A 127,886-nucleotide genomic window follows, 5' to 3' on the forward strand; every position below is an offset into this window, starting at 1 on the left:
ATCGTAATGCGCATATAATATGTAGAGGCAATCGCATTGTTACGGCAAGTAAATAGAGTACGTGCTCATAAAATATAATAAGCGTATATGTACATTAGTCCGTATGAATTGCTGTGTATTTCATCTGGCTGTATTTGCTGCATATGTATATATATACTACTTAAATGGCTGTATATGTATATTAAGTAGACTATATGTGCATATTTTTGGCTGTATATGATTAACACATCACCAACACCACTCGTGTCTGATAGTTTCGAATTTTAAATGCAAGCAGAAGGGCCATTGCTATCCATAGCTTGCGTTCTCAAAAACTCTGTGAACTAACAGAAGCCATAGCAGAAATCGTTTTTTGAATTGCAAAAATCCCGTTTTTCGAAAAATAGGAATTTCGTAAATAATTGTAAAATTAGCTCGATGGTTTTTGCCCTGTAATCGTTTTGCGGCGTTTTAAAATCTAATAACCGTCCATTTGTATGAATTATTTTGACGTAGATTGAAGTACAGCCTAACGTGACAATAAATGACTTACGTATTTAGGCACAAACTGCTGCTTTCACGTTTGGGTAGGCTTTGCAGTAACCATTTGGGTGGGTTTCTCAGAAAACATAGATCAAGAAATCGCAAGTTTTAATGCAATTGTTCAAAAACGTACTCTATTCAAACGTGTTAGAGACTACAACGTTAAATTATAACAATTGGCTATGCAAGATGTCGTACTCTACATCTGTCGAAAATGTCGAATGAACTTCCTGGAAATCCATTCTAGCGAATGAAAAGTGCAACCAAGCGTTAAATCGAAAATAGCGTTGTGGTTCGAGTTATATAGACTACGAGGTTATTGCTAATTAAAAATGCAAATGAACTGACGTTCAGGGAAACGGAGAAATTTTCAGGTGACCATTTATAACCAACGGTAAAAAAATTATCAACTTTTTTGGTTTGCGGCGGAAAGATATTTGGTATGAATGAGGCCCATTTTATTCTTTTCCACGAAACCTTTTTATTCAATGCTTTTGCAAATAATAAATGCAATGGAACACGAGGAGGGCTCGTGATATAAGTGAGGATGAAATATATATGTGCTTGGCTGCTTGCGCATTGTCAACGCATGGCTGGAACATCACTAAAGTCATGTATGTTATGCGCCAATCACTACTTGCACTGTCAAGCTGATTGACAACGATGCCTTTCTCCTTGCAAACGAAGTTTTTTTTTATTGTTATCGTAGCTTCTTAGTCCATGAAATTAATTTTCAACTTGCAATATTTGCCAATGAAATACTTTAAATATAAGTAGGACGACAGTTTTTCTATTTTTTTTTTTTTTGCGGTGCTCGGATATTGAATTAATGACCTTCTCGTGTCCCCTCAGTTCCATTCCATGTTTTTTAGCACATGAAGAAGAAGAAAAAACTACCATTTGAAGACAAGTTCTCCGGGCCCAGCTTATATAATATCAAAATTTTTCCAGTTTAAATTGAACGTCGTTAGTCATTTAGATTGCGATTTTAATTTTTTAAATTTTCCTCATAATGCATTTTTCTGAATCAAATTCAGTTTATTTGTTTGAATTATATTGAAATTTTGAATCAACTATGAGATATAATTTTGAGGAGGAACGAAAATCAAAAGTGTTGAAATGTTAGCTGTCGATATAAACAACTCCATGAAAACTTAAAATTTATAAACTTTTTTTAGCTTAATAAATCTTGCATTGATAGCTGATATTGTGAATTCTAAAAACGTAACGATCAATTACTGTTATGTTCTAAAAATACATTGATAAATTCACGGGTATACAAATGTCATTCATATTTGAACATTCATATTTTACAAGAACGCCTGGTCCGCCCCGCGCCTGCAATACACTGGAATGCTCGTAATTGGTCGATTTATATCAAATAATGATTGTAAAATGCGTACATTTTTAATAAAATAAAGGTCATGTGATCTGTACTATTCATCAGGATCATAAAATAGGGAGAAACTTTATGGGGTTCATCGGAAGGTTTACCTTTGTTGTCGGAACGTTCATTAATGCGACTGATATTTTACACTATATTTTCATTATTTCACAACTTGGTCAATAGGCTGTAGTCTCTATTACATATTTCTTTATTCTAATCAATGAGTAAAAATGTCAATTTTTTTGATAAAACAATAGCTTAATGTCTGTGAATGAAATTATTTTGATAGGATGCCAATAATAACGCGACTTATCAAAAATACAAATTTACTGCTTTATACATCATTGTTTCATACATGGCTAGATAAAACATAATTTAGTTACAATCGAGCAATATAAGCACAATCGTTTCCGATTACGAATCTTTAAAGCAGATATATGAACTTGGTGATAACTTTGCACAAGGCTTCTTTTGTTTCAGTAATAACGAATCAACAGGCTTGTCTATAGGAATTCCCTGGGAAATATCTCATGCGATGGAACAGCGCACATTTGTATTTTCCAAGGCACATGTGAGACAAGTGGACTCATGGGACAAGTTAGACACGTGGGGCAATTGAAACAAGAGGGATACGTAAGACGAATGGGACAATTTTATATAAGATTACGTTTTGTGCGTCAAAAAATTTACATTTTCCTTACCGGCGAGATTTTAACATGATGGTGAGGTAACGTAGTAGCACGTTAGAACGTACATAGTCAGAGTCAGAAATCGATATATAAGATCAGATATCGTAAATATAAGCTGGTGATAATTAATCACGGTATAGCGTAAGCGATATAGATAATAATAATGCATTCTAGAGCGCGAACATTCTGCATTCGAAATTTAAATCTCTTACCCTAGTAATCGAAATGTGCAAATTAGAAGGCGTTTGAGAGTTCGCGAACTGCAAATTTCTCTCACTTTAAAAATGGAGAGAGAAACGAGAAATGTCATTATTCTCATTATCAAATGCTAGCGAAAAAAGGCTATTTTTGCAATATTTTGTGGTGAACGGCCTGTTTAAAAAGGAAGCACTTCCGAGAAACTACCATTCCGTGAGTCATATGACGACAAGCTTCAGATATGGAAAAGAAATCCGTGGTAAGTTTATGAGATTCAGTATAGAATGAATATTTACCGTAAAAATTTGGGCTTTTATCTTTAACTATTACTGTTCAACTTGGTCGTGTAGCTTGTGAACCTGCACCATTATTTGAAAATAGGAAAGAGCATATTCAAGCCCTAGTAATTGTCACAGGCCCTGTTTTATACTGTCGTTATATTTTATTGGCTGAGCGCTAGTGACTTTCCTGCAATGAAAACTGTATTTAAAACCATACCAAAAGTTCAATGGTATAATCCGAAGATCGTAAACACGAAATCATTGCAAGATGATAACTAACAACACCATAAAATTATATTAAAAAACCTTTTGGCACTGTGTAGTGTACATTTCACTCTAAGTTTTAAAAATTGTTAGCCAGAAATATTGTGCAAAAAAATTTAAATTTTGCAAAGTTTTTTCGTTAACTTTTAAATTTCAATTTCGTTCAAGACAATTTTAGGATGTCGTTATTGTATTTTTAGAGTGACAAACTCGTCAAGTTAAAATAAGCAAAGTATCAATTATCTCTCTTTGCACTTACTATCTCTGCCAATTCTTAAAACAAATAACATGTCTTAAGTGTAGTAATTATCTGCTATCGAGCGCCGAATATCTTTTGTGCGTGTTTTTAAAATAAACTAAACCAACAAACAATTTAATTCGCTTAAGGCCACAGGGAACCATTTGTAAGCCGTGATATATATAATTAAATAATAACAAAACAGACTCTAACCTAATTAGCAGCTTATTACACGAAATTACACAACTTCGAGGAAATGTCTGATTTTCTGATTATTGTGTTAGGTTTAATTCTCTTCGCATACGCGATAGCCGGATATGTACGTTAAGTGCTAGTTTCAGCATTGACTCATATGCGGTAAATTACATACCTCGTTGAAAAGTTATCGAAAATGAAGAAATGCAATATGGTAGCTGTAAATGATGATGAAAATCATAATGTATTCCACTCGAATATATTAAGTTGCGCATTGCGGAATGAATAATATTGGTATGACTCACAATATTCAATTTCGAGTAAACTAAGAAAGTTTGTTCCAGTTTACGATGGAAACTTACGTGTTTATCAAACTTTACTTAGTCATTGCAAATTTTTCGATACCGCTTGCATGTTAGCACTTTCCGCTTTAACACGGGCAACTACACTTACGGAATGCCTTCGTTGTCTTAAATCACATAATAAGTGAGTGTGCATATATCAATGCACCTAACATTACCGTTTGAAGCAATTGAGTTGTTTCAAAAGTATGCTGACTCTGCGTCAGTGAATTTGTCACAATCGCAATATCAGTTAGCAAATTGTAACTTGAATTTCGGTGATCGCGGCAAGCCATGTTATTGCCAACTGCATTATGATAATTTGGCAATTGTATGTTTATACATTTACTGCCTGAAGGAAGTGCTCATGTTCCACATTTATAATAATTGTACCTATGAAACGAATTCTTTAATAGCTTAGAATTATATACATTTTTGGATCTCCGCTCTATAGGAGACACTTATTATCAGTCGTTCTGTCTGTCTGTGTATCTGTTGGATCTCCGCTCTATAGGAGACCCTTATTATCAGTCGTTCTGTCTGTCTGTCTGTCTGTCTGTCTGTGTATCTGTCTGTCTGTCTGTCTGTCTGTCTGTCTGTCTGTTTAGATGTAGCGTCTTAATGGCTGGACCAATCTGGATGAAATTTTTCACATGGGTTATCCTGTCACCCTAGTAATGTGCGTTTTATAGAAAGTCCAGATAAATGTTTCGTTTCCATGGTATCAACGAAAAACGCTCCGATCGTTATGAAATTTATATTTTTTTCACAGTTTATCGCCGTTTTCTCGCCAACCAAGTCGAAAATTAAAATTCCAAGAGCGCTTCCTTCCGCATGGCAAAGTACTCTTTCCAATAAGTCGTCTTTGGTCTCGATACTTCATAAACTGGAGAAGCCTTAGGGATTTCAGTGAACATAATTTCCCCATTTAGTCACAGTATATCAGTCACGTGAGTATGTCAACGGAACGCGCAGCGTTTGAAATGAACTCAACGGAACTGATGAGCCGGTGCAGGTGCTCTTAATAACGGAATTATTATTTGCTTGAGATTTGATGTACTTCTCGCTGTTAGTGGGTGGTTCACCTAAACGCTGGCTACAGTTTCTTTAACTATTTAAGTCTATAAATTAGGATTGCTATATCCGAATCAAACTGGTAAGCAGACATCGTTGTATAAATATGATAAATAAATAATCCTATTAAACCGTAAAGTACCGGGAAAATGTTGAGTCTTGCATGTATATATGTTCCTTCAGCTTAAGTTGTAATCATAATGCCTAGGGGATTTCAGTGAACATCATTTTCTCATTCAGTCACAGTATATCAGTCACGTGAGTATGTCAACGGAACGCGCAGCGTTCAAAATGAACTCAACGGAACTGGTGAGCCGGTGCAGGTGTTCTTGATATACGGAATTATTATTTGCTTGAGATGCAATACGAGCTGCAGACGCTGATACTTGTTGTGTTGCTAAAATAGCGTACTGGCTGTCGTACCCTTTTTTACGAAGGTGGTCGGCAAGTGCTTCTACGGAATCTTTTATGAATTCGGCATCACGTTTACAATCTTTGAAATACGCCGTCATTGCCCCGCAACAAATAATCGTCAGCTAGTGCAAAACCTACTCGCCTCTCGCCTATTTCTTGCGAGGAAATTTTCATGAATTCACTTCCAAGCGCACAAATTAAAGAGATTTAAATCTGAACGAAGTTAGGCCGACCACTAAAGTGCTACAGAGACTAAAATGAATTGGATCCTCGCGATATACTGTATGCCGCGGGCCTGGGTGTCAGCGGAGATCCTGGACGCCCACCGGCTTGTTAAGTTTTACAACTACCCAAATCTGTATTCATTTCGTGTATATTTTGAAACTTCAGCACGCCCTATACGTGAAATAGGTTTCGCTATAACCTGCTCTGATGATGAGTATGTGCTGTGTAGGCCGAGAAATGCTTTATATTTTGTTTGAAAACTATGAGCTACCAATATTTTGGAGGGATTTTAGCAATCAGAGCGTAATTATTAATAATATCTACCAAAATTATTTTTTCAGCAAAACTCCTGGTACTGCGCATTTGTTCTACATGTATCAATACATCCAATAGCGATTATGGTTCCATATGCACTGACGTGTATGAACCCGATGATACCTGTCATTGAACGCCTATATAATGAAACCTATATGGTGAGTGAAAACAAAACAATGTTCGTTACGCATGCAACTGATTGCGTCATTCAAACATTTATAGTGCAACTGATATTCCTATGCAAAGGGTCTGCACCGTTTAAAGTCAATCGTAGAATACTGTATAAGGTACATTGAATAACATTGAAAAAACAAGCCTGACCAATTTGTTGCGCAATCCTTTATTCGCGTTGCAAAAATCGAAGGACACAAAACTGTCGAGAAAAAATTAACCACGTAAGAATTTGTTGTTCACAGAATCGCCATGGAGAAGAGTTGCCTGAAAACACTTGGACATTACTTTTATCAATGACAATGTCCATGGTTCTGATTGGGGCGTTTGTTGGTTCTTTGTCCTTTAAACTTCTTCTTAATTGTCTGACCAGAAAACAAGTGATGATTACATTGCATGTATTAAATGCAAGTGGGTATGTTATAATAGCAATTGGAGGTGGAATTTGGGGAGCCTATGAAGCATTTGTGTTGGGGAAATTTGTAACCGGATTAGGACTTGGCCTTGGATTGAGTAAGTTCCATTTTATTGCCTACATGTCCTCTCATTCATACTCAAGTAGTAGACAATACTTTTGATTCATTAAAAAGCCCTCCCAGAATTTTTTTTATATTTTTGAATTTGTAAATGTCATTTCGTTTTCAGGCACATTTATTATATATATTCCAAACTGGAAGGACGAAGGAATGAGTAGAGAATATAAATTTACCTTTAATAAATTTGGAGGGAATTGAACATATTTTTAATGTCAAAAATATTTTTGAATAACATTCAGTTTGTATGGCAAATACCATTTTTATCAGTGTCACCTATCTAACAGGTATAATACCTCTGATCATCAACGAGACAAGTGTACCACACCGACGCGAGTTCTATAGCGCCGTATTTGGTACAAGCATGTCTTCAGGATCAGTAATTGGCGTATTTGTTGGCTGGTCGAAGGTATATATTTAGTTCGTCTTATAACATTTTCTAAATTTGACAGTTCCTTGCAACAAACATTATTTGTCTATTTTTGTAACTGAACTCATTCACGACAATGATCTGCAATTGAAGGGGTGTTTTCACAGGTTGTGGACTAAAGCCAATTCAATATTATGACAATTACTTTCTCAAGTCTAATTTTACAGGTACTAGGAACCGACGAAACGTGGGTAGGAGTTATGCTTTTTGGAATGATTACATCTGCAGTATATTTGGGTGGAGTTTATTGGATAGAAGAAACACCATATCAAGCAAAGCTAAAGTACGGAAACCAACAGGCTAAAAGAATTTTGGAAAAACTTAGAAGTGGCGGAAGATTCAGTGTAAGATTTATTATTTTTTGCAAATTTCTCTGAAAATATTTCGAAAGACAGCGAAATTTATGAACCAAATTTCAAATTAGTATGTATTATAAAATATGTTTAAATGTTTCAGTCAGATCTCGAAATGGAAATGAAGTCACTTTTAGGAGAAACCAGTGATGGATCTACCGAGGGTGGTGTAGCAACACTTTCCGAGGTCTTGACGACACCCCAGTACAGGTATGCTCGTCAACAACAAAAAAACAAGAGAAATTATAAATAATTTGAAGAGACGTTCAGGAAAAAACATTCTTTGAATGCAAGAGCTTTGTGTTGAAAACTGCAGGATACTATATATACCAAATTTTTAACATAAAATCTTCTAAAATCCCTGCAAATGACATTGCTGCGACACAAAAAGTCATTTCTACAATTTAGCAAAGAATATTTTTAAAAAAAAATCTTTTTTCGTCTTTCTTCATAAATCATAGTTTACTCTAATTACTGCGAGAGCATAAACTGCTAATTTGTTCCTAAAAACCATAAAGACTGTTACTGGAGTTGCCAGTTTGAATTTATTATTTCTGCATCATTGACTGCGGATGAAGCGGTTACTAAGAAACGCATGTGTGAGCTTGTTTTGGAAAAGACGCAGTTCATGTTGTAGTACAGTCATCCCTCATTGAAATTTATTTCAAATTTTATTTTAATTTTCGCAGACGACATTTCATTGGTTCCATAGTTCTGTTCTCTTATATGATGATCTGTGGACTGAACAACATTCTCTTCTTCTCGGATCAAATATTTTTAAGCGCCAACGTTGATCCAGAAGTTGTGACACCGGCAACCCTGGGAGTTCTTTCAATGGGCCCGATCGTTTCAGTCGGAGGGGTAACTTATGTTATACTATGTAATATATTAATAAGAGCGTAACTTTGATAATTTTAGTTCTCATATAAACTCATAACAGAAATCACAACAAAAATACGTATTATCCCGCTGTAGTTGAAACATCTGATTTTAACGTGTAACCTTAATTAATAAAAATCCGAACCATAACAAGAACGGTAGAAGATAATTATTTTCATGTTTTGGTTTGATCTTTTTATTTTACTTATTTAACTTTGGGAAATTACTATTCATGTCAAAATATAATTTTTAGATGTTTCTCCTGAAGTTTATTGAACCAAAAAAGCTTCTGCTGTTTGGAAGTGTTGTCATGATATTAGGAGATATATTCATGACAACAAGTCAGGCGACATACGAACAGATTCCAGCTATGACCTATGGAGCTATTGCTGCAGTTTTTGTATTTTATTTTGGGTAAGCAAAAATACCATAGAATACTCCACATGTTAGATATGTGATATTTGATTTAATGAAATTTATTATTTATAAAATTATGTAGTATGTTTGGTCAACGGCTACTTATAATTGAACGTATCTGCATGGACTGACGGTTTCGTTTAAAAGAAGTTTTTTGAACTGTTGATAACATTATGAGTTACATGAGTGTTTTTGCCTAATTGCCTTGTATATTTTATTTAGCTATATGTTTTTAAATCTGCTTGCTCTCATGATAGTTGGATCTATCACAATAGACAGAACACGTCCTGTATGTACAAACATAGGTGGAGCTGCCTTATGGTTTTCAGCTTGGCTTGTTGGATTTTTAGCCACATATTTGAAGGTAATATTATTATGCTCTCTGCTGTGATACATAATGATGAATTTGAAAAAAAAAACTTTTTTAGAGGAATTAAATTAATATTGATATCGGTCTAAGTTTTGATCGGCGATTTCATGCCCATGCCGAACAAGTATCCACTTATTCACAGTTTCAAAACGTGCATATGACGCAAACAAACATTTTGCACAAACGAGTTTGAAAATAATTAATTAACTGATTCAAAATTTAGTCCAAAATTTTACAAGAAACACATATTTCAATCCGTATTAAAAAATCAAGATAAATCGGACGAAACGTTTTTGGTCCACCCTGAATTACATCTTCGAGGTAAACAGGTTTACCATCAGCAAGAAAGCCGAGACGTTGTTAGTTTCAGCCAGGTGGCATTACAAATTTTCTTGATGAATTTTAGTTCAGCAAATTTGTCAAAATGTAGTAGGTACGCGGAAATGTATAATATTTGCATTGAAATCCAATTTTTATTCAAATATTTTTTCATCGTTCTGAAATTTACTGTTCGTTTTTTCAGATCTGGATTGGTCCGTTTGCTTTTCTTGTCTGGATGGGGTTCACTATCATAATAACCGTTTACATCATATTTTATCTACCCAATACAAAAGGAAAAACATCTGAGGAAATTCAAGAATTTTATAAAAACAATTGATGTGAAAAACTTGACTGAAACAACGTAAATATGGCTGCTTTTCAGTCTCAATTAAAAAACATCTGTGTGCAGATGAATTAATTTGTTCATATCTTGACGAAAGTTGTCAATCAGAATTAAGTCAACGTAAAAATGTGATTTTCGTTCGCATTATTCATATTCAGGTATTTTTTTACATAACGAATGCAGTTGCAAATGCAATTACTTGAATTTTCTACGAATAATTTTTACGGCGACAAGAGCAGCGACTCAGCGAGCATATCCTCTATTGTTGGTTCGTAGCCCATGGCTACCTATAAACATTGATGGGTGCGTGATGGGCACACAGCAAGGGCGAATTTTTTAGTAGAACCCTGAATATTGTGGTTTTTGTATGATTGTGATTGCTGCCAGAAGCAAAATGATTTATTTGATGTTATAATATTTGACAACGTTACATTATCGCATGTATTGTGTGTGTATGCTTTCTCAGTACTATTAACTGCTCTACGTCTCCTGAGGTAGATAAATGGGCAGAATATATATATTGTTTATAACCATATGTATATAGCCTACGTATCTTAAAAAAGTTTGTAATATATAATGATGCCATTATTTTTGGAAGCTTTATCTGAAAACTAAAAATGCTTCTGCGGGGCACATCTAGGTACTAACACGCAAAAGTCGTTTAAAAATCCCGCAGACTTTTTTGTAACTTAAAACAATTGGCTCAAATTTCAAATGATATGAGATTCTTTTACAAATATTCTTATATCCTTGATCAGGCAAAGAATACTAGAAGAGAATTCTCCTAAACACAACACTGCTATTGCAAAAGTGAATATGTTAGACTAAGCCGAGGAACAGTATTTTATATAGTTCTCCCTTTCTATGGCTGTGGGATTTATTTGAAGCGAAGCATGTATAGTATTTTTATCTAGTTCTCCAAATATAAATCTCCCACGTGAATCTCGCTTTAACTTCTCTTTGAATTCTGCATCTTCAACAACAAGCAGAACAACGAAATAGTGTTTCTTTGTGATGGAAATTCCCATCTTCGATACAATAGACAAGCTCGAGATGTTGACTATCATATATATATGCCGAAAGCGCTGCTCATTTTTTAAAATTCGTGTTCAGCTGAAAATGATTTGAATAATTGCAGCCATGAAATAAGAGTCTACTAATTTTCTCTCCACAACATTGTACTGATAAGTATGACGGAGTCAATTTGATCCTATCGAAAGCATTAAATCATCGATTCGGTTTTGAATTTTTTTTCAATCATCTACCATTTCGATTTAAAAAAGTTACGCATTTTTGGATAGTCATTCATTGTGGTTATTGGACACATAGTAGGCATATATATGGATCCCTTTGTTATTGGACACGTTCAGTGGACATAACGATCGTTTCAATATTTTGTTGTTGTTCTTGTTGTTATTATATTTCGTCATCATTATAAAATCGCTTTTCTCTTCGAATATTGAACCAATTGCTTTAAGCAATTGCTTGCTTTTCAGTGAGTAAAGATCATATTTTTCGCTAGAAGGCTATTACTTTCATTTATCAATGTATTGTGCGCTATTACGCCATCATAATTTGCCACTATGTGGCGCAACGTGTTCATATATTTGAGCATAGCTCTCTTGTTATGTTTTTGTTAGAATTTTTCTTCCTGCCACTTTTTAAAAAATCGCTTCTCTCTCTTTTATTACTGGACCAATTGTTTTGAAATTTTCAGTGGTCAAGGTTGATTTTTTTGCTAGAAGGCTATTACTTTTTCTTATTACAAACACAAAATATTTTGTGAGCTCTAAGAGATTTTTTTGATGACGTCATCAAAATAAATTTAATCCGCCAAGCGTGACGGCGGTCGTGAACTTTTATTTTTGCAAAATCTTGCTACGATGAGGTCCGAAGTTTCTCGACACCCGCGAGGGACGCCAACAATACGGTAAATTACTGTGAATGATAAAGTACTTTAAATCAATTAATACTTCAGTTGTTAGTTGGATAATATCGCAATTTCAATTCACGCTGGCACAAGAGAGGAACTGGTAAAGTTAGGGCAGTTCGGGCACCATTACTGCTAAGTTACGCTACGGTACCGTCCCGTATCTGCTTCACTGTTCAGCTTTGGTCAGGATACGGTGTAAATTGATGGTAAAATATTTTGTTTTGTTCTACATAAGAAAGAATGGATCATCTTCACAGGACCGGGACAAGCTACAGTTATTCATGGATACGATGGGTACCTTGGTGACGTGGTGTGATTCGGATCAGTTGGTATTCAAATTCACATTGAAGCCAAATCATGAGGGAAGGATCATCGTCACGGGACCTGGAAAGGTTAGGGCAGTCCGTGTACTGTAACCCTGATAGGCCCGCAGAGTAGTAAGCAACTCGCCACAGAGGCTATCTCATGATGGGCCCGCCATTCCGCTGCGATTATTGGACTATTTTGTCTTCGTCGGAAGGGATAGGATTCACTTAAAATTTCAATAGTGATATTGAATTATATGTGTTTTGATTTGAATGAGTGCAAGCGATAACAAAGTGACCGGACATTGTGCTGCTGAGATACCTTACCATATTGCATATGTTTTTCGGAGGAATTGATGGTAAGATATTTTGTTTTGCCAGCCGTGTCCATATATTTGAGCATAGCTCTCTTGTTTTTAAAACAGAATAAAATTCACAGAAGATATGTAATATTCAATCGGCATTATTGCGAATATAAACCAAAGATTTAAAGTATAAAGTTGCCAAAAAATAATAAAAGCAAAAAGAAATATGTGGAAAACGTTTTTGCTACATAGTTGTTGTTCCTGTTTGAAATGGGGATCTTCCTCCAGATTTTACTGAAAATAAATATTCAACCGTTAATTTGAAAGTTTCATTTGTTGCCAAATGAAATTGTTAACAAAGCTTTTAGGTGTATGTTTGTATTTCCACCCCTGTGTGGAAACTTTTCCATAGCAAGAGCGACATTGTTGGTAATGATGTTTTATTTACAGGTGTGTCAGATCAAAAAACGTTATTCTTAGATCCAAACATGGAACCTGGTTGTAAAGATTTTTTTTCAGCCAATCATATATCGTAGACTTGATTCGTGTTTTATAAATCATAACTTACGAAAGTTTGAAATACTTTTCATTGTTCGTCTATATTTTGTGCGTAGTTTGACTGAAGAGGCTTGAAAATATATTTTTTTTTTATCATTTTGAAAATATACTATCTTCACCTTTATTATGGCTCAATGATGAACGGATCCTGTTCCCTATGCCTCTCAACCATACATCACGAACTTCCTTCCTCCATACGCAGAATATAAAGAAGATGAAAGTTCCCTGAAAAATGAATTTCTTGCATTTCTAACATTGAGCTGTATTTCTTATATATATGTAAACCGCTGAATAGGTGCTACTTTGCTCAATGGAATTTCAAATGATTGCCTACAAACTGAATTCAATATTTAATGATTTAAAAGAGGAAGTATTGAAATGTCAATCCAAGCTCAATAAGTATACTTCTATCTATACTAACAATACTCTCAAATATTAAATACCGGAAAGTTATTCATTGATTTGCATAAACAAAACATTTTCGTACCTGGAATGCATTGAACAATGAAAACAGCCAATCGAACACTAAGTTCACATGTTGATTATCGGTCGTTGTTAAAGGTATAGCAAAAGCCCATGTCAAGCCAAGAACAGCAGAAAGTGTTGCAACTCGAAAAACATGATCTTTTAGTTGTAAATTTACGGATCTCTGCCCAAGCTATAAATAAATGATATATACGTGTAAGCATTGATGCTGCAAAAATAATCTTTTTTTTCTGGCAGTTAAAAAAAGGGAATTTATTTTACTTTTAGGTATATGCTACACCAACATTGTGTTTTATTATAATTAATATATTTTTTTTAATCTTGTGGCAGTTGTGCATTGAGACAGTTTGAGCCGTCTAAATGCATCATAATATGGTGTAATAATATTGTAAGTATGGTCAAATCAAATGTGTCCATTTTTCATGATCGTTTTGATCGCTCTGTACTTACATCAGGCGGATGGCGGCAGATTTTTCTCAGTAACAGAAAGAATCCTAAAACATTAATACATAAAACAATTCCAGCTGGAACAAGAAATCCAAAATAGAGTGAATACGAATGAAGCCAACATAGTCTATCGCTGATATAATGAGAGTCGAGAGAACGAACATGCGAATCTGAAAATAGAAGAAAATGAACTTAATATGTTTTTACGGGAAAGTAAAATCTTAATTAGTAATGAGTTGTGTTCTTTGAAATAAAATAGTTTGTAAACAAACATTTGAAGAGATATGTCATATTTCGTAAAGATTTCCACGCACCTCAATCAATCTACTTGCTGATATTTTGTATAGAAACTTATCTAGAAATTTATCTACGCATCTCCTAATGTAAGAATGTAGTACTGGTGTGATTCAAATTTGACTGGATATTTTATTAGCATATTATGCAAGTGACGCAGTCAGTCAAGGCTTTACTTGAAGTTTAAACTGCTTTGATGAAATGCCTGCTGTTAGAATTTTGGGTGTAAGTCACTAACTATCATTATAAAAATCGATACATCCGTTAGGGAATTACCTGAAGCCCTTAAAAATGCTTAACATCTTAAATCTCATGCTCAAAATCTTAGACTGCAACTATCAAAAAAATTATGTTTACAAAATGTGTAAAATAATATGAAACTTTTAGTTTCTGCATTGTCTTACAATCTTCACTTTCAGTATTATGACGAATTTTCCAGTTCAAATTTTGCACGGAATCTTCGGATATAGTTGTGTGTGCAACAATTATAGTTACTCCAGAAATACTTGTTGATATTGAATAAACTAAGATTGCACATTTCAACACATATTTTTCCCCGATTGACATGACGACGGTGACCAGTTTTCTAAAACAACATGTTATTTCAAAATAAAGATGATATTAGAGAAATATTCATAGCAAATATGTTAATCGATGATTACCTTTATAGTGAAGTTCGATAGTACTACAAAAATATCATTTTGCCACAACGTCACAATCAATCATCACGTGGCATATAAAACAATCGAACAGTGAATATAAAATTCGAACTGCATTACCATGAAAGTTACGACAGAGTCTTTTTGAATGCTTAACATCAGTGAATTCACAGTTATACATTTGCTATTCATTCAACTTTATTCTACATTTTAACACATCCCATTGTTATTTTTTCCTAAAATACTCAAAATTGCTGCACGTATATTTTAAAATGTTTTGTCAAGCTGTTATAAATGTATTACTATTAGCACCAATCGGTTTTATTGATGCCTTTACATACAAAAACTTAAATCTAGAAATGTAAATTAAAATTCCATACCTGTATATTGTAATGAATTCTACAAGCATCCATCCCCATGCACATAGCAACGATAATTGTAAAATAAATCCAACTGCTGCACATGCAATGTAGTTATCATTTGATCTCTCAACTCCACCAATGAATGTAATATAGGCTAGTAACAAGCAAACACTCAGATGAATGTGAATTTGGTTCAAGTCATTTGTTCGTAGTGTCCTATGGTAAAAAGGAGATCAGTGAGATAACAAATCATATGAATGAAGTTTTTGAATACCGAAAAATTGAAAAAAGAAAAAGGTTATCTGAAAAACAGATGATAGTTGATACAAATCAGACATACAGCTTCTAGGATTGTTTTTAATCTTTTCTTTTTGTTCATTTATTCCCACCGAGTCAATCAAAATTCAGATTCTGATGAAGCATAAAGTCTAAGTTAAAATTTACAAGTCATCTACATAACAAAGCATTTTCTCCCTGAGCTTCATCTAAGTATGTCCTTTCTACATTTTTGCTCTTCTTTCTATTAAATGCCAAGACCTGTTGAATTATGATTCATTCTTAGTGCAGAATTTTGTGTTTTCACACAACATTCAATAAAAAAATGAAATAAATATTTAAAAACGAATATTAAAAGCATTTAAACCAAATACAAATTAGCATTGAAATAACTTGGAGGATATTTTCGTATGATCGTGAAAATACCTGGAAGAAATATAGATAGTCAGAAGTAGAGACAATCCGATAATTGAGCTGATGCACCCAATTTTTCCAATAACATCCAATGCAAAATTTCTTTTTACGCAATAGGTTTGCTGTAAACAAAAACAATGGATCGCATTTTACTTTTCAGAATTAGTTCTTATTTTGTGTTATAAAATACCTACAATTTGCATAAAAAATCCCGAAAAGTTAATTTGGAAATGAAGATATTTGTGGGATAAATATTAAGTAAAATCTCAACCTCATATCCAAAAAGAACACATAGAAAAGAGAACGTGAAGTGTTATAGAATCATTAGAACATAGAAAGGTTTAAGATTGAATATAGTCTTTAAAATTCTAATTTAAAAAATAGATAAGAATTTTCAGAAATCGAAAATAAAACTATTCACCACCAAAATCGCAAAATTAGTTGTGTGATTGCAGGAACATATTGTCAAATTATTTGATTGGTCAATATCTGTAATGCATCCATCAAATTTCCACTTCGAATTGGGAATGCTTAAATATGCACATCTTTCTAATGGAATAGTCTGACTACAGGCCTGTAGAAAAATTTAAAAGCGAAGAAGTGAAAAATAGCACAAAAAGTATTATTTATATCTTTCTGTGGCTGAGAATTCGGTAACTCATAGAAGGGTATCTTAAACAAGACTGTCATCAGATATCATTCTTGGGAGATTGCTATACAACGCAAGTTAATTTAGAAACAACTCAATTAGACCTTCGTAGATTAGATTATAAGTAAGTTAGATATGTTCAGTGGGTAAGCTGTACCCGGAACGCACCAGGTTGTTAAATATTTTACGGCATTTGCGTTTCTGTTGTTGAAATAGAATTATGTCATAGAAAGTTTAGTTTTTTTGTAAACCTGGTTATGAACTGTACGCTTTGTAACATCATAATTGTTTTTACATCGCAGCAGACGAATAATTAGTACAGCCATAACGTGTGTAAGAGATGTTTCTCTGACCTTTGACCCCAGAAAAATTAAACAAATAATTAATACAGCCATTAATAAGAACATGACAGGTATTTTTGACTTAATAATAACATTTGTATTGAATTGCCAAAAAATATACTTGTCATTTTAGAGTCTAAAATTTAGACGAACATATTTCGGATAATTTCTTGTATCTCTCTGCTCTATTTTAGGACACTTCACTTTAGGATCACTTAATTTGTTCAACATCTATGTGTAATTTTATTATTACTATATCAGAATACTTGTACTAGAGATTATCATTCTTACATTTTCATCCTTCCTGTCCTTGTCTGTATGAGGAAATGAATGTTTGATAGGATCTGATAAATCTTTTAATTTTGTGCTGGATATCTGAGTGCTGACAATCTTAATATTCAATATGTAAATATGAAAGTTGTCACTGATATATCTTTCACAACTAAATAAGTGAGAGATCAACGGTATTGAATTGTGACTGAGATTTCAACTGTGTTTAGTAATTTACTGTAGCATAAACTATCAAAGCCTATATTTGACAAATTGCTTACCTGTCCGACATGGATCGTTGGATTATGTGGTTTCGGAAACAGAATTCCATTTTTATGAAAATAAAATATTGCTTTTGATGAATTTTTTATCGCAGTTACCGGAACGGCAGATGCTGGAATAATTGATTTCACAAGTTGTGCGCCATCAGATCTGAGGTCAACTGTGGAATTATGAATACGCCCAAAAAACACGATTGGATTTGCAGATGGCAATTCACTCTCTAGCATTCGTGCCTGTATAAAGTTTTCGTTTGATTTATACACTTAAAAATATTAAACACAAGGAATTCCAATGGTTTACTCATTTGTAAATGAAAAATAATGAAAAAAAAGGCAAATACTTCCAATATTTAGCATAAAGTTATAACATATTAAACTTCACAGAAATAAAATGCTAAATTTGTACCACTGTAGCGCAACAGTGAGAATAAACCAGTGAACAGCCATGAACTTACCATTTCATCCAATTAAATGCAAGATAAAGTGCCTGAATGATGAAATAAAAAACGCTGCAACAAACGGGAATACTACTCGTGTATACGTTTTTAGGATCCTTATATGAAAAAGCAATAATACTCTCGAAGTAGCGGAATAGAGTAAATGACTAATTGAAAATGCAATGAAAAACATCTTAGAGTCGTGGTTAGTTTTTGTTGTAAATTTGTACTAAACTCATACTGACAGCTGTTGTAACAAAGGCACAAATGTAATAATATATGACCTATCATATAATTTAAGTAACTACATCCGGTCCAGTGAAGATTTGTGACAATATACATGCCCAGTTTCTAAGACGAAACGCAGGAATTATTAGGCTGAGACGTTTTATTTTTGTTTGTCTTTTCTATTCTTTTATAAAAACAAATGGACAAGAATATTATTATTTCTGAGATTTATTGCTGGTATTTTTATATTTAATGAAAAAAATAAATCTATTTAACTTGCGTTTGTTAGACCTATAATACTAAACCTCAAATCCAGTTCGCTGACCACTAATGGTCAATTTATCCCGCATCATAATTACGTTAGACGGAAAAAATTCTAATGATTCTGCAAATAGAACTTTGTCTCTTTCTGTCAGATTTGTGGTGTTGCTATTCATCGCGGCAATAATAATGTTGTCTGTTGTCCAGATGAGATAATACATTGTAGTATCTGTGACCTGGAAAAAATTGTTGTTGTGGAAACACGAAATAACCTATACCCGACAAATAATAATTCTAATCGGCAATATTAACCAGAAAACTTTCTTCAATTAGTCACATACAGCAAACAAAAAAGTTTGTTTTTCATTGAAGCAAGAGTAAACTTCGCCCCAGATCATAGGAGCTTGTGAATGTAATGAAATTATTGTATCACAGAAGTATATTCTTTTTCGTGTATTAGTAAAATGTGTGCCAATCTTGAGTTTTGAAGATGAACGAGTTTTTATAAGCATGACTGCAAGGTGTGATATGCATTTTTAGTACTGCATGAGCAACTGGCAAACAACGCTTTGAGACCCAATTCTCGGAATTACCTCAAACTGTATTTTGGAAGTAATCCGTTATCAATTGTGTCTGATTCAGTTCTGATTAAATGCTTAGTTACAAAAGGTCGTATTTATAAAGTTCATTTCCTTGTTCCTGGTTATTCTAAAACAAACTAACTGTTCTGCTTATTTCCGCGTGTGACTTATCTCACGTTTCCTATATTTGATAGATATTTCCTAATTTATTTAAAATAAGTATACAAACTGGCTTTTCCTATTGTCTGCCATTCTCGTTCTACGCCAGAAATATGAGTAATACTGTACTAGGTAACTTTTTGTTACGTAGACCTCTGAATAAGCATTAAGCACGCAAAGGTCAAATCAGGTCCGTGCTAATACAAGTATTACAATGGTACAAGATTTACAAATGGTTGATGTGGTAAAAGGGATGCGAGTAGTATATAAGAGGTACAGAACATTTTTATAAAACCGAATCAATTGGTAACCATTCATATTGATCTATATTCTATAAGATATATTTCTAAATTAAAATGAAAATAGATTTGACTCGGACTGTTAGCCCGTGTTATATTTTCCTGTATTACGTTTAACATAGGCATATATAAATATACAGGGCGTCCTAAAATAAATAAACCCACAAAATTGCTATTACATAGGTTGATTTCAACTCTATATGTATTTCAACTTTATCCCATAGCTTTGAATTTAGAAGAAAAGCTTTTTTTGTGAGCTCTGAAAATATAAATTATAGAGTTGAATCAACCTATTTTATTAGCAATTTTGTGGGTTTCGTTCATTTTAGAACGTCCTTTATATATAATGTAGTATTCATACCTCAATTTCTAACTTTTTGATTTTAATGCCCAGTACATTAACCACTTTAACTACATTTGTAACATCTTCTTTGACATGACCTCGCTGAGAAGAAAATTTTTGAGAGATGGCATTTGCAGAAGCAATGCAACGTTCAACAGACGAAGTATTTGCACGTTTAGTCTTTACCTGAAAATAAAAAGCGGTCATTGAAGTGAAAAAAAAACGCTTTTGCATTAAAATACCTCACAAACGTACCATTTTTTACCATGTCTGTAGTAGGCATAACGATGCAAATCAGACTTTTATTTTACACGACAATGATATTCATTATTAGTATAGCATTCATATATGCTGTAAAAATACCGTTTGCATATCTACCTCAATTAACAAATCATAGGAACTAATGTTGCAAAGTACTTCCATCAGGGTTGTTTTATCAAAATATGCATAAACACTCCCGTCTAAATTCTTTTTCTCCACACATCGTATCGATGCGGTGTACTTGACGTCTAAAATAGGAACAAAAAGATTACTCCGACGCTTTAGTTTTGATGCACCCAGCATTGCAGTAGGTGGTTGAAATTTATTATTTTATGTGAAATATGGATGCAAATTAACCAAATATAATCAACTATAAAGTATAAATAATATTTCAATAAATCTACCTGGATTTGCGCATGTTTCTTTTGAAGGAACCAATGTGTTCACGATCGCTTGTTTGAAAATATAGAAATCAGTATGCTTTGATCGTACTTTCGATTCACGACAGATATCTTTTGCTGTGAAATTTTCTACAAAATTAGAGGACATATCATGCATTGAGGCGTTATACTAGACACAAAACAAAATGTAATGGCGAAGTACAATAATATTTATAGACTAGAACTGTTCTAGAAAAAGCAAATCCGGATCTTTTATTGCTTGAAAACTCTTGACCAAATGTTATTCAAGCAATCTTGTGGCACAAGCCAAAATATTTTTTACATGAAACATGACATAAACACAAAAACTCAAATAAATATTAAGATGACCGAACATGCACCTCTGATCATCATCATGCGCAAACTTCCCCTAGGTTTACCTTCACAGAAGTCTTCTACCAGCGACAATGAGATATCAGATAGGAAAATGTTTTCATTTGTAAACACATTTTTTTCACTAACGCCGCCATTGGCAATAATTTTCAGTTCCGTCAAGTTATATTGACCAATTCCAATTGCATATGACGTTACATTACGCTCAACCGATTCGTGATACCTGATGGCAAAAAATATTCAATATGATGTATCTGTACAGTAGATCTGGTATTCAAACAATTCAGTTTAAAATAATCTCTACAAATTTCAAGCGAAAATTGAGGGGCCAAAAACTAAGGAATCAAATAAGTACATTGGATAAAATAAAATCAAAACACAATGAACATCAATTCATTCCAAGCACAGTTTTTGAGAAATTGGAATCCACTGTGGATAAATGTTCGGTGTAAAAAGTGAACATCTTCTGAAATTATGGTTGGAAATCGCTCCCAGTGACTTTCGCTTGTGTAATATCATCATTACCAATATGCGTAGATAAGAAAATGTTGTGCCAAACCTGGTACGAGTCTATTGAAAAGCGTTCTCACCTATGGCCTTCGATGATATAATAAATATCATAAAATAATATGAACCCAAAAATGTTCACGATGTAGCAAAAAAAGTTCATCAGCGCCATGTACTTCATACGTGATGTGCTTATAATTCCATTTATATTTTTCAACTTAGTATCGGTCTTTATTAATAGAACTGAATCATTTCCCTTTTTGCACGTAGCAATCTTATACAAACCAGTCCAGTAAATATGTGCCATCGTTTGAATGTCCATCTGTTATTAAAACAAGACTCTTCGAAGAGAAATTTGCTCTAGGAGAATGGGGATATTCGACCTAAACAAAATTGGGAGACAATCATGTGACTCTACCCATGTATACAATTCATACCGTAATTGTAGCAAGATAATTTTCAAAAACAAAGGTTCAGTCACACTGTCTTTTTATTATTATTTTTGTTGCGTCACTTATTATCGAATGATGTTTCATATGAAATAAACGATATCACATCAATATAATTTAATTAACGTTTTCTAGTTTCGTATCACCTCTTGGATGGTCTAAAATATCAAAGTAAGTTAGCACAAAAAAATTCGCACTTCGACAATTCGTTTGAGCGCGGAGTAAGTGTACGTCCCATGGCGTATTTGCGTCATATTGATTATTTTTTTTTCCATGCAATTTTTTGATAAGCAATCTCCCAATCTGAATGGAATTTCAAATTCGTTTCTCCTGAAAGAACTGTAACTGTAAATAGAAAATAAGGTAATTTCATCCGAAAAGAGTCATTTGTTCTCTGTGTCCATCAGATGGAGCATTGCTCTCTTGTTTGAATTTTTCAATATATTAATTTTAAACTTTTTGCTACGTTTTGTGATAATCTTTTTCATTTGTACTGTATTTTTTAACGTAACATGCTGTCGTGGTCGATCAGTATATAAAAATTTATTATATATTCTATACTGGACTTCCAGTTACAAATACTGCTTATAATATTCTCTTTTTAGCCAGTCATGTATCATTCACGCCAAACAAACATCATAATCCCTAACCCGGAATACTGCAATATCCCGATTTGAACCTTCGAATCAAGTTTGTCATAGATGCTGGATGTCATTAATGTTAGCCATTGTCGTATGGTTTCAAATGTTTCACCAAAAATAGAACCCGATCCATCAACGACAAAAACAACGTCAACGTAATTACAATAATATGCTGAAAATAAGGTTTTGTATTTAAAATAGTTAAAGGAATAGGACGATGCATTTTAATTTTAAGCAACTTCATATATATGCCTATCACCAAATAGTACACTCGTTTATTTGCCAACTCAAAATAACGCAACTTTGCCGCTTTTGTAGCATTAGTACATACATATATGGTATACAAATCAAAACTATCTTTGAAAATAATTAGGCACAACATCGCTAAATAAAGTGATACTTGAGGCATTCTATTTGGAGAAACCATGCCTCATAATTTAAAAATAATATTATAGCTATGAAACATTAATCGAGCGCCTCATTCCAACAGAGGCAAGTGCGTTTGTATATAAATTGAATTATGTATTGATATTGCTTACTACCTTCATTTTTATCGCGTTTGGCTAATTAAAATGCACTTACGTGAAATAGTTGTATTTTTTCCTCCTGTTACCGATGCATTCACTATGAGAATTACCAAAACCTCTTTAATGCACCAGAACATTTTCAATACTTTTCTGGTTTATCGTGCTGCTCAGATTTCAGAAAAAAAAACTTTGATGAAAAACTTTCAATTGTTGAATAAGTTACACACCCCTGTTTGCAAATAAATCAAGATTAGTTATCAATTCTTTTCATATTCTTATTTTTCTTAACTTTATTTAAGATTAATCTCTAGCATATACGTTGTCTCCAATCGTTCAATTTTTTCAGCTGCTGTCGTTAGTTTAGCGTCCGCCGTACAGTGATGAAAATTCATTTAATGGGACCTCGACTCATTGTAGGCCACTGCCACGAAGTGTGATTACACGAGTGACTGGCCACAGCGTCAGCGTGTGTGCGTTTTCAGTTTGTCGATATATACTAAGTTTATATCAGTGCATTTCATGTTAAAAATTGTGAGCTAGCTTTATGCTTCCTACTTTTTGTTATTGAATGGAAATTTAATACTTACAAAGCAGTCAAATATTAATAAAAAAAATTTACCACGACTTCGACTAGATCGATAGATTATCCATAGAAATCAATATATATTAATATATTATAATCCCTGCTGTGGCAAGCAGCCTTGCATTATAGTATACGCATACGGATCCACTAGCGCAAAAGTATTGAGGGAAGGACTGGGAGTTAGTCTCGTTTACCCTCTGCTCATATTTATTGGGCACGGAACGGACCTATGGACCGTTTGTTGTTTTGTTATTATGTTGTTGTTTTTGTTCTTGTTGTAAAAAAAGTTCTTCCTAACGTCATGAAAAAATCGCCTTCTTTTTAATCCCTGGAACAATTGCTTGAGACTTTCAATGATTAGGGATTGTATTTTTTGGTAAAAATTCATTACTTTTTTATTTCAAAAATGTCTGTGGGCTTTATGGGATTCGTTTCCTGTGAGCTATGAGGTCATTTCTTTCTTGTTGTAAAAAATCGTCTTTCTCTTCAATAATGACGTCAATAAAAACTGTCCACCTTGTGGCGGTTTCGTGAACGCACATCAGCGGATGTAGTGCTCAGCGAACGTCGGCGTTATTCGTACTTAGCAGAAGTGGGACGTTTTTGCCCGGGAAACGGTAGACTGTGGTACAGTAATAACTCGGATCAGTTGCTATTTCAATTCACGTTGAAACTGAATCATGAATAATGGATCATCGTCACAGGACCTAGAAAAGCTGGGGCGATTCCTGTAACAGAACCCTGATATGGAGGCGGGCAACTCGACTGCACAGACCATTGCATTCCAGTTACCTATTTATATTGCTATATAAACCGGTGCAAAGGGAAAAATACCTCGTGCACGGACCGTGTGTCCCATTTGCTCACTCGATTTCAATTCTCTAGTACAGGGTAAGTCACATTTTAGACGTGTACATAATGGAAAAGCTGTTCCCTTGATGGCGAGTTTCTTGTGGAGATTTCGATTACCACGGCTAAAACTTCCGTTCCACTTTTGGACACCTGCACAAACACACCCCTTTTCTTTGCCTATTGCCTGGGTGTCGTCAGAGAGCACACCGGTACAGCGAATTAAGAGCGCTGTATACTCGTACACTGGCTTCCACAAGCAAAACTTTCGCTGGTTCCGGTGTGCGGCAGGTGTTCTATGTAAAATGCAAGAATCAAAAATCCCACTGGGTTGCCTGCCACCCGATGTACTCCGAACTCTCCGATTGTCGCCTGTTCCAATCTTAGGTTTGTCGTCGGGCCCTCCTGCTACCCCCCCCCCCCCCCCCCTCCCCTCCTATTTTTCCTGCTTCCTCATTTTTATCTACTCCCATGATTCCTTTTTGTTCACATTCTGAAAACACCGTCCCAAAAACTTATTCTACCTCCAAATTTGAAAAGATAGAAAAAAAACTGTCACTTTCTATGCTTCTTATTCCTCTCCATCTTCGCCCGGTTCGCCCCGACAAAACCCATTGGACGGACGCCGGCCCCCAAACCGTTATTCACGTTCAGCCCAGAAACAGGCTAAATCAAACCAATTGAACGGCGAACGTGGGTGTCGGCCAGGGTTCAGTCTTCAGTTGAGGGCGGCTTTTTGGAGAAATCAGAAAAGCACGGTTAGGTCGATCATCGAAGATTCACTTGGTGAACTGCAGTGACGAAGATTCACTTGGTGAACTGGTGACTTGGCGATGCCTTCGTGGATAAGGTAAAGCTTTGCCGGACGTCGGTTACCAGTTACGATGTGGGCCGGACGTGATCGCCAAGGGCCAGGGCTACGCAGACGATTCTGCCCTGTGTGTGCCGTCGCGGCAACAGTTGGAGGCGCAACTTTCAATATGTGAAGAGGCACAATGGTCGCGGACAATGAGTCTTCCCATCTCTGGTCCGCGTGGTTGCTCGTGCTCGGCTGGGCGAGGTTTTATCGAGGCCAGGAGGCGACACAGGCCCCGATAATCGACTTTCTCAATCGTGATAACTCCTCTGAGCCAAACGGACGGCGCATCGGTCCGTATGGTGATATCTGTAGGGCCAACTGCGCTCTATGGGTTGCCGTATCGGTCTCTGCTGGGCTGTCTCCTCAGAGCGGAACTTTACCACTAACAATCTCCTGGGCGAGAGCGGCAAGAAGATAACTCGGGTGTTTCAGGGGAAGACAGTTGACTGTCACTCCCCGTTCGGTTTGGTCAAACCACTCTCTCTCCACGTCTGTCTCTTTCGCTCAAACCACTCTCTCTCCACGTCTGTCTCTCTCGCTCAATTTCAGATTTCGTGGGTTTTGAAATCTCGATTAATTTTTTTGCCGCTGCAATCCGTTTGTAGACGGTTTACGGCAAATGGGGAACTGATTCGATTCTCGAGGAAATCGATGTGATGTGCCCATTCGACAACGGCCAGGCCACCATAGATGACGCGGCTCGTCGGAAACACTCACAAAATATGAGAAGTTAGGTCGCTCTATTGCTCTTGCCTCTAGCAAAGTGGTGGGGTTCTACGCTTTTATTGTTAGTTCTCTCGGCAGTTATGTCGTTGAAACCAGACTGCTCTTCGTGCTTTGGGTGTGACCGGAAGGGTCGCTACGGCAGTCTCCCATAACTGCGTCAGGAACTCCATCCGGGGTTCCCGCCTCTGGCGGGCTTAGTGCGGACTTCCTGGAAGTTTCGACTAATCTGACTTCACCCTCTTTTCTGACACTGCATTTTACTCTTTCTTTAATTTCTTCTCCTTTCTCAGTGTGTGTATGAGGTGTGTTGGTGATCTTGAGTGATTTTTTTATAATTTGTTAGGTCATATCACCCAGTTGACTAGCTGTTCCCAAGGTAGTTTGATCCGTTTTCTCACTGAAATAACTCAATTGATCCAGTGGCTCAATTTGTTTAGTTGTATTTTTATCGCTCTCCCCATCACTTATCTTCACAGATTCACGGCAATAGGCATGGACCACCATATATATATTTGTTTATTCCGCTCGCCTCCATTATCTCAATATTAATTCTCAGATTTATCATACGTAATCAAATTATAATTTTGATCAATTGTCTTTAGATTTTTTTCTTTCTGCGACCACTTCACACTTTTCTTCACTTTAATTCGGTCGATAGTAGAAGGCGAGCGGTATTTATTATACAGTCGTTTTCATCTTTAGAACCCATTTCCGAGTTGGCCAGCCCTTCGCAGCAAGATTATTTTACGGTATTTTTTCAGTGTGGTTTTTGCTCGGTGGGTTGGCCGCGACTGGCGTTGATTCAAATGTCATACACTTTAATTATATATCCGCTAGATCACGAACCACTCGAAAAGCATCCGACATTTATTTCATATATCTTTGGGGGGCTGGCCTAGTTAGATGAGCCGCATCATTTACTTTTATATTGACATGTGTTATTTTCATTACATGCTCAATTCATTTCTTATTTAGGATGAATATAATTTGTATTTACTTGTATAAATACTGTTCCAGCCCTCCTGCGTGGGGGAGGCCAGGTTTACTGGCGATGTACCGCAATAAAAGAAAAGCAGATCGTGATTTGATGTGTCGAAGCTGAACGTTACAAGTTGAGTGGGCGGGAAACAATTATTTGGAGAAACAAAGAAGAACGCTTCCCCCGACCGGAACAAAACCAAACGCAGACGATCCATTATGCGGGACAGAACTATTGTTACGTCACAACTTTGCTTATAGTTGTTCAAGCTCCTGGGGGTCGCGAAAAAAATTGTGCCAAGTGGGACGTGATCAAAAAAGTTATCTGAAAGCTACTTGGAATTTGAATTCACTTCCGTTCCACGAAATGGTGAAGAAAAGCCGCCATGGCGCAGCCAAGGGATTACCCCCTGCCCCCTTTTGAAATTTTTAGAAGACTGAAAAAATCGCTTATAACGCGTGCGATTGCAGTTAGTAAATCGTCCATTGTTTTTGTCATGGTAACGCATTATTTAAGCGTAAACACCTTCGCGGCGGTGTTTATTCTCCCCAAATCACAAATTTTGTCTTGTGCCTCGACAATGATGATAATTACGTTTTGTCGTGGTATTTTAGAATTGCGATGCATTTTCGTTGTAATCAATTAAATTGTACTCGATAGGATTTTATATCACATCTTGAGGTTTTTGGAATGGTGATAACAAATTCGCAAGATCCTAAAAATTCATATCAAAATTAAATATTTCAACCGGTAGAAAAGTAATTATACGCTGAAAAAATCGACTATTTTAACGAGTGACTGTTTCAGAAGGGAATGGGAATTTTCGATTTTAAACCCTCCTTTGCAAATCCTAACTGCGCGCATGAGCCGCAATGTGTTGCTTGTAGCAAGATTTTTTGACAGTGAAAGCATGTAACCAATACCAAATAGGCTTAAACGGCATTTAGTAACATCGCATCCCCAGTTGCAACAAAAACCACGTGGCTTTTTTTTCTTGAAAATTAAACTTAATTGTCAAATATGCCGTATATTAAAAGATATCGAGACGTTTTTCACGGGGAGTCGCAACTTGAGCATATTATTGGATGGCGTCACAATACAAAGGAGTTTGAGAAACACAGCAGGTCAACGGAGTCGTGAGCACGCAACGTTGTGTGACGTCATATTACCTCAAATGTACCGAGCACCTCATTGTGCCTCAAAACCTCTCACTGTCTCATCGTCGCCAGAGCTGTTTACATTTTCGTATTTGGGTTATGAATGAATTAACTTGGCATCGAACACATTCGGCACTGTTGTTTTCTATCTCCGAGAGGAAATCTGAGTAGTTATTGCATGGGATGTTTTTCCTTTAATATACTAACCAGGTTATTATTCTGAAATATCTCTGTGAATACAGCAAAATAAAACGGTTCAACATTCTTTTTTATTGTGGTTATAAATTTATAACATGTACCTCAAGCAATATATAATTTCTTCTAATCTAATACTTTGTAAAAAAAAAGTTATATAAAGCATTAATTGTGTATTCGAATAAACAAATTTAAAATTAAAGGGAATCCTATAAGTCAAAGACAACCATTGTCGGGTATATCAATGTGACTACGCAGTTCAGTTTTCAATCTGCCTATAAATATACAAAAATTTGAATAAAACAAACATGTTATAAGAATAATCAAGCTAACCGTTTTCAAAAATACATTTTGTAAGATATTTTTTAATCCAAATTTAAAAGTCATGATAAAATCAACAAAACCATCCAAGTCCATTCTTAAAAAGTAGTGCAACGGAAATTTTGTCTTAAACTTCGACGCTTCCATAGGTCTATTATTTCTCCGGTAATATAAATTGATAAAAAAAATGCGAAATTATGCTTTTTTTAACATTTTTACAAGTTCCACGTCTTACGGCCCACCTGTACTTGCTGAAATTACGATTATATATAGTTTGTTTTCATGGAAATAAATTTCTATTGTAAGAAATACCTATAGCTTTACATTAATGGATCGGGGCAGACAGGAGATTGTTATCGACGCAAGTTATTTGTGAATGAACTGTTTTTCATTCATAGTTTCATATTGAGTTTTGAACCCACAGCCCAGTAACTAAGTCTATTATCTGTAAGTGGCCCACTTCGGAAAGTAATTGCCCACCCCTGAGCTAAATCATCCAGATTCTTGTAATTTTATCAGTGTCGGAGCAAATTTACAATAAAATCTGTCTCCGGTCCGAAAGAAATTTTGGCTCGAACTAACGGTTACGAATTTTTTTTAGCCACCTCCGAAACCTTAATCTGGAGTAAACTAGGCTATATTGCTGCTATAATAAAATTTGTTTCAATTGAAATAATCATATGCTTGATGTGAAATTCGTCATCGATCATATATTCTCATTTTTGTCTACCAATTGTCGGTGTATCATTCTTACGATACAGATGGAACTCAGCAACACCTGGAAACAAAATGTTGTTGGTCAGTTGAAAAGTCAAGCATATCATGTTTGCGGCGCTATTGATGAGTGCAATTCTGCAGTTCAGAGATGAATTCATTTATACACAGATTCAGTATAAATAATAAGCATTAATAATTCAAAAAATATGGCTTTTTTGTGATAATGATTTTTGTCAATTTACGGCACTGTACCACTACATGAAGTATTATGCCTAAAATTATTATATATATCTCTACTATAAAATTTGAAAAAATTCTTACCATACGCCAGAACCGAAATTACGAGCAAGGCAATGTGAATGTAGATTTTTGAACCTACGCATAGAAATGGACTCCAGAAATATCCAATTGTTATACCAATTGTAATGCAAACATTCCGCACACTGAAAGAAATCTCGCGATTTTCTGGGAAATATTGTGCAACGATAGCTGAAATAGGAATTTTATATAAGTTCAGCTTTCTCTACCGATTTTGTAGAAAGTATTCAATGCTTTCACGCATACATAGTTTTATTAATACTAAATAACTGTATTATTGTTTCATATTAGATTTTACTATCAATAAAACGCCTAATTTGAAATTTTACCAGGATTACCCTGTAGTGCGTTCAGTTGAGAGTTCTGATATTTCGAACAAATCGTTTCATTGTATGTTAACTGTTAAGCCTTACAGAACGGGCATTCAAACCATTACCAAACGGAAGTTTGTGTAATAGTTACTATCTACTAAGAATTTGAACTTGTCCGCTAATTTGCCTTACCTACTGTGGAATTTTTCCATAGTGCGTCAGTCACTCCAAATCCCACAGATAAAAAGTAGACAAGGAATGTAGTGCTGGTAGTAGGTTTCCAAAATTCACAGAGCAAATAGTTGGCCAATGTCAATGTAGCAATGGTTGCTACGGTTGCGTTCTTGCCAAAAAATCCTATGATTTTGCCAATCAAAAGCGATGCTCCAATGTGAAAAACATCATACAATACCAATACAGGTCCAACCTTGTGATAATAAAATGAGCTAAGAATTTCATGTTGGAAAGAAGCAATATGATAACATACCATCAAAAAGTTCCTTTCATGGATAAAATGATTCGGTTTTCAAAGAACATGGTATATAATATATATATATCAGGGGTGGCCAACCTGCTTTCAACCGGATCGACTAAAATCTTCAAAATAGATCGCGATCGGCTGATCAGTAATAAGGTCCTACACAAAAACGAATGGGCGCTGATTTATTTAAATCATACAATTCAGATAAAGGGCGTGCCTAATTTTTAGTCGTAACAATTGAAAATTCTTTGAGAAACCTTGCAAAGTTTTCATGTATTATCCAAACAGCGAAAAATTAATATTCTCAATCTATGAATGTTACAAGACTACTCAAACTTCAGTATGTAATTTACAATTTCCTCCAAAAGCGATTCTTCGCTTGCTTAGAATTAGAACAAATTGGGCATTTTGATGCCACTGCTACCATTGCGAATAAAATTTATCACATTACTCTTGGAGTGAGACAATAACTTTCGCATACTGTGGAAGTTGTTGTAGGATCGTTTGTCAGTCTAGACACGCGATATTCGGCACTTCATTTTTGAACCTTGGCAGCGGAAAAACCTACATTTGTTAGGGAACAATATGCTTTACCGGGCTTGCCCAGACTTAAATACCGTATGTGTATATTGTATTGTGCGCATGTAAAGAACTGTATTCTTTCTGTTGTTAAACACACAACTGGTTCGAGGCAATTTTTGGGGGTATTTCAATAAAATTCACTCAACATCAGACGCGATCGACGTGTTGGCCACCCCTGGTATATATGTATAATCACTTGTAAACTTTGATTCATTTCTATTACCTGGTTACTTTCTGTCGTGTCCACTTAGTTTTTCATGTTTCTTTATTTGAAATTTGTATGCTGTAGCGTGTGTTTGGTTAGCAAAGTTGTAAGCTTACAGAAAGGATAGTCAATTTGGCTATATCAAATATTCAATAGTTAATTGTAAGTGTACTTCTGTCATTTCGGTAATTTCTCACCATTTCTACTCCCAATATACACGATGAAAAAGCTCTGTTCATTTCTGAGTAAACGAATGCCAAGAATAATCCATAATGCAGCAACATTGGAAATAGCAAAATTTGCTTTAAAGAGATTGTATGCTTCATGGTCGCCTTCAAAGTCGCCAATAAGGAAACGTCTATTTTCTGTTTGTTTACAAAGAATAAATTAAATTAGCCTCATACTTACTTAACTAAATGGTTAGATCCCGTTGTGAACATGAATCACGGGCAAAAACAAAAACTTCGTTCAGTGCAAATAGCTGGGGGATCATTGTTAGTTTTAAGTGCAAAGATATTACATAGCACATCATCGGCTTTGCAGTTTTGTGCTATTGAACAAACTATATCAACCATTGCACCATTGACCACCAAATTTGTTCCTGCCCATTTTGGAATGATATTCAAAAATGATGATATTGAGATACTCACTTTTGTTGTTTTGTCAACGGAAACGTCTTCGCTTTCATCAATTTCGGTTGGTTTTGTGACATTTTTTACTTCTGAATTTACTAAAAACTTCGCGTGTAAACCAATAGCACAAAGCGCTACCAGAATAAAAGCTCCCATAAGACTATAAACAGAAATTGCATTAGGAGGGACGTAGTTATTGAGAAATTTTTTAGTAACGTTAGGATTTTGGCAGTCGTTCGCTCCACAGTGTTCGTAGTTATTCATCATGGTAGTACCGTTGAATAGACCTACTGTAGAGTTTGTTGTTGTATTTTCTATATCGCTCCTTGTACTGTATAATATTGCGTAACTGAGAATGCTGGTAAATATCTGAATTCAACAAAATACTCGTTATGAATGGAGAATGATGTAGCCTACGGCGCCAATTCTCATCTCAGCTATTTCACATGATTCGTTTTTGTTCATAATAATTAGGTATCTACGGACTAAATCGAAAATTGTTGACATGGGCTGACGCGAAACATATTAAAATGATGTACATTGTCATGAAGTCTATTCGCCTGTCAGCTGAATGTGTGCTGATGTGAGTTTCAAATGTTGAAAGCACTAGGGAGGTTAAAAGACGGGGTGATAATATAGCAATAATCCTCATGATTTTACCCCAATTTCGGAGTTTTACTCCCATTTCAGTTAAAATTACGAAAAAGACAAGCGACAATCAGATGTGAACTTACAGTACGAACTAAACTAATGCGACTATATCTGCTATTAACACAAGAGTTGAGTAATTGTGTAATGCGAGAGAAAATATATAAGTCATATATTACCCTCCCAGATCGTAGGATAGCAAAGAATTGTCCCGTATATTTTCTTTCATAATCATCGGATTCTTTACTTCCGTATAATCCATGCATTTGACCAAATACAATGTTATATATTGGCATTGTTGTCCAAACCAGGGAGCTTCCTATTCCTTCCAAAATTCCAACCGGGATCATAATATATGGTGCTGAAAATATGGTAAATGAATATTGCTAATAGTGTTATTTTAATGCTTTGTGGTTTGAAACTGATACAAATTTTTACCTGGATAAAAATTTCCAGCGACGAAAAGAATGGCTGCAGTTTCTCCTAAAACTAGAGACCATTTGTAGCCAATCCTAAATATAAATCAGTGCATGACTAAAATGTCTGCCTTGTTTAACAAAAAAATACATCATGGCTCGGTAACAAGAGCCATAAGAGCTAGAGTGTTTAGAGCAGCGGTTCTCAACCGGAGGCCCTCGGCCCCCTAAGGGGCGCCACAGAGGAGTTGGAGGGGGGCCACAAGGATGGGCTGAAATCTGAATTTACTTTTCACTTTAAAAGAAATCTCACAGTTTTTCCTAGTTTGCTGCTCAACAAGGTTATTTCGCAGGGTGTTTTCGCTCTCTTTTGTGCAAGTTGTTTTAACATAATGGGATTTGGAATCTATCAATGAAAATAACCCTATTAATACCTCTGGAATATTAAAGTGGGGGCCATGAGTGCTAAAAGCCTCCGAAAGGGGGCCACGAGTCATAAAAGGTTGAGAACCACTGGTTCAGAGTTTCTAATCAAAATAGATGGGATGATGCAGATGAAAAAAGAACAAAAGCATAAACTCAAAGAATTTTAACGATTGAAATCCTTCCCGTTTCACAGAAAAGATTTGAGTTGTCCGTTTAGGCTCTATGTCCATCACATCAGCTATGATGTAATGAATGAGGTGACTTATTGCGTACCGGGAAGATTGCTGTGAGGCCAGGAAACATATTGATCCACACATCCACTTGCAGTAATTGCTTCTCACTATAAGCAGCGGAGAAGTGGTATAAAATAACTAAGTAAACCGTGTTTATGTAATTATCCAGTTTTGTAATAGGAGTACTTGTAATCATAGCTTCTAGCAGTTTTTTAAAACAAAGATACTAATGTTTATACTTTCGTATGATCAGTGGGGTGCAGAACAGTCCAGCCAAAGTTGAAGTCAATTTAGAAGTTCCCAAAGTCTTTGTGCCTGTCAAACAAAGTACGCAGAAAATGAAATTTGTTTGTCAATCAAAGTTTTGGTGATATTTATTTTTCATTACATAAATAAAGTCAATTTATCTCGGACATGCTTTATAATATAATAACTTAAAATTTGCTATAACTTGAACTTTGCTACTATACCGATAAGGGAAAAGGATACGAGATGAAATTTCAAAAACATTGACTGAAGTGTCACTGTTAACTGAGAGTCACATCCAACACGTCAAGTCGATAGTTGCACAATTTGAGATACTTGTACATTTTTTACAGATGAGTTGCAATATTTTCACATATCACACTCGTTGTAGTTCTGAGTGTGAAGTGGCATATGCTTTTGATAGGAAAAACTTATTATTCTGCTTTCCGTGGTTCAGTTTGTTTTTATTTAAATTTTCCACAAAGTGTGGTACTTACCAATGTTCTTTTTAATATTTATGCTGCTCTGTAGACTGCTAACTGACATGATTGTGCCTTGGAGAAGTAAACATCCCAAGGCAAAGATATAAAAATTAATCGTAACTTTTCTGATATTTTTCCGTTTTGATAGATTTCCGTACACTTTGCGTGGAACATCTGTAACGTCGTTTCTCGCCATTCTCATTTCTTGCTTAGGGGGTATTTTGTTTAACGCAAGACCTAAAATGTAACTGAATATTCCAGTACTGTGTTCAACTATAAAAGGTATTAAATAATTTAACTTAAATTTATTGATCTATAAGCTGTTTATTGCTAAATGCGTAAAATTATAAAGAAAAATTGTGTTGAGCGCTTATACAAAACAATTGACTCATTTCTCGCTTTTTGGTATTTTTTTCAACGCAAAACCTAAAATTTAACTGAGTACTATGTTCAACTATATAAGGTATTAAATAATTTAAGGTAAAATTTATTGATCTATATAAACTGTTTATTGCTGAATGCGTAAAATTATAAAGAAAAGTTATGTTGAGCGCTTATACAAAACAATTGACAGCATCTAAAATGTCTTCGCTTTTATCAGACAAAATTTAGGCTCACGATTTCGTGGCACGAAAATTTGACTCTACTTTCTGAAATTGGAATGTTTTGTTTTTGTTTTGATTTGAACTCATCAGCCGCAAAACGAACACTTATTTATTTATGCTGTTTCATTTATATTCTGATTTAAAATTCGATTCAATCGGCTTCTTGTAAAAGAAACCCAATGTAAGTCTTCATAAACACGAGAAAAACTGACTGAAATGAAATGACTGACTGACTGAAATGGACGACAAATATTCGTCTGATATCTTCTCGGCGTTGCTAGGAAAGTGAAATGAATACATACAGGCTACAGCTTGTCTCACAATTATATACATATCTTATGAGAGCTTTCTCTGTGAGTGCATCAGTGCCGTAAACTACATACAGCATCAAGTTCTCATCTCTGCTTTCACTTTTTCCGCGTGATAGTTTTGTTGCGCGTGCTCAATTCGAAATATAAATCGCAATATCTCTCAAAATGGCTGTCATTGGATCCGGCTGTAAGCTAGTTTTTCATTTCTCAGTGGCATATGGAATTGTTTACGCTATCTACACGCATCATGCTGATCAATTGGTTCATTTTCTTCAATATTTTGTTATATTGCAACCGGGTCATCTCGACCCTTCAGCTGATACCCATTTAGTCCACATTGATATCAAATCATGCTTGCTACATCTGTAAAATAGTTTAACCCCATTTGATACAATCCATCAACTACAATGCATGTTAATTGTTAAGTTGGGCATATAGTCAAGAAAGGACATATGACCTCAATCTCCATTATTACTGCGTCCTTCACGGGGGCTATTGCATTCATTCGTTTAGGTTTAGACTGATGATCCTGCGTTCATGGTTTTTTGCTATATCCGACAATGCGCAAACTTATAGAATTTCGAATAGAAATTCTTGACACCCTGTCTGCTCACTGCCAGTGTACCTCCTGGCGAACGAATTTTGTCATTCACCCAGGGTTATAACTATTAAACTACTTTCCTCAAACTACTTAAATACTTACTCAAATTTGCTGAAACCATAGTACATCGCATTGCGCCAGTAGGCATTTGATGGCGCATAAATATATATGTAGGACCAACATTTTGCATAAATTCTAAGCTCTTGGACTTTCAATATTATTTCAATGCAAATACTTTCGTTTGCCATTAAAACCCATCCCTTGGGTAATGATAACGAAAATAAACAATAATGACCTCCATATATACGCAAAAAATATGGGCACATATATCGCAAAAAAACAAACTATAAATATATATATATATATACGGAAAATTACTAACATAACTTAGAAACCGTCTGTGACTATACGCGCACCATACCGTACTCTCGTGGACAATTTTATTCGAGCGCATTCGTGTTGTGAATTTGAAAAGTTTACAGTTCCTGCTTTAGCGTATTGATATTGACATTTCAATTAAATTAGCTAATGACAGTTGTGATCTCTGTGAAATGTTGCTGCAATTCGAATCTACTTGAAGCCAGGTAATACCTCTTGTGACATAGCGAACCCGGTCATCCACCTTAATTATTTGAATAAATGACCAACTGGTAAATTGAAAATTTTATGTTAATTGATACGTATCAAACCAAACCTAATACTATGAAAAGAAATAAAATAACACTTGTCAGTCTTTACAGTAAACTGTTTTTTACTTCCTGCTGTAAATAAAAGACGCGTTCATGCGAGTTGATCAATTGAAATTAATTTATCTGCAACCACTTTCAGCCACTTTTGTATAAATATATATTTATAAAAATAAATAACCGATGAATTCAAGTCATCGATGATACTATAGATTTATTCTTCTTTCTTTCTCTGATTTCTGCCACGCCCGACAGATGAAAATTACTGGTGAGTTTTGGTAAAACAAACGACTGGCCTAGACTAATTGATTGATCTGCATGAGACAGTGACAGGGTATATATATGTTCATTTTTCGACTTTTTTTAATTCCCGCTGAGATACTCAGAGTAGTCCAAGGCTGCGAGACGGACGGGCCACGGAAACGTTTGAACAGGACTTGCGGGCCGCAGTCGGAAAACCCCAACGTGATCGAAATACTGCGAGTTTAGTTAGTTTGAATATAATAAAGAAAGAGAGTTCGCCCTTCTAATCAGCCTATTGATAAGTTGCCTGGGTGGCGTTTTTTTCAAAATTGCTTCTCGAGAAGTACCGTGGTATTTCCGTATTTCTTTTCGTGTCTTGTGTTGTAATGTCGTATCGTATTATACTCTTTCGCAGTGGCGTAGCCAGGAGGGGGGGGTTGGGGGTCAGTTCCAATAAAAGCATTTTTCTGTATCATAAATAGCAATTTTTCGAAGGTTGAGACAAACCCTCAAGACTCACGAAAACACCCGCTAGCTAGTTCGATCTAACTTAGCAAACACAAATTTCTGAATTTGTATAAATGAATGGAAAACAAACATGAATTACCATGCCAAAAGTTAAGCAAACAGAAATGGTAGTCTGGTAGTCATCGATTTGAACAAATTTTTCATTAATTTTTTTTTCCGAATCATTTGTGAAGGGTACGTTAAATCCATGAAAACGATGCGATTATTTTACTTGGTCACGTTGAGAACGAATGAAATCAAAATTCGTGTCATTTGGTGAATAGCATGAATGGATTATGTACGTTGTCCCGGACGCAGGCGTACAAATTTTATTTGCCTTTCGTGTATCACAATTAAAATAATGCAAATACAATACAACAAATCTCAATATTTTTTCCAAATAATTTTATAAATTATTGGTCTTATAGAAAACTAAAGAACCGTATGACATATGGGCATAGAAAATGTTAGAAAAATGACACATATATACACGGTCACTGCGGGACTCTCTTCGGGGGTGTGCACCAGTAAATATTATTGTTTCCATTGGCATGTCATGAGAGCAGAAAGTGCGCGTCAGCAGAAAACCAGGTGAGTGATTGACAACTTTGCGCAACAAAAGCAAGTCTGTCCGTGATAGAAAAGAAGTAATTTGAAACATATTATAGAGAGAACATAGCTTTTGTACAAAGCGTCCTTGATTTCTGACACTTTTGAGTATGCAAGCATACGCTCACAGAAGGTCAAGCACGGACAAAATAAAAGTTTTTTTTTTCATTTCCGTAGAACAACGGTTCCCAAACTCTTTGTTCGTGCGGTGCCAAATTATCAGGGGAAATAAACGAAAAAGACACTTCGTATTAGACAACTACGTAGAGCTATAAAATGAATTTATTGATTCACATACAAAACATTTGATATAACAAACAATGAAACATTTATAATAAAAACAATATGTAAAATATTCAATCATATATCAATTATGTTCAACACAATTCTGCTAATTTTCGACGCGCACATAGCAAATCGACGCGGCGCATCTTTTGGGAACCGCTGCCGTAAAAGTAATAAGGAAATTTATGGGTTCCTGTTTTGGGACACCTTGTATATATACTTTTTAGAAGACGCCATGCGGCAAAACTAGTTTAGAAGAGTAGTTTCATATTTGCTTTGGTGAATATTATGTCCACAGAAAGAGTCGTCACAACTAATGAATTTCTGTGAATTTTTTATGAATTTATGAAAATAATGAATTTTTACTTAGCATTACATCAAGTGGATAATTTTGTACAATCTACCATATTCAAAAAACAGTTCAATTAACAGCATGACAATTTACACCTAGTCTCTACCATAAGGCTACGCTTTCAATCGAGCAGAGATTACATGGGACGCGGAATTAAAAAATGCCATTATTAGAATGACATGAATATCCTGATAGGAACCAGAAAAATAAAACGTAACAAAAGGTCAGTAAGTATTAAGTTCATAACGGGTATAACAGTAATTAAATATATTAGTTGATGATTACGTTTCACCAACAGTAAATTTACAAGAATAATGAAGTTGCATCAGTTATGAAATTGAAAATTTCATAGCATAAACATAAAAAGTTGGAAGTATGTCAAGCTACGATTTAAATTTTCTAAGCAGAGCAGTAGGCTACGCGAGCAAGAGCAATAGGTGTTAGGACAATTTTACTACACTGGAGGTAAGTCGGAATCTTCCCTTTTATTTTCCCTCTTGCGTACCACAGAAACATTGTCAGTTCCAACCTGTCAATATAGAACACAATATAGAACCTGTCAATATAGAAGCGCTAAGTCATAACAAAGTCATCTTCGGTTAGGATATCGGTAAATTCCCAAAGGAGTTTTTTCTGACATCTAGGACCAAGTCTCATGCGTCAAATGAATTTTGCGTATAAATATTATAATTGGGGAATCCACACGAATAAAGAAAATGTGTGACCACTCCAATTTGCATTTTTTTTTAATATTTTTGTATAAAGGATATATTTAATTATTGCTAGAGATATTCGGCGTCGTTAGTCAGTTGGTTGATGTGCCTTACTTAAATAGTTGCCTCGGAACTGCAGATCAGCTTAGTTTATATCATTAATCATCATTTTTATAAAACCTCTGACTTATATGGATTTGTACTTTATAGTTTTTAAACAGATAGCTTCTAAAGTAACGTTTTATATAATTAGTTACCTGTACGTTTGAGTTATCACCATGAATATGTACAATGTGCATTGCCTGAATGGATACTTTTTGGCCAGACGTACCTTCACCAACTAACGATTTATTATCTGGAGTCGCACATAGGTTTGTATTACCAGAACATGACGAAACCAAGCCAGGTTCAGCAATCAAATCGTCAGAATTTGGTGGTAAATTTCTCAATTCGTTAACTCCGGTATCTACAGTTGCATTAGGAGTTGCTGTCGAATTCTCGCGAGCGTAATCTCCCCTTGCTCTTTTCTGAACGCTAGCTATTGTCTTGGAGAGACGCATCTCAAAGAACAGATCCTCACGTAGTGTGGTATAAGCATCAAGAGTCAGAGGAAGCCTTGAATGAAGATATTCCCTCGGTTGCACAGTAACAAATCGGATACCAAGATCACGTCTAGTTATGGATGCATATTGGGCAATATGCCTAGCTGACTGCAGGATGCCTTTATCGTTTAACGAAGTCCTCGTAGCCAGCCATAGTACCATTTGTTGTTCACTCACGAAAGACTCTATAGCCTCAAACACAGCTAGACCAGCGTCATAAAAATCACACATTTGTGCTTTACAACCATTCCTATTTAAGGCATCACATATGCGATTGGCAATTTGAATATCAGCATCTGCGTAGAAAAGTCCTGCTTTCAATTCATGTTCCTGCCAACAAAGATATGTTTAGAACAGGCTTATATATACACATTTATCGCCACTGTCTCACTAAACGGTAAACCTATACAATATATTTAATTGCTGCTACAACTCACTTGATTATGTACTGTAAGCTGGTCGATTGATTGGTTGACCGCTGGCTGACTTGAATTAGAGACTGACGCATCGTGGCTAATACCACTTGCCATCACAAATTACGACCCAAACGTGAAGATTTCAGCAATGTATATACTTTCTGATAGATAAACTCTTGTCTGATTTTCATCGACAAGCTCGTTACGCATCGATAGTAAAGCAGAACTCTGTATTAACTCGTATCACGTGAATCATTACGTAACGCGTACTGACGTTCGGGACAGTTTTTTTTTTAAATCAATAAACCTTGTGTTTGACTCTTTTAGGGGCATATTCACTTTGCTGACACAGACAGTCCCCGAACTCGTAATAGACCTAAAATAAGGAAATTCAGAATAAACATATGGTCTAACCCTAACCTGGTATACAGACAACAGGAGCCCTTTTAGGACTTGATTTATCTGAGTCGATAGCTTGTTTATATTATTCATTCTACATATTACGAAAAATTCCCTATACTCAGATTAGATTGTTACGAGACGACGAGACGCCTTAATCACATGACAAACCACGGTCTATCGTCCGGTTACCAGTTCATGTCGGGTTCAGAATTAGTCAATCAATTATTTGTTTCATATGCACGGACTTGATGATATAGAAATCCGTAACCGAACAGCGGTTATGTAAACCACCCTACGGCGGGAGCAATCCGCTCACACATAATTATATCCGCGGGATTCAAGACCGCTAACCCACGTAGAGCAGTCTGATGTGCGGTTGCGAACGTGATCCTAACCCTTAGCGCGGTGCCTAATTTCATTGAACAAAGGGGCAAGATACCTAATAAAAACTGGTACCAATTTGACTATGAACTCTACCCAGCACCTTGCACGTTTCCTGTGTGAAAGAAACCTTCAATTACATATTGGATTTAAAAATCTGTTTTAAGTAACAAAAAATATCAAATATATATATATCATTTTTTACTGGCATTGTTCATTGTATTCGTTATATATATTCCTAAGCTACTCTCTTACTAAATAATATTAACAGCAAGAAAGTAACAATCACCCACACACACACACACACACATATATATATTTTTATTTTAAATTTATTTGTACATTCACACATTTTTGAAGAATTAACAAATATTTCATTCTGCAAAACTGCATAGACTTGACATAACAACGAAAGAACGGTAGGCTCGAAAGAAAATTTCCTGCACTGAAGTAAGAATATTCAAATTTATCGAGAACTTGAGATAACGTTCAAATCAGTCTGTGGTAAAATTAGTGTAAAAAAATATGTTATTCATTTTAGATATTGTTGAGCTGCTTTTTATTTAGCGACACATGTCCATGCTAACTTCCATTTATTCGTTGATTTTCAACAGGCGTCTTTTTGACACTCACGTTTCGACGTTTGCTGGATAATGAAAAACCTATAACATGAGATGGTGATATTCGGCATAAATGTCTAAATGCCTGCTAAGGTTGTTAAAATAAATCTCGATAAGCGTTGAAAACACTATTATCAACGTTATTCTATCTTTATTGAGACTTGAAAAGATAGATTTAAAACACAGTCATTATACAATTTAAATATGAGGTGTTACACCACTTAATTAATAACCCACTTTAAAAAAAAATTATTTGAATATTCAGAATGTGGCATATATACCAGTGCAGCTGGTATCGCTAACAACAATATCTATATAATCTCATCGATTTGAGACCCCACCCCTAAAATATAAAGGCTGGGAGGCATACTTCCCCACAACTTATATACGGAGCTGTTAATAGGCATACTTGAAACTATTGTATGTACCGGCAACCTTTCATGATTTCATTGAGAAAATCTTATATAAAGGTGAGTGAAGAGGGTGTTGAATTAACTTATTTTACTCACGACTTGGCTTCTTTTTGATGGTGGTTGGATCAAAAATATCCTTTGCGTCCGTACTCTCAACTTCGTCGTCGACGGCCTCGGCTTGAAAAAAGGATCCTCGTATCCTTGGATGACGAGTTAGGAACAAATCTTTTTTTCTGTTGAGAAATAAAACAAACTCAAAAATTTTCTATTGTATACAGTCAATGTTTCACACTGGGATATCTTGTCTGGTAGATGATTGTTAGATTGAACTTCAAGGCCAAAATTTACACATCGGATGAAATCGTTGCCAGTACTGTAAACAGATAGTGAATTAATTTGCTGGCGCTCAATTTAAAATTTACATCAATCATGTGAGCTTGATTGTACTGATTTCCAAATTTGCGTTTAGGACATTGGGAATGACTACTAGTATGTTCGTGTTCATTGTGATTTCACTTCACATATAGTGATAGTAACATTTGGAAGGTTGAGCTTCAACCTTCAACCTCAAGGGAAAGGACTAAATAAAATCCTAAAAATAGTCTCGGAATATCTAGTGAAGAATATTACCTGTATACGAAAAGTGCAAAAATTACTACCGTTGCCACTAGCAGAAGAATAATCAAGGTGACTGCAATGTGATATCCAGTACATGCACAGTATCTCTCGTTTGAATATGTCACTTCGGTATTGTTATCGTCTTTGTATATGTCAGTAGTTTTTGAGAACGTTGACACTCGAATTGTACTTTTTGTGTTTGCAACATTTAGGGTTGAAGTCTGAGTAGCTGAATTTGTGGCTGAGTAACAAAATGAAATAAGTCATTCGTTCGATTATATTATATATATAGTCAAAATAACGGTAGCAATCGTAAAAAAGATAACGAATTCGCATTTCTATCCAATCTTAAAATTCAGTATTTAATTAACTTTAATACCTTAACGTAATTCACTCTGAACAAGAATTTACACAAGCAGCCACGGATAGGAGCTAAAGAGCTTCCTTTTTGTGAAGAACCGTAATACTTCTGTAACTTTTTTAATTACATGTTCTATAAATTGATTCACACAACATATACGTCCATTAGAACTAAGAAAAAATACTCTGAGCAATACTTACTAGGGTATGGTGGTGGTATACTTTGGTATGTAATATTTATTTCATTTCCGTTGAATTTACTGAACTTCCTAAACGTAATTGTATTCAGAGAAGTCTCTTCAATTCTCCAGATTGCACAGCGACGAGGTTTTATCTTCTGCTTCAAATGTGCAAAATTTATAGACGATATTGAGCGTTTAAAGATATGACACACGGGTTCATCGGATTTGCACGGTAATAGTCTGTTATCTGAAAATGAAAATCGAGTATAATGAATGCATAGATTTTATGTTATTAATTTCGAAGGTAATGCGTCTTTGCAATTAATTAACATTTCCATCGACTGCGCACAGTATGCCTGATTATATCGTTTTTGGTTCGGTTAATAAAACCAAGATGTGCCATTGAGTAGCTTATTGGATAAATGCTAGACGGTTTATTTAAATTATTGTTATTGAACCAATACTCGTTTTCAGTATTTAAAAAAGTAAAATGATCAAAAATTTACCAGAGTTTATGTAAATATCAGCAGTACATGTGATATTGTTGTAAAAATTATATGACGGGATGTAGACAACGTGAAGACACTCAGGATTTGAAATTGCAGGAATCTTCCATCGACATCTTCCTCTCACCATGATTTTGGTGGTGTCTATCACTCCAGAAACAGTATCTGCGATGTCTGTTGGTATGTTACAGCTGTCAACACCACAAATTGAAAAATATCCTAGAAAACAAATATTTAATTATTTTTCATGCTTCATATTTGGTAATTCGAATGTGGCCCCATTTTCACAAATATTATTTTAAAAATTTCAAACGTTCCTATGATGTTGATATCAATTTGTTTGATAACGTTCATTTACCCACCTGTTATCTGAAGAAGTAGCGTTCTGAGAATTTTCATTTTTAATTCTGACTTCTAATTATAAATACATTAAATATTAATTAACTAAAATAGAAGTTATAATTATTAATCGTGGTAATCACTTTTTTCAAGCTCACTCCAATTTGATTCTTTTTTAATGTACCAACAGAAGTAGAATTATATAAATAGGCCGGGTTGAGGTTGACGACATGGCATGTCTACTCTCATCTTGGTATATGAACAGAAAGTAACTTTCGTTTTTCCTATTGTCATGAACAAACGTTTGATAAATTCGCTCATGAATTCCTCTGTACTATCAATCCACGGCATATATTATTCACACCTGATCTCACCTAACATCATTGCAATTCCAAACTATTTATGCAACGGAATTTTTATTGATCGACCAATGTAATTTTCCAAGTGTGACGTAATACTATTGATGACGAAAGTTTAGTTTGTCATAGTCGTTGGGTTTTTCCCAAATTTAATCGTCGAAATCGGGAAAATGGTTAAAAAATCGCAAACTAAGGTAAAGTTTTTTTCGTTTCGTAATATGAGGAAAATATCTACCGTACAATCACAACCCGGACTCTCGGTATCACATATTTTTATAATAACATGAATCTTCAACGTGAACATCTTTTGCAATTTTCTACAATGAAAAATCCATTCGACCATTTTATTAAGACTGTCAAATTACGAAACGATCTCCACCAAAACTGTGGAACTTAAAATAATTTAAGCTGATACTTGAATCTAAAGAAAGCTGTCGCATCCTGTCTCCCATTCTAAAGTTATGAAAGTGAAATTCCTTCAGGTATTTTTTATTATACTACCGACTTCATTGTTGAATACGTTTGTCTTGATTCACTCAAATGTGCTTCAGTGGCAACTTTTATTAACATAATGAATTTCTATTTCCCTGACTCTCGAGCATATGCATTCTGAGTTGCATTTTTACAAGCGCTCCTGAAAACTTATTTATTATAGTTTGTCCCAAGTCAGTTTTTCGATGATATATACATATAGTAAATTATTATCAATAGCCCACACGTAATATTCGATAAGATTTACGTATGACGTCATCGTATGTTCCAAAACTTAGTGTATGACAATAGTAGGCGAAAACATGAGTAATTTCACGTTCCTTAGCGATTTCCAAACACTGTGTAAATAATATGGTATGACCGACTTCGACTTTATCAGCATTGGAATATTTTTAATGGTAAGAATAATGAGTAATAGGAGTTGTTCAATTCCACAGTATGCTCATCCCTGCCCCCTCACATTCTATGATGACTGCTTGGTTAAGTTTTTCGCATATAAAACCAACGTATATGTATGCAGTTTAATCGTAATATAAAAACGTTTAAAACTGTAAAGAAAAGCAATTATTACGATTTTTAAATTTTCACGATGTGATAAATGTAGATGTCCATTTTTCAAAATTCACAGACAACACCATCACGCGCATTGTTTGGATCATAATTCCACATATTTTGAGGGGATGTGCTGGGATCTGGTCGAACTTGAAGGTTGATTTGAGTGTATGCCGCGTTTGCTGATGGGTAACCAGGGTACCATATCATGTACGGTGCTGATGTACCACCTCTCAGATAAACTTCACCGTCCTGAAACAAATATTAAATTGGTTTTTAAAAATAGGGGGGGCGCATGAAGATTTCAGAAACGAATACTTTTATTCGAATCGAAATTAATCACGAGTCTTTTTTTCGCAATAGACATCCAATCACACAAGTAATCGAAAACATAGAATCCATCACTCAAACGGTTCACTGAGTGTTCATACCAAATAAAATACCATGTTTAATCAAAACCTCATTAGGAAGAGAAGAGTCCTATGTCAGAATTGCATTTTGTGGCTCCAGTAAAAAAAATGACGAATTCACCTCGACCTTTGGCGAACAATAAAAAAAAAGATGGAGGCAATTCGAAATTTTTGTCTAGACCGATTCCAATAATTTACTATTCGATTCCAAATGCCAGCCATAGTCGAAACGAATGCACGGCATTTCAAACAAATAGAAACTTGAACTAGTCATAATTATATTTCATAATACAGAGTTAAACAATGCTACAATTCTGCCTTAGATGTTTTAAAATTGGTCATAAATTTCCAAACGAAGTTATGCATTTACCGTTTTTTTGTATGTCATTCCAAGCCATGGTTCAATGTAGTATCTACCATCTGGAAATACAGATCTAATGTATGAAGTTAATTTATCGTATTGTTCTTTGCTGTATATATTAGCGGGTTCGGCGCCAATTTTTTTGCATTCTTGTTTTGCTCTCACATAGTTCATCTTTTCAAAGGTCACAAAGAAACATATGTTATCATGTTTCACATGACACCAAGCTAAATAAAAAACAAATTGATCACAGTTAAAAAACGATTCAATTCCACGAATAATTGCGATTTGAAATGTGGGAAATACCTTTCTCAAAACGATCCTCCAAATATTCCAGTCTTGGTAACAACTTCTGGAATTCTGTCAATTTAAAAAATAACACAATTCAAATATACGATACGATTTTTAACGTATTTTCACTATTTGAATACATTGAAATTATTATCTAGGATTTCGATGCTACTAGAATTGGAACTGAAACGCGAAGATGTCCAAGTCTCCTATCAATGGAAATACATATCATGTATAATTGAGCTTATAAAAGATAGATGACACCATGTCATATATGTATAAAACTCTTTATTTCAATTCTTAGAAGTAATAATGATTTTAAGTAGTTTAACACGGTGAATTTGTTAGACTCACCTGTTACGACTTTGTTCTGGATTATCAACTCAATTCTGTCGTAATCTACGACTGCTGTTTCACCAGGTAGACCCTGTGGTCCAACGTCACCTTTGTTGCCTCGCGAGCCTTTTGCACCTCTTTTTCCAGGTCTACCCTGTGTTTTTGCTGTTTGGTTGTGTGTTAGAGACGTTTGGGATTCAGTCGTAAACACATCTTGAACGTCTTTACAAATCATATGACGATCTATTGCTTGTGACGTGCGCCAACAAATAAGACACACCAAACTTTGTAACAAGTACAACTTCAACATATTTACAATTTCTATGCTGTTTTTGAAAAAAAAATTCCTTATTCGATATTTTCTGTAATTGATGATGAGGTAAGCATTGTTCTCTTTCCCATTTTGTCAAATCTACTTTGCCACGATATTTTCCTGCTTAAGCATGTTTTATGACGAAATGACTGGAATTCTAAACACGTTTTATGAAAATTCACCATGACGAAAATTTGAGATCATTTAACAAAAGTTTTATTTCGAAAATCCACCCTAAACAGGTTAAGTATCTTATACAATGAAGACAATATTTTATAATAGCAGTATTAATTGTGTCTCGTGACATGTTCTTAATTCTTGCAATCATCTTACCAAAAGCAACGATAATCTGCGCTGTTTGTCAATTTCATCTGATAAGATGGAGTCACAATATTTCTTCTATAGTCATACAATGAAACCTTTCTATCCCATAATTTAGAAAAGCGAAAGTCTCAGTTACATTAGAAATAATACGACGTGAGATAAAACAATAAAAAGCTGATATATCTCCGAATACTAAACTCAAAAATTGGATTTTGCTTGAAATAGTATACCATCTAGTTGTGCGACACTAGTTGTGGTAATGATTGAAATAAAGTTACCCAAATGCGTGAATTCAAACTTACAAAAATCTACACAAGATTGTCAAATATCATTGCAAACCCTATAACTGAAATTACTTCGGACATTTCATAGACTTTTAAAATCTTTTTTGCCTTGCCAATGCAAACATATTAATACAAAAATCTACTTATTTAACTATTAGATCAACTACTGATGTGGCAACAACTACCAGCCTCGAAATATAACGATTTTAGCGATGTTCGGTTTAAAAACGTGTTCGCAGGCGAACGTGCTTCCGAAAACTGATGCTCGTTTAACGTAAGTTTTTTAAGTAACGACTTGTTCAGATACATAACTTTCAGTATGTCATCGCTCTGTAAATTTATGGGATATATTTGCAATTCGTTGGGTAACGAATATGATGAGAGTGTGGCTAAGATCAAGTGTAGCACAAGAGCGATCACTTCTCAAACAAGCCCAGCCGAATAAAGAGAACCATATATTTTTACTTATTTCAGTTGGGAAAAAAAGAAAGCAGCCATCATCGAAGAAAAACACCAATCACTCCGATTTGGTGACGTTATTGACAAAGCACATTCGACTTTTAACTGACGTCGAGCAAAGGAAAACACGCGTTTCGAGATGCCGAACTACAAGGCGGCGTTGAGCTGCAACATAATCTACGACCTCTAACTAAACCGTCATTGAGAATAAGGAAGTTTCTTTGACTGTCGTTGTGTTTTTGTCAATTTAGTTAAGCAACACCCTCATATCGATAGGTATGCCAAAGTAAATGTATTTTGCAAAATCCCAAACATGTGTTTGAAATGTAGAAGTCGGTCAAAAGTTCGATTTTGTTGACTGACTACAAGCCAAATAGCACACTCGTGCTCTCGTAACCAATTTATTCTCGGTCATTTGCAAAGATGATCCAAACACGAATCCATCCAATCTGATTGCACCGTATTTCATACCTTTTTAATGGCCACTCAGTCAGTAGAAGATTTTAATTTACAAATGGAACCGATTTACATTCTACAGTGTGCAAACGCACTCTCGTATTTAGGGGAGAAATGTGGAGAAATATCAAAGGCCGGGTGAGTTTCACATGTGGCGATCGAGGACCGGATAGGAGAGCTCTGTTGCAGTCTGTGTAATGTCGTTGACTGAATATTGAACAAGGCAATATATTAGTTAACTCAATGAAACGATCTATTTATTCTATTAGTTTAAAAAATATGAGGTAAGATTCAAATTTTGATGTCATCAATGTTTGTCATCAACACCGGAATTGGAAAGCAAAACGCTTTAGGTGGGTATCCGCCAGTGAAATGTGGGTTCGATGTTAATACCTCCAAAATTTCATTTTTCAAATGGAAATCATACACATACGTCAGTTATGCCATACCAAAATTTACTAATATTTTCAGCCACGTATTTATAATTTTGAAGCGTTTTCTGTAACGTTTTCCACGTGAGATCTCTTTAATTCCTTGAGTTGTGTTTCATTGAATGCTATTTTTAATACAGTAATTTCTGCGAAATTTTTCCATATTCAAATAATTGCTTGATACAATTTTAGCCTTTCAAAAAATCAGGAATCTTTAAGCTTTGTCGTTGTTCTGGTATATATTATATTAATTTTGTTAATGCAGTCTAAGACCACCGATACTACTTTATAAAACTGCATATACTTTAGACAAAGGCTCTTTTTTTGAATAATACAATAGCAAGATACCGTTTGGCATTCATTTCATTTTTAAGGTCATGGATAATACAGCTCGTCTAGTGGTGGTTTGAACTGGCCTAATGCCATTAGTTCTTTCTTACTCAGTCGTCACACCGTGATAGACTTTTACAGAATTTTTATTTCGAGAACCACATAACTTTAATCTGCTTGACGGGCTGAAATATTTCGCAGGGGCAACGAATACACAAGTGCCAAATTTCGCCGGGGTTTTAGCTATAATTTTTGAAGCTTCATTAAAGATGATTTGTTCACATCCAACTCTTTGTGTTTATAGATGAAAGTCAGTTCCGCCATTTTCAATATATACTTGTATATATTCAAATATATGTATATATTGTATATATGTATTAAAAATAGTGATAAATTCTGAGTATTTCGCGAACACTCGTTTTTTTGCTATAAATCACAAGTATGTTACTTGTCATTATGTTTTTCATATCTTTATATATATTTAATATCTAATATATATTTTTTGTTTGATAAAGTGATTTGATTTGATGGACGATATTGCACAACACAAGTTCAAAAGGAATTAAATATACATTTTGCGTTTGATAAAGTGATTTGATGGAAGATATTGCACAACACAAGTTCATAAGGAATTAAATATACACATTGTGTTTGATAAAGTGATTTGATTTGATGGACGATAATGCACAACACAAGTTCAAAACGAACTAAATATATATTTTGTGTTTGATAAAGTGATTTGATATGATGGACGATATTGCACAACACAAGTTCAAAAGGAATTAAATATATATTTTGCGTTTGATAAAGTGATTTGATGGAAGATATTGCACAACACAAGTTCATAAGGAATTAAATATACATTTTGTGTTTGATAAAGTGATTTGATGCACGATAATGCACAACACAAGTTCAAAACGAACTAAATATATATATTTTGTGTTTGATAAAGTGATTTGATGGAAGATATTGCACAACACAAGTTCATAAGGAATTAAATATACATTTTGTGTTTGATAAAGTGATTTGATGCACGATAATGCACAACACAAGTTCAAAACGAACTAAATATATATATTTTGTGTTTGATAAAGTGATTTGATATGATGGACGATATGGCACAACACAAGTTCAAAACGAATTTCGGTCACGACTTTTCGGAGGTTATATATGCTTGTTGGTAATTACCTCATGGCATTGTTTATTCTGCAGTAGGTATTAAAAATTTGTCTTGCAAATTTGAACACCAGCTCAAGTTTGACAATGTCGGGCGGGGATGGATATTTTCGGCTGTTTCTGTGTCTTCTGGTTGGAATTGGTTTGGTAATTGGGAGTGCTTTAATCATTTATGCTAAGAGGTCGCCAATTGAAGCAGTACCAATCAGCGGTATACACGATATACGGCAATTTAAATGGGCACAAGTTGAAAATAAAGACTTGCAATTAGGGAAAATCATAGCGCCTGATATACAAGCACCTGAATCTATTGCAATAGACAGTGACGATAACCTATATACCGGTCTAGAAGATGGGCGAGTCGTCAAAATAGAAAATCCCGGGGAGGAAAATCAAACCATCACCGACTTAACGAAATCGTTCGACTTTGCTAAAGGAAGCAAACGAAGCAAGAAACGTCCCCTCGGCATTCGCTTACATGGGTCAAAGTTATATTTCGCAGATGCCTACCAGGGGGTGATTATGATAAATTTAGAATCTACAAGTTACGAAGTCATTTTGCGCTACGATGACGTAACTCCCCATTTAGTATTTCCAGATGACCTAACCATAACGTCGGATGGAAAAACGATATTTTTCACTGATATGAGTTTGAAATGGGCTTATGAGGAAATCGCTCTCTTTGCTCTGGAAGGAGAATGCAGTGGAAGGCTTTTCAAAGTTGATGTGGAGACAACACGTACAGAACTAGTGCGTGATGGTTTATGTCATCCAAATGGCATTGAAATTGACCGGAACGATAGCAAAGTCCTTGTGGCCGAGCACAATCGTCGCCGTATTGCCATCATTGACACAGAATCTGGGAAGGTTGTGCGACATGTTTTATTACCCGGTGGGCCAGATAACATTCGAAGAAGGCATAATGGCGGGTATTGGGTGTCGATTCCTTATTTGCCCGATCCGGGACATTTTGTGACATGGGACCCGGTTTATCGCAACATAATTGCAGGCTTTAGGAGAAAAAGGAGTTCTTGGTTTGTTCAGCCTAAACCAAGGAATAGCGGTTAAGTTGGATGAAGACTTTGAGCCTGTAAGCATCCACTATGATTTGGAAGGGAAACTGTCGAAAGCGATTACAGAAATATCTGAACTTAGCGATGGAAGACTCGCTGTGGGATCGTTCGTTGTAAAAGGAATTCCATTGGTGGATCCTCTGCCTTCCGACTGATATTTCCATCTAAAGTATAGAAACATTGATCATAGTTGACATTCATAGGAATTTCCCATTTTGGGCTTCACCCAAATCATGAACAAAGTAGAACTATATAACCTCATGATTGCATCATAAGTCTGGCATCACATTTTCAGAAATTTGATTCCCAAATTATGCGATGGTTTTGAATCATTCAACATAATCATTTTGATAAGTTCCATAGCAGTCAGTACATACGGATCCTCTGACGCCACGCGTACACGCTACTTCATCATGATTATTTCAATTTTTTATATTTCCTGAATGTCCCCAAAGTTCATTTTTCCTTCAAATTATAGATAAACCTCAGGTCTTCAAAATATATATGGTCATAATACTATACGTTCAATTTGTTTTAGAATGATCGTAGAATGAATGAATGATTAGATTGTAGAATGATCGGAACATATTGGCAGGGTTTATGGCAGATGTCTCTTTGATTACGGCACTAGCTAGGAAATTTGATTCCCGGTATGACACTCCCTCCGATGACAACGTTACAATCCCTTTTCAGCCAATATAGGACATTGATTTTAGAATTAGGGCCGAACCTCGTTTTGAGACCTAAAGTTTTTTTATTGTTCAGATATAATCTTGATGGCATAAATAATGATACTCAGACATGTGTGGAGCCTATAATGTTGAGCATTTGCAAACCAAAATTGTCTTCCGCGAGTAACCTATGAAGCTCCGGGACTGGGAAAATATTTTATTAGTTGAAATAAATCGGCCTTCACATGTCTAGGAACAGTTACCGCACTTTAAGAAATGAATGGTAAATTTTACCTTCACTTTATTTAAAAAGCGTGTCGGTAAACCGATTCATCGACAAACGCGTAAATATCACGCGCGTTTTTTGTTGTTGCTTTACTCCCTAATTTGTCCGTTTGATTGACGACTTTTGGACTTCGATATGTAGGTAGGCTATATGACATGATTTGTATGACAGTTATATCTTACAATCTTAGTTAGCAGTATTTCTGTAAGGTAATACATCATGGATTCAATAATGTCGGTGTAGGTGTTGTGTTGTTTAGTGCTGATTATTAAAGTATTGTTCAGTGTGATTGTAGGGTTATTTCTACCGTACAGACTGACAGACCGTGTCAATTAATCTATTCCAGTATTCTCCTGTACTGGCTATACAGCTATGACAGTACGGCAGTATAAGGTTGGTTTGACTAGCTTACATCGGTATATCCATGTTACGTCTGTGTATACTTGACACAGCTGGGGCTTGTAGAGCTTCGTATTTCCAACAGTCTGATTTTTTTTGTCAGTAAACTGGCAAATGCAGAAATGTCAATAAAATATGCAGATATGCCCTATTCATAGCTCCAGGCTTTGAAATGTTAGTATCTAATATTCTAATTACTGAATTAAAAGAAGGGGCAAAATATCAACTGCTTTGTGATGATAGCAGACCCAGACTACAGGGACTAAGGGAACAGAAGACTGGGAGAAGGAATGATGTTGCTCCATTAGCGGGATTAATACACTGTAGCTTAAAGAATATGGTTTTGAAATGCACATGTACCAATTAATTCAGTGATTATATACTCATTTCAGCATTTACCTTTTTGTTGAGTAGTCTATGATACAAATTCTTTTCTTCTCTTCTATTTTAAATAGCCTACCTCATTTCTGCATTTAGCACAATTCTGTAATTACATGTATACTGATATATGCCTTTCAGTTCATGGAATTGAAAATAAAGTAGTCATTATTGTTCAAGTACAGTATAATGAATTCATACTTGGGGTATGAATACATTCTTTTTTAACAGTTTTTTTCCTTTTGGGAAACTGAAAAACTCCAATTATGCAGGCATGAACAAATTGTCTACCCCAACGCTTAATGTGAGAAATGCAAGTCCAGGGCTTCGAAAAAAGTTGAGATCCTGGATTCACCAACATGCTATTTCAAGAAAAAAAAAATTTGGGGTGGTTGGTTATTTAATTTGCAAAGGAGATACATTGTCATTTGCTTTGGCAATAAAGTATTTAGGGAGTATTAAATGTGTGATTCCGTTTGAATATAATTTCAAGTACCTCTTTCATCTGATGTACAAAGTTTTGTAATACCGGAAAAGTCTGTATCGATTGATTGTACATAGATTTTTGTCCATTGTCTCGAACTTGACGTATGAAATATCCAAAAGAGGAAAATACAATATGAACTTCATTACAAAGGTGAGATACCATATTGAATGCTAGCACAGATAATCATAGTTCTGATGATTGCTTAAGGGTTGTATTTATTTACATTCGACAATCTTTTTACATACTCTGTAAATTTCATTTTCTGGCGAAAATAATACATATGTAAGCATAAAAATAAGCTAATAGCGTTATTAGATTGAAGTACTGTCAATTAACATTAATAGCTATTTTTGTACTGCCATTCGACATTCAGTCCATAAAATCATATTTAAAAAAAAAATCCCAAGCTGTTGTTATGAGCCACTTATTTAGCTATCTACTACCGACTCTTATTATTTGACTATGGTCTATTACTGATACATAATCTTTATTCAATTTTTCACTAATTCCTATCAAATTTTACTGTATATTCATGTAAATATTCGGCGTCAACAGAAGTGTTTATCAATAAAAATGCTTCTATTATATACAGATTAATTACAAACCTGAGCTACACAAATAGAGTAACAATAAAAAAATAGTAGACAGTTGATTTTTGTACATATTCATGTCAAAACTCTGCCACATTGATATCCACACATTAGGGCAGATTAGGCTATATAAAAACTGTAACAAAGATACATACATAAAATTTTAAAAGTACATCCGGGCATTGGCGCATAATTTTCTAGTTGTCTCGTATGATCCAAACGTTGTAATAATATCTATTTTTGTACTACACTTATTTTTTTGATAAGGTATATGCAGGGATGGTAGTATCTGTATTTTTATTGAATTCGGAATCACATAAGCATCTTCACATTAGGGCAAGAACGAATCAATCCAAATTTCTTTTTAGTGCAAATGAAAGTTTAAGCAATCAACTAAGTGAATCATTTTTCGATACAAAGCTTTAGGTATTTTAAGTTATATTGCTTCCATATTAGGTGGGCATTCCAGAAGTATCAACTTCACACACATTTAGAGCTAAATTGCGTGGATATAGCTCCGCCATAAAATATTCCATTCTTTTAAAATCACATTAGTAAATAAATCAAGAATGGATTCATCTAATCTATTGTCAGAAATGATCATACTTTTTTATTGAATGAAAACGATTTACAAGTCACATAAACAAAAAATATTTATAATATACACTGATATTATATTGGTTCGGTCTTCTCTGCAAGAGTTTGTAGCGGTATTCCTATAAATAAAACAAAAGTTAAATATTATGAGAACATATGAATAATGTGTCACTGCCCACAAACGACACAACAGGATAGCAATTCCTGGTGTAAATATTACATTTAGCCATTAAAATCATATAGGCTAGCAGCGTGTTCATTCTGTATAGGGAAGACTGTGTAAATGTGATGTAAAATTACCTCAATCGTGATTTTGTAGTCAGTAATGTGATAAATATTAGGACGATCTCATTTTCTATTGTAGTGTGTGAGATTGAGTATGGGTAGCGCCCTTGCTGCTCGCCAGCTGCTCCCACCTATCTAAGAGGACGAACATCAGTGGGGCAACTTCTAAATCTCTCTCATGCTCCAAGCGTCATACTCTGATAAACCACTGGCGGGCTAAACCACTTGAGAGTGTATTGCACCACTGGGCGAATGGTCTTTTAGAAGCAGATCACCGGACAGGATGAAAGGATTCAGAAGAACTTCAACGGCTGAGTGTCCATGGTCAGGGCGAACCTCCGCTTGGAGGAAGCCGGTTGTGCCCAAACCTGGAGAGTGATAGGCTCCACCAGGCATCGATGCCTAAGATTCGCTACATGATGTAGCGCCCTAATGTCCATCACAATCTGTTTCGAATAGGGGTCCGCAATAGTTAGCCTTACGCCATGTGACGAAATTTAAAATAACAATGGTGATACATACTTTCTCCAGGAATACCAGCATCTTTAGCATCTTGGGAAACGATGGATTTTCTGCTTTTCAATGCATCAGTTGAAACTGAACTTTTTCCTCCACTTGTACGAGTAAATCCGGTAGCAGAGAGAAATGACTGCATTCTCTTATGATTCTTAATTTGTCTGAGTAAATGTAAAAATAATTTCATTTGTCGTCACTAATTTTGTAAATAGCTTAGATGTAATTGAGTTGATTTGAATATTATATGAATTTAAGATCCAAGATTACTATCATTCCGTTAGAAGTATTATACAAAAATTAATTTAATATATATATATCAAATGAAAATCCCGAAAGGTGTTAATCACTTATGCCAATTCTATTTTGTCCTATTTAGGGATTATTCAAATTGAGGTCCCTACTTTTCCTTCAACTTTGCCTCTAAAGTTTTCTCTTTCGCTCAATTGTCATAATCCAAGTTTTGTTTGTATTGGAAAATGCTTAACTAGCAATTGAAAAATATTATAAAAACAAAATTTGCATCTCACTTCATTCTTTTCTTGAAACTTCCGAGAAAGTTATACATGTATGGATTAGAGGCTGAACTGAGGTAGGCAAGCATCACTGTTGCAGCAGCAGCTCGAGAACACAGCATATCCTAAATTATGAAATCGTTATATCAGTTTTCTCGGCTTGTAAATCACCTGAAGACCTATTTTCCACACTTACATCATCCGTAACAATCCCAAAGATCTTTGCAATATGTACCGAGTGGAAGGGCAACCAGCAGACTGTAAACAGGAATGCAAGCATCCCGCAAAGCATTGTCACTCGAACCTTTTCTTTGAAAGATCGACTCGCAGCTGCTGAAGATGATCTTCTTCTAGTGGGCTTAAATCCTTTGCTGGCTCCTTCGTCAGTGGAATTTCGAGATTTCTTGTCGTGTACCCCAACACTAGCCGCCATTAGCCGATGTACAATCAGTCCGTAACATACTATAATCACCTGGAATAAAAATATATCATTTATGTAATAATTTAGGGACACGGAAACCAAAACAACATTTTTTTACCAACAATTCATGCGTCCAATCTCAACATGAATTGAAATAGCAAATGATACGAGTCACAACTGTATTATCAAATCTTTTACAGCGTCGGTATAGTAGTCTATCGTACTTTATAAAAAAATCCGACTTTCGCTGAGCGCGAGATATGCTGACGTGCGGGCGTGGAACTGCTACAAGTAATTTTTAATTTTGATGACGTCACCACACAAAACTTCGGAAAATTTCAAAGTCCTGTATTCAAAGCGGAGAAACGATCTTCCAAAACAAGAACGATTTAACCAAACCACCCATAGAAAATGAACAAGTCGACCCATAGGAAAATGAATAAGCGTAAAACTGAACAAGTCGGCCTATGCTATTCTATATCACAACTATATATATTTATTATGACTAAATATACCATACCAGTAGTGGAATGACAAACATAACGATAAAATTGAAGAAAATAAATACGCTCCATCCAGGTCTCTCGGGATCGTAATAGCAACCAACTGATATTTGACGACCAGTATTGCTAGTTGACCTGAAAATATTATATTCTATTTATTGGTACTAGGCAACACTATCGACGATAACTTAGTCGGGCACTGGAAGATCATTTCATGCCTCAGCTGGCCGATGAACCAATGACTTTCGGCAACAAAAATGAATAAACATATATATGTAAATATATATATATATATATCTTAATCAATAAATATAAGTTATGTAATAATCCATGTCATCCATCCATCCTTCATAAATATACTCATGAGACACCATACTTGATAAATATGTTTCAGATCAATTTCAAAATTTGAACATATCAACCTCTTTCTATCTTCTCAAGTAAAAAATAATTTAACTCACGGCGCACTAGGGGGTATCTCCGCTCCACTTTCAGGCAAAAAGTCTGGAATCAGACCACCTAATCCACTGAAACCACTCATGCCATCTAGGCCGCTGGTAGGCAGAATACCCGAAGATGATCCGCTTTCTCTTTCATTTACTTGACAAGTTTCACCATAAATTGATGGAAAAGTTACATCAATACAGTCCTGCAGTGCGGATTCTGTCTTGTCAAAACCGTTGTTATGACACCATACGTACGGATCCTTTGGAAAAACTAACCTGAAACCCAGAATAAGTTTGAGCGTGCTATACTATTGCTGATATTATACCAATACATAGTAGAGACGACGTTGAAAATATTATAAAAAAATGTATATATAAAAAATAGGAGTGAAAAACTCACGAGCATATACATGTTGGCGATATCCCAACTGTGCCACTGTAAAGCATGACAGGAATGCTTAGAGCCAAAGAAATGATCCAAGTCACCAGTGCCACGATATAGGAATTTCTGCTTGTGCGAATGCTTTGTATCTTATTCGCCAATGGATGGCAAACAGCTAAATATCTGTCAATGGCCATTATCTGAAAATGTAGATTTAAATCGATATTTTTTCAAGCTATAACGAATGAAACGACGTTGTTTTCATAATTGTCGAAACAAGTTTCTCAGTTTCAACATGATCCCTAATTACTTTATCTTTGTTTTGTGGCAATGCAATTTCTTTTCGAGATCGTTTGCGACACCCAATGAGGATTTGCGACACCTAACCTTTCAGCTGAGGCAACTGAAGATTATAATATATCAGCAATCGGCAACCTGGGGCCCCGGAGCCGAATGCGGATCTTTGTTCTCATAGCTCCGGCCTCCGTGGATCAAGTTGGCTACAGCAGTTTTTATTAGAAGCAGTGGCGATTTAATGAAATTCGGAAGCAGTCGAATACTACACTCTAATTACACATTACAGCTGGTATAAATCGAGAGCGGTCACATTATGGTGATTCAAATCTGTCAAAACAAACTTTTTCTTCTCATTTCCCAAGTTCTTTTCATGTTGTCGTAAACAAAATTATTGCATCATTTGTAATTAATTGGCTTCTTGAGGAAGCCACAGAGTCTTAGAGAAACAACCTCGCAACCTAATATCAAGTTAACGACATAATGTATGAAAACACAAGATAGCAATTCTCAAATATATGGACACAAAGATCAATTGCGTGTATGCAATCTGTCACAGTATACTCGGGCCACAAGGTGCGTAGTTTTAAGTGTTGTTGACGTCATCGCATACGAAAAACGAATTTTATAGAACCCACAGAAATTTTGAAATAAATAAAAGTTATAGCCTTCTAACCTTTACCCACTAAAAATATGAAAGTAATTGGCCCTGTAGTAAATGAAAAAAGTGGTTTTTCATAACAAAAAAATAATAAAAAGGAAATGAACATTAACAACAATAATAACAAGAGAGCTGTGCTCAAATATATGGACACGTTAACCAGAGCGAAGCAGTATTTACCTTTGACGCCACCGGTACCCACAAAAAATTCCGAGTTTCGCGTAGAAATAATTTACAGAATCAAACCGGACAGCCAGTGTTCCCATGGATAAAATAATACAGCGAAATTTTAGACGAAATATCAGATTTCGTGCGAAATTTAGAAATAAAGAAAAGTAATAGCCTTCTGACAAAAAAATCAATCTTTACTCACTGAAAATTTCAAAGCAATTGGTCCAGTAGTCAAAGAGAAAAGCGATTATTTTAAAAATGATGGAGACAAATAATAACAATACCAACAAAATCAAAACGATCGTTATGTCCACTACGTGTCCAATAACAAAACGATCCATATGTACACTTGGTGTCCAATAAATAAATCAAAAACTTCTCTTTGGGTTTAATATAGAACTTTTCGTGACAGGCACAACTCACTTACGCTGTCATGTTGTTTTCTGCCCCGATATTCTACAACACACAACCGATATACACACGGTATATTTCCGTCGTGACACATCTGGTGTTTGGTAACTACTGACTCATTTTATCGTGAAATGATCAAATTACTTACCATAAGAAACAAGATAGATGCATAGTATGTAAAAAATACAACTGTTTGTTGCGCTTTACATAACCACACTGCATGAATCCATCGTTTGTTAAATATTTCTGACAATCTGAACGGAAGGACTTGAAGAAATATCAAATCAGCAAAGGCCATCTGCAAAACATACCTGGAAAAGAGATGAAAAAATATATGGCGAAGAGAATAAGAAAATAGAAAGCAATGCCCAAATGTATGTCACGAAGAGCAAATGACTGTTGTCATGTGCAAAGTCATGCAAATGTCATATGCAAGTGCAAAATAACAGGCCCCGTTTGACTCGAAAATTATTTCAAAACAAATGAAAGTAATATTTTTTAACGACAACAACAATGATTGAGCAGAATGATTTTGTGTAGATACGCTTTATCTTCAATAATCAAAGTTTAGTGCAACACTTCAGTCTTGTGTATATGTGGTCTTTATATTTAATTATTTAAAGAAAAGGTGGTTATGACTAAATAGGAATAAATAGAATGTAATTGTTTATACTCATTCAAAAAAGTGTACAGGACGGGTTAATTAATCATGTAGCAAATTATTGTATCTCGTTCATTTTTGAGTCCAGATTAGTTAATAGAATAGATAGCGATTTCATTTTGATATATGCATGGCGTTGAATGGCGGAGGATACCGTGGCCGTCAAGTGGTTACGTAAACCACCCTGAAACAGCAAAGTGGTCCGATTCCGTCTCATACATATTCGATCCACAGGGATTCGAATCCAGAAAGAGTGATCTATGGTAAAATAGCAGGAGTTTTCTACAGCTGATCTCAGTGGACGTCAATCTCTGAAAGCTCAATCGTTAAAGAAAGTCGGACTCAACTCAGAACATACGTTATTTCAGATCTTCGGTGCTCAATAGCTTAGTGCGATTGAATAATACTTCCCCAGTTATATATGAAACACCATAGATAAATAACTTCAAAGCATTGGTATTAATTTATGTACTCACCAATGAGTTATTTTTTTGTATTCACTCAGGAACAAAATCACAAAAATAACTAGAAGATTTCCTAATACTCCCACAACATAAATGAGTACTTTGAACACGACATCTGCTGTTTGCTCAGCATCCAATTCCAAAGGTTCATCAGTTGCCGTGAACGTGGTTGACATTTTTAATATGTTATTATTCGTGTAATATAATAACTGAATATAATAAAATGAATACTAAAAGTTTATTTTGAGAATATTTTATATCTACAAAACATAATTTTCGTGTATTTGAATACACAAATAAAGTCTGAAAATGTTTTAAATCCGGGAAAGATTTTACAGTTTTATATCGTTTATTTTGTCATTCATTTTTTTATTCAATTTTAGCCCTCAAAGTGGGTTTTTGAACTTCGAACAATTTTGCCTGATGTGTTCACAAAACTGAGAAAATGTTGGTTCGCTGCATATTTTGCAGCATAGTTAGGCGTTCAACACAATTTTATAAAATCTGCTTCTTTTGAAATGATATGGTTTTTGCTACGACCTAAAGTTTCAAAGCAACTTGGACTTTCACATTTCCAGGGAATGTAATATATCAAGGACCTATGTCCTTCAACACGCAACTTCCACACACATATATTTACAGTATGATGCTCGCCCTTTTTCTGGTTCAGGAGTTGAAGTCTAATTCCCTGCGCACCTGAATGTCATGACTACGGCTGGAATTTCAGTGAAAACACTTTAACCGTTAAACGGGTAAAATTAACCGGTTAACCGCAGGGTGGCGTTTGATGTAATAATTTATAATTTAAGCTTCTTACATCACGATGGTTACAAGGTAATTTAGCGTGATCTTATGCCGGTATCGCTCAAAATTATTCACAAATCGAGATAGTTTCATGATCGCTCTGCTGCAAAAGATATATTATATATGCAGCGTGGTTCGGACATATGAAAGTAATTTTTAGTAAAACCCGATTCCGGTATTAAATATCATTTATGTAACAAATTTCTAGTGTTCGAGGGGAAATTCCACTTTGAGATATCCTAAAGAAAACAGCATCAACTGCGCACTTGTTGGATGACATTAAATATACGATTTTGCAATGAACTCGTTAACAATATATTTCGACCGAAAACTGTTTCTGAAATTATCATTGACAAATAGTCATTTTTGAAAAAATTGTACCTTATAAAGATGATTTGTAAAGATGATATGTCAATTAACGGTTAAAATATATCATAACCGTTAACCATCTAAAATCGGTTAACCGGTTAACCATTCTCAGCCCTAGTCATGATGCGTACACATTAAACACGCACCCACCTGATTCTGTTTGTAATCGTTTTTATGCAATCAATTGACACAAGAGGCTTAGCTTGCGTGATAAATTTCAAACTACTCGCTAAATTGTTTTTAAACCTTGATCTGTTCAAATTTAATAGTTATGTTGTTAGCCTCGTGATGTAGCAAATTTATAAAAAATAGCTCGGCGTACTGCATAAAACCTATCCCTGCACACATGAACTGCATCCCACGTATCCATACGCTTTTCTCTCTGTTTCAGGACTAGCTCTTTCATTTGGCTAAAACCGTATGGTCATTATTGCCATGCATGCAAACACATTCTTCCGACATGACCAGCAGCTTGTTTACCCAACAACCAAGTCATATTTGGATCCATAAAAAACATCTCCTGGAATCACAAGTCATTGTTTGTTCTTGCTTGATTATAAAAACGCGAATGTTTGCGGATGTGACGACAGACCATGCATACGAAGTTTTACGATTATCACGATTTGAGAAAAACGGCGATGACTCCCGACTCGTAATCCTGTGGAAGACATGAAATACCTAATTAGTGAAGAAGTTAATGTGTGCATCTTGATTTAAGTATAAACAACGTCCATATTTGGTTTTTGTAGTTTATATATTGAATTATTTCACCTTATAAGCAATGAAATTTAGCAAATTTGAAATTACAAAATCTAATTGCAAATCATATATATTTGGAATAAACAGTAATCACTGTAGAGTAGAGCGATAGTATTAAATTTTGAACCAACCATTTTTTTTCAATGTTGTATATATGTAATAAGTTGTTTAACAACTTGTTTGGCCTTGTGCATATGAAAAATATTTTGCAACCACGACTAGGTATTACAAGCATAATTACTACAAATTATGTTTCCTGGGTATTCGCGATGGGTATATACTTTTTATCTGGGGATTTGAAAGTTTTAAATCTAATACTCTGTAATCCACAGTTTCTGGTACAGAGTTATTCCCTCAAATCCCTGTATAACGACCATCCAAGTATAACAATATAGCCTCCGCTGTACGGGATTGTTATAAAACGAAATACTTCACATGAACATTGAAGAGAGATTATAGAATTGATAGATTACCTAAAAATACTTAAAAATAAATTTAATGCAAATGTTTAATTTATTACCCGATCTTGGGAATCTTACTTTTTATGTACAATATTTCATTGTACATCCGTAAAATTATCTTTAAATGGAAAGGTAAAGCAACATGCAAGATTGTGCCGGATTCAGAAGTTAAACGTTTAAAAATCGAACATATAGAATAAATACCTATTTCTCATTCTGCGGATTATACTAATTGTAACTATTGCAATTATTTATCACTGTGTTTCTGCAATCCGTATGCTTTTGACACAAAATGCTTCAATTTGGAGGGGGTAACGTTGCACCGTTCTTGTTTTTGACTCTGCTTTCCCTTCAACGTTCTGTGGACCCCCATGGTTCCGGTAGTTCAACTATAAAAATGTTCATCGAATCAAAATGTAGAATAGCGTAATGATGTGTAGATATGCGTTTGTTGCTTTCCATGATGTTATTAAATTCACCAACAATTTAGCGCCCCCAGACAACCGCAAATAGACAGCTACTTTATGGATACCCTTTACTTTCCCTACCTACTTATGTCATCCAAATTCAATCCGGGATAAATGGAATGCCGGGGCTGTTGTGATAAACATTTATATATAAACCAACGTTTTTGGCAAAGTAAAAGAATGAGAAAAAACAAGCGTCATTTCAAAACTAAGTTTCTAAAATTTAATATCCGGTTTGAAAAATATTTTTACCCTTTATCTTTGTTTTGTGCTTCGTGGATTTATTCTAAATTATAATTTTAAACAAGTTTATACTTGGCTTTTCTGAAAATATTATAAAATATACTGTCACTCTGATGCTCATGATGTTTAGTGATTAGAGCTATGGTCCATGGAGCCACCTATGCGTTGCGTACGTTTCGGTTTTTATAATCCAAAGTCACGCCTCACTCAACGGAAAACAAAAACCTAATAGGCTGTATACATGAACAGAGAGATTTTGGTACTTAAAATACATACTCAACATATCGGTTGCGGTGAGCTGGTACAAAGTCTTGTTCCAATTGTTTGAAGTGGATTTGTGAAGCATCTCTTGGAAATGATACAATTTAGAATTATGTTGACGTGCGAAGCTTATCATGTGACACCCATTACTTGAAATGCTAAGTCGCGCAAGCTTGATTGCACCCTCAATATGTAATTTGAATTTTTTATGACAGAACAATAACTAATATCACGAAATAGGTTTCATTGTGTACACAAAATCTATAAGTCTCTTTGGGACCTCAATTGTTCAGATTACAAATTCTTCGTTTTGAAAGAAAATCACATGTAGTGTGAAACTGTTTAATGTTGATTCGGTAAGTCTGGGCAAACACAACAGTTTTTATAAGAGATGGAATTTATATTAGTTAGTGAGCTAGTTGCGAACTATTGTTTCTACATTTCCTCTGCTTATTGATAATACCAGATGACACATTTGTGTCTGTTTCGTTCCCCTTGACTTAAACAGTATAGGATTACAGTCATCAAGTTTATTAGCTGAACCGTTCCGCTAAATGTTTGAAATCGCGTGACCGACGTTAGAACGAAATTGCATTTGTGCATTGTCATGGAGCGTGTAAAATTGGAAATAAATTCCATGAAGTTTATCCAAATTTGGAAGAATGAAATGATTTTCGTTATTATTATCACGTACCAAAAATGCCATACAATTGTTATTTGAACCAGGGGAAAACCATGCTGAATTATGGTCTCAATCGACCTTGTTCTTGTTTATGTCATGTGTTTTTATTTGAGTTAAATACGAACAACTATGAATATACTATGGCAGTATGCGTTTTCGGACAAATATTCTCTTGATAGTGAATACAGAACTTCAGTATGGTTGAATAGTCGCTTCTATCTTCGAATTGACGAGTGCCATGAATGAATACTGCATACGTGATAGGGTGGCTCAAATTGTAACCAAAATGCTTTCGATAATTTAAACACATAAATATAAAGCCACTAAATCATGTTCTTAATAATGTTTGAACCAACTCAAACTAGTATAATTTCAGTAGTAGCCAAATTTATTATTTTTATCCATCCAAAACCTCCGCTCTTCAATTACGACAATGACACATTGGTACCTTGTGCCGAACGCTGACTTCACAATTTTAAATTTACTATCCGTAAACAAATTTTTGAATACTTGGTGGGAATTTAAAAGTCAGAAGTAGTATGCACTTTATATTGTACTTAAAATCCGGTTTTAATCTTAAAAAGCGGGTTTCGGGTTTCAAGAAGATGCTCCAAAACTCTGATTTTCGATTCGGTCCCTCGATAATATTCAACTTCATACCATTTATTACATTATACTTAAATTGAATTGGCAACTATGTTCCAATAAGTTTCAATAGCATGATGGCGTGCAGATGATGATTACAAAATAGTTGAGATATAATTGTGGCTAAAGACTCTTCGAAAATATAATTTTGTATGCCCCACACATTGAAAAATTCGTGAAAACGGTTGGTTGCTAAGACGATTGAACACGTGTCTGCACCGTCACGATCAAGTGATAATAAAAAGCCGTAACTTCCTCAATAAGTGGCTCTTTAAGAAATTTTAATATCAGATTTTTCAAGTTCGATACTTTTGGAATCATCATTTCTATGTTTCATTTTGGATACTACCAAAATAATCTCAGCAATGGGACCTTCGTCGTTGTAAAAATTGTTTCAACGGACAATAAAGATGTCATTGGTTTTAGCTGAAAATCAAACTTGAGTCCAATCAAGATATGAGTTTAAAACATTTATCCCCATCGAGTTATTATTTGGTAATCCGGTTTGATCGTACTTTTATTTCACATAAATAATATGCTTGCTATAGTTCCAATACTTGGATTGGTCCTAAACAACGTTGAGCCCTCTCGGTAATATGGGCTGAGTTCGATTGTGAAATATATGGACGCAACATAGTTGATCTAAAGATAAACACTTTACATCAATCTAAGTCGAACGTACAAATAACTTAATTGATTAACAAGCACGAATCTTTAGTATGAAGTTTATTAAAACACACGATTAATTTTATGTCGAGCAAAAACTGATAAAGGACGGTATAGAAATAGAATGTTACATAATTGAAAGGGGTGATAATGTTATAACTACCTTGTATATTGACGTTCATTTAATATGAATCGCACCGAAGGGCAACATTTGGATAATATAGAATATATAATCAATACCTTCGACACAGTAGTGAAAAGTTACCGCGTTGTACAATAAATGCAGCAAACTCGAAATAATTTTGTTATCATTTTTACAATCAAGCAGTTCAAAACATGTTAGTACTGAAACAAACAAAAATATCTTGTAAAGTTAAGAGTATTTCTTTGTTCGCATCAGCTGAATGTAGGTAAAAGTATACAATGATAAACAAATACACGACAAAGCAACGTTGTTTTTCCAAAGGTCCCAATCCCCAATTGATTCAGCGCTTTCTCCCACTGAAAGGCTGCGAAATAAGATAGCTTCTCCCGTTGTCACAGTGCACGATTGATTCCCTGTTAGAATTGGGGTAATGTTTGGAGTAAAAATAGATGGTTCTTTGTTAGTATCGTTCCCGCATAATGTGAACTCCCTCCCTTTCAATTCGTTAACGCTAAGTCCAACTAAACCATATCTGGCAACGCTCATATACTTCAGCCATGAGAGCCATGGCAACATTTGGTCAACGTTGACCAAAAGACCTGAAAATATTATGGTGAAAACAAACGTCAGCACTAAACAAAGCTGGGCAATCGGCTGCGAAAATGATGACGAATAGAACAATCCTATACCCACTGAAGCGTAACCCATTAATAATGACGTAACGAGAAATATAAAAAACGCGCCAACCTCTGCTTTAAGTCCGACCATCCAATATGTTATTGAGCAAAATATAATAGGGGCAATCGTACGCAAAGGAATCAAATCGGCCAATACTTTTGCTATAAAGTAAGATACGACGCGATAATAACCGGAGATGTGCTCATGAATGAATATGTCTCTCTCGAGGGTAAAGGCATTTATAACACTGATAGAGCCGAACAAGAGACTCGTACAAATGAAAAACAGGATGCCGAGCACATTTTGTACTTCAGATCCAGGGTTATCATAAATTTTATAATACAAAAGTCCAAATACTATACCGATTATGATATTTAAAAATATATTCCCCATAAGCGCTGCAGGATTACGTAAAATATTTTTAAAAGTACGACCTAAAAGAACCCAAAGTTGATGTAAAAATCCGTTTGCATACATTGCTTTGTTAGTTGAAGAACCACTGGGACTATCAGTTGATTCCTTCCCGTTTAATTCCAGATTAGCTTTATTTTTAACAGCTAATCTGAATTTCTCTGTCAACCCAACAAGATCTTGTTTTACTTCGACGAACGGCTCTTTCGTTGAATCAAGTTCGCGGCCGATCATATTCGATTCGTATTCGCCAATCAAAACGTCCAGTAAAAAGTCAGCAGGATTATCATGAGCCTGACATTCATATCCAAGGCCCTCAAAATGTGCTAAGGCATCTGTACCAGGTCCGTGATACACAAGGTGCCCCATTGATAGAAGAGTGAGGGAGTCAAACAATCTGAATATGCTGTAACGAGGTTGATGAATGGAACACACAATAGTATTCCCTTCGTCTCCCAGTCGTTTCAATAGTCTCATTACAGATGATGCGGTCGCTGCGTCCAAGCCCGTTGTCGGTTCGTCCAAAAATAAAATTTTGGGTTCAAGAAGCATTTCAATCGCGATCGAAGTTCTTTTCTTTTCCCCTCCAGAAATGCCACGAATGATGTTGGTCCCAATCTTTGTATCGGCACAAGAATCCAAACCTAGTTCGGATAATATACTGGCTATTCTACGTCTCTTTTCGGTGCGAGATATAGACGTAGGTAACCTCATATTTGCGCAAAACCATAGTGATTCTCTTACAGTTATTGTTCCAATGAAGAGATCATTTTGAACGACGTAACCGCTAAGATATTGAAAATTCTTCGGCACCTTCCCGCCGTTGAGTAATACTTTTCCAGTTACATTAGCTGGATCTTTTCTGTTTGCTAAAACGTCCAAAAGCGATGTTTTCCCACTTCCTGTTGGTCCCATGATGGCATTCAATCCCGGTCTGATTGTACCACTGACGTCATTGAGAATTTCCTTCACGCTTGCTTTGCGGCAGCTTCCGCAACATCTCTGACGTACAGATATAGAATAACTAACGTTTTGGAAACTCATTCGTGAGCCATGGCCTCGCATCGGTTCCATTTCAATCTCCATAGCAGTTGCTCCGCCCGAAACAGTACTAACGACTGAATTGCTATTACATAAATTTTTCTTCGTCGACATTATTTTTTTGACTCTTCAGACAAGGATAATTAATATCATCTGAAATAAAAACAGCAAGGGATTAATTTCAAAATTAAATAATTCTATATTTAGACCTTAATTAATCGGCAGATACCGACAACCGCATGCGGAAATAACTAGGCTAAGCAGACCGGCGTCGTTAATCCAACCGGGAGAAATTAGTGTGAACTCAAAGACGCCGTACACACAGGTTAAAGGTTGCTATAAAAATTTCCTTTGTTCCGAGAGGGACTAGAATTTCAAATAATCTATATTACTGCGACAAAAATTCGCTTTATCAACTAGAAATTACAACACATCGTCGATTGGTTCTTATGGTATCTGACTTTAAAAGCTTATTGAGAGATCACTGCTGCGTATTTAAATCTCATGAACGGATTAGTACCGCTTTTCACTGCATTTATGAGTCTAATTAGGCTAAGTTCTCTTTCACAGCGCTTGCTAATCCACTTAGAAGCAATGTAGAAGAGTATTAAAGGACGTGATAAATTATAGAAATTATTTATCGACTTTTTCTCACGATTCTTAACTAATGCAGTTGTCAGTCAGTTTGTGCGCCGAGTGAAAAATGCATCCTATAATTAATTATAAATAGAACGCTTTGTCGATAATGGGCCGCGCGTGAACCACGAAATACCGCAGCATCACATAATAACGCAAGCGTTTCTTCTACTATATACCAGTTATGGTCAATGGATTTGAATTAATACATCAATAATGGTAGTAACTTTATTCCACTTCCTTATGATAAATTATGGTTCATTTGTAGTATGCAATCAGTGAATTATTAAGTCCTGGCTGTCATTTTATAGCCGCATAAATTTTAGTTTGAAAAAAAACGTGAATCAATATTTCCCAGTGATGTTTCAATTTTTCATGATCTACTAAGGAGCGTTGTTAAGACAGCCCCACTGCGCCCCCAAAGTTCGAGATTCAAATTGCTCTATGGTACACCAATCATATACCCTATTTCACTTACGTGACCTAAAAGCTAAATCAATTATTCCTCAGGCAAAGTATACGTCGATGACATATCAAGGCTTACACAATCATTCAGCAGTCTCTCTATATTAAACCGACTCTATTTCTCGTGTTATTATCCGGGTTTCTGGAATTATCGTGTTCTTACCAATCGTTGTCTTTTTCTAAATGTCTGCTTCTGTCAGAGAATAAATATCAGATATCCCTTAAAACTCTGACGATAAGGTTATGTCATGCTAGTTGCTACATTCTACTATTTTACATAATTCGCTTTGTATTCAACAGCTATCTCTGTTACTGACTATGCTCTACTGACGTCAGCAATTTTACACTGTAACGTTAAATCGATCACGACCAGCCAATTTTGCACAGTCATGCATTTAACATGAGACCTTCCGGCAAATCAATAAGACATAGAAATAGGTCATTATCTCGCGCTAATCAGAAACTGTAACTATAGTCTGGTATCTATAATGTAAATTACGAACGGCGCCTCAAAATTTTTATTCTAGTCTATGACAACTATTTTAATGTAGTTAACTATGAAAATGTAGATTCTAAAAAATATCAATCAAACTTTACTTCCCTTTCCGTTCGCTCAAAATTTCAAATCTGACTCATTCACTTGCCGACGTAATACCATTAATCAATGTAACGGCTACCTAAGTGTATTACACTGATGATCACAGAAATTCGATACCTGTTGACCACTCAAAAATAATTTTGTTGACCAATTCGTTCAGTTTCGATGCCTCTGAACAACTAGCGGGATTTTCAAATATAGTTAATAATGACAATACGTAACACGAACGTTGTTTTGAATCTACTCTGCCTTTGTTTAAAACTGATACCGGTATTTGGTAAATTATCAATAGAAAATAGTTCTCAGAAGTCTTCTTACATAATAGATTTTCAGTTTTGCGCCAAACATACTAACATAATTATACAAAGGAAATTTTTCTTAACAAAAGATGCAGTCACGCTACAGACTAAATATTCTTTGTCATATCCCGTGACCCTACGGGAAACCAAAAAGAGCATACATTCCCGATACAAACTCATTATAACAGCTTATAATGCTATATATAATTTCAACCACAAATTGATAGGAAAATAAATTGAAAATACACGTGCCCGTTTGTCGCATTTTGTTCTATATATATCTATGCAATTTTAAAAGAATATTAACGATTTATATTTTCACTATTATGTATATGCGGATTATAGATGAGCATGTTTGACCGGTTGCAGTCTTTACCAGGGACCATGTGCGTTCAATTCACCTTGTTTGTGTAAATTTCATCGATTACCATATGGCAGTAAAGCATGCACATCTGGACGACGAAGAAATACGTATTGCGTGACTGAAAGACATTTTATTTTTTTATAAAAAAGGGATCTTTAAAAGCATCTCAATTCTAATTCTGTCTCTCCAAAAAATACTTGCTGTAAAGATAAACGCTAATTTAATTTGCGACCAAATATTTTATCCGCTTGACTTGGTCACAAAAGGTTTTAGTTGTACTAACAACATACAGTGACAGTTGTTTTGTGACATCATAATCGAAGCATGAAATTTAGACTACATTTTTTAACGCTTTTTACACCGTTTTCCTTACAAAAACGAAAAAAAATCGTCAAGATTCTTTATCATATATATGCTAAAGCACTCACGCCATCCCTAACATTCACTATTTTTAATCAAAGTCTTTTAAGAAAAAAGCTTATTGATATTTAATGTCGCACGAGTTAAAAGTTTGATCATATTAAACTTTTGTTGATCAGAATAATTTTCTAAAAGCAAGGCAGTCACTTCCATTCTCCCACTCTTGCTTACTAACTTGTCTTGAACGAGAAGCTAGCTCTACTCTCTTTCTCGGTTATTCGTGAACATCGGGGACTTCCTAAAAAGGGTTCGCATTCTAAGGATGAAAAAATTTCATTACGTAAGACTCAGCAGACGGTATGCGATCATGCATATCAGAAAAGTCACATTTAGCGACCCTTAAAACGCAAATGAAGCTGTTGCTTAGTATTTCTGATCCTAATAGGTAAACAAGTCTTTGTAATGGCACAAGTACATACATTTCTGACGTTCAGAAGTCTCATTTTACGGTACAAAAAAACAAAGAGTTTGGAAGGTTTTACATTTTCATGATTTTAAAGGTCTTATCCGTAAATGTCTAGACAAGCAACCACTCAAATTGTTAGGATACGAGAGGAGTGTAAGCCTGAAACTTAAAAATAAAAATATTTATAAATCATAGCTCTGTCTTGTTGAGTTGAGGCTTTACCTTTTACTGTATATGTGACATGCAGGCATCAACTTACTGTACTGTAAGGATTGTGAAGTAGATGTGTCTGATTCAAATAGTAGCCTACTAACACGCAACAATCCATTATAAGTCTATGACAATTCTAAGAAAACAATACCAGAAATGCCAACTTTTTAAAAGTTTTTAATGTCAACTGAACGTTTGCTTCTATCATTGATTATCAAAGCCATGTTTGTACGTTTTGCTATTTTAAAAACTAGCTGCCTGTTTATATGCCTTGCATGACGATGTATCTGTACAAAGTATGATCGTCTGTACTAAGTCTATGTCATTATAAACATAAGTAGTATTGAAAACAGTTTTTAGACTTTGTGCTGTCCATATGATCAATAAATACTTTTGTCATTTGTATAAGATTAACGACCAATGATAATCCATGCGCGGTAATTTGATAATGGTCATTCATCACACACGATTTATTTATGGGCCACAAATGTTCATTGATATTTTATATCATTGTTCTCATGTACTGACCCAGTTAACAAACGTTACGGAAATAATTAAATCGTTGCGGGAAGTGTGCTGATCTAGTTACAGCTGCGAGCCAAATAATAATCCTGTTACTTCGCTCGGTCAAGCCTCAAGTCCAGCGGTCATGCACGATATACACAGGGAGCTACTGATTTGATAAATAAATCGCAATCCATCCGGTACACGATAATATTTACCTACCAAAGCTCATTTTGGCAAATTTATTTTAATTCCTGAATTCATACATAACTTACTTAAAATATATATACTGTATGTGTAATTATTATTTTTCAAATTATTGCTATTAATTAATGTAATATTAGTATTTGCATTAGAACATATCATATCCCAATGAAAACTGGAAAACATCCCCCCACATGTTGTAACGTGTTGAGAAGGGATTTTCGGATAATGGCGTTCTACTATCTGGATTTTACAAGGATTTTACGTCCAGTACACGAAGTCTTATTAAAAAAACAAGAATGTTTTTAATATATCAATATCTATTAGGCGTAAGCTGAACTGTCCAGATTTTTCTTTACCGGGAATAGACTGTTAACCGCCCACCAGTCGGTAGAATTCATTACACACAAGTCGGGCCTCTTCTTTGACTTTAAACAAAAGTGTCACATCCAAGTGAAACGACATTACAACAATAAGATCTGCTATTGTTACCTGAAATAAAACTGTTGCATTGTTGCTTCTCCCAGGAATTCAATAAATTCTAAAACATAAATTAACAGGGCCATTTCGTGAGAACAAAAAATATTGAATACCAATGAATATTTGTGGCCCATAGGTAAACCGTGTGTCTCAAATGAGTACATAAAAATTCTTTCCAGTATGCACATCACGTTCCGTATTGTCGCTTCACGTGATGTTGAAGTGACATAAACATCATTGCCATATCGGAGATTGCCTGCATAGATTATGGTTTTATCATGATTAATATTTTCTGAAGATGATATTATGTTACTCACTTGCATAGAACTCATTAATGAAATGGGTGAAAAGTCAAAATGTAACATTTTTCAAATTTACATTTCTAGTCGAATTTCAACAAATGAAACCGATTACTTTGTGCTTACATAAGTAGTATATGAGCTAGAAACGAGAGCAAGCGTTGGGATAGGAAACAATATATTACAAATTTCATTACGGAAATACGTTAACGCTCATCCGGCTTCTCAATTCCTCAGTTGGCAGCATAGGTCGGAAGGGGAGAATAGTGTCCATATATATATATATTATTTTACAATACGCCTAATTAATCTAGCAAATCAGAACACGGTTTCTGGATCTGGGTTTACTCAAACAAATGCGTAACCCAGCAGCGCGACTAAAAAAAGGAGCTATTGGTTCAAAAATAAAAAGGCATTTGTGCTACAGCTATTTTACCCACTGGATTCTCCCTGAAAACAAAGTCTAAAGAGAAATTTATTTCATAGAAATTGCGTCTAATATTTCAGTCGGGTGCGTTGAATGTAAGCTAAACTGTTTAGATATTTCTTACCACAAAATTAGCCGTTAGCCGTCACATAAACCGTGATTTGATACATAGAAATTGTTTGGCTCTAATCAAACCCAAGGATGAAGAAATGTTTAATAATATATATATATTATATTAGTACTTTGCGAAAGACAAAATTCTGCCCGATTCTGTTTTGATTTGCAAAATCCATAAGGCGTATTGTTAAATAACTGACAATATCCCACATTTACGAATCATGTTACCAACTGGGAAATTAGAAAGCCCGATGAGTGTTAACGTATTTCCGTAATGAAATTCTGGTCCTACGCTTGCTTATGTTTCTCGGATGTTTTGCTATTTTTCATTGCTAATAGACTAAATAAATATACATAATGTAATTGGTTACATTTGTTGAGATTTGATTGCAAAATATAACTTTGAAAAGATGGATTTTGAATTTTTGCATTCATGCTGTCTGATGTGTAAAATAGTTAGTTGAAAAAATTCGTTGTTTTGTTACCTCTGTCACTAATGAGTCGTACTTAGAACGCTCCATTTTATTTTTCAACATATCATCATCATTGCGTTTCGAGCTGATTGTGATCTCTGTTATGACGAAGAGTCAGAAATTTATTTTTATCTCACTTTATCATTTAGGAGACAATATAGAACGTGATGTGCCTAATGAAACAATTCTTATGTAACAATTTAAGAGAGAAATTTTTTTGACAAACAACATCGACATGAATAAATTAAAAAGCAAAAATAGAATGAAATTATAATGATATTATTTGAAAACATCGGTAGAATAGGGTCAGTCGGAAAGACCGATTGAGGCTTCTCCCAAAGTAGGAAAATGAAAATACGCTATTTAATCTAGTACATATTTAATACCAATATAAAAAGTAGATATGTTTTTTAGAGACTGCGTGTACTTGACCTTCGGTGCCGAAGGCCGAAAGAAGTGATCTACTCAGTACTCTAACTTGGTATTTTTGAACGTTGCGAGTTTCAATGGCTACGGTGGCACTTCGGGCAGATTCACTTTTGAAGTAGTTAACAAACTTTAAAACCGTGTGTAAACAATACAACAGAGCTATGCTCAAATATATGGAAATGAAGACCAAAGAGAAGCGGTAGTCTACCTTACCTTTTACGGTGCCGGTACCGTCAACAAAATGTTCGACTTTGACGTAGCAAGAGTGCAGCACGAGAGAGGCCGAAGAACCGATACAAATAGTTAATATTCGTTTTAAAGTGGTCATCACACAAAATTTTAAAACGAAAAACGAATCACATAGAGCCACAGAAAGTTTTAAAATAAATAAAATTATATAGCCTCTTAGCGAGAAATACAATCTTTAACGACTGAAAATTGCAAAGCAATTGATCCAGTAGTTAATGAGAAAAGCGGTTTTTCTCATATGGTAACAAGGAGAAGAAGAAAAAGCAACAAGAACAACAACATAATAACAAAACGATGCAAAGGTCCTCTTCTTGTCAAAAGCAATAGTTCATCCAATATATCGTCATTTTAGATTCGTGAATTTCCTCATGTGAGGTTTCAGACTACTTTTCTCGTATTGTTCTGTTCAAAATCTAAATCTCTGACTGTAGACTAGAAATCCCTGGTTTCGTGTTGTGAATATTTCTTTATGGTCGGCATACTTTTTGAACCTGTTCATATTTTGCGGATTCGAACTTGTCTAACACCGAGTAGTATATATTATATACCCGTATATTTCATGTAACTCCGGCACTTCACCATCGCGACAAGAGAGAGATATATCACTAATAAAGTAAACACTATAATAAACTTGAATAAACAGAAAAATATGTCAATAATAATAAATGATTCATCATCATTTGCAAGACGAGTTATGTCACCAAGGCTCATGGCACATGTGTGTATCCTATGAATAAGTAATAAAAGTCCATGCTTCCGATAACAAATACCTGGCTAACTGATCCCATACCCGACCTGGACTGGTAACCGGACGAGCGGCCGTGGTTCGCCATATGATTAAGCCGTCGTATTGGTTTTCCTCTACCCAGGGATAAATATGTAAATCCTATCCTAAGAGAGAGAGGGAGAGAGATTTTATTATTTCGTCAACCAAAAAACGTAAAAAATAGTCATCAGTAAAATAGCACTAGCAAAAAAATTCTTTTTTTTGGTATGGATAGGAGGAAGCGATACGACCATACGGTCATCGAAGTCAGCTCCCACCATATATGCTGATTTTATTAAGGTAACACTGAAAGATGACCAGTGACAAAACTACTTAAACTATTACATTAATATTTTTACAATAAAATTCTGAATAAAATTAGGAGACTCGTGGGTAAATGCATTGTTATGAGTATTTTTAAAAGAAAGGAAGAAGAAGAAAACAATAAAGGAAGGGGTGTCCCATGTTAATCTAAAGCGACCAGAATAATGCTATGGAAATTTAGTATTTAGCTGAAAACTAAATTACTAAATTCATAAATTCAATTGGGCTTGAAAACGATAATAAATAGAAATAATTGGATATATATAAACAGTGGATCAGGGACAAAATTTTAATGTGACGAGAAAGTGAAAAATATTTTAGTGCAACTTAGTGATACATACACAGTATTAGGAAAGTAAATAACAAAAATATGAAAATACTAATTGAACTCCCGCAGTATGTGTACCATGTTAGGGCCAGACCCAAATCCTATCCAGACCTTCTTTATCTTAGTTCCATCAAGGGCTTGGGAGCAAATGAGTCTCTTGCCAAACAGGACTCAGTCACCTCATATACCCGATGTAAAGCAGGCGAACAAAACCAGTTACCCGCCCACTGGTACACATACTACTACATACATTAATTAATCAACAACACATAGAAATATCATATACACCAAAATATATGAAAGAAGCACCATTCCATTGATCAACAATAGCAATGATAGTAGGCTAATTAATTAAACACTGGTATGGTGAAAGGACCTTGACACAAACCTGCAACAATGTAGAGCAGTAATTTGTGTGTATTGAGAAGAAATATTACAAGTGATTTGAGCTATGGGAGTGGAACTTATCTATTACACAACACAACTACAAATACGAATATAGTCAGGAATGACTGAAATGCAGGGTAAAAGTAATTGGAATTGCACAATCAATTTGGCTAAGAGATTTAACATTATTCAATTATGACAAGTGCAACTGCACAACATATACCGTAATGAAAATTGAGCAATTAGAGGAAACTTTGTTCCAAAAAATCTCGAAATATAATAATAGATACCACACATAACTGATAACATTTGAATTGAACAACAATGATAGTAACTATTATAGTGACAAACAATTGTGATGCAGAGATGAAATTTGACATTTTGGTAATTCCATTCTTGCAAGTAATGAAAATAAAGAGCATCATTGGGAAAGTTAACTATGAAAAGTACATATGCTAAAAGCAGTCAAATTTTATCAGGTAACAATATAAGGGTTTACGGTAACTACTATAACCTCATATTATGTCAAAATATACAAATGCTGAATAGTTTATAGTTTGGCTTATGATTAAAACTGTTGGTGTTACATACAAGCCCCTGTGCTACAGTTGAAATAACTCATGTACTATATAGCTATCACATCAGGAGGAAAATTAAATTTTTATATAGAAAAGAAAAGAGCGGACTTAATAGATTATATTTGCAAAGATAAAGATGCAAATCGTGAGTGAAATAGTTATTAAGATGCAAAAAAAAAAAAAAAGAAATACAGAAAATATATCCCTACACATATTAATATTTATTTATGAGATACCTCATATACTTATATTTGAAACAGCTATAAGACGATTCTATGATTTCATTGGGAATAGAGTTCCAAATACTTGGACCAGTAATTTTAATGGAGTCGCGGGCCAAACTGGAACTTGTCCGACTAACAAAATATGCTCCTCTACCCGCTAAACGAGTGTTGTATTGGTGGACATTACTACAATTTGTGAAGTAGCTATCGAAAATTTCAGGCAGAATTCCATGTTTAAATTGAAACATGATTTTCGCTATTTCGAATTTATATACATCAGCTACTGTAAGAATATTCATCTTTTTATAACTGGGACTTATTCTCTCACGAAAACGAGTACCACTCATTAACCTTACTGCACGATTTTGAAGTATTCTAATCCTATCCATATAAGTCTTAGGGGCAGAACCCCATGCCACAATTCCATATTGAAGATGTGAGTAAAATAGAGCGAAATATACGGTTCTTAATACCTTTTCAGATACAAACGGTCTCAGTTTAGACATAGCACCTATGGCTCTGGACAGTCTACCTGCAAGTTGATTAATATGCCTATGCCAGTTTAGCTTATTGTCTAGAATAACTCCAAGATATTTGACAGAGTCACAGATACTAAGTAATGAGTCGTTTAGTATAAATTTTGGAGTGAGGTTCGAATTTTTAAGGCTTTTGCTACAATTAATCAATAAGACTTGGGATTTACTAGGATTGACAGTTAGCTTGTTTTTAATTAGCCATTCTGATATACAATAGAGATCCCTATTAACTATATTTTCTAGGTCGGACAGATTTTTTTGCAGCGAATGTAGCACTAGTATCATCAGCGAAAAGTTTAATTGGAGCCCTAATGGCATTGACAATATCATTTACATGAATTAAAAAAAGGGTAGGCCCCAGAACTGAGCCCTGGGGGACCCCTACCGACACCTTTTCACTTATTGATTGACAACCAACCAAACTTACAAATTGACGTCTATTTTGCAAATAACTTTTGAACAATTTATTGGCTACTTTCCGAATTCCATAGTAATTAAGTTTTGTAATTAAGATATCATGATCCACTGTATCGAATGCTTTTTTCAAATCCAGAAATACACTACAGCCTAATGAGCCTTCATCTATAACGTTATAGTAATGGCTGATAATATCTAATATAGCATGTGAAGTGCAATGTCCGACCCTAAAGCCAAATTGGTCCCTATTTAGAATTGAGTTTTTGGCCAAAAAAGATTTCAGTCTCTTTAGTAATACTTTCTCATAAAGAATTGAAAGACAAGACAGTACCAAGATGGGGCGATAATTTGACACGGTTTCCTTATTTCCAGATTTGTAAACCGGCACAACTCTGGCAACCTTCAAATGCCTGGGAAATACCCAGGGTCATGGAGATGTTGAAAAGATTACACAGGGTTGGACTAATGATGGTCTTTAAAATTTTAATCAAATAGACCGGAACGCGGTCGTGACCTTCTGCTTTACCAGTCGCAAGCGTGGAAATAAGCATTTCAATTTCGTTGGTGGTGGTGGGCTCTAGATACATTGAAGATTTAATGGGTTGCTTTAAATATTTCATAAAATCGTAATTGCTGTTTGAAAAAGATGAGGCAAGCGTCGGCCCAATCTGGGAAAAATAATTATTGAAAACATTACAAATGTCAACTGGATCTAATCATTCAAGAACGCGCTCACTTTCGCTCTTTGGCCAGATATTGTACTTTCAGAAAACCCAAACTTATCTATAGATTCACTATTTGTGGTTGGTAAATTTTTGTATTCAAAAATGTTCGCTACGCTTTCAATATACAAGGAAACAAAAGAGCAACGCTCAAATATAGGGACACTAGAGCCGTGGCATGTAATATTTTACAATAGACTTTACGACTGCAGTCTTCACGACTTCCCCTGACTACCCGATATTAACCAAAACGAATGTGGATTGTTGGACAGGAAATGTATATATGCATCGGTTTGTCAATCATTCAAACGACCGCCCCCGTATATATTTCTATAATGGCGTCTATGACATGGCCCGCCAATAGTAGCCTATATGTATATTCTGGTTTCAAGATAGCGGCCTAAGTTTGACACCAAGGACGGAAACCAGTCTACCTTCCATGCATCTCAAACAAATACCTGGCTAATTAATTGCATACCCGGCATGGACAGATAACCGGACGAGAGGCCGTGGCCACATGATAAAGCCGGCTTTTCTCATCCCCGGGATAAATTATGTAAATCCTGACACGTAAATCATACCAAGTTTTCTTTAGGGACGAGGGATTTTTATACGTACCATTGGAGATAAAGGATGTAATTCTCAGCTTTTGTATGTACTTATTCAGATTTTTTAATCTAAAAATCCCAGGATTGTTGGGTAAAAATGGTATGTTAGTCCATATTGTCTCTGGTTACCGGTAGTCGTTGGCAAAAACAGAGGTTTGTTGTTGTTTTTGCCGATAACAAACTACATAGATCACTACCGTTAGATAGCGCCAAACCCACGCACTTGAAGCGAATAACAAACTCAGCAACCACAGTGTATATCGGTATACAAACAACTTATTTTCCTCTTCTGTTACGGGAAATCCAAATTTCTCAGGGACATTTCACATTTGGTGGAAATTACTAGCGTGAATTTTCCACATGCTGACATGACTGTAGGAGAGGACTTAAACTGAATCTTTGTCGCGTTAAAGAAATTGTAAGTGTTTCCAACTATCATAACTGCAAGTATTATAGTCTAATTCTTCTCCCCCGGGATAAATATGTAAATCCTATCCAAGCTACCGGTATCCCATAACTCAGTAACTACGGTAGGTACCGTCACGCCAGAACGTTAGATACCGGTACCGGTACCGTATTTTGTTATTGAACTGAAATATTGTTTTCCTTCTTCCTTTTTTAATTTTCACAGTAATAAAACTTTGTAATCCTATCTTACATGGAAATGGCGCATGTATATTTTCATGTACACAGGTACAGATGTATTAAACCTTTCTAAAGGTTTTGCCAGTTTCCCCCCATTTTCTCAATCTTCTGTGTGTTCATTGTTTGTGTTTTGTGTATGATTTTTTTGCAGGGAAATCCAAAAAAAATTTTGTTGGCTGGGTCTTTTAAAACCTGAGATGCTGGTACCTGCTGTAGGCTACCTACCGTACTTCTGTACTTACCGGTATACTTTCACATATTTGGCGCATTGTCTGATTGTAGTATTGTAATTCATATAGTCTACCGTGCTGCCGTGTGCAGGTGTGTACAGATATACAGGATATACCGGTAGTCTATGTTTTGAGTTAAAGTTGAAGTTTAATATTGTCCTAAAGTTAAACAGGCCTAGTGTCTGAGTGTAGTTTCATACCTCAAGTACGGGGGTCTCGTGTAGTTTCGTACCGGTACCTAACATACTTCTAGTGGGTTGGGCATCACGTTATTTTGACATATCAATCCTAACCCCCACCTGACTATGCCATCCAAAAATTACGTCACTACGACATCACAATCACGTCATAGAGCTTGCCAAATATAGGTACGATCACCCGAAATGGCATCGGCGCCGACGATAAAGAACTTACTAACGTCAGCGATCTCTCTCATAATGGATCGTCGCGACGAAAAAACGAAAGAGATAGTTGTTCGATTTCGGGTGCGCAGACAAGCGCGTCTCGGATGACAGTTCGTTTAGTTTAAGGGGCTCTATTACGTCACTGTCACGTCGTAGAGATATAATTTGTGGATGGCGTAGTCAGGTCAAGGTGGGGGTTAGGATTGACACATGCAAATATTGTTATTCTACGCCCACCAGAAGTATATTAGGTACGAAAGAAACTACATGAGACCCAAGTACGGTACTATTGGTGGGCGTAGCCTAACAATTTTGGCCCGAAGTACGCGCCCACATGCTGACATAGATCTAATCAGCAAATAGATCTACTTCTAGTTGGCCTGGCTCTGCAATTTTTGCATAAATTATGTTATTCCTGCATTCCGAACCTCCACCTGATTACATCATTCGAAAATTACGACGCTGCGAAGTCACAGTGCAGCAGTGACGTAATACTGTAATAAGGCCCTTCAAAGTACACGGATGGCAGGATGGTCACTTAAATTGCGCAGACGATCATCCGAAATCGAGCAAACTAGACTATATCCAGATATCGCGCGATTTCTCATTCTAACGATATCGATAAGAGAGAGAACACTGGCATTAGTCTGTTAGTGAGTGCATTATAGGACTGTAGGATGGATGCCATTTTGGACAATCGTATCTATACTTTGGCTAGCTCTATGATGTGACGTTGTAGTGATATACCAGTAATTGTTGGACGACGTAGTCCAGTAGTCAGGTAGGGCTTGGGAATATTATATGCAAAAATTATTATGCTATGCTCACTGGAATTACTTGTATGCGCGTACTTTGGGATACTCAACAATTTTTGCATATGTCAATCCTAACTCCCTTTCTCATACAAAAAGTATGTCACAGTGACATAATAAGGCCCCCCCAGTATGTTAAAGTATACGGATGATCTTCTAAAAAACACAGATCTTTCAAAATCAAGCAAGCTGTTTTACTCGTTTTCTCTTCCCAACGATCCCGATATGAGAGAGATCACTGCCGTTAGTGAGTTCTTTATCGTAGGCGCAGATGCCATTTTTGGTGATTGTAGGTATACTTTGGAAAGCTGTATGACATGACTGTGACGATGCAGTGACATAATTTTTTGGATGGCAAAGTCAGGTGGGAGTTGATGTGTGCAAAATTGTTATGCTACGCCCACTAGAAGTACTTGATTCGAACCTGGGTTACCAGAGGTGCGTAAGTATCTTACTAACGTTAATAGTATCTTACTAACGCCAAAGATTGTCACTAGAGGCACTGGACATTCAAGTTTTACATTGTCATGTTGTATACTCGAACGAAATTTAGCGACATGCCGCATTGAATTATTACACCACTTAGTCTAACTGAGTTTTTTGGAGTTTTCGACTATTGCAATTATAGATCAAAATCTTTGTAAGACAAAATTAACATTGAATTATTTGATTTCTAGCTAAATTTTGGAAGCACAAACCCATGAATGCCAATGTTTACAACTATGCATGAAAAAAGTTACTGAGCGGTTGCACAAATTTCAATTGTTTTATCACTGATACCTATTTGTTGATTGGTCATTTTTACAATAATAAAGACTGAAGTTGATATTGAGAGTTGGGGAGTTGGGCATCCATTGCATCGTAATAGAAAATTAGATTAAAATGGTTTTATTGCTTGTTTTATTATAACATATTTATGCGGCCCCTGAACTAAAAGGTATCAATGGAACACCATAGTCTTTCTCTTGTTCATTTCTTATAGCTTTGTGTGGGAGTATCGAATATATCCTAGCATCCTGCTTTCAAGTAGGTTTAATTCATTTTTGAGTTCTCTTGAAATGTACTCGAATAGAGGAAAAGATCTATTAATAATAGCCTTTAAATTTCTGTGGTCGATCGATCATGCGTATGATTTTGGTTTAAAACTTAGATGCTTTGTAAAAATGATTGAACCATTTTTCAATTATTATGCTTGACTCACGCTTGATAAAGAATAATCGCTTAATAAAGTATAATCGTTTGTTTGTTGATGTAATTAGGTTTGAAACTGTTGAATATTATTGATTTGTTTTTGATGAGGTTAAGAGGCAGGTGATCATTTCAAGTTTCGATGGTTAGATTTTATTCTTGTGTCATAAAGGTCATTTATTGTTCATAATTCGTTGCCATGACTACTAATATGAAGTTGATAGCGTAAAACGTTTCCTATTTGTTTTGAATCTTGTTAATTTACAAGTTTCACAGACATCATATATGTAGATAGCAGCTCTTAAATATGCAGCATGATTATTACAAGAAATGTGTAAACTTTAGGTATATCATGACTTATTTAGGTTAGGACTAGGTTTTCATCAATAAGAAGCAACTTGTGTATGAATTTTTTGAAAAGCATATTTTCCAAATACTAAAAACTAATAGGTATTAATTCTGTAGATATTTCAGCAGTTTTTATTAATAAGCATAAATGACTTCATATTCCTATCTATAGTTTTCGTGTTATTCGGTCATTCAAGATTTTCTACCAGAAACACTATTGTACAAAAAGAAACACAAATAGTTAGTAATACATCCCCTATTCAAACCAGAAATAGCGAGTTTGTATTATCGGAAACATAGGAAACAATGGCTGTAATTGATTTATAAGATGCTATCTTGTTTCATGAAAAGGAAACATCGCGAATTTAGCAGACAGACCGAAATTTGATATTTTAGACGACATGTTAATGGTTGACGATAACTAAAATCAGTTTAGAGAAGTTGTGCTTTATTACACAGTGTTCAGAGGAATTGCGAAACCAATTGTCTGCTATCCCTAAATATTTTTGAATGTGAAATATTGAATCTTTTTTTAGTGGGTCATATTCAACAGAGAACATAATAGGAGTTGATATAGTATATTCATTGAGTTGGAATTTGAAATACAGTGATTTGATTGTTCCTCAATTTTTTATTGTTATTCAGACTGTTTTGATCTTGCTGTGAGACTTCAATTGCTAAAAATGGAATTTGAAAATGAAGGCATTGTCAATTATTCCTCGAAATCTAAAATATTGAATATAAGAAATATTGATTTATTTTAACTAACCAAGGTGCAAAATGTTTTTATTTTGGACAGTAATTTTTGGTATACTTTCATTTTGTGAACCCATCAGTCTGTGGTTTGTTGTACAATATAATGCTGCTTGTATCAAGCACGCTTTGATACAATTTGAAATGACTGAGACAACGGTAATTCTTACATGACGTAAAATGGTTAGAATATAATATAGTGCTAACATAATGCAGACTTTGTTGATTTTCACACAATCTCTTTCTATTATTATATTCGCCTAATTTATTGCTTTTTTTCACTATAATTAGGGACAAATGTGTTATTTTTTAAATTGATGGCACTGATATACGGTAGTTGGTATACATAAGGCACCAGGGTTAATATAATGATGATTGTAAGTAGCAAACCAGCACAGCATATCTGAGCAGATGTTTGTACAGTTGAGTATACATAACCGAGTTATAGCTTTATAAGTCTAGAGTGTGGACTAGTCTGTTTCTGCGGTCGCGGCAATACCAGTTGTAAGGTTGGGTATTTCACTTAGAGAGTTTTTCAATGAGTTTTGTGCGATTGTGTCTTGCATCAATTTTTTTGTATCCAAATTTTTATTTAAAGTGCTGTGGTATTTGCTTAATTAAAAGTTAAATTTACAAGTTTTTTTCATATGTTTATCGATAAGTCATGCAATCAAGCATTATCTTGATCGAACAACGACGAACATGGATTATGATGGATAGGCTAATTGCTCATGTTTGATAAGGATATTTTGACAAAAACCGAGTTCTCTTTCAAGAATCCTTTTATTAATAAGTCAGTTTTTATTAATAATTTTCAGAATTATGGTTAGGTATTCTTTTCCAGTTGACTACGCAATAATAATGACAAAACACACTTCAAATCTGAGAATTCAAAATATTTACTAATTTCCAACGGAAATTAAACGAAGGTTCTATATTTTGTCAAACTTTTATTTTGGATTCTTAGGAGAGTGTTGTTTTTCTCGAATGGGTTACTTATCTACCTCACTTGTTTACACAAGCTCTCATCTAATATTTTTCAGAATTAATGGTTTATAAAGCTAACTGGGGAATGTTATTTTAACGTATTTAACAAACAAACGATATGATATGAAAGGACTAAAGCAACGGCTGAAGAGACCAACTGCAAACACTACTATCCCAAAGGTATGTGACTATCTCTTCTATAGGTACTTTTTCATTGATAGTGAAATATTTCTTTCTTTATAACGTAGTTAGCAGTGTAGTTGAGCGTCTGGTTGTTGGGTGTTTTTGATGGAAATTATATTTCAGATCAATTAGTAATGATTATGTTATTGTATTGTGATATAAAAATAATATTCAAACTATATTAATACTGTCCTTTTTCTTCTAAAAAACTCTTCGATAGGGCACTCTGTATTTTTCCTAAAAAATTAAATTATTTCTCAGAAAACAACGCAGAAACGTTCGGTATGTAAATATAAAATTGATGAAACTATGGAGTGACTAATTGCTCACGATTCCTCTTTGATTAATATGTAATTTGACACTCCATGAGTTATTGATTAATTAATTACTTTCTGAGCATGATTCTGAACACTTCCATCTTCAAAGGATCATTTCACGGTATTAGTGGCATTATGAAGGCTTATTTGTAACAGGTTTAGCAACAGTAATATAATCTCAGATTTGGTCTACCGATAGTTATTACCAATTTTTTATGTTGTTAGACAAAGTTTGTACATTAAAAAACTTGATAGAATTTGAATATCCAAGTATTCTATGATTATTTTGAAAGTATATACTGGTATATTGGAATTATATTTTACAAGTTTTTATTGAAGACTGTTATAAAGTCATGACTTACAGTAAATAATAGGTTAATTTATTTCAAATTAGATTCGAAGAAAAAATTTTTTGCAATTTAATATAGGCCTATCTAGTATAATTGAAAAAAAAAATTGCTTAAATTTGCTGTTATATTACTGATCTTTGTCGGTACTAATTTTGTGCAAATTATTTTAAATCAACTGATAACTACCGTAATCGTGATCAGTAGTAAGTTTCCAAATATTTGGAAAAAATGTTCATAGGATTGATATGCAGTTCTCGCTCAGTAATGTTATTGAAATCTAGATACTTTTGAATGACCATTTGGGTTTATTTGTTTCCTAACATATGATTATATTTACCCCGCTGTCAATATATTCTTGCGTGACTAAATGTATAATGTAACAATATATGCTAAATTATAACTTAGAAATTGTGGGGTAAGTCATTCCTCAGTGTGTTGAGTTATAGTTAACATTACTTGTGCCAACACCCCAAATCTGAAACGTGATATTACAAGCTATTGCACACAAATACTTTGGTGTACCCAAATCAATTTGTTTCAATTATGATTCAAATTCAAGATGCCGCATATTTAGAACATTATTCAACATGACATATTTTTATCTTCAACAAGATAGCTAAGCTAAACTTAAGTGTAGATTATCTGCTTCAGTGCCTTCAAGTTCTTTCTGCATGAAAACTGAGGTTTTGGAAAATTACATGTTGTTGTATCTACCAGACAGATTGCTCTAGGCAATTTGTAATGTCAATTTCAATTATTGCTATTTGTAGATCAGATGGTTTGTTTGTTAAGTGAGGCGAATATCATAGTTTATTCAAAGAAGCCAGACAGTGGGAATGATAGAAACATCTTCAATTTGCTGATAAGTTTGTTTCGAGAATGTCATATTTGATGTGTAACAGTTCAGAAGAAGACAAAGTTTTGATTATAAGTTTAGATATGTTATTTGTGCATCTGACAAAACAGGAAAATCAGTTTGCTAGTGGTATTTTGTTTCATAAATTTATTATACTTTTGATTAGCTTCTATTCTGCACTGCTACTCGCTAATCCCATCTGTATTTATGTTTTGTTTATGTTATAAACAATTTATGATAAGACCCCAAAATTGAATTGTTATTTTCATGAGAGAGATACCGGTATTTGTTTATTTCACTACTGCTGTACCAGTTCTAGACCATGCAAATTTTTATTTTTTAATCAAAACGACGCAGTGCAATTTTTTAAAGTGGTTTTGTTATTAAAACATTTTGGTCATTTCTAATTTTAGCTTCTTGTTCCTATTTCTAAATGTAGAGCTAACTGAATTAGCATCGATCTATTGGCTACTCTCAGTCTCAGAATACTATATTGGATCCCTCAAATTCAGTTTGTCAGTGAACTTGCAATTTTAGTCGATAGGACATCTTTTAAGAATTGGGATGATACAAAAATGACATGAGATTTTTGCATAGTTCTGATAGCATATCATTCTTAGTGCATTCATTCAGTATATAGGATTAATTTAGTATAGCTCCAATTATATTTATGCACATTCACATATGTATATTAAAATTGATTTATCAGCAGCAGGCCTCTTGGTTTGAAGAAATAGTTCATGGGAAATTTCTTGTGGCTCATTTTCAGTGCCAGAAGAAATCTTAATCCCACAAAACCTTTTATAAAAATTTGAGGATTAGAGAAAATTATATTATTCTAAAAACAGCACAGTAAAAGTGCCAATGACCAAACTACCGTGATTCATGTGTCCATTTATCACTTTGCCAAGTTTAATTGTCAAACCTTGGTTCAACCTCAAGTCCTCACGTGTAAATTTCCTCTCTTTTCAATTTGTAATTCCGGATGTTTGCTTGGAGTTGGGACACACTGTAGGATCTACAAGTTACAACATAGAAAAACACTGATTAAAATGACTTCACTGTGTCTATTTGATTTGACTCCATTGTCTCAATGATGAGGTATTTGGATGGCTTAGTGTTTCCAAGCAACTAATTGGATTTAAGGAATTCCAATGACTTTGTCAATTTTCTACACATGATTTCATTTCAAAGCATTCTACTTCTGTTCCCCAGTCAACCATGTTCACTAAGTATTACTTAACCATAATTAATTGAATTAGGACAATGGGTTTTTCTTCTTGCCTCTGAAATGAAATGGGCGTTAAACATTCAAAGGCATCTTGTATCGGAGGAGCAGCTAGCAACATGGTAAGGACTTAGGTATAAATTTTGATATGTTAGGAACTTTGATTTTATTGCTTTAGAAGCGAGTATCGGTGATGTCAAGTGAATTTATTTTGTTAATTTTTTATACTTATTTATGTTGGAAAAAGTCTATATTTGATAGGGCTAGTCCGGCTACTGAATATATGTCCAAAGTCTTAAATTTTATTCGCAAATTTGGCTTTAGTGAATTCGATAGCTTTATTAAAACAATCAAAATGCGAATTTTTAAAAATCTTGCTTTGAGAAATAAGCAAAAGTATTATTTTGAGTTCTTAAAATTTAGTAGAATTTTATTGTGGTAGTTCGGTGCATACTGCTTCAAAGTTTGGTTGGATAATGTAGAATCATGGGTCTACAACAGGGGTTCTGAAACTTTATTGGCCGCGGGCCAAAATTAGAATTGGATGTTTGTTCGACTCATAATGGCGCTTCATGTCGTATTGCCTCAGAACTGGAATAGTTCGTTGGCAAAGTGGACAAATCGATGAAGTTTGATTCCATTTAATACTGAAATACGAGTCTTGTCTATGTTTTTATTTGGCATTTCGAACCTTTCTTACACGGATGAAAACTAAATTAGTGCCCTAGGTAATCCTAATACCGGTACGTATAATTGAGATACCGGTGTAATCGAATTTCTATGATAAAGACGAGCTTAAACTGTGATAATGACATAATAATTGGCGGTTTCTAGATTGCAAAAAGGTATAGAAACAAAATCTGTTTCATTATTCTACTTAAGCTCGGCGGGCCATTTTAAATCCGGCCCGCGGGCCGCGGTTTGGGAAACCCTGATCTACAATTTCTGTAATATTTGATGAAAACATATTGATGCTGATATAACAGATACATGTAGTCTTTATCTACTATTAAATTTTTATTTGTAAAATACTTGTGTGTTAGGATGATCAGGCAATTAAGATTTGAGATCCACAATTCTGTGAATATTAAAAAGGTGCTTAATTATTATTTTATTAATGTGTGTAATTGAACTCTTTATCTTCTGATAAAATCGTTTTACAATAGTGAAATTGCGTTTCGATTTCTTTATAATTTTGTTATTAAAACTTCAATGTCTTGATAAATTTGGGTTTTTTAATTTAGATTATTGGATATCTTTATACCTTTAGCTGCAAATATATTGTTGATAATAATTTTATACAGTAAAAATTGAAAAAATCATAATTTGTTTTAGGATTTTCAAAAGTGATGTAATTCATGAGGAATTCTGTAATAATTTATAAATGCAATGCTATTTTGAAAGGTTTGATTTTGACTACACTAATTCACTGAGTGTATTTATGAAGTAATCTTTTTTCATTCAACATTTTTATATTCCTTTTACTCCGAACACAGCTTCAACCATACTAATAATTCTGTAAAGTAAATCATTCTTTATTAAATTTCTTTATCTTCTTAGGATGGTGCATGGTCACACCAAGACCAAAGAGTGTGGCAAGCAGTAGCAGGAAATCAACCAGCTAAAGTCGCAGCTAAATTAAGCAAACACCCAGATGTTGATGTTAATAGGATATGTCCAAACGTAGGATACTCTGTGTAAGTATCTTATCATAAATCTGTTATTAATAATAAAGTATGATTAAATGATTCTCAGGTTCAAATCATGTGTGGGGTCAATCACCCCACCTGACCCAGGGTGTTATAAATTGGGTTCACTATGCCAAACTGGAAGGATTATGGTCCGTCCAAATAGTAGTAGCTGTATACATAGTAATAAATATCAGTTGCTACTCGTACAAGGCCTTGTTCAGAGCGAACGCTGTGAATGAGTGCTGCACGAAATGAGTAAATTTTGAGTCTTTAGCTTGAAACACTAGTAAACGCTTGGTCGTACCTTCATATAAATTGTATACCTGACATGGGAAAAGTACGACCCGCAAGCCAAATCCGGCCCGTTGAGTGACTAAATCTGGCCCGCCTGATGCTGCCGTTAATTTCTGCTTTTAACCAATTCTGCATTAACAACATAGTTGTTGTTATTGAAATCTGTATGGTGCAATAGGCTTGTTAGATTTTGAACGAAGTCTGTGTAAGTTGTATTTTACGTTGCCACGGACTTTCATGTTATGGGGACGGTAACAGAACTTTGTTTTTTGCTCACTCGATTTGACGGCATGCTTTTCATACATCTTTCTTTCATCTTGTGCGCTGGTCCCCATAACGCTCTCTTATCAACGTTTCTTTTTGTTCACAGCTTACGCATTATTGCCATTCTGTTCATAATATGTAACTTTTTATTTCACATTTTCATGGCCCTGTCTAGATGGGCAAAATTTTTGGCCCTCGGTCCAAGAACGTTACCCACCCCTGTTGTATATCACATTCAATTAAAACATTTGCAACTATTCTTATTGTATATGAAAAACGATATAAAACAGTTTCGTTAAAATTAATTTCAATGTATGATCAAATAATAAAAAATTGATTTTAAAATGATTTGGTTCAAATACTCAAGATGAGTAAATTTTGAACAAAATGTTTGTTTTATTTTTTCGTCTGCTGAATTATATTTAGTTATATTTCGCCTGCTGAATTATATTGTCTTCTCTAATGCGGAATGAACATGTTTTTATTAATAAACTCTTCAATTCAAAGCATGTTATTAATATTGATTATTATTATACTCAGGGTCCATTATGCAGCAGCAAAAGGTCTTGACGATTGTTTAAACATTCTGCTTGCACATCGAGCTGATGCCTCTGCGTGTGACGTTACTGGAGCTACTCCATTACATGCTGCAGCTAGATATGGACATAGAGGTAATCTTATAAAATACATCCAGAAACTATTTGGACTAGTTCTATTGTTGTATAAAATATTCAAAGTCATTTCTTACTAAAAATGTGCTCTGTGGAAAGTTTCTTCTTGCTCACCGAGTACTGTCGTAGTATGTGTACCAGGTTAGGGTTAGGCCATATTTTTATTCCGATTTTTCTGATTTTAGTTCTATAACGAGTTCGGCAACTGTCTGTGTTAGCCAAGAGAAATTATACTCCCTGTCCATAGGCTTCTGTCTCTTTACACAACTTGATGTAAAGTAGGCGAACAAAATTACCGGTAGTTACATCCTTTATTGGTACACATACTTCTGGAGCGCCCTTCGAGCAATTTGGAAAACGACTTCGGCTCCAATAAAACCAAATTTATAAAAAAATTGATGTATGCTAACTTTCTGTAACCTTGAGGTTGCATGGCCAACTTATTAATGCTTTTCGAGTTTCTGTCGGAAGTTCATATTGTATTATTAGCACTCAAATGCTGAAATTGAAACTCTCAACTCAAGAATTCAAATTTTGACTCTCAGAGCCTGGCTCTATCGTAAATAATAGCATGACAATGTTTGACTTCTTCCACGGCCATGTCTAAAATTGAGATACATGATGGATATATTTTGTGGAAACCTAATTTTTCATCGAATATTTTAAAATTCATTCTAAATCTTATGTTTCATGTTATATCACCAGGAACTACCTCAAAACTTCTGGCATCACGGTCGATGAAAGTTAACCTCAGCGACAAGAATCAATGTACTGCATTACATTTTGCATCATTTGAAGGTCATGCCGATTGTGTTAAACTTATATCAGAAACTCCCGAAGTTGATTTGAATTGCACAGATAAGGTAATATGATTATTCGCCCCAACATTTTTCAATACACTTCTCCTTTTTCGTATTTCGAAATATTTCATTCCTGTCTTTAAAATTGTTTTCATTCATAGTTCAATTGGCGTTGTGGTGTAGTGCATTGTGCTAAGCGTTATGAATACACTCGCCACCCCATTTTTGATTACCTTGCGTTGGTTCTCAGATTTAGGGGGATATTTATGTACAAGATGATTGCTAAACTCTTTGTTCTGCAGGCTGGTTCATATAAGCGCTGGTCAGTTACAACTTGCCCTACCATCGCCATTTTTGGCTCATCTTTGCCTACCTAATTTATTTCACCTTGGGTGGAATGTGGAGGTCAAGTAGCCAAATGAATCAATTCAATATATCCCAATAGTGGCATGTAGCGATGTAGGTATATGATAATTGTCTTTTGTCGAAGTGTATCATCATTAAAGAGAAGTTCTGAAATTAATTACTTATTCCAAACGCAGGATGGTAGAACTCCATTGATGGTAGCTGCAGCCATGGGACGACTTGACGTTTGCAAGGAACTTGTAGAACAAAAGTGTGATCTACATCATAAAGATGTAAGTATATTTATGACTTATGTGTTACAATATATGAGATGGTTCACATAAATTTCACATGTGTATCGTCCTTGTTTTAGACGGCACTCGGTCACACAGCTCTCACTTTAGCTGCTGATTCTGGCCATGCTGAAGTTGTACGTCTGTTATGTGAAAACGGTGCTAATCACACAGAAGCTTTACATGATGGCAGGACTGCTTTGAGTTTAGCGAAACACAAAAATAGGAAGAGCGTCATCAATGCATTGCATATTATTCAACTAACGGAGGCTGCAAATAAATCTTCAAATGGTGAGTGCTATTGCTATTAGGTGGTTTTTATTTATACCACAGTTCATTGTATTTTGTGAAACCACTAGAGTTGTCACATCCGCTTGTCCGTGATAGAAAATCAGACAGAACTGACATTTTATTGCTATTTTCGAGTACGGAAACAAACAACAGCTTAAGTCGAGTATTCTTGACGTGTCTCGAGTACTCGTTACATCGTCGTTATGTTTAAAATTACACTCCTAGTTGCCATAGTATCATTTTCGTGTCATGTTGCAATTTCTAATTATACTTGGATAGTATCATAACACAATTTATACAATTGAAATTGGAAGCCGATTTTAAAATACGACTAATTTTATTTTTCAATGTTCCCAAGGTTGGCATAATATGATAATGATAATCCAGAGTTTCAACCCAAAAAAGCGAAACTTAAAAAAAAAAATTTGAGAAAATTAGAGACACATTTTATTTTTTTTAATTGAAATGGTGAATATTGCTTCAAACTATGAGCACCCTTTCTTTAATAATACTCCCGAAGAAAAAAAAAATTGAATACCACAAATTCACCCTTTTGTCTTGAAACCCTTGATATAACTCGATAACTTCTTAAAAAATTCCATTGTAACATTTTAATCTTAGTTTGTTACACTCTTATTCTAATTCAAACAATCAAATGTAGTTTATTAAGTAGCGACATTATACTTCAATACCTCTCAACACCTCTCAAGAAACGATTCGTTTCGAAACACTGTGGACTTTTGTCACTCAGTAATGTGTATGGTGAGCATAAAAGTCGTGCAAGATTTCGTGACACTTGTTCTAAATTTGTAACGAAAAGTTATATCAAGAACAAATATACTAATCAATCAGAATTTTAATGTATAGTGCCTAGTGGGGATTGCATGTGAATGTACAAGTTCTATTGTAATTGATCTTTTATTGTCTCAGTTATATCAATCACTAAGCTAGTTGTAAGCAATCTAGATAGAAAGTATTTGGTTTAGATCGCTCAAGTTTATGGAATATTTAATATAGGTGAGACTCGTGAGAGATTTTCATGATATGTTTCATAAATATAATAGTCAGTTCAAGATCAATATCAAATTGTGACATAATTGGGCAGACATTTGTGTTTTTAAGCATGACATATAGCCTTCACCATATTAATGACATGCACCATCTATGTTCAATTATACTAATAGATTTGTTAAAACACTATGCTATGCCATACTGTATTATTTTAACTTCTTATATTAGAAATAATCATTTGAATGTATCATATGTCATACCAGAGGAAAGTTTTGTAGGATTTAGAAAATACTCTTACTTGCAAAAACATTCATGTCGAAAAAGTTTCATGGTTGCATTTTTTCTGTGAAAATAAATAAAAAGTAGGCCACCACTGGTATTTCAACATGCCACTACTTATTCTAAAACACCTTGTATGTGTATCATTTTGCCATTACCTCCAATGACCTGTTTTTTTTTTTTTTACCTCTATGTAGCCATTCTATGAACATTTAGATTTGGATTTAAAACTATTGTAGCATTTTTAGTCGTAAAGTACAACATTCTGTTGTTAATGTCATTCTATTCTATAGAGGTAAATGTAAAATAAGTTTTTAAATTTGCCATGCTGAAACTGAGCAAAACCAGTCGCTTTGTTTTTTTTTACCAAATGTATCTTATTAATTAAACATCATTCATATTTGTACTTATTAACAAAAAAAACTATTTCAAGAACAATAATGAAACCCACAATTCTTTATTACATCAGGACCTCGACTGAGTGTGAGCAGCAATAAATATAAATTGGAAGGTGATCCTGCTATAAAGAAAAGACATTCAGTTGACAGCATACTGGATACCAAGCCACAGGTATATTGATATCAATTTATCTCTTATTATTTTGAAATTCATAATCGATGTTAAATTAGTTAGTCCATAGAAAGTCGCATGTTGATAATTTATAAGTCCCCTACACTCACCCACAGAAGTAGAACTATTGAAAGAATTATCTATTCTATGTTGATTATTTTAGTACAGGGGTGGGTGAGGTTTTTCAGCCAGGGACCAAAAATTTTGCCCACTTAGACTGGCGGGCCACATAAGTGGCCACATAAGTTACATTTTATGAATGATCTTTACAGTGTTACAAAAGCAAAAGTTGGAAACAATAAGCCTCATATTAGAAAATAAATTAAATCGCAATCTCAACAAATTTCTTGAGCTATTTTTAGCCACAACATCAAATTTTGGTTGTAGCAGCATCAGGCGGGCCAGATTTGGCCCACGGGCCGTAGTTTGCCCATGTCAGTTCTTGTACATTCTTGGCCTGATATTTATCATAGGACCGAAAAAACCTGATTGTTTTCTTCCTATTTCAGACCTTCATTGATGATATGGTAGCAGGAACACATTTATCAACTGGTAGTCGAACTCCTAAAGCTACTCGACGTCACAACAAAGAAGAAAAGAAGCCAAGCAAATCTAATATATCAAGGGTAACATTTTTTGTTAAATCAATCTCCAGAAAACTCAAAGATGGGTTATCACGAAAAAAATTTTGCGGCAAATTTGATTCTAGATATTTTTTAAAGATATTTGGCGTTCACCGCTTACATGAAGTGGATTTCATTCGCAAGACACAAATTTTTAAAAGTGAATCCTGCAGAAATCAACCAAAGTAGAAAACTAAGTCGACTTTATGTAAATAGTAAGCGTCAAAATTTCTAAAAAATTTATAGAAACGAATTCATCAAAAGTACTCTTTTGTGAACTTGGGAAGTGTTAGCGGATACATTTAGCCCATATATATTATATTAGAAGAATTACATATTTATCCCGGGCCATGTCCGGTATTAGAATAGTTAACTTGTTATTCATTTCAGATGCACGAACTTGATGTTGTTTACAACCTTGCTACTACTGTAATCAATGGAATATATAATAAATAACAGACTACAAATTAGCATATATCATATCCGGATAGTCTTCAATCTTCTCATTTTATGATTCAACTTTAATTTGTTTTTGTATTCCATTTTGCAGGTGAAAGCTGCAGTCGAAGCCAAAATGAAAAACGGATCGAGACGAGGATCGGATGCTTCAGGTTTGTCATCAACATCAACTCCTCGACAAAAACATAAAAAGAGTAAGTGCTTCATAGATTAGCTGTAATCTAGTGTGGTGGTTCCCAACCTTTCTACCCTAGCGGCCCGTCAAAGAACTGAAATGATTGGAACAGAAAATAATACCAATGCAATGTCGGACACTCACTATGCTTCTAGATACAAAAGGCACACTTAAAATCATTACACATGAAGAAAAACTATCAAATAATGTGCCAACCAAAAACCAAAATGGGTAGAACATGAAATAATACCACATATTCGAGTAATAAAATGCAGTGCTGGGCACCCTTTATGCGTGAAGAAGGCACACAAAAAACATCTTACATAAAAATGCTGCTGTTTCGTTTTTCTTTGCTTCGTTTCAAGTAAATCTATAGTGATGAAAAACATTTTTTGCATAAGTGACGGGTTGAAAATACGGACAACAGTTTGATTGCTCGATTATTTAGCGATGGATATTCGTTATCAAAAGATATCAAGAATTGTGACAGTGATTCTTTTTTAATCCCCGGATAAATATTAAGATCCTATCATAAAATCCTAGAAATTATTGCAATACATGTTTACTAATTTTTTTGATCATGTCCGAATTTCACTTTATGTTCGATACCTAAAATATATTTATTTTTTTCAGATTCTGGAACCAGTATTTCACCAGATACCAATGCATTTTCTTTATATACAGAAGGAGCAAATCCTCATTTTTATGAGAGAGAGGTGAACAACTATTATTGCAAAATTTATCAGATCTAGCAATCGAATTATTTAATTAATAAACGAGGACCATAACTTACCATTCAGTTATCATTCTAGAGCTAGTTGGGCTAAGATAAAGAAAAGCTTATATGTGAACAACTCAGTGACAGTAATTCAAACAAAATCTCCCATTCCTTTAGATGAAGTTTTTCGACTCAAATTCTTCATTGGATGTATCATCAACATGTTCTGCGATGAATAATATTTCCAAATCAACAGATTCTTTGAGGCCTTCAACTGCTGATGAGTTAGACAATCCTTTAAATGGAACAACTTCAACAGTGAATAGTCCTGAAGTTAAGGTATGCAAGAGGAGCTTGTTTTTACTTTGCTTGGACCTTGTAGTTGAAACTTAATACTTAACTTTGATGGCATCGCAGATTAAAATCTTGGTTCAAATCCCATTCCCACTAGTTCATCTGGAGCAGGGGTAGGCGAAGTTTATGGACCAGGGCCAGAAATTTTGCCCATCTAAACTGGCGGGCCATGTAAGTGTGACGTTAAAGTTACATTGCATGAACATTATTTACAGTGTTACAAAAGCAAAAGTGGAAAACAATAAGCCTCGTGCCAAAACTAAATTAAATCACAATTTCGACAAATTCTTTAAGTTATTTTCAGCTAAAACATCAAAATTTGGTTTCAGTTCGGTTCTGGCAGCATCAGGCGGGCCAGATATAATTACCCAAGGGGCCAGATTCGGCTCGCGGGTAGTAGTTGAAATTATGTCTGCCTTAATGATTCATGATTCGAATCAACTTGAAAAATATTTAAAATCGTGAAGTTATGAAAAAAATCATTTTAAATTTTGCTAATATATTTCAAATTTCGCTTTTTTGGTATTGGTAATTATTAACTATGACAGGTGAAATAATTTTTAATGGTTTTTAGATTGAAGGAACAGACTTCTCAGTGAGACAACATAATGCTGAACATGAGAAATATCGAAAGGTTTGTTTTTGTTTTTCGAACTTATTTGAAATTGCATGATTGCAAAAACATAACAATAAAAATATGAATCGACCGATGTCCTAGGTTAGACTTAAAGGAGTTGGCATCGAATGGTATAAATCGTGGGTTCAACGTTCAAGAGTTTTATCTTTGAGAAGATTTATGCTATTTTGGAAGTTGAACTTAACAAGCTGGTATATTTACATACATTTTCGCTGTATTGTTTATATTAATGAAATTTTTGATGCTGATAATGGACCACAAGAGAATGAAAGTTAAGAACCGTTGTTTTAAACTATTGTTCACTAATATTGTAATTGAATTCTGACTTTTACCTCTAGAAAGCGGAAACAATTTTCATCTGTTTTTTAGATGGTTGCAGAATATGAACAGAAAGTAAAAGAGCTTGAAGAGAAAATATCTCGGGCTGATAAAGTTTCCATAGCAACTGAGAAGTTACAAAAGAATGCCGAGGAAGTCAGGGCAGCTCAGGTAACTTCGTTTTTCTGTGTTCAATGAATTTTGAAAATTTTTTTAAATTGATCTAGATCTAGAGATAACGGTTCCTCAACTGAATGCAGTAGCTACTTCCTAATATTATTCTGAAGGTGGAAAGTCTTATTTTTCGCTGTTTTCGTCTTTTCCAGATTGCTGCGGCAGAAGAGGGATTCCAAAGGAAAGAAAACATTTATAAAGAGCAAATACAGGATTTGAAAACAGTATGTTTATTTAAACTAGCATATTTATCTGTACATAAATCAAACTTTCACCTGAACAAGTCTTTATACAAGCAGTTACTTGGAAAAATTTTGGAATTTTTTTTATTTTTTTTAGTAAGCATGACAAATACCCAGTTTCTTACATTACATTTATTGTTAGTGAAGTGTGCCACTGGAAATCTCCAACATTGCAATTCCCATCAACCATGTATGGTTGGGTTTTTTCCATCCCTCGTTTATCATATGTTCTTCTTAGATCGCAGTAAGATATGAGAAGCAAAATAAAGAATTATTACGAAGATTAAACACAGCACAAGAAGTTACATTGACTGTTGAAAATTTAAAAGAACAATTGAAGGAAAGTGAAGAGAAAAACAAAGTAAGATTCATTTTGCTTTAATATATGCACACAAACAGGGGTGAGGGGGGGTGTTTGAGGGTCGAAACCCCCCCAATTGAAATGTAAAAAAACATTTTTCTGTATCATCAATAGCAATTTTTCGTTGCTACACATTTTAGACCCTCGAGACTCCTGAAAACCCATGTTTCCAGCCTGCGGCCTGACCCGCTACATTCTAACTTGACAATTAGAAATTTCAAACTTCCCCCTGCTTTGAAAATTTCTGGCTGCACACCAAAATCAAATAACTAATATGGCCACCGTAATGTCAGCAAAAATTTAAGCCAAAAATTTTATCTAATGTCATAAGCGTGCTCATGAATTATGAAATTATGGAAACCCCACCGTCAGAGAAAATTTTAAATTAATAGCTTTCTATCCACTTCAAAGCTCCATCAAAAAAAAAAGCAACCACCTACCTCACATTTTGAGAAAAACGCTTAGTACACTTTGTATCACTGCCCACTAAAAGTAGATTGGCCAATAGTCAGATTTAGGACATTTTACTTCAAAAAGTCTAGCACAGACTTTTATAGTGTATTTATATTAATGTGATTTCTTTCTAGGAAATAGAGGAAAATAATAAGAATCTGGAAAACAAGATTGAAAAACTCCAAACGGATAATGGAAAAATGGTCCAAGATTTGGCAAAGGAAAAAGAAAATGAAAGGTGTTGTAAATTTAACCTAAATTTGTATGTTATCTGTCTTATCTAAATCTAACTGAACTTTTCCAATGTTGGAATTTTACAGTTCAATTATCACTCAAGCAAAACAAAAAATCATTGAAGCAGAACAGAGATGCAATCGTGCAGAAGAAAATCGTGACGAAGCAGAACAACAATGCAAGGATGCGGAACAAAGAGCTATTGAAGCGGAAAGCAAATGCAATGAACTGGAACAACGAATTACCAACGAAAAGGGAAATTTTAATGAAGCAGAACAGAAAACTGCAGAGCTCGAAAGCAAATGCAATCAACTGGAACAGGAAATCGCTGAAGCAGAACAACAACGCTCCGACATGGTCACTAAATTAGGAGAAGTCAATAAAGATAAAAGAAAGTTTGAGCGAGAGGTAGGATTATGTTTTTTAATCATCCTATCCAAGCAATGACCTTAGAAAATGAGTAGGCTACTAGTAATATCTCCGGCCCTTGCTTGGTTACAAATCATTCAATGAACAATTTCATTTCCATTTCAACCATTCCCATGATATGATAATATGTAAAATTACGGCATTCATGACTTTGATTCGTTAATGGGTCATGTGATATATTCAATTCTGATATATTCTGTTTCCAAGAAAGTGTGAAATAGGGAATTTTGTTCATTTTTATTTTCCAAAATATGAAAACTATCACTCAATACTCGTTATTATGTGATCGCGATTAGGTTTCTCCTGACTGACTTGGCATCGTGTCTTGATTATCTCTCGCTTTACCCAGAGTTTAATAAATTGGGTACTCCCGTAATATTCGAACCAAGATGGCGGACACTGGAACGTAGTATGTGTACCCTACTAGGTTAGGGTTAGGCCATAATTTCAGGTACAAATACTATGGGAGTCACTTGGCTAGTTCCCGAACTTGTAATAGAACTAAAATAAGGAAAACTGGAATAAAATTTTATGGGTCGGCCATCTTGGTTCGCATACTACAGGAGTACCATAAATTGGTAGCTTGTTTGGAGTGGAATGTATCGTTTCAAAATTGATATGATTAAATTATATGTCTTACAACCTTACCCAGGGCAAAGTATAATTGTGTAGGCATGCAAAATCAAAAAGATCCGAGATTTCTAGAAATAGTAACTCCTTACACATCAGTGGCTGCCTGTAGAGCCTGGTTCGGAGTGAAACGATGTTTTGATTTATTGTCGTATCATAATCCTGAGTTGAAATCTCGTTTAGCTCATTAGTATCACAATCTCACTGTTTTGAGTTGGTGTGAGTGAGTGTTTTTATTGGTTCATCATATCAACGCAATATTCAGTTACGGCATCTGCTACAATGTAGCACTTCATGGATCATGAAGAAGAGGTTTATGGTGATATTATTTTTGCTAAGTAAAATAAACATTTTTTATTTTACTTGCATCATTCCAATTCGTTTTTTTAAGTTTGTACAATCGTACTCCATTCATACGTGCTTCATTTTTTTCATGGTTTTCGTTACATTTTAAGAGCTTGCAAAATTTTTTGTTTTGATTTTTTTTGTGTGTCATTATTTGCATCTCAGTTATCAGCTTAATTTAATTGATAGATAACTTGCCTTTGCCAGAAAATGTATCTTTAAAATATTTGATACTATTGATTTAATTATAGTGAACTCATAGGTTACTGTTTAGAAGAAAAAGCTGTTCTGACAATATAAACCCATAACATAATGTTGTTTCTTAAATACAGCTATCCTTATACCATATACATTAGTTGGCGCTTGTTCACTAAACGGCGTAAGTACTTCTATTTAGCATGGCACAACCATTTTTGCATATAATATTCCTCACCCCACCTGGCTATGTCATCCAAGGATATCGTCACTACGACCTTACAATCTTGTCGAAGAGCTTGCTAAAATATAGCTACAATCGCCCAAAATGGCTTCCTCGCCAGCGTTAACGAACTCACTAACGCCTGTGACCTCTCTCATATCTGGATCGTCACGGCGAGAAAACAAAAGGAATAGCTTCCTCGATTCCGGGTGATCGTCTGCGTGTCTTGGATGACAAGTAGAATAGTTTGGGTGCCTTATTACGTTACTGTGGTGTCGCAGTGATGTAATTTTTGAATGACGTAGTCAGGTAGGGTTTAGGAATAACACATGCAAAAATGGTTGTGCCACACCAACCAGAAGTTACTTATGTTCATTTTTCAAACATTCCTCTATTGGAACAATAATTGGCATTGAAAAAGAGTTGCCTTTACTAAAAGTATGTCATTCCCTAATTTTATTTCAAAATGTTTTCCAAATTAAATGCTTTTTGAAACTTAACCCTTATTTTTAACAATTTTGCAAGTTTTTTCTTGTTTTGTGTTCCTTTTAGTGGATTGATTTTACCACTTAATATTTTCTTGTGCCTCGGATTTTCAGCAGAAAATTTTTGAAATACTGTTTTCCTCAAGTTTATATATTTTTGTTAGGATGACAGTGAGTGACTGCATCTTAATTTATATATGGGAGGATTTGCTATATTGAATGATTGTCTAAAGTTTCTGTAATTTTATTATAATAAAGAAAGCTAAATTCTGGTATTTAAATGATTCAAATTTACAAATTAAACTCTTTCCAATCCTATTTTCTTTGTATACTAAAAACAAGCTTTCGATTTGTGTGTGAGAATTTTTCTACCGATCTAGTATTATAAAAATTTCACTTGGGTATATTGTCTCTCTTATTTGCAAATTGCAATAGAATTTGAATTGATGTTCTGATTTCTAGCTCAAGAAAATGAAAGAAATATCACTGAAAGAAAAACAAGAATTGGAAGAAAATAAAGAAGATATATCGGAATTATATAAAATATTACATGAGGAAAATATCGTCTCAGGTAACGTCTTCTTCTAATAAAAATTGACAAAATACTTTGAAGCTTATTGGCTTTGCGCTCTAGAAATATCGAGCATATAATGTTTGTTTATACCAAGCAAAGAAAGATACTAATCGGGCACAAAGAGGAAAAACTTAGGATAAATTTTCAAATAAATTGTTGTTTCAAAAAAATCACCTTTTTCCACTATTTTAGTAAATTAAGATGGAAGAAGTTACTAGAGGGCGATTACTTTAATAATATTGCGTTTTTTACACTTACAATGAAATTTTGTAAATTCTTTATTACCATTTGACTGGAATTTTGCTGACATTGCGGTGGTCATATTAGTCATATGACCTTTGTTTCAATATATTTATAGAGCTTCCTTTTTTGTTGTTAATGGGTTGCTAATTGCTGTAGTAAAATATTTCTTCTTTGAAGCATATTATTGGGAAAACAATTTAAAAATTATTTTGCAATTATTCCATATCACAGCACTATTTGTTTTTCCTCATTCTTTGTTACAACGTGGCCATTTGGACAACTGTCACTGACTATGGCTCATAGCGTCCAGTATATGGCCAACCATGACCCACTGTAAAAAGTCTTTTTTGATGTTTTTCAAAATACCTTCATACCTTGCCCTCTGTATATTTGAAATGCCTAAAATGGAAACAAGTCACATGACCTTCATTATGATGTCAAAGATAAGCCAGGAGCGCAGCTGAGCCAAGTAGTTAACAGCCCCAGGGCTTCAGACACATAATCCGTTAATTTGTGAAAAAAAAGTGTTCCTTTTGAAAATTTAGTATTTTTGTTGCCGAGGAAGCAATATTTGTTATTCATATCTTATATTTGTGGATTTATAAATGAAAAGGAATTAAAACAACTTTACATTCATGGAATTATATATTTGCCTCTTCCAAGCATTGAGTTACGATTAGTTACCATTGTTTATCCATGTTTCATACATGGAATGAAATTTTTAATAATGAAGTCTTTTTAAAATTGGGGTAATCCTATTGTGGGCATACCATAACACTGAAACCACTAATCCTCAATTCCCAGTGTTCCCATCGATTTTAATTTATTTTGTTGCTTTGAAACGGTTTTAACCAATCTAGTTAAAAAATTAGATTTAATGCAACTTGCATTTTTATGTTTTTATAATTTCTCTTGCAGTATATTATTGCAGTTTTGTAATGCAATAAAAAATGTTCAATTTTTTGTAGGGAACACTTATTTCTAATTTGTTCTTGGTTAAAATAATCACCATTATTTATCCTCCATCTTTTGTCCAACACTAGTCAAATAAATACTTAAATACTTAAAAATTACAGTGAATCTCTCAACAAACAATGAAGCTGACGCCGATCTTGTTGACAAGAAAAATTACGGCCTCGCAGACGTCAAACTGGAAGTTCAGAAGCTTATTGAAAAGTTCAAGGCAAGTGAACACAAATTTATTTTTTCTTTGCTCGTAATGTCATAACAAAATTGCTTTCGTTATTTGGCATATTTATGAACGGTAATAGGTCAGTCAGGCAGTCATTTAAACTTCAGTGGTGGGAAAATTGTGCAGAATACCTAGCATAGATGAATATGTGACAGCTTATATTGGACAGTATCAGTTCGATTGTTGGTAAAGAAATTTTGAGCTGTATGCTTGGTATTTTTCTATGTTCACTCCAATTCGAAATTTTCTCAAAAAAACTGAACTTTTACTGTTAAATCGAATAATAGGGCATATTAACTTGATTTTATAAGACGTGATATGGAAATGCTTAATTGCATTCTAGAACAGACATTAAAATTATGTAACATTCAAGTAAAAGAATGTAATTACCGCCATAAAAAAGTCATCATTCAATTTTCTTAAAAATAATTTCTTACATTAGACTGAGCTTCCGTTATATAGTGTGTTTATATAATAAAATTTTGATTTGCAGCGCCGTGTGTAGTATTTTGGCCTCCACCTGGTTAAGATATATTGAGAACTGACTTCATAAGAGAATTGAAATTCTAACGAGACTTTTTGATTCGCTTCATTAAATTTATATCAGTCGAATTTCGTCACTCCGTTGTTTGTTTATTTTTTTTATTATAAAAATTCATTGCCCATGAAGAGAATCTTTAGCGATCGGATTGGTAAAATGTATTCTCGATTTTTTCTCATTCGTCATTTTTGTGGCTTTTTTCACTTAGTTCGACCTCAAAAATGTGGATTTTTAGGGGAATTAGTCATGCACTGGATACTGTAAATAGGTGTTTTTGTTATTTTGCGGCTTATTGATGAAAAGTTTGGAAATATTTTCTAAAGGTATTTGATGTTGTTGCCAAGTTAACAACAAAAGGAGGTGTCGAAATCTGTATACGTTTGAATAAATGGTAGTTCTATGTTATTATAAAATTCAGATCGAGTGTCAGATTCAGAAAAGTGTTTTTTTCAACTTATTAGCCGAAGCATTTTTTGTATTTAGTGGCTTGTGTACGATAATGTTTGTCTGTATATATATACCTGTACTCATTAATAAAATCGTTACTGGTTCAAAATTTATCTATAGGCCTATTTATCTTAGGGCCATTCTTGTTACATCATGCAAAAATCCCTGAAATTACTCTAAATCAGGATGTTTATTCATTCATAGTTTATCTGGTATAACCCATGCTTGATCAGAGAAAATATATTCTATAAAGAATTAAGCACTGCTAAGCGAGCCCACCCACATAATATCATTATAAGTTTGACACTGCTTAACATTACTAAGAAGGAAGTAATAAAGTTTGATAATATATTTTATATTTTATTAATATCATTTTATCTTCTCTCTGCCAGCCTCACACATTATTTAGATTATGTTTTTAAGAAGTCAAGAACAATAGTAGGCTATATGTTAGCTGTTAGTCTCTCATTAGTTTGGTTTGAATGGTGATTTGCAATTATTGTCTGACTTAGTTTTCAGTTCAGAAGTTATATTATCTTATGATCATGCTTAATTCAGTATTGTCAAATGTCAGCTCATGCCACAGTGTACTAGTTTAACAAAATATTCTAATGTTCCAAATGGAAAATTGGTTATGCAGAAGTAAATATATATAAAATCTTTTCACATAAGACTGAACTTCAACATTATTATCTCTATTAACTATGAATTTAAAGTAATATTACTGTATTTTTTATGAGTTTTAACTAGAACCCCTTTCAAAATGTTTATTTAAAATGTTTTTTTCAGTTCTACCAGTAATTTAAACATTAACTTTTACATTACCACACTTTTTGTATAAAATAGTCACAAAACCAGTTCATTTAAATATTAATGCCCTCAAGAACATTATTAACGACACTATGACTGATTTTTTCTTAGAATGACGCAAAAGATTAATCACTGCTTTAAGTGGTGTTTATATGAGGTTTAAAAAGCAATTTTAGTTTGCCGGGTGTCAAATGAAAAAGCCTTTTGGCGGTTTAGTGCTACTTGGTGAAAAACTAAATATCTTAGTATTAGTAATGTGGCATATCTTCTATGTTGCTGAATTAGTATGTGTGAATTAGGTAGTAAAAATATGCAAAAAGTTTACAGTTATTTCACAGTTACTAATGTCTATTATTTACATAGGACAAAAATGTTTCATGTGTTGATTGTTTGGTACTCCCGTAGTGTCTGTACCAGGTTAGGATTAGGGCATAATTTCATTCCAATTTTCCTTATTTTAGTTCTATTTCGAGTTTGGGGACTGTCTGTGTTAGCCAAGTGAATATACCCCCTGCCCATAGGTTTCAGTCCCTTTACACAACTTGATGTAAAGTGGGCCAACAAAATTAGTTATCTACATATTGGTACGCACACTTCTGGAGCGCAGTCTTAAATTCTGTCTATCTGATGTTTTGTCTAGTACTTACTAAGCTGGCATACATTTATTTCATTATCTTTTTTTAATCAGTACATTTCAGTTTTTGTATATGCTTGCACGTTTTTGTCACATTTTTGTGGTCATTTCGATAAATATTTGATAAGAGAGATGCTGATTTTTCTCTAAAAGATTTTAGTTGTTAGTTCATTTGTAAGTTGTTGGATTATTTCAGAAATGTTATTTTGGCAGTTCAAATATTTCAACCATGTGTCAATGTATATTGGAATGTAACAGTATGTGACTTGTATCAGTGTTTTTTGATGCCTGATGACTAACGAAATGATTTGAATAATTATCAGCAAACAGAATTCTGAATTATTATCCATTTCCATTATATAAAAATTTAGGTCGCTTGAAATCTTATGAAAATTTAGGTTGTCAATAAGGAATTTGACCTTTGTATGATGTCACAAAACAGTTGTTCTATTGTGATGTCACAATGTTGTATTTACATGTGATTGAAATTTCTAAATTAGAACTTTTTATTTTGTTGCTAGAGCTTGTAGTCATAGGAGCTGGATATTTGTAAGGCAACAGTATTGCGGTGTTTTACAGATGTAAATATGCCGTTTAGCTTATTTAAAAAAGGCGGAAGCCAACGAAGTCCAAGGACTAAACAACCAAAGAAGTCGATTGCTCAAAATCAGGTAGCTGTCAGATAACTTTATTGAGGTTTTTTAAGCATAGCAAAGAAAAGCAAATTATGTGTACTGTGTATATTGATAGCTTCATGCTGGTGACACTGGTTTGCAACCACCGAATTGGACATAACACACAAGACGCAACTGTCTGAAATATTAGGAAAGGGCTTTTTTAAGATTACAAACAATGTTACCAAATTTCTGTGATAGTTCATACTATTCCAAAATAATAAATTACAAAAGTTGTTTGATTTTGTATTCTATAAAGGAATAATTTTTAGAGAATTCCTGTATATCGAAGTTACAATAAGTAAACTAAGTAAACTTTTCCCATATTCTGTTGTTTTGGCATTCCTAATTCAAAACCTAGAGGCATCTGTCCAGACTCTCCTTACAACTAAACACTTGCTTGTGTGTTGTCTTCGTCCGATCAAATAGAATTTTTATTTTTATGCGACGCTAATCATACCTGTTTGCTCTGAACAAGGCCTACACAATTAGCCACTGATATCTAATGACATATATATAAGAAGCTACTATTATTTGGAAGGACTGGAATTTACCAGTACGGCATTGTCGGCATACCCACTATAAGAGACCCTGTGTGGGGTGGGGAGCATGAGATTGCAACACAGTTCGGTCTGCTCTAACTGTTAGGCCATTGCGCTAATGAGGGGAATAGTACAATTAGAATTTTTCGTTATATACCCAACTGAATAAAAAATGTTAATAATCTCTTCTGAGTAAAAAAGAGTTGCTTTGGAAAATTAGCAAATCACTCCCTCTATTAATAATTCTATTCCTCTTTTTTAGTTTGAAGAAGGCCAACACAACAATAGTGAAGCTTCAAAGAAAGACATTGAAGATAAATTAAATGTAAGATACCTTTTCTTTGGTATATTATTTAAGAAGATTTTTTCTTGTTGGTATTTCTCTTGAACTGCTCATTAGGCATGCCGCATGGGCTTTATATGGAAAGTACTGCTCTATCTACAATCCATGATTGGTCAGAATTTATTTTGGTGGTTGCTGTGAAATTCATATAATGTCAATCTTTTTTCATACAGTCTTGTATCTTTAGAATAGACCAGGGGTTGACAATTACTTTTCCGAGTGTGCCAGTTACAAAAAAATAGACTGGTTACTGGGCCGGAGACTCAAAACTCAATATGAAAAACTATGAATAAAAAACAAATTATTTAGACTAGCTCATCTAACAGCTAGGCTAAGGTTATATAATAATAAGGAGAGCACAATGTAACAATCGGGGTCATTATGGCATTATTTCATCAATATTTTCAACGGAAATATAATATAAAATACATAAATATAAGTTAATGTTTTTCTCTCTTTCGTAGACTTCACTTGATGAAAAGAACAGAAGGATTGGAAGTTTGGAAAAGAAAATACTTGACGCTGAAGAAACGTTGGCAAAGAAAATAGCAGAATGTAGTAGACTTGACGCAGAGTTGAAACACACAAAGGTTAGAGTTTTTTATTGAGAAATACACGATGATCCGATAAGCACACATTAACATTTGCAACATATCTAGAGCAGTGCTTCCCGACCTTTTTCAGTTCGCAACCCACTTTTATTACCATTTTTTTACGACCCACAAAGATGTTAATATATACATGAGAAAAGAAATAATGTATTCCTATGCATTGGATTGGATATTATCACGTCAAGTCGAGGCTTGTTGGGAGACAAGCTCACATGCAGCGTAGCATTCACACTCAACCCATTGTGCTCTTGGCACAAAGTCATTTTCTGCCTCAATGCAACTGCATTTGATGTAATCAGAGTCATATTTTCTCACTACAATATTTCAAACTTTCCTTTTTTTTCTTAATTTCTTTTACTCTGTTGCCTTTTCTTTATAAAAAATTTGGTGGCTTTTGTTAAACTGAAGTATATTCACCCTTTTTACCCAGTATTCAAAATGCAACTCATTGGACATAAGATTACCAATTACATAAACCAGCGTATTTGCTACTGTCTACACAAATTCAACAAATTACTATTCTGACAAGTAGCCTTTTTGAAAGAAATGTTTGGGTGCCTGTTGCACTTTCTGTTACCTGATAATTATTTTATTAAAAACATGATCAAAAATTCACAGATGTACTGGTGTAAAAAAGTTTTCCTGAATTCTCTACATCAAATATTTTTTATCAAAATCAACCCGAACAATGTTCATTAACTGTGATATTAACATGAGTGATTTGTTGTTCAGAATCGACTAAATGGTTTAGAAAAAGACAAGAAAAAGTCTGAAGATGACCTCGGTTCTGAATTGACAAAAACCCGAGCTTTACTTGCACAATATGAAGCAACCAAAACTGCACAAGCTGATGAATATACAAAGTAATATTTTAATCATTACAATACCATACAAAAACATTTATTTCATTTCACAATATTATGCCTGTGGCTGTAAAGACATTGAAAAGTTTGATGATTTGCCATTGTCTATATTTATGGCAGTTTTTTCTCTCAAGTCGATCAATAAATATTTTATTTGCCATTTTCATGCAATGAAATCATGTTTTATGGTAATCGTCGCTAATTAAACTGTGACATATGCCATGATTTTGCTGGGTGATTGATTGATCATTTAATGAGAAAACTTTCAAATCGAATCAACATTAGATCCAGTCATATTTATCAAAACTATTCAGAATATAAAACCAATCTAGTAAAAAAATTATTTAAGTTTAAATATATCTGCTTTTATGAGGCTTTTGTTTGGTTTTAGTTAGCTTCTCTAAAAGAAGACCAACACCAGAATGTTTTACTTGATTAATTGACTCTTTTGCAATTCTAGTATAATGTATTATGATGCAATAATATAACCTGTGTCATATCAATTTTAAATCATAAGTCTTATAAATCACTTAAAATAGTTATCTACTAACTTGCAACAGCATTTTTGCATTGTATGCATATGGATCCACCAGTGCAAAGGCACTGAAGAATAAGAAGTAGTCAGTTCCCTTGAAAACCTTTTCGATAGTGCGTATATCTAGTAGTGATTTTTAATGTTCAAAAATTGTTGATTTTATCAAAACGCAAATATTTCTTGCTCCTTACAGCGTGATCCTGTTGGAAAAATATTGTTATCCACATTTTGTTTATGAAGATTTTTTTGTGCCACCTCACGTTTCTGATATATAGTTATTAAATTTTTTTCATTTTAGGACACAAGATGAAGTCACTCAACTCCAACAACAACTCGATGAAGCGTTAACTACTCTTGAAAAACACAGAGAAGATTCGATTCCTCGTGATATTTATGACTCTGATTGTGCGAAGATAAAACAAGACGCAGATATATTGAAAAAAGAAATCACTAAAACATTAGAAAAATTTGCACAAATGCAATTGGATATTGCTAACAAAGAACAGGTTGCGATTATATAAAATTATTCTTATGAAAGCAAATGAGTCAAATCGTTCATGTTACATTAAATATGGTAAACCTTGATAGGATAGGATTTTAAAATTGACTCGAGGAAGAGGAGGGCTAAATCATATTGCGGACTATGGACTGTAGTGTTTGGTTACCAGTCCATATCGGGTATGGGAACAGTTAACAAGTTATTTTGCTCAGATGCATGGACTCGTGCAGGAAGTCGTAACTGGACAGCAGTTACGTGAGCCATTACGACGAGGAGTCCAGCTATCTTCCCGCACATAATCGTCCTCTACAGAATTAAAACCTTAGGACCCACACCAAATTTTTTGTATGATTTATGATTATCAGATAACATCATAACAGAATAGACTTTATATTATATAACAAAATCAGACATACAGCTAAAGCAATATCTTATCTTATGTGAGTTTATTTTTCAGTGTTGTTTTGATTGTGGATTGAATTGATTTTGAAAAATATATATGGTTTCGTTCATCGAAGTCATGGTAGTTCTACTACAATCTGTTAAAAAATTGATAAATATATAACCTCAATTCTGTAACCTCAATTATCAGTAACATAGGCGTAAAAAAATTTCCAAAAATCATATGCTCGAAATTGATATAATATTAAAACAATCCTTTCTCCAAATTCGATATACTGGCAGTTATGATTTTAGTCGGAAATATTCTTGCAATATTTTTCTCTGTTTGTACATATCACCCACTCCATTAACTTTTTACAATTTGTAATAATCTGACTGCATTTCAGGAAATATCCGATTTACGAGTTGAGCGTAATCAGAGTGAAGCAAAATCAACAAAATATGAAGCGGACGTCAGTACTCTGAAATCAAAATGTCACGAATCTGAAGTTCAAGTTAATATTTTACGACAACAATTAACCGATTCAAAACATAAGCTGGAAAAAGCGACTGAAGAGGTAGGAATATACAGATCATGTGTGGCTGAGTGGATAAAAGTATAAATCTAAGATAAACGTTTATATAGAATGTTCTAATTTTGATAATTTTAGATCAATGGCCTTCGAAAATCACGTCGAGATATGACTTTGCGATTGTCAACAAAACAAGGAGAAATTAATGAATCTGAGCGAAAGAAAATTGAGAATTTGAAAAAGCAATTGGAAAATTTATCATCTCATATACAGGTTATTGCCAGTTTTTGTTCAGATGGATTGAATTATGTCATCCTTCTAGTTCTGTGGTTCTCAAACGGAGAGGCACGCCCCACAAGGGGGGTGTAGACAATTTTTCCAGGGCGTGTGAGGCTAATTAAAAATAAAAATATTTGTTAGATTTGATCTTGCCCGTCTTATTTTGGATATTTACATCTCAAAACTTTTCTCATTTATTTCATTATTTACGTTCTTTCCACATATTTTAAACGTGTTATTTTAATTAAACGCACTACCACCTTACTATCTGTTGTTTTTAGCTTATTGTTAGCTAGTTATTTTTGAGATGGGGCGCGAGACTTGTCAAATTATAAAAAGGGGACGCGGCTTAAAAAGTTTGAGAACCACTGTTCTAGTTGCTAGGATCGGGGATTCAATATTTAGTTTGCAATCTGTTTTGACCAATGTTATTAGCAGTAAGTCCTAATATTGGTCAGCCAGGATGATGAAATTGTAAAATTCTGTTTTTTTTTTCATGAAAATCCATTAATTTTTAATGTACTTCACTTGTATAGGGCCTTGAATGAGTGTGTGTAACAATAATTTCTGTTAGGTCACTTCTGACTGTTGCTTCACATTTGTAAATGAATTATTTTTGTTTTGAATTGAAAAGTTTTTTTTTCTCAATGGTGTACTTTGTTTTTAGGAATCTGAAAAACGGTACAGGGACACAATTGCAATCTATAGAGGACATCTTTTGGCTGCCGTTACAGTGAGATATGTTTTTGTATTATGCCATTATATAAACCTGTATTTTTATGAAAACCTAATTGAATAAAGTTGTTCTGTCTGTTTTGTGGTGACGAATTAGGGTCTTGATGGTCTGTAAATATGAATGTGCAAAAGCCTGTCATTGTCGAAATGGATACACTTTCATTTGTGTCAGCTAATAACTTGTATAGTTTATTTTCTACTAGAGGTAAGGTTGCTAGTCATTCAAAAGTCTATAGCAGCGGAGGCCCATGGCTCCCCATGGGGGCCACAGAGCAGTCTGAGGGGGCCACCATGCTAGGCGCAAAACTGATTTACCCCTCCCCCTTACAAGGAAACTCTCCATTCATTCAAGTTTCTTTGATTGACAAGGTTATTTCACAGGATGTTTTCACGTTTTTGTGCATGAATTGTTTGAACATAATGGGTTTGGAATCTACCTCTACCAATCAAAATAACACTTTGAAAACTACTTTAATGACAAAATGGGGGCCATGAGTGCTAAAAGCCTCTGGAAGGGGGCTTTCACAAGCCAAAAAGGTTGCAAATCACTAGCCTATAACGTTGCCATGACACTTTGGCAATCCAAGTTAAATTTCTTTCCTGATTTAATTATAAAAATTCTATCCTATAATATTTCTTTTACCTTTCTTACAGGGAGAACTGGATTCTGATGTACAATCAGCATTACAAGAAATCATAAAATTACGAGTAAAAGATGATGACAAGGCACAAACATCACATTCATAATGTTACGTCATCTGTTCTTTTTAATATGCAGTTTCGTGCTTTTCATATCATATTATTTTCAATTTACTGCAATTTTTGTTTTATCATTATTTACTTTTTTAATGTTTAAAGAATTCCGGGACCATTGCCCATTTTTAGACGATTTGTTATATTTAAATTTCTTGATCTGGATATTACCTTGGTTGTGTGCCAGGTTAAGGTTCAGGTTATGCGACATCTTCGTGCGCATACTTCAGGGAGTACCTTCTACTCTATTCTACCTAAATTAAACTAAGATGTATTGCAAGAACATTGAATTAAACTTTAGTTTTATGGCACTCTGAATTTTATTAGCATATTTCTTTGTCAATTATATTTTCCGACATTCCGTCCCAGCAGTAAGTAGGGTTAATTTTGTACTGCTTGAAGTGCAATTTAGAAGTGCTTTTTCCCAAATTTTTCTGCCTTGATGTAAAATCTGTGCTATTCAGCGATTTCAGCTAACCCTAGTAGCTACATATTCGCCCCATTATCACTCAGTTGTCTTAGTCCAACTAGTGCAAATTTTATACGGTACTGTTGCTTGTCAACGCCTATTTGAAATATAGTATTTTTTATGAAAAATGTCTGTGCTTTTTGTCGTTGTTGTGTTTGTATCGTATACTTACCCCAGGACATGTACTGTAATACAAAACTCTACACATGAGCTAATCACACCTCATTTAAATTAGGAAAGAAAATGATGGTGTTCTAACATCAATATAACGAGAAAGGTCCTCACTCATAGAGCTGTTTTCAAAATGTGCATACTCTCGATGTAATGAATTAGCTATGCAATGTCGTATCGAACCTGGAGTCAACTAAATCTTATTTTGGTCAATATGGCATAAATGAAAACGTACGGACAAACCAACTTCATAGATGGTTGGCAGACGTGCATAACTCTGGATAAAGTTAAATGCGTACAAGCACGCGCCCGTTCATGAAAAACAGTTGAGAGCAAAAATAAACACGCATAATACAAAATCGGGCAAAGACTTTGAAATCGATTTATGATATTGATCAAAAGAAGAGGGAAATACTTCGTACAAATTAGAATTCAAATTTTTTTTGTGGTTCACTTTGTGATTGATTAGGCCTTGTTTCCGACTTTCCTCTCCCCGGGATAGGCTAAATATGTTATTTTTTATTCTTCATGGCTCATTGTGCTAAGCGCCAGAAACGCACGTTTCTTGATACTACGTTTTAAAAAAAATCATGAGTGATAACACGAATTCGCATACATATGGAGGGAGCATTTCACTTATTATTAGATTGAATTGACAAAGGCCTCATTTCGATTTTAATGGTTGAAATCATTTTACGATTATTGCAATAATTCTCTGAGATGAACAAAGTCTTTTCGATTCTAATAAAAGCGATATATATGACTTTTTTCAAGTAAATTTCACTTCCAGGATTTCCGTTTTGACTACCCCACTCAGACGGAAAAAATTCGAGCCAATTCTTTCTTTCAGCTTTATCCTTTAGATACTTCAGTTGTCGAACTTTTCGTAAAAATTTCATCCACTTTTTTGTTTGGCTTCAGTCTTTTAGTGACTACATCCACTCCATATTCCACTGAGAAAAATTTCATACAATTCTTCTTTTAGGATTAATCTTTGTAGTGACTTCAACCACACTACTTTTTTCAAGAGAAATTTCATCCACTTCTTCTATTCGGGACGCAGCTTTTTAGTGACTTCAACCAGCCCTCCTTCCGTCCGGTCAAATTTCATCCACTTCTTCGATTTAGGGTTTAACCTTTCAGTGAACTCAACCACTCCACCTTCCCCGATCGAAATTTCATTAACTTTTTCATTTTAGGGTCAGCCTTTTGTGACTTCTATCCGCTGCATCTCTGCATCCGATGAGACAGAAGCAGGCCTCGTTTCCATAGTTTTGCGTTTTATCTAGTAGGCCTAGTATATATTTACGGTTTTATTTTTCGGTTCTTAGTTTTGTTTCCAAAAAATTATTGTATGACTTAATTGTCATTTTGCCGACCGAGAGGCTTTAGTTTGGTTTAGTAATTATTATTTCCTGTTTTTGATTTTTTTGATGTTTTCAATTTTTTATGTAGTTGTCAGCTTGATTATATTATTTTGGATATACATTCTAATTCTGCCATCTATCTTACTTGTAAACCCATGATCATGCTGAAGTGGAAGTCGTGGGGAAAGACATTTGGTGTGGCCAATGAGCATATATATACGCTCAATGGTGTTGTTCACTAAATCAACTGATGGTTCTAAATCAGCCTATTGCAAACTGTGCAAATCCACTATTGTGCTAGGAGTTTCAAATCTGTCAAATCATGAGGCTTTTTTACTTGTTAAAATCGTTGTCTTCTCGTTTTTGCACGCTCATTTTGAGTTCTCAACAAAACATGCCCTCCCCCAATAGTTTTCTGTGATTACATGGAGTTTGTTGAAAGTATCATTTGGTAGGCCAACTTTTCCAATACCAATACGGTAGTCATCTTTAATGTGAACCTTAATCACTTCAGCAAATAGGGTGGCAGTTGACCTTGATGACCGCACGGTCGTATTGCTCCCTGTCGTCAATACCAAAGCAATTTTATTTGGGTTACCGGGATGTATTTTAACGTATTGATGAATGTTTGTTTATGACAAATTAATAATTTTCTCTCTCTCTCTCTCACTTTTTCATCACTGGATCTGGCAACTCTGCTGCTGGACACCGCAGGCTCTGTTCACGTGACCCCGTTTTATCATGTGATTTTCTCTTCTTGCTTAACTGCTAGTAATACCGTGTACGTTTCGCCTCTCTGTTTTATATCTGTTAAAATCTGTGTAGTTCTACTGGAAAATCAACTTTCCTACTTTCATCATCAGACTATCAAACATATCGTGTGGTTTTGTAACACTCTGAATCTTCTGGGGGCTTTACAAACTTAATGAGCATGCTCATTCAGTACGGTAGTTACCGGCAGTGAATCCACACCCCACCCGGGACAGAATTATGAGAATCAAACAATTGCATAAACAAAGAATGATTTTTGCATTCATTGTGAAGCTATGCGGTATGCGAGCTGTGGAAATATATCCAGGCAAAGCAACTGGAGTTCCTGAAACCGATTGAATGCTAAAAGGTGTTGTTGAACGACCCACTGACCCAGAAAAAACTGAAGAAAAACGAAAAGATGTTGGTTATGGAATTACTCACGGTAGGAAATCAATAAGAATCCTTGAATAGTGCAATGGATAGTAATATTTTTGTCTTGCTTGCTTGCCCTAAAACGGGTCTTACTACTTACTGAATAGAGCGTGAAACAGCGCAGAAGAGAGGGAAGTGTGTAGTAGAGAATGATCACGAGTTTATATCAGTAATCTTCAACATCTTCAAATAACCCAACATGACGTAATATGAGAACACCCAAAGTGACTACAGTATAGTGACTTATAGTCACTTTGAGTAGTATCAGTAGTTTATTTTTACACATGCCGAAAATACACATTGTTCAAATAGGATAACATAAAAAAAATGCATTTTAGTGTGGAGGAAGACGCGATAAACCAGTAATGGTTATCGAGCAGCGTCACCTACAAGGAAGTCTAACATCAAATTTTATAAAGGAATAAAAAGACGAACATTAAATACTAAGAGAATACGGAAATAGAATTTATTCAGGCGACCCGAATATCCGAGTCTCGTTCATAACGAAGGAAGCAAGCGACTCCAGTCACAACAGGCGGGGTAACCATGTTGAGCACACCAATCAAAGAAATTTTGGAACTCCAGAAGTATGTGCACCAAGATGGCGCACAGCCTGAACACAGTATGTGTACCAGGTTAGGGTGCGTCATGTTTGGTTATTTAAGATGTTGAAGATTACTGATATAAACTCGTGATCATTCCCTACCACTGTATCCCATCAAATTGTTCAAAATTTCACGGACGATAATAAATAATGAAAAAAAATGTTTCCATCTCTTCTGCGCTCTTTCCCTCTCTTCTCCGCTGTTTTGCGCTCTTCGCGCTCTATTCAGTAAGTAGTAAGACCGCCCTAAACCTATTTTATAGGGCAACCCTAAAATGCGGGAAACGGGAAATGCACTAAAATGTGGGAACGACGGGAAATTGCAAAAACGAAAAAGCGGGAATGACTGGAAATCGCTTTAAGGAACGGGAAATTTCACTAAAGAGCGGGAATTTCACAAAAAGCGGGAATGACGGGAAATCGCTTTAAGGTACAGGAAATTTCACTAAAATGCGGGAATTTCACAAAAAGCGGGAATGACGGGAAATCGCTTTAAGGTACGGGAAATTTCACTAAAAAGCGGGAATTTCACAAAAAGCGGGAATGACGGGAAATCGCTTTGAGGTACGGGAAATATTCATGATCCTACGTAAGTTACGTCAACGTAGATCATTTTTGCTCACTTCCGAGACGACGTTACACTGCGTCGCGGAAATGAATTTCGACTGCCGACACAACGGCGGCAATTTGACATTTTGTATTTTGTTCGGTCAATGTGTGAATATATGCCAAAATCACATCAAGGAGAATACTTGTCTGACTTAATTGATGATGTCAAAAACTAATATATAAAAACTAAAAAAATCCCAACAACCATATGGCACTTGAAGTGAAAAATTAATATAATTTCTAACAAAAATCCAGACCTATCTCAATATTAATTAGCAAGATTAAACTTACAATTGGTTTCGCCGTGTGTTTGTAATAAATTTATCTCTTATAAAGATATCAGCGTGATATCAACAAAGCTATCCGTCGAGAATATTAATATTTAGAAGACTTACAAGCCCGTTAAAATATTTTTTGTAGATTAAAACGGTTTGCGTCAGATATATCTGTTTATGTTATTTCCCGATTAAAATGACAAACGTCTTATAATATTCATCTGACGTAACGAAAATTGAACAATGTAAACATAGGACGATGGAAGATTCAAATAATGCATTTTCGCCGCGATGTTGAGATGTAACGTTACGACACCGACCGAGCGTCTTACCTTCGCGCAACGACGTAACTACATCACTCGTATCGGAAGCCTCTTTCACACTGTGCTTGGCAGTTACGCACCAGACTGGATTCCATTGCAGGTGCACGCCCTACCTGAGGGCACTAGCGCTCCGCAACAATGCACGCGGGAGGATTCAATTTTGCAAGCCGAAAATTTGCAATTGCTCACCAATAAAAATCAGTTAAAATGATTTTTAAATCAATATCTCAGTAATATAAATTGGTTTACAAATTGTATCTCCACAATTATTGACGACATACTAGCTTGCAAGATTTGGCCTGATCGAAAAATGAAAAGCAAAAAAGACCTTATTTCATTATTGCTTGGCGGAGTGGCTCATCGTGTTGAATGATAGGAATCCCCTGAGAATAGTTATGGGCGAAAAGATTGTCAGACTCCTCGCAGATGTTGGTCAGTTACGTCTCTGATTCAGCGTATTTTTCAAATTTTACACGGATGTACTAAACAGTAGTGGTATCTAAAGTCGCACGAACATTCTCGAAATTAATGACAAAGTATACAAATAATGTTTGGGGGTCAAAGGTCAAACGCCCATTTTTTGCTCTGATTCAACGTATTTTTTTATTCAATAATTTTACACGGATGTATTGAACAGTATCTAAAGTCAAAGTCAGTTGCACGTGGGTGCAGTCGTTTTGCAGGCCGTGAGCTACAATTGGAATTCTGATTTGCACGCGAGAATTTCTGATTGCATGCCCGATTTCTCGTTCAAAAAGACCATGAAATCCAGAGCGGGTTACGCAATGAGTAAAATGACTGTCCGAAGTTAGGGCAAGGAGGGATAATGGTCAGATGACCAAAATAAATTATTTTAATAGTAAAAATGTTCCGTTATGTCCTAAATTTACAGAGAATGTACAGTACCGCATGAAGGTTTTAACTAGGCTTGTACGTAATTTACGGAATTATTTCGAGTTACGGAAGCGAAGTTACGAATTACGTAAAGTCGTAATTATTGGTCGAGCGCTTTCGCGATTGAAACGAGCTTACTTCAAAGCAGTCAATTCCGTCGATTGTAAAAAATTAAAAGTTTAAGTAGAAGAAATTAGAGTTCCGGTATTTGCAGCCGTTTTTCTCACTCTTGTTACGCAGATGGGGAAGGCATACCGCGTCATTTACTAACCTATTATCAACTTATCTAGCATGGCCAATGTACATATTAACCGTAGATAAGAGATAGAATTGTGTTGAGACCGATGGACGCCAACGCACCTGGTTTCAACTTCTTCTGGTGAAATGACTAAAGAATGTAAGAGATCAACTTATAAAACATGGTCTATTAGTAAATGCCGTGATAATTAATGTCGCGCTTATCAAACAGCAATATAAGGACGGAAGAGAAATTGCGTAATGAACCAACGTAACTTAGTCTTTTCGGCATCGGTAAAGCGATTGAGACGGCAGAGAAACAACAATACGACGCGATTTCCCGTGTTTATTCTGCGCCAGATCCATTTTTTTATTACAAAATCTTGATGTTCTGTTACCGATTTTATCGTTATATATCTGTCCGGACTTGGCATTGCTCAATATGTTTTTCACAAGGCCTCGCAATATGTCGGCCAAATGTGATTATCTGTCTTTACCAAATGCGGCAACTTATTTTGATTTATCGTCGACTCGAATACCATCGGCACTCGACCAAACTTGTGTCAATCTTGGCAAATAGGACTGTCGACTTGAGTTAGAAAAATAAATTAATATTTTCATGAGTCTAAAATAAATGTCACAAAATGCATTGTTTTGCGATATAACTTTGTATTTTCGGAGAAGGCATGTCATATAAGTACGGTATTTTAAATTATGCGCAAATAATTAATATTTGATCTAAATTTATCGCAAATAATGTTATAACATATAGGCCGCGAAATGATTTAATGTAAAATGAAGCATGGAAATCGGAATATCGTCAATGAGTCGGCATCAATAATTATTATAAAATGCTAACTAAGTAGTAAAGTCGGATATTGTAAAAAACGGTGAAATAACAAGCCTTCGTCGCGAGGAAAGCGAAAGTATAATCAAACGAGAGAATACGCTTGTAGTTGATTAATAAATTAGCAACCCGGAATTTTTATTTAATACGAAAGTTGTATTAATACGTTAATACGATTTTTAAAAAGTCAACTATCGTTTCATAAATATATTACCAGTGTTGGTAAGGATAAAATTGATCGCATTAAATTTGGTGATAAAGTTGATAAAGGAAAATCAAAGCTAATACAAAAGATAAAAATTAGAATAAAATTATTTTGAATTCACTCCTTGATATTTGTCTTTAACATCTGTCGCCGGCGTGTAGTACTGCCGGGAATATGAAAACCAAACTTCGATGTCCAATTCGGAATAGAAGTGGATTAAATTTGTTGTTATGATAGGTTTAAATGTGTGAAAAAAATATCGCAATTACGGGGTCATTACGTAATCGATTTGGCCGTAATTACGGAATTGATTTTTTTCAATTACGTGCAAGCCTAGTTTTACCTAGCAATTTTGGCGCCGGTTGGACAATAAATGGTCGAGTTATTGATGAAAATATTGTAATTTTGTCGGAAGTTAGGCACTTTTACGGTCTTTGATAATATTCGGAAATATACCTTTATATTATTTATCTCTCTTCAATACAGTATCATCATATATCATCGAAAACATGATTCGGCTCATATTCACTGGAAATGGGCAAAATACAGGAATGGAGTAATTCTATCGAGTGTTCTTACAATGAAGGAAACCTTGAATCCAACCACCACTTGAAGTTCTGCTGTTCTTTTACAGGGAAGTGCAAATTTTGTGCAGTTATTGTGATTTAGTATTATTTGAAAATCCGGATTTAAAAATATTTTTTTAGAATGTGTTTGAAATTCATGCATTGGGTTATTGCCCTGACTATGATATTGTGATATACTTTTACTCTACTAGGATTTGTATTTAGGCAATTTGTTATTTGTAAGTAAATTTCCGCTAAATGAGATAAGATGTTGTGACGTGACTGAACCTTATAACTTTTTTATTGTGTTATTTTTTAACATCGAAGAATTGAATTTATTAACATAACCAAAACTCTTTCTTTGACAATAGGCCTAATGGATTAAGCTACTATGACTCTAAAGCAAAAAGTATTACCATATTTTATGGAAAATAATGCACACTCCAATTTTTTTTTTTTTTTTAAAAATAGTTCGTTTATCGCCTCATTACTCAAATATACTTATACTCAATGGCCTAACCCAGTGTTTCCCAACCCGAGTACGCGGTCTCAAATGAGTCCGCGAAGCGTTTGAATGAGTCCGCAACAAGCCAGAAATTCACTGCGAGCAGCAAACGTTTCTGCGAAACTTTAACTATCAGCTAAGTTACGATTACGTAAGAATTTACATAAAACATGAAAAGTAAGTTTAGTCGCATAACATTAATCAGGTCGATATTTACTGGTTACTGAGTAGGGCTGAGAATACAGTCGAATATTCAACTATTAGAATAGCAAGTTTACTATTCGAAAATTCTCGTCGTTGTCATGGATTGAATATTGTGCGACAGAAAAGGCCATTGCACACTAAATCAGAAAGATCGGCTCTTCTAACCAATGGGCAATTGCGGCAAATTTAATTTTTAAATTCCTTGAAATTCTGTTGTGTTTGGTTTTATCGCTTCTTCACACTGAGTACGGTTGCAATAAACGGTTCTTGAATCAGCAAAAGTTTTCGCCGCTGAGAGAATAGTCCGCGATTAAAAAAGGTTGGGAAACGCTGCCCTAACCCTAACCTGGTACACATACTACGGGAGTAACCAGTAAAATCCTATCTTATATTATCATTTCAAAAGTACTAGGATGCTGTAGGACTGCCATTCTTTCCTAAATGTGATTCATATGTTTGTGGCCTTAGCCACAAGGGTACTTCAGCTAAGTAGTATCATAGTGGTAAGTTAGAATAACATAATCTCATTCCATTAAATAGCAAGTTTGTTTGTTAGCTAACCAGAAATGGTTAGACTAAGTTTTAACAAGGAGGGAATATGTTAGTGTTAACGATCTAACAGGGAGGGAATACGTTAGTGACAACGATCTAACGTGAAGGGAATATTGTTAGAAAAAGATCTAACAGGGAGGGAATACGTTAGTGACAACGATCTAACGTGAAGGGAATATTGTTAGAAAAAGATCTAACAGGGAGGGAATACGTTAGTGACAACGATCTAACGTGAAGGGAATATTGTTAGAAAAAGATCTAACAGGGAGGGAATACGTTAGTGACAACGATCTAACGTGAAGGGAATTATGTTGGACTAAGATCTAACAGGGAGGGAATACGTTAGTGATAACGATCTAACGTGGAAGGAACATTGTTAGACAAAGATCTAACAGGGAGGGAATACGTTATTGACAACGATCTAACGTGAAGGGAATATTGTTAGAAAAAGATCTAACAGGGAGGGAATACGTTAGTGACAACGATCTAACGTGAAGGGAATTATGTTGGACTAAGATCTAACAGGGAGGGAATACGTTAGTGATAACGATCTAACGTGAAGGGAATTATGTTGGACTAAGATCTAACAGGGAGGGAATACGTTAGTGACAACGATCTAACGTGAAGGGAATTATGTTGGACTAAGATCTAACAGGGAGGGAATACGTTAGTGATAACGATCTAACGTGGAAGGAACATTGTTAGACAAAGATCTAACAGGGAGGGAATACGTTAGTGACAACGATCTAACGTGAGGGGAACATAGTTAGACAAAGATCTAACAGGGAGGGGAACATTGTTAGACAAAGATCTAACAGGGAGGGAATACGTTAGTGACAACGATCTAACGTGAGGGGAACATTGTTAGACAAAGATCTAACAGGGAGGGAATACGTTAGTGACAACGATCTAACGTGAGGGAAACATTGTTAGACAAAGATCTAACAGGGAGGGAATACGTTAGTGACAACGATCTAACGTGAGGGGAACATTGTTAGACAAAGATCTAACAGGGAGGGAATACGTTAGTGACAACGATCTAACGTGAAGGGAATATTGTTGGACTAAGATCTAACAGGGAGGGAATACGTTAGTGATAACGATCTAACGTGAAGGGAACATTGTTAGACAAAGATCTAACAGGGAGGGAATACGTTAGTGATAACGATCTAACGTGAGGGGAACATTGTTGGACTAAGATCTAACAGGGTGGGAATACGTTAGTGACAACGATCTAACGTGAGGGGAACATTGTTAGACAAAGATCTAACAGGGAGGGAATACGTTAGTGACAACGATCTAACGTGAGGGGAACATTGTTAGACAAAGATCTAACAGGGAGGGAATACGTTAGTGACAACGATCTAACGTGAGGGGAACATTGTTAGACAAAGATCTAACAGGGAGGGAATACGTTAGTGACAACGATCTAACGTGAGGGGAACATTGTTAGACAAAGATCTAACAGGGTGGGAATACGTTAGTGACAACGATCTAACGTGAGGGGAACATTGTTAGACAAAGATCTAACAGGGAGGGAATACGTTAGTGACAACGATCTAACGTGAGGGGAACATTGTTGGACTAAGATCTAACAGGGTGGGAATACGTTAGTGACAACGATCTAACGTGAGGTGAATATTGTTGGACAAAGATCTAACAGGGAGGGAATACGTTAGTGATAACGATCTAACGTGAAGGGAACATTGTTAGACAAAGATCTAACAGGGAGGGAATACGTTAGTGACAACGATCTAACGTGAGGGGAACATTGTTAGACAAAGATCTAACAGGGAGGGAATACGTTAGTGACAACGATCTAACGTGAAGGGAATGTTGTTAGACTAAGACTAACAGGGAGGGAATAACTAGAGATACGATCCAACAAATGCTAACAAATTAAGCTTGCTATTTTGTGGAGTGAGATTTTTATTCTTATTTATCACTTTGATATTATCGTGTTCAAGTATCCTTGTGGCTATGGCCACATATAGATCTGAATTTGAAGTGGAGAGTAGACAATGGGAAAGGAAAGGCAGTACAATATACAATATCCTAGTACTTCCAGAATTGACATATCTGAAAAGTTTGTGTATCGCTAGTGACAACTATGGATCCTGCTCTGCCCAGAATCCATGACAAAGATCAATGAAAACCCAACCAACTATTCATCAAATTGCAACAAAATTTCTGTGACAATGCATAGTACACATCTTTTCATTTTGAAGGCTTAATTTAACCATGAAAGTACCTAAGTATTTTACACAGATTAATACTGTGGTTAGACTGTGATCTAATGAAAGATACTCAATTGAACTTGTGGGGAATCATGTTTTGCAGAATGATTTAACGTCATTTTTATTAGCATTATTTTGCTTTTGCAATTTTATTTTATCTTAGTGGCCTTTTCTTGAATGTTTAATTTGTTCACAAGTGGCGCAGTCAGTGAGGGCATTTGGGGGGTGTATTTGGTATAGTTTTTGAAATCGTCAGGTTAAGCTGGGAAAAGTTCGTGAAACGCAATGCAGAATACTACGGATATTATGATATTAATTGGTGTCTTTCAATCTTTACATTTCTATCTGAAACGATGGAGTAAATGTCCTTCAATTTAGTTAATAAGATGTGGAGGCGTTTAACCAGTATCCATACTGAGGCTTAGTGCAGAAGTGCTGTTTAACTAATTTGGTTAAGCCGCTTCATCAGCTTTTCCTTATTCCAGGATAAATGTTCAATTCTCTTGGCTTCGTTGATGAGTTCATGAAGCCGTTTGATACCTTTCCACCATTTAAATTCATGTATCTGGACTGTTAACAGGTAATCATCACATCTCTGTCCCTCAATAATGAATAAGAACAATCCGTTATTGAGATAAAGTATTACTTGATGCTACAATAGAGAAAATGTTTTTGGACATTGAGAGAATAGCTAAATTCTGGATTTCTTTTGCTCCCGACGTTAAATATAGTTTCACAACAAAATTTTATATATTATGTCATTGTATATTGTATCATTTGTATGCATGGAAAATACCCAAACAATCCTAACGTTGAGTGATGAACAAGCAAGCATATTACTAAGTAAAAGTTGTAATTGTGCATTTCCACATGTGCCAAATATTGAAAGTTATAGTTTATGCCACTTTTTATTTTTTGTGTTATTATTAATTCATCCCATTATTATTATCTTTTCAGCTGCAGTGTACACTGTTCCAGAACATCATCCTGTTACTTTGACACATGCTGAAACAATGATTTTTTATCAGGTTTCTAGTAATTGATTTGATGTCAACTCATTAGATTTGAAATATACTTGCATTTTTATCTGTCCCGTTTTCTTAAAATGCTATCATCTACTGCAGAGATAAATTGGTTAATGCACGAACACAACTAAGGTGACCTCATATGTTAAAAGATTATTCAACTCTCATTACGCGGTCCGAATCCACCCTTTCGTACACGATTTGGATCGCATCTGATTCTTCGTTTTGAAGCATTGATCCAATTTAGCTTTGGATATGTTAAGGTTTCTTTTGTTCATAGTTTAGAGAACTATTTTATCATTTGCTCACATTTGAACTCGTATATAAAAAACAACTGTGGCGTCGCAGGGACAATATGAATAGCGCTATGTTATTTTGCAAATAATCTTTAAGCGGGGAACTACCATATGCACGTTGATGATGTCGAACATTTGTCACTCAGTTTTCCACCAATTATTTTCTATTAGCATTTCAACTCAAAATGAAATATATATTTTCTGCAAGGATCAGACCCCAGGAATTTTAAGTTTTTTTTCCTGTAGTAAAATTGTTTAATGACCATGGTTTAAGCTATGGTCAGTCTACCTTTCAACTTATTTTCAAAGTCAATTTATTTGTGGACTTGTTGATGATTATATTTTCATTATTTACTTCGCTGGGTATTTCTTATTGGTTCGGTCAAATTTTTTGTTTTGTATTCAGACAACCATTTGATAAATTTATAATTGGCAGTTTATCAGAGAACTGCAGCTTTTCACATTTGAAATTATTTGTATCTTTACTTTGATGTAAGTACACTGTTCCAAAATCTACCTAAATATTTCTAGGTGTGAAAATTATAAATATAACTCAGGTCAGCAATAATAGTGATTGTATGCTGCTGAAGTAGTTTAGTATTCATGGTTTGAATGTGATTGTCATAGTATTTGTGATGAGTTACATAAACATTGCGGAATGACTATTGACTGGAGGAAACTCCCCCGTTTTTATTGTTGTACTCATCTCAAGTCAAGATAATGATTTCAAATACAGGTTCTGTGAGTGGGTTTGATTGCTGTTGGGTATATTTATCTGAGAGAGGAATGCCGGACTCCTCGCCGCTGCAGGGTGGTTCACATAGTCGCTGGTCGGTTACAGCTTCCTCCACCAAGTCCATGTATCTGAAAACAAATAACTGGCTAACTAATTCCTTACCTGACATGGACTGGTAACAGGACGAGAGGCAGTGGTTTATCATATGATTAGGTCGGCTCCCCTAACCCTCGGTATTAATATGTGAATTCTAAATTGTATCAAAAGTTAATGTGGCCAATGCTCCAAAATCAATAAACCGATGGGGTTAAAATCGAATACCTAGAAGGTACGGATTCGGACTGCAGTCCACCCGTAGAGTGGCCCTGATGTATTGAACAACATATTTAGAGATAGTATTATATGAACTATTTCTAAAAAATAAAAAAAGCTAGTCTTTGGTCGGAAATTTTCCAGTTGCTAAGACATTGTGACGTCATCAATGCCATATTTTGTCTGGTGTATCCTTCATCTTTTCTCATGCTAACTGTGGTGTTAGTATTTATTTACAGTGTAATTATCAGATAAACAATGTACTCTTTATTACCCTAGTTCTGTTGTACTACATACTTTACTGTTCGCGTGCTATTCAATTGTTTACAGCAGGCCGGCCCAACCTTTTTCGTCTCGCGGGCCACTTTCAAGTGACGAAACTCGTTGCGGGCCGCAAACGTTTGTACCAAACATTAATACCAGATACGTCCTGATTTCGGTGTAGGTAATTTACATAATAAATAAAAGGTACCGGTTACTGAGTAGGGCTGGCAAATTATTCGAAAATCTAGTCCAATATCAAAATAGCACTTTACAATTCGAATATCTGGTAACACGGGGCGTTGACAATGTTCAAATGAGCATAATGTGCGCCACTGTTGCGTGAATATCAAGTTTAAAGTAGGCCGTCTCGTAAAATCTGAAACACTAATACAAATATTTAATGAAGTAACATTACAAAGATTTCTGGGCGAATAGCCTATATACATGAGTTCCATCGATCTGGAACCCAAAATAAGGACGACTGAAAAATTTCTGCATTGTGAGCAGAAATAGCTGGCTTTCCTATGACCTCCAGGTTAATGTCACAATTACAGACGTCACAGTGTGCGAGGCACTCACACTTCAAGCTTCGTTTAACTTTGAATTCTTTTCCGTACTCACGAAAAAAGGATCGCCACACTAACAATGCTTCATGCCTATCTGTGCCTTGCTCCTTTGTGTTCCAATTAAGATTGTGTTGCTTTTATGATGCCACAATATGAGTCCAAATAAGACAAAATAAGGACACGCAAGACAAAAATAAGGACGCAAGCTAAAAATAAGCCAAAAATAGGGACAAACCTTAGAAATAAGCTGATTCGTGACCAATATGCAGCAATGCCATTAAGTCAATTTTATTAGAATATTTGACGGATACGCAGTGACGATATTTCCGAAATCTTATTTAACCCAAACATTTGATAAAAAAAAAATACAAACATA

At 34.8% G+C, this 127,886-nt stretch overlaps 9 protein-coding genes, 1 long non-coding RNA gene and 1 pseudogene across 14 annotated transcripts; 3 read left to right on the top strand and 8 right to left on the bottom strand.

Moving 5' to 3' along the window:
• Nucleotides 1-2,899: 2,899 nt before the first annotated feature.
• LOC120334248 (solute carrier family 2, facilitated glucose transporter member 5-like) lies at nt 2,900-11,647 on the top strand. Its single transcript, XM_039401719.2, has 10 exons — nt 2,900-3,055; nt 6,170-6,301; nt 6,560-6,827; nt 7,135-7,256; nt 7,445-7,621; nt 7,734-7,840; nt 8,320-8,491; nt 8,763-8,923; nt 9,149-9,290; nt 9,820-11,647. Exons 1-10 carry the CDS (start codon nt 3,038-3,040, stop codon nt 9,952-9,954), a joined length of 1,434 nt encoding a protein of 477 aa, XP_039257653.1. The 5' UTR covers nt 2,900-3,037; the 3' UTR covers nt 9,955-11,647.
• A 20-nt stretch (nt 11,648-11,667) lies between these two features.
• Nucleotides 11,668-23,231, bottom strand: LOC120334591 (adhesion G-protein coupled receptor G6-like). 2 transcript variants are annotated; one of them, XM_078120517.1, is made up of 19 exons: nt 23,062-23,231; nt 22,489-22,651; nt 22,036-22,168; nt 21,675-21,772; nt 20,930-21,105; nt 20,514-20,639; nt 20,227-20,357; nt 19,867-20,034; nt 18,511-18,702; nt 17,541-17,774; nt 17,281-17,379; nt 16,421-16,573; nt 16,012-16,121; nt 15,328-15,525; nt 14,693-14,874; nt 13,998-14,164; nt 13,549-13,719; nt 13,181-13,286; nt 11,668-12,797 (listed from the first exon to the last, which is right to left on the bottom strand). In XM_078120517.1, exons 1-19 carry the CDS (start codon nt 23,141-23,143, stop codon nt 12,748-12,750), a joined length of 2,739 nt encoding a protein of 912 aa, XP_077976643.1. In that variant the 5' UTR covers nt 23,144-23,231; the 3' UTR covers nt 11,668-12,747. The 2 variants fall into 2 exon arrangements, with proteins under 2 accessions (XP_077976643.1, XP_077976642.1); XM_078120516.1 differs by having other exon boundaries at nt 22,036-22,183.
• A 5,197-nt stretch (nt 23,232-28,428) lies between these two features.
• LOC120334244 (protein unc-93 homolog A-like) lies at nt 28,429-34,625 on the bottom strand. Its single transcript, XM_039401714.2, has 9 exons — nt 34,388-34,625; nt 33,884-33,959; nt 33,008-33,081; nt 32,749-32,930; nt 31,940-32,290; nt 31,487-31,654; nt 30,214-30,448; nt 29,714-29,881; nt 28,429-29,453 (listed from the first exon to the last, which is right to left on the bottom strand). Exons 1-9 carry the CDS (start codon nt 34,572-34,574, stop codon nt 29,392-29,394), a joined length of 1,503 nt encoding a protein of 500 aa, XP_039257648.2. The 5' UTR covers nt 34,575-34,625; the 3' UTR covers nt 28,429-29,391.
• Nucleotides 34,626-38,198: 3,573 nt separating this feature from the next.
• Nucleotides 38,199-40,487, bottom strand: LOC120334261 (uncharacterized). 2 transcript variants are annotated; one of them, XM_039401737.2, is made up of 3 exons: nt 40,324-40,487; nt 39,616-40,216; nt 38,199-39,100 (listed from the first exon to the last, which is right to left on the bottom strand). In XM_039401737.2, exons 1-3 carry the CDS (start codon nt 40,414-40,416, stop codon nt 39,090-39,092), a joined length of 705 nt encoding a protein of 234 aa, XP_039257671.2. In that variant the 5' UTR covers nt 40,417-40,487; the 3' UTR covers nt 38,199-39,089. The 2 variants fall into 2 exon arrangements, with proteins under 2 accessions (XP_039257671.2, XP_039257670.2); XM_039401736.2 differs by having other exon boundaries at nt 39,542-40,216; nt 40,324-40,483.
• Nucleotides 40,488-41,289: 802 nt separating this feature from the next.
• On the bottom strand, nt 41,290-44,229 carry LOC120334257 (uncharacterized). 2 transcript variants are annotated; one of them, XR_013468898.1, is made up of 6 exons: nt 44,147-44,229; nt 43,785-44,003; nt 43,298-43,525; nt 42,778-42,977; nt 42,215-42,351; nt 41,290-41,747 (listed from the first exon to the last, which is right to left on the bottom strand). XR_013468898.1 is itself a non-coding variant. In XM_039401733.2 (6 exons), exons 1-6 carry the CDS (start codon nt 44,181-44,183, stop codon nt 41,668-41,670), a joined length of 930 nt encoding a protein of 309 aa, XP_039257667.2. In that variant the 5' UTR covers nt 44,184-44,229; the 3' UTR covers nt 41,294-41,667. The 2 variants fall into 2 exon arrangements, 1 of the variants encoding a protein (XP_039257667.2); XM_039401733.2 differs by having other exon boundaries at nt 41,294-41,747; nt 42,749-42,977.
• Nucleotides 44,230-45,481: 1,252 nt separating this feature from the next.
• On the bottom strand, nt 45,482-47,267 carry LOC120334265 (uncharacterized). Its single transcript, XM_039401742.2, has 4 exons — nt 46,943-47,267; nt 46,604-46,657; nt 46,307-46,524; nt 45,482-45,778 (listed from the first exon to the last, which is right to left on the bottom strand). The coding sequence occupies exons 1-4, from the start codon at nt 47,232-47,234 to the stop codon at nt 45,590-45,592; spliced, it is 753 nt and encodes a 250-aa protein (XP_039257676.2). The 5' UTR covers nt 47,235-47,267; the 3' UTR covers nt 45,482-45,589.
• A 3,517-nt stretch (nt 47,268-50,784) lies between these two features.
• On the top strand, nt 50,785-51,925 carry LOC120334590 (adipocyte plasma membrane-associated protein-like). Its single transcript, XM_078109405.1, has 2 exons — nt 50,785-51,564; nt 51,707-51,925. Exons 1-2 carry the CDS (start codon nt 50,785-50,787, stop codon nt 51,923-51,925), a joined length of 999 nt encoding a protein of 332 aa, XP_077965531.1.
• Nucleotides 51,926-53,782: 1,857 nt separating this feature from the next.
• Nucleotides 53,783-61,097, bottom strand: LOC120334247 (delta-type opioid receptor-like). The gene is made up of 9 exons (XM_039401718.2): nt 60,918-61,097; nt 59,929-60,091; nt 58,262-58,443; nt 57,877-58,137; nt 57,433-57,550; nt 56,688-56,963; nt 56,507-56,616; nt 55,986-56,140; nt 53,783-55,297 (listed from the first exon to the last, which is right to left on the bottom strand). The coding sequence occupies exons 1-9, from the start codon at nt 61,079-61,081 to the stop codon at nt 55,254-55,256; spliced, it is 1,473 nt and encodes a 490-aa protein (XP_039257652.1). The 5' UTR covers nt 61,082-61,097; the 3' UTR covers nt 53,783-55,253.
• A 5,212-nt stretch (nt 61,098-66,309) lies between these two features.
• Nucleotides 66,310-68,716, bottom strand: LOC120334237 (broad substrate specificity ATP-binding cassette transporter ABCG2 pseudogene; annotated as a pseudogene).
• LOC144432415 (uncharacterized) lies at nt 68,642-76,056 on the bottom strand. Its single transcript, XR_013480612.1, has 3 exons — nt 75,082-76,056; nt 74,452-74,537; nt 68,642-68,690 (listed from the first exon to the last, which is right to left on the bottom strand). It is a non-coding gene; the product is annotated as an uncharacterized LOC144432415 (long non-coding RNA).
• Nucleotides 76,057-80,273: 4,217 nt separating this feature from the next.
• Nucleotides 80,274-113,674, top strand: LOC120334226 (uncharacterized). Of its 2 annotated transcripts, XM_078120407.1 has the most exons (28): nt 80,274-80,425; nt 85,431-85,554; nt 89,869-90,005; nt 91,098-91,228; nt 91,934-92,091; nt 92,571-92,666; nt 92,747-92,957; nt 94,717-94,817; nt 95,327-95,443; nt 95,991-96,093; nt 96,708-96,790; nt 96,970-97,131; nt 97,721-97,780; nt 98,153-98,272; nt 98,428-98,499; nt 98,756-98,878; nt 99,466-99,569; nt 99,652-99,973; nt 102,335-102,443; nt 103,766-103,872; nt 107,792-107,854; nt 108,337-108,462; nt 109,216-109,346; nt 110,180-110,387; nt 111,169-111,339; nt 111,433-111,567; nt 112,241-112,306; nt 112,963-113,674. In XM_078120407.1, exons 2-28 carry the CDS (start codon nt 85,498-85,500, stop codon nt 113,053-113,055), a joined length of 3,366 nt encoding a protein of 1,121 aa, XP_077976533.1. In that variant the 5' UTR covers nt 80,274-80,425; nt 85,431-85,497; the 3' UTR covers nt 113,056-113,674. The 2 variants fall into 2 exon arrangements, with proteins under 2 accessions (XP_077976533.1, XP_077976534.1); XM_078120408.1 differs by lacking the exons at nt 80,274-80,425; nt 85,431-85,554 and adding an exon at nt 88,283-88,430.
• The last annotated feature ends 14,212 nt before the right edge of the window (nt 113,675-127,886 follow it).

The sequence above is a fragment of the Styela clava genome, chromosome 15 (genome assembly GCF_964204865.1).
Source record: "Styela clava chromosome 15, kaStyClav1.hap1.2, whole genome shotgun sequence".
NCBI lineage: Eukaryota > Metazoa > Chordata > Ascidiacea > Stolidobranchia > Styelidae > Styela > Styela clava.

What these genes read in the sequence shown, in the direction of transcription:
- LOC120334261 (XM_039401736.2), bottom strand. Translation starts at nt 40,416, where the DNA reads ATGGCAAGTGGTATTAGCCACGATGCGTCAGTCTCTAATTCAAGTCAG. An exon ending in AGCTTACAGTACATAATCAA is followed by an intron (nt 40,217 to 40,323) that starts GTGAGTTGTAGC and finishes CTTTGTTGGCAG; the next exon opens with GAACATGAATTGAAAGCAGG. An exon ending in GTGATAACTCAAACGTACAG is followed by an intron (nt 39,101 to 39,541) that starts GTAACTAATTAT and finishes CTATATTGACAG; the next exon opens with GTTGGAACTGACAATGTTTC.
- LOC120334248 (XM_039401719.2), top strand. An exon ending in TATATAATGAAACCTATATG is followed by an intron (nt 6,302 to 6,559) that starts GTGAGTGAAAAC and finishes TGTTGTTCACAG; the next exon opens with AATCGCCATGGAGAAGAGTT. An exon ending in TTGACGACACCCCAGTACAG is followed by an intron (nt 7,841 to 8,319) that starts GTATGCTCGTCA and finishes TAATTTTCGCAG; the next exon opens with ACGACATTTCATTGGTTCCA.
- LOC120334244 (XM_039401714.2), bottom strand. Translation starts at nt 34,574, where the DNA reads ATGAGAATGGCGAGAAACGACGTTACAGATGTTCCACGCAAAGTGTAC. An exon ending in CGCTGGAAATTTTTATCCAG is followed by an intron (nt 32,931 to 33,007) that starts GTAAAAATTTGT and finishes CCATATTTTCAG; the next exon opens with CACCATATATTATGATCCCG. An exon ending in ATGGAAAAATTCCACAGTAG is followed by an intron (nt 29,882 to 30,213) that starts GTAAGGCAAATT and finishes TTCCTATTTCAG; the next exon opens with CTATCGTTGCACAATATTTC.
- LOC120334247 (XM_039401718.2), bottom strand. Translation starts at nt 61,081, where the DNA reads ATGTCAACCACGTTCACGGCAACTGATGAACCTTTGGAATTGGATGCT. An exon ending in TGTTTGTCATTCCACTACTG is followed by an intron (nt 56,964 to 57,432) that starts GTATGGTATATT and finishes TTTTTATTCCAG; the next exon opens with GTGATTATAGTATGTTACGG. An exon ending in TTGGGATTGTTACGGATGAT is followed by an intron (nt 56,617 to 56,687) that starts GTAAGTGTGGAA and finishes TTCATAATTTAG; the next exon opens with GATATGCTGTGTTCTCGAGC.
- LOC120334590 (XM_078109405.1), top strand. Translation starts at nt 50,785, where the DNA reads ATGTCGGGCGGGGATGGATATTTTCGGCTGTTTCTGTGTCTTCTGGTT. An exon ending in TTGACACAGAATCTGGGAAG is followed by an intron (nt 51,565 to 51,706) that starts GTTGTGCGACAT and finishes ACATAATTGCAG; the next exon opens with GCTTTAGGAGAAAAAGGAGT.
- LOC120334265 (XM_039401742.2), bottom strand. Translation starts at nt 47,234, where the DNA reads ATGTTGAAGTTGTACTTGTTACAAAGTTTGGTGTGTCTTATTTGTTGG. An exon ending in CCAGAACAAAGTCGTAACAG is followed by an intron (nt 46,658 to 46,942) that starts GTGAGTCTAACA and finishes TTAAATTGACAG; the next exon opens with AATTCCAGAAGTTGTTACCA. An exon ending in GGAGGATCGTTTTGAGAAAG is followed by an intron (nt 46,525 to 46,603) that starts GTATTTCCCACA and finishes TTTTTTATTTAG; the next exon opens with CTTGGTGTCATGTGAAACAT.
- LOC120334257 (XM_039401733.2), bottom strand. Translation starts at nt 44,183, where the DNA reads ATGAAAATTCTCAGAACGCTACTTCTTCAGATAACAG. An exon ending in GCTACTTCTTCAGATAACAG is followed by an intron (nt 44,004 to 44,146) that starts GTGGGTAAATGA and finishes TTTGTTTTCTAG; the next exon opens with GATATTTTTCAATTTGTGGT. An exon ending in TATACCACCACCATACCCTA is followed by an intron (nt 42,978 to 43,297) that starts GTAAGTATTGCT and finishes TTTGTTACTCAG; the next exon opens with CCACAAATTCAGCTACTCAG.
- LOC120334591 (XM_078120516.1), bottom strand. Translation starts at nt 23,143, where the DNA reads ATGTTCTGGTGCATTAAAGAGGTTTTGGTAATTCTCATAGTGAATGCA. An exon ending in GTCAGCGAACTGGATTTGAG is followed by an intron (nt 17,775 to 18,510) that starts GTTTAGTATTAT and finishes AACTTTATACAG; the next exon opens with GCACGAATGCTAGAGAGTGA. An exon ending in CAACGATCCATGTCGGACAG is followed by an intron (nt 17,380 to 17,540) that starts GTAAGCAATTTG and finishes TTGAATATTAAG; the next exon opens with ATTGTCAGCACTCAGATATC.
- LOC120334226 (XM_078120407.1), top strand. Translation starts at nt 85,498, where the DNA reads ATGAAAGGACTAAAGCAACGGCTGAAGAGACCAACTGCAAACACTACT. An exon ending in GTGATCTACATCATAAAGAT is followed by an intron (nt 92,667 to 92,746) that starts GTAAGTATATTT and finishes TCCTTGTTTTAG; the next exon opens with ACGGCACTCGGTCACACAGC. An exon ending in CAGAGTTGAAACACACAAAG is followed by an intron (nt 108,463 to 109,215) that starts GTTAGAGTTTTT and finishes TTTGTTGTTCAG; the next exon opens with AATCGACTAAATGGTTTAGA.